At 44.7% G+C, this 144,179-nt stretch overlaps 1 protein-coding gene across 1 annotated transcript; it reads right to left on the minus strand.

Moving 5' to 3' along the window:
• Positions 1 to 6,651: 6,651 nt before the first annotated feature.
• On the minus strand, positions 6,652 to 93,358 carry LOC138670761 (protein LBH-like). The gene is made up of 5 exons (XM_069758387.1): positions 93,297 to 93,358; positions 87,606 to 87,724; positions 65,274 to 65,460; positions 29,329 to 29,388; positions 6,652 to 7,475 (listed from the first exon to the last, which is right to left on the minus strand). Exons 2-5 carry the CDS (start codon positions 87,714 to 87,716, stop codon positions 7,429 to 7,431), a joined length of 405 nt encoding a protein of 134 aa, XP_069614488.1. The 5' UTR covers positions 87,717 to 87,724; positions 93,297 to 93,358; the 3' UTR covers positions 6,652 to 7,428.
• Positions 93,359 to 144,179: the final 50,821 nt, after the last annotated feature.

A 144,179-nucleotide genomic window follows, 5' to 3' on the forward strand; every position in this document is an offset into this window, starting at 1 on the left:
AAGTGTCATCAGAATAGGCCAGTTTTTGATATACTGCTCAAAACAGTCCACCACAGAGTTCCATCTAACATCTTGTGGGAGCGTTAACTTGGTTCCACCCATCCTTTTCAGAGCTGCTGCAGCAAAATGATTATTACGGAAGTATTTAGCAATTTCAACAACATTAGCCTTTATTTCTGGAACACTTAAGTCTTTGGCTAAGAGGTGCAGCAAATGAGCACTGCAACCATATGTTATTAGCAGCTTTGTATTCCCTCCTTGCTCTTCTAAATCTCTTCTCATCTTGGATACGTTTGCAGCATTGTCAGTGACCAAACTGCATACTAGACATTTGAATTTTTGTTCACATGTCGTTATAGCTTTTACTGCCACTTCTTGTAAGTATTCTGCTGTGTGTGCATTTCCTGACGTATCAGTTGTTTGTGCAAGGAAGACTTTACCTTCTTCTGTTGTTATACAAGCACATACAATAGGATCATTGTGGACATTACTCCACCCATCAATACTTAGGTTAACAATTTTACCCTCCAGAGCTGTTGCACATTGCTCCATTTCTCTGTCATACACTTGATCCAGCAGTTTCCCTGCAACATCAGCTCTGCTGGGTGGACTGTATCCTGGTCTCAGTGACTGAACCATATTAATGAAATGTGGGTTCTCAGTCAGACGGAAAGAAGAGTTTGTTGCATAAATTGGGCAATTTTTTCATCAATCAACTCTTTTTCTAATCTGCTAGTTCTTATCACAAACCTATCTATGGTGGTTCCAGGAGGTAAAGTTATTTTCTTCCTTTTGGGTGATGGTGATATGTGGCTGTGGGTGTCTGATGATGATGCTGCTGCTAATGAAGCACTATCCTGGATGGATAACTCTGAAACTGTAGAACAGGATGATGGTGATCTTGGAGGTGGATAGTTTCCAGAATCCATGAATTCCCCTAAACAAAAAAAGTCAATGCTGTTATTTTATTGTTCATACAATTTCTGTTTATTGTACACAACACATCACTGCCCCTGCTCCAAAAGGAATATTTGTTTTTCTTCATAACTGTACCAAATGACAGTAACATGCAGTAATAATAAGAAATATAATTTTTCTCACACATGACAGTTCAGTCTTTAGAAATAGGATTCAATAAAAATGTTTACCAACCTGAAGATCCTGCCTGTTCAGAAGTGTTTCTTTGGTCATCTTCATCACCGCACTTCTCATGATGTTGCCTCATTCGCGCCACCAGGCCTTGCATCTCTTTGTTGCATCGTTTGCATTTTGCACGCATGCCTGCCTTACCGATAGGCGAAGGAGCTTCATTAAAATATTCCCAAACTGGGTCTCTTTTACGGCCTGCTGCCATTATAAGGAAAGAATGTAATAAACCTCAGATCGTACACACAAACAGATCCAGACTTGTCTGTCTGTGGCTATGCTGCAGTATTGTGCTCAAAGTTTCACTTTCATTTTCTTGTCTGCTTGCCCTTCCTCCTCCTCACACTTAGATTCACATTCTTCTTGTGTTGTGCAGATCTATTCCACTCCAAACAATCAGAAACATATTGTCTAACTTCTTGAACTTGGCACTGAAGGGGTTGATTCTGTATTCATAGGTTTGTAGAACAATAGGATTAAGGTCTTTTTCTCAAATCTGTTCCTGTTGTAACATTTTTGCCATGAAGAAGAGGCTGGGACCTCTGCGGAGTCAAATTCAGTTTTGAGAACTGCGTAAGTAAAGCGAGCATCTGTGATAATATAGGAGAGAAACTGCCCACTAATCCTACAGAAACCTCTGGAAGAGCATGGCATTGTGAATGTTACACATATACAGCCTTTATTCTACTGAGTTAAACAATTCAGCTTTATCTCATGATGGAAGAACCTTTGGATGGTAAAATATTTTCCTCAAAAAGCAGTTTATTGAAAAAAATCCGATTTAAATAAAAAAAATCCGATTTTTTTTTTATTTTTTTTTTAAAACATTGATTTTTATCCACCCTGCTTCCTGGTGTAGTTTTGATAGAATCTCTTTTCTCTGGTGTAGATGTAGCAGTGGTCAGTAAGCTGCCAATCAGTGGTGGGGGCGGGGTTGCACAGATTAGCTGGACTGGCCTAGTCCTCTAGTAATAATCTCCTGCTGAAAGAACACAGATTGTATTGAAACTACAGACACAGCCTATAAAGTGACACATTCCTCGGTCTCAGCCTATATATTATGCTGCTCTCAGATTAAATGTCTGAACAAGGCCTAAGGCTTTATGCAGATGAACATTGGAATTCTCTGTCCAGTCACATCGCAAATTGTTTCCAGCTCTGTGAACTTGATGGTAACATGAACGGGTGCATAAGTTCTCTGCTATTAAAAACAGAACTGTCTTATCCGCAATATTAGACTAATGCATACTGTGATTCGTCCATGTGGAAACTCAGCTGCACTAACAAACTGTTATTGTGTAGTCAATGGCGCACACTGACAGCACACTCGCCAAAATATGTTTGTGCCTAGTCCAGTACGTAGCTCACTCTGAATTCATTCTTTCACTTCCTTTACAATAAGTCACTCTGTAACAAAGTAAAGAATGTTACACGGTTCTTTACCTTAGAAAAGTACATTATGGCCTACACAGCAGAAAGCTCATACAATAGCCAGGCTTTATGCTTATGGGATGAGTTTATTACTTTCTCATACTCACGCTCTAATTCTTCCTGTATAAACATGGCTGGGTTTTCTTTTTAGTAAAGATGGCAAACTTTTCCTGATGACATATGTGTCACACTAAAAATGTCTGACCTTCAGGGTCCAGGAAATGAGGACCTTTATTTGGATATTTTTCTTCAAAGGAAAACAACGGAAGTGTGAGCTGCTGGACTCAGGACGTCTGACACCTTGGAGCTCAGTTCTGTACTGATATATTTTTTATACACGACTTCCCCAGTCTGTCATGGGGATAACTTTCCTGATTTCAATGATTTTAAAAGACATATTCGAATCCCGTGCATATAAATATACGACTAATGAGCCTCGGGTGTTTATTAGTGTTGGAGTAAAGATATAGAAACATGGGGATGTTGTCTTAAAGGGAACCTGTCACCCTTAAAATCGAAGGTGAGCTAAGCCCACCAGCATCAGGGGCTTATCTACAGCATTCTGTAATGCTGTAGATAAGCCCCCGATGTAACCTGAAAGATGAGAAATAAAGGTTAGATTATACTCACCCAGGGGCGGTCCGGGGCCTCCCATCTTCTTACGATGATGTCCTCTTCTTGTATTCACACTGCAGCTCTGGTGCAGGCGTACTATATCTGTCCTGTTGAGGGCAGAGCAAAGTACTGTAGTGTGCAGGTGCCGGGCCTCTCTGACCTTTCCCGGCACCTGCGCACTGCAGTACTTTGCTCTGCCCTCAACAGGACAGATATAGTACGCCTGCACCAGAGCTGCAGTGTGAATACAAGAAGAGGACGTCATCGTGGGAGGCCCCGGACCGGACCGCAGCGGGAACGCCCCTGGGTGAGTATAATCTGTCACATGTCTGTCACATGTGGTCAATGTGAACCTGCTTTCATCTGTGAAGAGCACAGGGGCCAGTGGCAAATTTGCCAATCGTAGTGTTCTGTGGCAAATGCCAAGCGTCCTGCCCGGTGTTGGGCTGTGAGTACACCGTTTGCGCAGACACATGCATATTTGCGGCCTGCTGGAGGTCATTTTGCAGGGATCTGGCAGTGCTCCTCTTGTTCTTCCTTGCACAAAGGCTGAGGTAGCGGTCCTGCTGCTGGGTTGTTGCCCTCCTATGGCCCCCTCCTTGTCTCCATGCTGACAGACACAGCAAACCTTCTTGCCACAGCTCACATTGATGTGCCATCCTGGATTAGCTGCACTTTCTGAGCCACTTGTGGGGGTTGTAGAGTCCCTGTCATGCTACCACGAGTCTGAAAGCACAACGAACATTCAAATTGACCAAAACATCAGCCAGAAAGCATTGATACTGAGATGTGGTCTCTGGTCCCCATCTGTAAAACCACTCCTTTATTGAGTATGTCTTGATAATTGACAATAATTTCATCTGTTGTCTATTCCATTTGCACAACAGCATGTGAAATTGATTGTCAAACAGTGTTGCTTCCTAAGTGGACAGTTTAATTTCAAAGAAGTTTGATATACTTGGAGTTATATTCTGTTGCTTAAGTGTTCCCTTTATTTTTTTGAGCAGTGTATTATTTTATGCAGATTTAGGCCTTATTCAGAAGTCAGCTATTTTTCTCGATTGCAAAAAGAAACAAAATAGACTGATTGTCATTAGTGTTCCATTGATTTTCACCGATCCATGGACTTGTATGGGGAATGTTGTTCTGTGACTCAGATAAGAATTGAACATGTCTCCAAATATTTTTTGCAGATATGGGGTCCGAAAAAAAACACAGGCATGGGAACAACTCCATAGATTATAATGTGTACATGTTTACAGAGATAAATCACATACGTGAAAAACTGACGCTTGAATGAGTCCATACAATGTACTTTTTCATTTTTGTAAGACAAAGACAAAATTGGATCCTAGTTTTTCTTTGAATGAAATCCCTCACAACTTGTATCATGTCTAACAAATGATAAGACCTCATGCAAACAGTTCAAATTAGACGTTAGAAGGGACCAAATTTGTTTCTGGCCGTAAACATTTGTAAGAACAGGACTCGTACATCGTCGATCAATGATCTATCAAGGATATGCAGAATTAACTGTAGGGACATTGGCTTATATCCCCAACTGTGTGACAAATAAAACATTCACAATGTCCTGTCTACTTATCAAACCCCATAAAAAATGCACACGGGAGTATATGGTTGGAATGATCAAATATATAATGAAGGGCTTGTAGAGAATAGTTATTTTCAATACAACTATGGATGTAATTATAGAGATGCAATGTGACTTTTAAGATGTGGGGTCCTGGGTTCACATCCCACCAAGAATAACATGGAACAACCCTGCTGGCATCACTGCATGGCCTTCCATTCCCCACCTGCCTATTACATCAACTCACTCACCCTGTGCCATGCTGTGAGATCTGTCTGCTGCCGGCTCCATGCCAATGGCGCTATAACAATAAATAATAATAATAATAATAATAATGTACTCTATGGCCGCTTACTCTGTGTACACTTCCTGGCTGTGTGCATAGGGGGGCGGCGCCAGCAACTCCGGATTCTTATTGAGACTGTGTGCATCTCCCTAAGGTACTCCTGGCCAATAGCCTTGAGGCCTCTGATTCTTAAGGCATCCTCACACATTGGAGGATGCCTGAGCAAACTATTTCCCTTGCTACTGAGCTGCCACGTCATGTCTGTTTCCTGTCTCAGAGGGCTGCAATTAGCAGGCCTTCATCTGTGTTCTGTTTGTGTATCCGTGTCCGTTTCTGTCTGAACTCTGGTCTATGTCCGTTCCTGTTCCTCCTTTGTCATTAGTCATTTCCCACTCTGCTGTTTGTACCTCCGCCTTATCCTTCTGCTCTGTTCGCCACTGTCTGTGGTTCTGCTTCTCTCTGCTCAGTTCTGCCACAACCTGTGGTTCTGTGCCTCTCAGCTTTGCTCTCAGCTCTGCACTCTGTGGCTTTGCTCTCAGCTCTGCTCTCTGTAACTTTGCTCTGCACTCTGACCTTGCTCTGCAGCTCTGCTCAGCTCTCGCTCTGCGGGTCCGCCTTCTCCTCTGCTCTTAGCTCCGCCTTCTCCTTCTCTGCTCTTAGCTCCGCCTTCTCCTTCTCTGCTCTTAGCTCCGCCTTCTCCTCTGCTCTTAGCTCCGCCTTATCCTTTTCTGCTCCGCCTTCTCTGCTCTTGCTCCGCCTCCTGTGGTTCTGCTTTGCATCCACTCTTGCTCTACCTCTGCTCAGCAACTTGCCGTACAGGTCTCTACCTGTTTGTTTATATTTACCAGTCTGAACAGGTTCTTACCTGTTTCCATACACCCGCCTGTATACCAGTTCCTACCAGAGTATCAGCCTTGTCCGCCTGTCTGCCAGTGCCAGCCGTGCCCGCCTGTCTGCCAGAGTGCCAGCTGTGCCCGTCTGCCTGTCACAGCCGTGCCTGCCTGTGTCTTGTCCCCGGTGGGATCAGCATCCACAGTCCGACTCCACCCTGGAGTGGTACCTGGTAGCTTCCTATTGCACAAGTCTGACCTCACCATCAGAGGCTTCAGCGAACACCTAGGAAGCTACTTAGTTACGCCCCTTCCAGGGAAGTTTGGTCTGTGGTCCAGTGGGGCCACACCCCCAGACGCCCGCACCAACCAGTCTCCGCGCGAGTGTTACAACCAGTCGCGGCGCGAGTTTGTATGTTCTCCAAGTGTTTGTGTGGGTTTCCTCCAGATTCTCTGGTTTCCTCCCACACTCCAAAGACATACTGATAGTGAATCTAAATTGTGAACCCCAAGGGGGACAGTGATGATAATGTATGTAAAGCGCTGTGGAATGTGATGGCGCTATTTAAGGGAGTAATGTAAGTAAATATAAGGCTGATACCATAATCACTGTTGACTTGAATGGAGATTGTTCTTGTATTTACCATTTCTCTGGCCTCTAGGATTCCTATTAAGGGGAATGATGGGAGTCCCAATGCTTAAAGCCCCAATAATCAGGCATTTATGGAGTATGCAATATATATGCAACAAAATCTCTGTGATAAATGCTTTATACAACATTATGAATTTGATGGACAACACAGAAAGTAGGCTGTTTGAAAAAAAATGTTGACACTGGATGTGCCCTAAATTGATCTATAGCACTGGTACACTCACATAGCAATGGTCTTTTCTCTGTGACTCCCCAGCTACTGAAAAAGCATACCCAAATAGGCTGGGGGATGTAGTTTGGGTATTCTATAACTGCATATGCACTTTGTATAACATAAAAAATACAATCATAATGTAAAGCTTTAAAATATACATTCACATGCTACATTATTTATTACATTTCAATGACCTAAATTAGTAAATTACAAACAAGGGAAACATGAAATTTAGCAATTCTCAATTTCATATTTTTAGTTAACAGGTAAGGATCCCCCCATGCACCATAGATAACTGGAGGCCAAACACTAATTCGGCTGACAGCTATCTTTTCCAACTTCCACCATACAATGAATGCCTGTTTCGGGGAGAGTGTAGCGAGCCACTGCCAGTCATTGCTGGCAGCATCTTATCTCATAGAAGAATAAAAGGTTCTATGGGTTAAATTCTTGATGATGTTGGAGGAGAGTCTGAAGCCCCCATACACATTAGATGGTGGGTTGATCCCGATGAAATCAGCAGCTGTGACCTAATGTGTATGCTCCCTTGTTTGTAATGTAGATTAAGCCTGACCACACCGGTCTGTCAGTTATCTATTTGGTACGCAGTCCCTAGAATTTATTAAGACTCTTGTAGTATCCAGAGTGCCAGCCTTGTGGACATTATTCCTGCTCAGGTTCTGGGTCTTCTGTTGCCTCCTTTGTTTCATCTGAAATACAGCAGTGATACATACAGTTTAGTATGGGATGACCAATACGCAGAATATCAATATCAGATCAATGGGGGTCCTAATCCTGACATCGCCACCAAATAACTATTTAGGTTGGGACAGAATGGATATGGCACATATCGGTATGTATAGAAGATGGTACTAGAATTTTTCTTCTAGCATACTGAATATGAAAGAGTTTGAAGTGGTATTCACAGCTGTTATGATTAGGTAATTCAGTACCACAATGGACATAAAAGTCAGAGCACATACAGTGACCTGACAATAACCCAAAAACATAGAACGAGCTCTGAGACGTGGGAACTCTGCTGACCGCAATCCCTAATCCTCTCCAACCACACTAGAGGCAGCCGTGGATTGCGCCTAACGCTCCCTATGCAACTCGGCACAGCCTGAGAAACTAGCTAGCCTGAAGATAGAAAACAAGCCTACCTTGCCTCAGAGAAATACCCCAAAGGAAAAGGCAGCCCCCCACATATAATGACTGTGAGTTAAGATGAAAAGACAAACGTAGAGATGAAATAGATTTAGCAAAGTGAGGCCCGACTTTCTGAACAGAGCGAGGATAGGAAAGGTAACTTTGCGGTCAACACAAAACCCTACAAACAACCACGCAAAGGGGGCAAAAAGACCCTCCGTACCGGCTAACGGCACGGAGGTACACCCTCTGCGTCCCAGAGCTTCCAGCAAGCAAGAAAAACCAAATACGCAAGCTGGACAGGAAAAACAGCAAACAAAAATAACACAAGAGCAACTTAGCTATGCAGAGCAGCAGGCCACAGGAACGATCCAGGAGGAAGCAAGTCCAATACTAGAACATTGACTGGAGGCCAGGATCAAAGCACTAGGTGGAGTTAAATAGAGCAGCACCTAACGACTTCACCACATCACCTGAGGAAGGAAACTCAGAAGCCGCAGTACCACTCTCCTCCACCAACGGAAGCTCATAGAGAGAATCAGCCGAAGTACCACTTGTGACCACAGGAGGGAGCTCTGGCACAGAATTCACAACAGTACCCCCCCCTTGAGGAGGGGTCACCGAACCCTCACCAGAGCCCCCAGGACGACCAGGATGAGCCATATGAAAGGCACGAACAAGATCGGGAGCATGGACATCAGAGGCAAAAACCCAGGAATTATCTTCCTGAGCATAACCCTTCCACTTAACCAGATACTGGAGTTTCCGTCTTGAAACACGAGAATCCAAAATCTTCTCCACAATATATTCCAACTCCCCCTCCACCAAAACTGGGGCAGGAGGATCAACAGATGGAACCATAGGTGCCACGTATCTCCGCAACAATGACCTATGGAATACGTTATGGATGGAAAAAGAATCTGGAAGGGTCAAACGAAAAGACACAGGATTAAGAACCTCAGAAATCCTATACGGACCAATGAAACGAGGTTTAAACTTAGGAGAGGAAACCTTCATAGGAATATGACGAGAAGACAACCAAACCAAATCCCCAACACGAAGTCGGGGACCCACACAGCGTCTGCGATTAGCAAAACGTTGAGCCTTCTCCTGGGACAAGGTCAAATTGTCCACTACATGAGTCCAAATCTGCTGCAACCTGTCCACCACAGTATCCACACCAGGACAGTCCGAAGACTCAACCTGCCCTGAAGAGAAACGAGGATGGAAACCAGAATTGCAGAAAAACGGCGAAACCAAGGTAGCCGGGCTGGCCCGATTATTAAGGGCGAACTCAGCCAAAGGCCATTTGTCTGAGGATGGAAAGCCGAGGAAAAAGACAAATCAATGCCCATCCTAGCACAAAAGGCTCGCCAAAACCTCGAAACAAACTGGGAACCTCTGTCAGAAACGATATTCTCTGGAATGCCATGTAAACGAACCACATGCTGTAAGAACAATGGCACCAAATCAGAGGAGGAAGGTAATTTAGACAAGGGTACCAAATGGACCATCTTATAGAAGCGATCACAAACCACCCAAATGACTGACATCTTTTGAGAGACGGGAAGATCTGAAATAAAATCCATAGAGATATGGATATGGCAAGGGCAAAAGCAACCCACTGGCACGAGAACAGCAGGGCTTAGCCCGAGCACAAATCCCACAGGACTGCACAAAAGAACGCACATCCCGCGACAGAGATGGCCACCAAAAGGATCTAGCCACTAACTCTCTGGTACCAAAGATTCCAGGATGACCAGCCAACACCGAACAATGAACCTCAGAGATAACTTTATTCGTCCACCTATCAGGGACAAACAGTTTCTCCGCTGGGCAACGATCAGGTTTATTAGCCTGAAATTTTTGCAGCACCCGCCGCAAATCAGGGGAGATGGCAGACACAATTACTCCCTCTTTGAGAATACCCGCCGGCTCAGATAAACCCGGAGAGTCGGGCACAAAACTCCTAGACAGGGCATCCGCCTTAACATTTTTAGAGCCCGGAAGGTACGAAACCACAAAGTCAAAACGGGCAAAAAACAGCGACCAACGAGCCTGTCTAGGATTCAACCACTTGGCAGACTCGAGGTAAGTCAAGTTCTTATGATCAGTCAAGACCACCACGCGATGCTTAGCTCCTTCAAGCCAATGACGCCACTCCTCGAATGCCCACTTCATGGCCAGCAACTCTCGATTGCCAACATCATAATTTCGCTCAGCAGGCGAAAACTTCCTGGAAAAGAAGGCGCATGGTTTCATCACCGAGCAATCAGAACTTCTCTGCAACAAAACAGCCCCCGCTCCAATCTCAGAAGCATCAACCTCGACCTGGAATGGAAGCGAAACATCTGGTTGACACAACACAGGGGCAGAAGAAAAACGACGCTTCAACTCTTGAAAAGCTTCCACAGCAGCAGAAGACCAATTGACCACATCAGCACCCTTCTTGGTCAAATCGGTCAATGGTTTAGCAATACTAGAAAAATTGCAGATGAAGCGATGATAAAAATTAGCAAAGCCCAGGAACTTTTGCAGACTTTTCAGAGATGTCGGCTGAGTCCAATCATGGATGGCCTGGACCTTAACAGGGTCCATCTCGACAGTAGAAGGGGAAAAAATGAACCCCAAAAATGAAACCTTCTGAACACCAAAGAGACACTTTGATCCCTTCACAAACAAAGAATTAGCACGCAGGACCTGAAACACCGTTCTGACCTGCTTCACATGAGACTCCCAATCATCCGAGAAGACCAAAATATCATCCAAGTATACAATCAGGAATTTATCCAGGTACTCTCGGAAGATGTCATGCATAAAGGACTGAAACACTGATGGAGCATTGACAAGTCCGAATGGCATTACTAGGTACTCAAAATGGCCCTCGGGCGTATTAAATGCAGTTTTCCATTCATCGCCTCGCTTAATACGCACAAGATTATACGCACCACGAAGATCTATCTTGGTGAACCAACTAGCCCCCTTAATCCGAGCAAATAAATCGGATAACAGCGGCAAGGGGTACTGAAATTTAACCGTGATCCTATTTAGAAGGCGGTAATCTATACAAGGTCTCAGCGAACCATCCTTCTTGGCCACAAAAAAGAAACCCGCTCCCAATGGCGACGATGACGGGCGAATATGCCCCTTCTCCAAGGACTCCTTCACGTAACTCCGCATAGCGGCGTGCTCAGGCACAGATAAATTAAACAGTCGACCTTTTGGGAATTTACTACCAGGAATCAAATTGATAGCACAATCACAATCCCTATGCGGAGGTAGGGTATCGGACTTGGGCTCATCAAATACATCCTGGTAATCAGACAAGAACTCTGGAACCTCAGAAGGGGTGGATGACGAAATAGACAGAAATGGGACATCACCATGTACCCCCTGACAACCCCAGCTGGATACAGACATGGATTTCTAATCTAATACTGGATTATGGACTTGTAGCCATGGCAACCCCAACACGACCACATCATGCAGATTATGCAACACCAGAAAGCGAATAACCTCCTGATGTGCAGGAGCCATGCACATGGTCAGCTGGGTCCAGTACTGAGGCTTATTCTTGGCCAAAGGCGTAGCATCAATTCCTCTCAATGGAATAGGACACTGCAAGGGCTCCAAGAAAAACCCACAACCCCTAGCATACTCCAAGTCCATCAAATTCAGGGCAGCGCCTGAATCCACAAATGCCATGACAGAATAAGATGACAAAGAGCAGATCAAGGTAACGGACAAAAGAAATTTTGACTGTACCGTACCAATGGTGGCAGACCTAGCGAACCGCTTAGTGCGCTTAGGACAATCAGAGATGGCATGAGTGGAATCACCACAGTAGAAACACAGCCCATTCTGACGTCTGTGTTCTTGCCGTTCAACTCTAGTCAAAGTCCTATCGCACTGCATAGGCTCAGGTTTATGCTCAGATAATACCGCCAAATGGTGCACAGATTTACGCTCACGCAAGCGTCGACCGATCTGAATGGCCAAAGACATAGACTCATTCAGACCAGCAGGCATAGGAAATCCCACCATGACATCCTTAAGGGCTTCAGAGAGACCCTTTCTGAAAATCGCTGCGAGCGCACCTTCATTCCATTGAGTGAGTACGGACCACTTTCTAAATTTCTGACAGTATACCTCTATCTCATCCTGACCCTGACACAGAGCCAGCAAATTTTTCTCTGCCTGATCCACCGAATTAGGTTCATCGTACAGCAATCCGAGCGCCAGGAAAAACGCATCAATATTACATAATGCAGGATCTCCTGGCGCAAGAGAAAATGACCAGTCCTGAGGGTCGCCACGTAAAAAAGAAATAATGATCCTAACTTGTTGTACTGGGTCACCAGAGGAGCGAGGTTTCAAAGCCAGGAATAGTTTACAATTATTTTTGAAACTCAGAAATTTAGTTCTATCTCCAAAAAACAAATCAGGAATAGGAATTCTTGGTTCTAACATAGAATTCTGAACCACAAAGTCTTGAATATTTTGTACTCTTGCCGTGAGCTGATCCACACATGAAGACAGACCTTTAATGTCCATCGCTACACCTGTGTCCTGAACCACCCAATTATCTAGGGGAAAAAAAGGCAAAACACAGTGCAGAGAAAAAAAAATGGTCTCAGAACTTCTTTTTTCACTCTATTGAGAATCATTAGTACTTTGGGCCTCCAGTATTGTTATGATTAGGTAATTCAGTGCCACAATGGACATAAAAGTCAGAGCTGTAATCCAATAGATAACCACTTGTATGCAAAATAAATGTCATGCACTACTAGACATAAATCATCCCAAAAAAACGTGCAATACAAAGACTTATAAAAATAATTGATTTTATTATATAAATAATACAAAGTATAGAAAAATAATAACATACACAAATAAAGCTGATAAAATAAGAGCACACTATAATGGTATGATGAGACACCTCAAAAAACTAGAGCCTATATGGCACAAAGGATGCACAAAAAGTAATGATAAATACCCAGATACAAAATATATTATATAATACAAGTACTAAAATAGAAAAATTGTGTAACAAGTAACTAAATACCACTGTGTATAATAATAAAAATAAGAAAAAATATATAATATATATATTGCACTACCCAACTATGATATGTGTAAAAAGTACTAGAAAGTCAAGTGCAAAAAATAAGATATAATATAAAAAATAATATAAGATATGCAGAAAAAAACTTGCATATAGTAAAAATATATGTGCCAATAAAAAGTGCAACAGTACTAATATAATACTAAACCTGGGTCCCTAATTTGTGCAAATACATGCAAATATAATATACCGTACTAAGTACCACTAATGAAATGCAAGTATGTTGAAAGGTAACACTAGGTATTTATATTGCACAATGCCACACTGCAGATCCCTGCATATAGTATAAAGTATGCCAATATAAAGTGAAACAGTGCCAATTAAATAAATCAACCTAGGTACCTAATAAAAGTAATACCAGACGTTATAGAAGGTGCAAAAAGTCGTAGTTACTCACCGATAACGGTGTTTCTCGGAGCCCATGACAGCACTACGGAGAGAGGGGATCCGCCCTTCAGGGACAGGAGACATACAGATAAAAGAGCGGTACCTCTCCCTCGCATCAGTTGGTTTACAGAGCATCGGAGGATCTCCAGGTTAGTTTACAACAGAGAAAAAATCATATTACAACATTTCTTAAAAGAGGAACCCCGTGCCTATACTCAAACTATATACAGTATATAAATTATATGTAATTAAAGGTGCTCACCGCACACGTGATGGGAGGGAATAAGCGAGTGCTGTCATGGGCTCCGAGAAACACCGTTATCGGTGAGTAACTACGACTTTCTCGGTCTCCCATGACAGCACTACGGAGAGAATTGCAGAGACTAAGCTTAGGGAGGGACCACCGCCTCGAGAACCCTTCGTCCGAAGGTTAAGTCAGACACAGAGGCTGGATTTAATCTATAGTGTCTAAAAAAGGTCGATGGTGATGACCAGGTGGCCGCTTTACAGATTTGCTCTATTGATACCTCTGACCTCTCAGCCCATGAGGTAGCTACTGCTCTTGTGGAATGTGCTCTTATTCCATCTGGGATCTCATTCCCCGAGGATGAATATGCCAAGACTATCGCCTCCTTTATCCACCTCGCCAAAGTACCCTTGGATGCCCGAAATCCTTTTCTGGGACCCTGGAAACAGACAAACAGAGAGCCTTCCTTCCTATACTCTCTGGTGGAATCTAAGTATTGGATTAGGCACCTTCTGACGTCTAGATTATGGAAGTTCTGCTCTTTCTCATTTTTTGGGTTTGGACAAAAGGATGGCAGGGAGACATCTTGTGACCTATGGAACTTTGATGCCACTTTTGGCAAATAGGCCGGGTCAGGTCTAAGAGTGACTCTATCATCTAATATCTTAGTGAAGGGTGGATTAGAGGATAAGGCTTGAATGTCACTTATTCTGCGTGCGGATGTTAACGCTACCAAGAGAATGGTTTTAAGTGATAGAGTTTTTATGGGAATCGTCTCTATGGGTTCGAATGGAGGACCCGTTAACGCCGAAAGGACTAAATTTAAGTCCCATGAGGGCACTTTCTGGGCGAGTAATGGCTTTGATCTTATCACCGCCTTAACAAATCTAATTATCCATGGGTTGGCCGCAATATTATGGTTGTAGAGTGCTCCTAGAGCTGCTATTTGTAGTTTAAGAGTACTAACCGACAACCCCTGTTCCAGACCTTTTTGTAGGAACTCCAATATTTTAGTAATTGAAGGCCCATTTTGGACTTTTACTTTGGAGACGGACAGAAATTTTTTCCATGTTTTTCCATATATTCTAGTAGTGATGGGTTTTCTACTTTTTAACAACGTGGAGACTAAGTTATCTGAGAAACCCCTTTCTTTTAATAGTCCCCGTTCAAAAACCAGGCTGTCAAATGTAAGTTCGATTCCTGTGGGTGGAAGATCGGCCCTTGATGTAGAAGGTCTGGAATATTCGGCAGGACCCATGGGTCCGAGATCGAAAGCATCCTCAGCCAGGAGAACCATGTCCTTTTTGGCCAGAACGGGGCTATGAGAATCATTTTCGCTTTGTCCTCTCTGACTTTCCGAATGACTGCCGGGATCAAAATAGTTGGAGGAAAGGCATAAGTTAATTTTTGAGTCCACGGAATCATAAAGGCATCTAGAGCCTGTGGATTCCCTACCGGGTTCAGAGAGCAGAATTTGTTCACCTTTTTGTTTTTGTGATTGGCGAATAGATCTATTGTCGGTGCTCCCCACATTTTTGTGATCTGATCGTAGATGGATTGGTTTAGGGACCACTCGCCTTGTTTTAACAGTGATCGACTCAGGTAATCTGCTCTCTCGTTGTTTGAACCCTGAATGTGTAGCGCAGAGAGGGATAATAGATTTTCTTCCGCAAGGTTGAAAATTTTGGCCGAAGAACTCATGAGTGCCTGAGACCTTGTTCCTCCCTGGTGGTTTATATACGCTACAGTCACTTTGTTGTCCGAAAAGATTCGGACGTGATGTCCCTGAATATGGGTCAGAAAAGAAAGAAGAGCCTGAAGCACTGCCCAAAGTTCTTTTTGGTTTGAGGATGCTGATAGCTCCTGGACTGACCAGGTTCCCTGAGCCACTCTGTCTCCCATGTGAGCCCCCCACCCTGTGGGACTCGCATCGGTTGTTATCACCCGGGATATTTGTGTCACCCAAGGAACTCCCTTTGATAAGTTTTGGGTCTCCCCCCACCAACGAAGGGAATGAATAACTGAGGAATTCAGGGTGATTCGACCTTCCAAGTTGTCCTTTAGTATTGACTGCCATTCGAGTACGTGCCACTGAAGTTCTCTTGTGTGGAACTGTGCGAAGGGTATCGCTGGTAGGCATGAGGACAGAGAGCCTAGTAGCGACATTGCTCTCCTTAGAGTCATGGAAGGATGGTGAAAAGTTCGCGTTATCATGGCTAATATGTTGTCTTTTTTTGGGGTTTGGAAGTCGACATTCTTGGACTCGGGAGTCTAATGTCAGACCTAGGAACTCCTGTGCCTGACAGGGTTCCAACTTTGATTTTTTTAAGTTTATGAGCCACCCCAAGTCCGTCAAAATAGTCATCACCCGGTCCCTCTGTTCTTTGCAACTTTGGGCCGAGTTGCTTACGATGAGAAAATCGTCTAGGTAAGGGACTATTAATATATTTTGTTCCCTTATGTGGGCCATCATTTCCGCTATTACCTTCGTGAATATTCGAGGGGCTATAGAGATTCCGAACGGAAGAGCTCTGTACTGAAAAAATCTTAATTGTCCTTTTATGGGAACTGCCAATCTCAGGAATTTTTGAGACTGATTGTGGATGGGCACATGATAATATGCATCGGTTAGGTCTATCACGACCATGTAGCAATTTGGAAACAGGATTTTTATGGTGGACTTTATTGTTTCCATTTTGAATTTGTAATTTTTTACGTATTTGTTCAGGTTTTTTAGCTTTATAATGGTCCGAAAGGACCCGTCGGGTTTTGGTACTAAAAAAAGAGGGGAGAAAAACCCTTCTCCTACTTCCTGAGGAGGGATTTCTTGAATTACAGATTTTTGCAGTAGGGAAATGATTTCTTTCTCTAAAGCTGCTTGTTCTGCCACTGAAGATCTTATTTTTGTTTCTATGTACTTCCGGGGAGGAAAAGAAATAAAATCTATTTTTAGACCGTACTGTATGATGTTTAGAATCCAGGTGTTGTTGGATATTTTCTCCGAGGCGGGAAGGAAAGATGTGAGTCTTCCCCCTACCGTAGGCACAATGTCATTTGGCGGGTTTTTTGTCACGAGAGGTGTTGCCAAAGAGGTAACCTCTATCCCTTCTCCTGCCTTCTTCCCATTTATTTTGCTCCCTGGGTGGTCTGCGGCGGAAAAATCTCCGATTCCGAAAGGACTGCCTGAATGGGGCTGGGCCCAAATTTGGAAACCCTTTCTTTTTGTCTCCTGCTTTTTGGAGAATGTCATCCAGGGTCTCTCCAAACAGAAAATTTCCTTCACACGGAATAGAACATAGCTTCAGCTTTGTCTGGAGATCCCCAGGCCAGCTTTTGAGCCATAAGGTTCTTCTGGCTGCGTTGGAGAGAGCAGCAGCCTTAGATGTTAACCGTACGGAGTCTGCCGAGGAGTCCGCCAGGAATGCTGCTGCTGCTCTGATTGCAGGGATAGAATCTAGTAATTTATTCCTGGGTAGCCCGTCTCTAATTTGACTCTCTAATTGATCGATCCATACCATCAGAGATCTGGAGGTGCAGGTAGCCGCAACAGTAGGCCTCAAGCTACCCCCAGCCGATTCCCATGCCCCTTTAAGAAATGTGTCTGTTTTTTTATCTAAAGGGTCTCTGAGGGTACCCATGTCCTCGAATGGGAGCGCAAATTTTTTCGAGGCTTTTGCCACCGCTACATCCAACTTTGGTGCCTTATCCCAGGAAGTGGATGCGTCATCATCGAAGGGATACTTTCTTTTAAGCGAGGGCACTGAAGAGTTTCTCCTATCAGGTTTTTCCCATTCTTTTTTAATTAGGGATTGGACATTGGGATTTAAAGGGAAGGTTTTCCGTTTTTTTTGTCCCAAGCCACCAAACATAACGTCTTGGGCTGTTTTGTCAGGTTTAGGCTCCTCCACCCCCATAGTAGCCCTAACAGCTCTCACTAAGGCATCCACTTCCTCGAGGGGAAAACAATGTCGGCCTGAATCTTCCTCGGAGGAGGATAGGGAGGAGTCAGAATCGTCCGAATCTGCGTCATCAGATGAGGATCGGACAGAGTGGGATTGTACTGTTTCCTTTACTTTATCTTGTCCTTTTTTGGAGGAAGATACAGCATTCTGAACCTCAGATCTAATAATATTTTTTAGCTCTGATGCAAAGTCGGGAGTCTCCTCACATAGCACACGCTGGATACAGGATTTACAAAGCTTTTTGTCCCAGGCTACTGGTAAAGCTTTGTCACAGATGGGGCAGGATTTGTTTTTCCTTTTCTCCAGCTTCTTCTTTCCCTATTAAGGGAGAAGAGGGAGCCCTGTTATAATACATTCACGAAGATAAACTCACCATTCGGACGTGCAGGCAGGTACCGGTTCTGGAGGGGGCCCTGGGTCTGGAATGGAAGGTTCCCGAGGAGGTGAACTAGTCTTCGCAGCAGACCTGCTGCGCTGTGTAGAACGGCTGCTAGACCCACTCCTGGCGCTCTTAGGGTCTGTCTTCTTGTGGTGCTGCTGCCTAGGCTGCAGCTCCTGTGGATCGCTGTCCTCCATGATTTACAGGGAGATGGTGCGACAACTGTGTGTGCACCATCTCCCTATTTGTATTTGGCGCCACCTCCGGCGTTCCCCCGCACTTCCGGTCCTGCGTCACGTCCAGGGAGAAAAGAAGCTACCGCGCAGGCGCGCGGCGATGACCCGGACGTCCAGCCGCATTTCCGGAGCGGCGGCCATCTTAGTACACCCGGAGCGTGCGCTTACCGGCACAGGAGCTCCGGGTGATCCAGCGCCCCTTCATCCCTCGGAATCGGCGGCGTTCTCCCTCCGCTCACCCTGGAGAACCCCTCGGTTCCAGCGGTGGCGGCTTCGGGAGCCGGACAAGCCGCGGCAGGAGCCTCCTCGCTGCCGGTACTCGACCGCCCGGTCCCGGTCCATCGGTCTTCATACAGGTACCACCGGAAAGAGGTTCCCTGTTCAGGGACAGGAAACCAACTGATGCGAGGGAGAGGTACCGCCCTTTTATCTGTAGGTTTCCTGTCCCTGAAGGGCGGATCCCCTCTCTCCGTAGTGCTGTCATGGGAGACCGAGAAAAACACATATAATGTGAAATGCATATAAAGTATACAATGCCGCTGATGAAATGCGGATATGCTAAAAAGTAACACTAGATATTTTGTATTGCACACTACCACGCTGGGACTAACAAACTCACACAGCAAAAAATATATATCAGCGATGGTAAAATAACACTAAAGTGCAGACAGTGCCTTGATATATCCACCGCTATTGAACACTAGTAGTGGCATAAATAACGTAAATAAGATCTAGATAGTTACAAGAGGTTCCACATACCTATAGGTGCTCAGTCCCTACGTACGTTTCGGCTGAATGCCTTCTTCCGGGGGCGTATACAAAGGCTAATTAGGGCTTAGTTTATATAGTATGCTAATTGCCCCTGAATGAATGAAGCTGAGCGGCGTATAAGCGCATGCGCAGCCGCCCGGACCACGGACCCATCCACCCGGCGTCACCCCGACAACGCGCACAACACCAAACCCCGCCCACGTAGATCACGTGGTAGGGGAAGGCGGAGAACACGTCACCAGGGAGAAAGACGCCGCTCTGAATGAAGCCGGAGCCAGGGAAAGCCGCGCATGCGCACAGCCGCCGAGCTGCAACTCAGGGGAAGATAAAGCGGCAGAAAGCAAATATTCTAGTCCAGATAAGCTGCAGCTCAAGGGAACAGTAAGGCGGCAGATAAATACTCTAATCCAGATCGCTATACAAATAAATACCCTAATCTTACTACTAGCCACACATGGCAACAGTATAAACATAATAGGAAAAATAGACATATACACAACAGAATACAAATATAATAATATGCAATATAACAATCTTCAAGGACTGGTATGTCTTCCAACGAACTCCAAATCTTCGTTCAAAGGCTAGTGCGATTCTTGCATAAAGGATATAGTTCAGGTAAAATATTTGAGGACCCGATACTGTAAAAATATGCAAAATAAAATTAGTAAATAATGCATGACAATAGTTACAAAAAATACCTGTAAGTAAAAAAATTATTTTTATTAAAAATTAAATAATAAAGCATAAATAGTTAAAAGCAGCTAAAATATGATGACATTAAAAAGAGAGAAAGAAAATATGATCAGAGAAATGAAGAATAATTTAACGCCTCATTGAGACCCAGAGGTTGGAGAGTACGGAGGGTCCATATCCATCTGCTTTCTTTTTGAGCAAGTCTGCGGCTAACATTACCACCGCGTAAATCGGTAACAATCCTATCTATACCGATCACTCGGAGGCCGGTAGGATCACATCCATGATGAATTTTAAAATGCCGTGGTAGCGTTTTTAAATGTTCCACAGTTTCTTCCTTTGCTGCTGCTCTGATGTCTCTAACGTGTTCACGCACACGTAATTTCAAAGGCCTGGTAGTGAGCCCCACATAGATCTTAGAGCACGGACATGTTGCATGATAGATTACTGCTTTTGTGTTACACGTAATTGTCTGCGTAATTTTATATGATTTATTGTCTGAACCAACAAAGCTGGTAGCACAGTCTATATTGGGACATGCAACACAGTTGCCGCAAGGGGCACAACCCCATTTCTCAATAGGCTTAGAAACCAGAGAGGGAAAGAGTAATGACTGATTATTAACAGGATAGAAACTTTTAGTGAGATGATCTTTCAAATCATGTATAAGTATATAAGGGGACAATACAAATATCTCGCTGAGGCTCTGTTTATACCAAGGAAGGTGACGGGCACAAGGGGGCATTCTTTGCGTCTGGAGGAGAGAAGGTTTTTCCACCAACATAGAAGAGGATTCTTTACTGTTAGGGCAGTGAGAATCTGGAATTGCTTGCCTGAGGAGGTGGTGATGGCGAACTCAGTCGAGGGGTTCAAGAGAGGCCTGGATGTCTTCCTGGAGCAGAACAATATTGTATCATACAATTAGGTTCTGTAGAAGGACGTAGATCTGGGGATTTATTATGATGGAATATAGGCTGAACTGGATGGACAAATGTCTTTTTTCGGCCTTACTATGTTACTATGTTACTATGTTAAATTGCGTGCACGGCGTGCCGTAACACACGGACTCTCAGATATATATTGCTTCAAAACAGGATCACTCGTGAGTATAGGCCAATGTTTAGATAAAATCTCCCGCATCATCTCCCAATGGGAATGGTACTCCCTGGAGCTGCAGGAAGAAGGAGCCATTAAAAGTAAAAAAATTATGGGTTCCTGCAGCTCCAGGGAACAGCTATGGGTGCAGCTTGTTCGCCCTCATACGCAAATCTGTTCCTGGGGCTGTGGGAGAGGGAGCTTTTTTCTACCGATGCCATGGATTGGGTGGTTTTTTGGACCCGTTTTATTGATGATGTATTTTTTATCTGGCGTGGTACTTCGGTTGAACTTTTAGATTTTATTAAATTTTTAAATACTAACCAGCTTAATATTAAACTGACATGTCACTCTGATTTTAATTCTGTTGATTTTTTAGATATAACTATCAAGCGTGACAATTTTGGTATGCTTCAGACCGACTTGTTTCGTAAAAAAACGGCAGTAAATTCAGTCTTACATGCCTCTTCGTCACACCCAAAACATGTCATTAACGCTATACCTATTGGGCAATTTTTAAGGCTTAGACGGGTGTGCTCATCTTCTGAGGATTTTAAAATGAGAGCAGAAGAAATGAAAAAAAGATTTTTAGATCGTGGGTACAGCCACAGAAGTGTAAAGAGAGCCTATTTTCGTGCTTTGAAAACAGAACGGAATAATTTAATTTTTTCTACAAGTAAGCCTCAAAAAGAAACTAAAACGAGATTTATTACAGAGTACCATTCCCATTGGGAGATGATGCGGGAGATTTTATCTAAACATTGGCCTATACTCACGAGTGATCCTGTTTTGAAGCAATATATATCTGAGAGTCCGTGTGTTACGGCACGCCGTGCACGCAATTTGAAAGATCATCTCACTAAAAGTTTCTATCCTGTTAATAATCAGTCATTACTCTTTCCCTCTCTGGTTTCTAAGCCTATTGAGAAATGGGGTTGTGCCCCTTGCGGCAACTGTGTTGCATGTCCCAATATAGACTGTGCTACCAGCTTTGTTGGTTCAGACAATAAATCATATAAAATTACGCAGACAATTACGTGTAACACAAAAGCAGTAATCTATCATGCAACATGTCCGTGCTCTAAGATCTATGTGGGGCTCACTACCAGGCCTTTGAAATTACGTGTGCGTGAACACGTTAGAGACATCAGAGCAGCAGCAAAGGAAGAAACTGTGGAACATTTAAAAACGCTACCACGGCATTTTAAAATTCATCATGGATGTGATCCTACCGGCCTCCGAGTGATCGGTATAGATAGGATTGTTACCGATTTACGCGGTGGTAATGTTAGCCGCAGACTTGCTCAAAAAGAAAGCAGATGGATATGGACCCTCCGTACTCTCCAACCTCTGGGTCTCAATGAGGCGTTAAATTATTCTTCATTTCTCTGATCATATTTTCTTTCTCTCTTTTTAATGTCATCATATTTTAGCTGCTTTTAACTATTTATGCTTTATTATTTAATTTTTAATAAAAATAATTTTTTTACTTACAGGTATTTTTTGTAACTATTGTCATGCATTATTTACTAATTTTATTTTGCATATTTTTACAGTATCGGGTCCTCAAATATTTTACCTGAACTATATCCTTTATGCAAGAATCGCACTAGCCTTTGAACGAAGATTTGGAGTTCGTTGGAAGACATACCAGTCCTTGAAGATTGTTATATTGCATATTATTATATTTGTATTCTGTTGTGTATATGTCTATTTTTCCTATTATGTTTATACTGTTGCCATGTGTGGCTAGTAGTAAGATTAGGGTATTTATTTGTATAGCGATCTGGATTAGAGTATTTCTCTGCCGCCGTACTGTTCCCTTGAGCTGCAGCTTATCTGGACTAGAATATTTGCTTTCTGCCGCTTTATCTTCCCCTGAGTTGCAGCTCGGCGGCTGTGCGCATGCGCGGCTTTCCCTGGCTCCGGCTTCATTCAGAGCGGCGTCTTTCTCCCTGGTGACGTGTTCTCCGCCTTCCCCTACCACGTGATCTACGTGGGCGGGGTTTGGTGTTGTGCGTGTTGTCGGGGTGACGCCGGGTGGATGGGTCCGTGGTCCGGGCGGCTGCGCATGCGCCTATACGCCGCTCAGCTTCATTCACTCAGGGGCAATTAGCATACTATATAAACTAAGCCCTAATTAGCCTTTGTATACGCCCACAGAAGAAGGCATTCAGCCGAAACGTACGTAGGGACTGAGCACCTATAGGTATGTGGAACCTCTTGTAACTATCTAGATCTTATTTACGTTATTTATGCCACTACTAGTGTTCAATAGCGGTGGATATATCAAGGCACTGTCTGCACTTTAGTGTTATTTTACCATCGCTGATATATATTTTTTGCTGTGTGAGTTTGTTAGTCCCAGCGTGGTAGTGTGCAATACAAAATATCTAGTGTTACTTTTTAGCATATCCGCATTTCATCAGCGGCATTGTATACTTTATATGCATTTCACATTATATGTGTTTTTTTGCACCTTCTATAACGTCTGGTATTACTTTTATTAGGTACCTAGGTTGATTTATTTAATTGGCACTGTTTCACTTTATATTGGCATACTTTATACTATATGCAGGGATCTGCAGTGTGGCATTGTGCAATATAAATACCTAGTGTTACCTTTCAACATACTTGCATTTCATTAGTGGTACTTAGTATATTATATTTGCATGTATTTGCACAAATTAGGGACCCAGGTTTAGTATTATATTAGTACTGTTGCACTTTTTATTGGCACATATATTTTTACTATATGCAAGTTTTTTTCTGCATATCTTATATTATTTTTTATATTATATCTTATTTTTTGCACTTGACTTTCTAGTACTTTTTACACATATCATAGTTGGGTAGTGCAATATATATATTATATATTTTTTCTTATTTTTATTATTATACACAGTGGTATTTAGTTACTTGTTACACAATTTTTCTATTTTAGTACTTGTATTATATAATATATTTTGTATCTGGGTATTTATCATTACTTTTTGTGCATCCTTTGTGCCATATAGGCTCTAGTTTTTTGAGGTGTCTCATCATACCATTATAGTGTGCTCTTATTTTATCAGCTTTATTTGTGTATGTTATTATTTTTCTATACTTTGTATTATTTATATAATAAAATCAATTATTTTTATAAGTCTTTGTATTGCACGTTTTTTTGGGATGATTTATATAAAAGTCAGAGCACATACAGTGACCTGACAATAACCCAAAAACATAGAACGAGCTCTGAGACGTGGGAACTCTGCTGACCGCAATCCCTAATCCTCTCCAACCACACTAGAGGCAGCCGTGGATTGCGCCTAATGCTCCCTATGCAACTCGGCACAGCCTGAGAAACTAGCTAGCCTGAAGATAGAAAACAAGCCTACCTTGCCTCAGAGAAATACCCCAAAGGAAAAGGCAGCCCCCCACATATAATGACTGTGAGTTAAGATAAAAAGACAAACGTAGAGATGAAATAGATTTAGCAAAGTGAGGCCCGACTTTCTGAACAGAGCGAGGATAGGAAAGGTAACTTTGCGGTCAACACAAAACCCTACAAACAACCACGCAAAGGGGGCAAATAGACCCTCCGTACCGGCTAACGGCACGGAGGTACACCCTCTGCGTCCCAGAGCTTCCAGCAAGCAAGAAAAACCAAATACGCAAGCTGGACAGGAAAAACAGCAAACAAAAAAAACACAAGAGCAACTTAGCTATGCAGAGCAGCAGGCCACAGGAACGATCCAGGAGGAAGCAAGTCCAATACTAGAACATTGACTGGAGGCCAGGATCAAAGCACTAGGTGGAGTTAAATAGAGCAGCACCTAACGACTTCACCACATCACCTGAGGAAGGAAACTCAGAAGCCGCAGTACCACTCTCCTCCACCAACGGAAGCTCATAGAGAGAATCAGCCGAAGTACCACTTGTGACCACAGGAGGGAGCTCTGCCACAGAATTCACAACACACAGCCACTTCACAATTTCCGGAAATGTGCAACTTCTGACTTGCAGTTGCCCATTCAATCTCTTAGTCAGTAGCGATGGTAAGAGTTGGCTCACAGCAATGTGATATTGATGACCTACTATTTTAAGGGTAGTTCATCAGTCTTAAAGTGCATGCTGTATCAGGCAATGGCTGTATTATCTCAGCCAGGTATGTTTGATTCTGAAATGATGCAGCATTTCAGAGAGAAACATACTTTAAATCCAGTGGGGCCGAGCCGTGCTGGAGACTAATCAAACAGGTGGGTCCCTGGCAACTTCTCCCTGTCCACCACATGGATTGTAAGGTCTCTGCCTATACAGTTAAGTCCATATATATTTGGACAGAGACAACATTTTTCTAATTTTGGTTATAGACATAACCACAATGAATTTTAAACAAAACAATTCAGATTCAGTTGAAGTTCAGACTTTCAGCTTTCATTTGAGGGTATCCACATTAAAATTGGATGAAGGGTTTAGGAGTTTCAGCTCCTTAACATGTGCCACCCTGTTTTTAAAGGGACCAAAATAAAATGTTCATTTCTAGTACTTGGTTGAAAACCCTTTGTTGGCAATGACTGCCTGAAGTCTTGAACTCATGGACATCACCAGACGCTGTGTTTCCTCCTTTTTGATGCTCTGCCAGGCCTTCACTGCGGTGATTTTCAGTTCTTGTGTGTTTGTGGGCCTTTCTGTCTGAAGTTTAGTCTTTAACAAGTGAAATGCATGCTCAATTGGGTTGAGATCAGGTGACTGACTTGGCCATTCAAGAATATTCCACTTCTTTGGTTTAATAAACTCCTGGGTTGCTTTGGCTTTATGTTTTGGGTCATTGTCTATCTGTAGTATGAAACGATGACCAATCAGTTTGGCTGCATTTGGCTGGATCTGAGCACACAGTATGGCTCTGAATACCTCAGAATTTATTTGGCTGCTTCTGTCCTGTGTCACATCATCAATAAACACTAGTGACCCAGTGCCACTGGTAGCCATGCATGCCCAAGCCATCACACTGCCTCCGCCTTGTTTTACAGATGATGTGGTATGCTTTGGATCATGAGCTGTACCACCCCTTCACCATACTTTTCTCTTTCCATCATTCTGGTAGAGATTGATCTTGGTTTCATCTGTCCAAAGAATGTTCTTCCAGAACTGTGCTGGCTTTTTTAGATGTTTTTAGCAAAGTCCAGTCTAGCCTTTTTATTCTTGATGCTTATGAGTGGCTTGCACCGTGCAGTGAACCCTCTGTATTTACTTTCATGCAATCTTCTCTTTATGGTAGATTTGGATATTGATATGCCTACCTCCTGGAGAGTGTTGTTCACTTGGTTGGCTGTTGTGAAGGGGTTTCTCTTCACCATGGAGATTATTCTGCGATCATCTACAACAGTTGTCTTCCGTGGGCACCCAGGTCTTTTTACATTGATGAGTTCACCAGTGCTTTCATTCTTTCTCAGGATGTACCAAACTGTAGATTTTGCCACTCCTAATATTGTAGCAATTTCTCGGATAGGTTTTTTCTGTTTTCGTAGCTTAAGGATGGCTTGTTTTACCTGCATGGAGAGCTCCTTTGACCGTATATTTACCGTATTTTTCGCTTTGTAAGACGCTCCAGATTATAAGACGCACCCCAAATTTTGAGGAGAAAAATAGGAAAAAAACTTTTTTTAATAAATTGGTGGGGTGTCTTATAATCCATGCATCTTATTACTTACCAGGGGTTGTGGCTGCGGTGGATCAGGGTCCCAGGGTCGTTGCTGGAGGCAGGAGTGAAGCATTGCTGCAGGCTGGGATGAGGGGGTCTGCAGGGGGGCTTCTGTGCTGCAGGGGGCTCCTGTGCTGCAGGCTGTGATGACAGGGTCTGCAGGGGGGCTCCGGTGCTGCAGGAGGCTCCTGTGCTGCAGGCTGGGATGAGGGGGTCTGCAGGGCTGTCTCCGGTGCTGCGGGGGGCTCTGGCGACATTTTGTGAAAGATCAGAGCCCCCGGCACTTCTTCCATGCGTTCCTGTATGACTGACTCCGGGAAAATGGCCGCCGGAATCTCAGGAGATGAGATCTTCCATTCGTTCCTGTATGACTGACTCCGGGAAAATGGCCGCTGGAATCTCGAGAGATTCCGGCTGCCATTTTCCCTGAGTCAGTCATACAGGAACGCATGGAAGAAGTGCCAAGGGGCTCTGGTCTTTCACAAAATGTCACCAGAGCCCCCCGCAGCACCAGAGCCTCCAGCATCACCCGGGGCAGCAGCGGTGGCGGGCGAGGTGACAGCGGTGGCGGGTGGCAGCGGTTGTGGGCGGCGGCGGACACCCCCTCGTCCCAGCCTGTAAGTGGTATTTCCGCTTTGTAAGACGCACCCCCATTTCCCCCCCAAATTTGGGGGAAATAAAGTGCGTCTTACAAAGCGGAAAATAAGGTACTTCACAGCAAAACCTTCAAAATGCAAGCACCACATCTCAAATCAACTCCAGACCTTTTATCTGCTTAATTGAGAATTACATAACAAAGGGATTGCCCACACCTGTCCATGAAATAGCCTTGGAGTCAATTGTCCAATTACTTTTGGTCCCTTTAAAAACAGGGTGGCACATGTTAAGGAGCTGAAACTCCTAAACCCTTCATCCAATTTTAATGTGGATACCCTCAAATGAAAGCTGAAAGTCTGAACTTCAACTGCATCTGAACTGTTTTGTATAAAATTCATTATGGTAATGTCCATAACCAAAATTAGAAAAATGTTGTCTCTGTCCAAATATATATGGACTTAACTGTAGGCGCACATACAGACTATAAGGAATACGATGGTTTAGAGTCCTCGCTGCCCAAGGTTCAAAGGTGTAGTCACACACAAGGTTAAAGCATGAATGCGTTTTTTTGTGTCAACATGTCTCAATAGTTGCTATTATTGTGGTTTGGTTCTGATGAAGAGGTTTGGAGACCTTGAAACGCGTTGACACAAAAAAACGCATTCATGCTTTAATCTTGTCTGTGATTACACCTTTGAACCTTGGGCAGCGCTGACTCTGAACCACCGTACTCATTATTTTCAGGGTGGCATTTTATTGGTGGTCCGGCAGCAGCCTTCACATACTGGAGTTATGACTGTCACAACCCTATCAGGTGAGCATACATACAATAATTTATTTCATTTCTTTATCAGATAAGACACTATTTGCGCTCTCTCTTCAGCTTTATTATTTGATTTATAGACGCACATAGGCACAGACCTGTCACTCTAAGGTAGCGGGCAGGGAGAAGCTGCTGGGGATCCGCCTGTCCGACAAGTCTCTGGTGCAGCTCAATCCCTGGTGGCTTTTATAGTATGGTTTTCTCTGAAACACTGCAGCATTTAACTATGATGTTTTGGTCATTATGAGGACTCAAGTGAGAATACCAAGGAGTGGACCCACTGGACCGTGACAACTATCCTCCCTTGGGCGAGCTGACCAGATGGACCTCCCCTATACAGGGAGCGTTGGGGCAGACCCGCGGGAGACTATCGCCACGGCAGCTGGGAAACAAGGATGGCCTAGAGAGCGAGTCCTGGACTGGACGGAGGAGGGGAACTGACAGGCGGGAGACAGGAGCACGAACTCGGTAAAGACAAGAGCTGGAAGGCAAAAACACAGGGCTGGCAGGTATGGCTGAGACACAGGACAGACGGACAAGGCAGAGCCTCAGGGCTGGCAGGTACGGCAGAAACACAGGGCAGGCAGGTACGGCAGAAACACAGGGCTGGCAAGTACGGCAGAAACACAGGGCAAACAGGACGGACACCAAGGACTGGATCTAAGGAGAGCAAAGGAAGAACCAAGTCAGGAAATAATGTACTCAGAAAGGCGTGCGGCCAAGACCACTTGTAGTAACAAATGAGCATCAGGCACAGGGGAAAGGAAGAGGCAGGGTAATAAAGCGGCGCTGCGTAGCACTTCCGGTTTAGGAGTCCTCCAAGGTAATAGAGAGGACAGGAAGGAGGTACCAGAACGGAGTTCAGAAATGTGCGCGCGCAGCACTGAACCTAGCGTGCGCGCGCACCTGACGAGCGGCAGAAACCGGGAGCGAGCGCTGAGAGGAAGACGCTGCAGCAGTGGAGACGCGCCGGGATGCCGAGGACACGTGAGCATGGCAGGGCGCGGGGAGCGGCAGTGGCAGCGACGTAACAGTCATTATTGTACTTTTTGATGTATGTGTTGTCATGTAATTGTTTCTGTAACATATTGAAATATGAAGGGTATTCCCATCTTAAGAATTCTTTCTGTTGAAGAGTATGGAAGGCACAGAGAGAACAGAACAAGCTGCCATATGAAGAATGTATTAGTCAGCAACCAGAAAATGGTCATCATCACCAACCAAACCACATTTTGGTAGTAGCCAAGTGACCCAAAGATGGAAGTCACAGCTATCAGGCATTTATGGCGTATACCTTGGATATGCTATAAAAGTTTACAATAAGAATGTACCTTTAATATTGGTAAATTTGTTTCCTATTGCTAGATTTTTACAGTTATCTGCTCCAAATTAAAAAAAAAAAGTTCTTACTGGTTATTCGACTTCCTTGAGTCCACCATGGCGGTATCACTGGTGGTTGATCGCTGGCCTCTGTAGTGACAAGAACATGTAGATATTTAAAAAGCTTTAAAAAAGGAAATGTATTCTCCACATTTGCCCAATTATGCTTTACAGCTTCATCCAACAGCCTAACAAGTCCTACCTGAAAGATCACATTTTTGGCAAACAGTAGCCTACCATTAGCCATTGTAAACATTCATTTGTGTATAATCTCCAAACTATACAATCGGCCATATTGACTGACTATTACCTTAAAGAGTTAGGGTACCGTCACACAGTGCAATTTTCATCGCTACGACGGCACGATCCGTGACGCTCCAGCGTCGTAACAATATCGCTCCAGCGTCGTAGACTGCTGTCACACTTTGCAATCTACGACGCTGGAGCGATAATTTCATGACGTATGTGCGATGTAGAAGCCGTTGGTTACTATGCGCACATCGTATACGATATATGTTACACCATGCAATCATGCCGCCACAGCGGGACACTAGACGACGAAAGAAAGTTTCAAACGATCTGCTACGACGTACGATTCTCAGCGGGGTCCCTGATCGCAGGAGCGTGTCAGACATTGCGATATCGCTCGAACGTCACAGATATATCGCTCGAACGTCACGAATCGTGCCGTCGTAGCGATCAAAATTTCACTGTGTGACGGTACCCTAATTCCTAGATAGTCAAGTAATCCACTATCTACAGGATAGGGACTAACGTATTGGATGCTGGGATCAGACCGCTGGGCCCACAGAGACCCCAGATATGTGTCTGTAGCCTGTGTAATTAGCGTGAATGTTGATCATGCTCCCCTCGGCTCCAGTCATTGTATACAGGGCTGCCGAGCACACATATTACTGTCTGCTATGATTCTTCTTAACATCTCCCCTGTCTGACATGTGGTCAGATATAGCTGTAGAAAATATTCTGAAGTTCCATAATTCTTTTAAGAGGTTAAAGCTAGTTTAAATGAATATATTGGAACAGCAGGTCCAAAGTTCCAAAAAAAAGGAAAAAAAACTGCTGTTTTTTATTATTCTGCAGCAGTAATGACATGTCATGTATTCACATGACTGCTGCAGCCAATCACTGGTCTCAGCAGTATAGCTTGTATGTATGAGATGAGACTGCTGAGGCTATTGATTGGCTGCAGTAGTCATATGGATGTACAGTATATGATGTAGGTTATTGCTGTAGCACAAGTGAACAAATACTGGAGAGTTGGAGCAGTGGAGGATTTAAAAAGAATCTGTCAGCGGGATTTCACACTCCTATTTACGTGCATGTGCCTCTGTGAAAGGCAAGTCCAGCAATACCTTTACATGACCAGTCCTTTCCTCCATTACTGAGAAATCAAAATTTCAATTGATATGCAAAGGAGGATGAAGAGCTATGGTAGATCTGAAGCCTCTCCTCTGTCACTCCAGCTCTATTCCCTGCCCAACGTCGATTCCTCCTGGTTGACTGATGGCTCCTTTGCACGGCATAGAGGCTAGTACACTGATTATAATTATTATTTTCTACCTTAAGGAAATACTTCCATCAAACTTTTTATCCTCTTAACATATGGCGATCATCATATTATATAGCACTGTGTACTTACAATTGCTCATTTTGCGCTTCGACCCAGCTAATTCTTCTCTTTTCTCTGCTCTATGTGGAAACAGGAAGTCTCTTATTCCTGAATGAGTCATCTCCCTTTTCAACTCCTGTCTCCTCCACCTCATTGTAGATTGTAAGGGTACTGTCACACTATACGATTTACCAACGATCACGACCAGCGATACGACCTGGCCGTGATTGTTGGTAAGTCGTAGTGTGGTCGCTGGAGAGCTGTCACACAGACAGCTCTCCAGCGACCAACGATGCCGAGGTCCCCGGGTAACCAGGGTAAACATCGGGTTACTAAGCACAGGGCCACGCTTAGTAACCCGATGTTTACCCTGGTTACCAGCGTAAAAAAACAAACAGTACATACTTACATTCCGGTGTCTGTCCCTTGCCGTCTGCTTCCCGCACTCACTGACTGCCGGCCGTAAAGTGAAAGCACAGCACAGCGGTGACGTCACCGCTGTGCTCAGCTTTCACTTTACGGCCGGCAGTCAGTCAGTGCGGGAAGCAGACGGCAAGGGACCTGACCGACACCGGAATGTAAGTATGTACTGTTTGTTTGTTTTTACATTTACGCTGGTAACCAGGGTAAACATCGGGTTACTAAGCGCGGCCCTGCGCTTAGTAACCCGATGTTTACCCTGGTTACAAGCGAACGCATCGCTAGATCGGTGTCACACACACCGATCTAGCGATGACAGCGGGAGATCCAGCGACGAAAGAATGTTCCAAACGATCTGCTACGACGTACGATTCTCAGCAGGGTCCCTGATCGCTGCTGCGTGTCAGACACAGCGATATCGTATGGATATCGCTGGAACGTCATGAATCGTACCGTCATAGCGACAAAAGTGCCACTGTGTGACGGTACCCTAAGCTCTCACGAGCAGGGTCGTCTTATTTCGCTTTAATTATTGTATTGTTAACGTTGTTAGTTATGACTGTTGTGTTTGAAACTGTTAAACTGTAAAGCGTTGCGGAATATGTTGGCGCTTTATAAATAAAGATTATTATTATTATTAAGTGCTACTCCTCCCCTGCCAGGGACTTTTTCAGTGATGACTCATAAAGGGAAAATTGACCTCCTGTTTCTACATAGAGCTTAGATTTTTAATGACACAATGTCATAAAAGGCAGTGACCACAGGAAAGTTCAAAACAAAGTGTCTTTTATGTCCAACGTAACTCACAAATAGTATCCTCCGGATCGCAGGTGGGAGTTAAGTCAGTCCGTTCTTAAATCTGTCTTGGGCAAATAGCTTGTCCAAGTCCACACTTACTTTTATTTTGTATTGCAACCACAGCTATGCCTGTGACTGCAATATACTCCAGCTGCCTTAAAACGCTTCTATGCGCATCCTGGGGGATACATGGCGTCCCTCGCATATAATACCTGTCACTGCCTCACAGTTCATAGTGATATATAATATGATGACTGCAATATATTAAAAAGATACAAATTTTGAATGGACTGCGTCTTTAAACCACCCTCTTGTGCTTATTTGACATCTGTTCAGCACTGTGGGTAACAGATACTTAAGCGGTATGGAAAAGAATCAGTGGAATCTGCGAGATTTTTACACAAAGAACCAAAGTTGATTTTCTCAGCAATGTGTTGTTTGCAGACAGGAAGGTTTGTTTGGTTGAAATTGTCTCTTACTTACCCAGTAATTAGTTTGGTGACCTAAAGCCCCTGACAGACTCATTTTAAGCATGAATTTCCTTTGTGGGGCAAGGTTGTTAAACATTAAACTAGATTTAAAGATGTCAAAGAGAACTTCTCAGAAGTCTAATAGATAATGCATCCCTCTAAAGATAAGCCAAATTCTTTTCATCTAAGTATTAGGTTTCCCTTAGTCTGCAGGAAGTAATGACATGTTTGACACAAGGAGTAATCTGCAGATGTATCTCAAACAGTCATCTGCTCCTGGCTGGGAATCAACCAAATACACCAAGTGCTTCTAACAAGTCACACAAAATAATAGGCCGTGCTATTATTATACATCATCTCTAGTCATATCATGTCACCTCTTTGGTTCTGAGAGAACTACCTAGTTTATAGGATATTTTTTCAAAATTCAATTTTTATTGAAAGTTTAAATAATTTTCAATCACAAAAATACAACAAAAAGAAAAGAATAACTAGGACAATCTCAGCATCAATGTATCATAGAATAAAAGTATAACGTCCAATAAAACATCAAGTTATAGGAAGAAAAAGGAGGGAAGGGAACAATTTAGGCCATCGGTATTACAATTATGAAGTCGCTAAAATCCAATGGAAACCATACATAGAGTAGCCAGGCGCGAACCAACGCGGAGCACAATCTGGACAAAGGAGAAACGCATCGGAGAAAAGGGTGGGTCACATCAGTCTGATGCGAAACGGTAGGCTTCGGATTCTTGGAATTCAGTCCAGTCTCTCCAAGTCTCGCAGTATGTATCACAGTCAATGGGGGATTGGGCAATCAAATGTTCCATTTATAGGATATTTTTAATTGGAGCCTATCTTGTCCCCCTGCTGTTAACCTGCAGATAATTTTCAGTTTTTGAATTTCCACAAAAATTTAAAATAAGTAACCAATAAATTTCGTTCATCTTCACAATTGTGTTCAACTTGTTGATGATTCTTCACCAAAAATTTGGTATCTTTATGGTTGAAGCATGATATGTGGGAAAAGGTTGAAAAGTTGCAGGGAGCCAAATACTTTCGCAAGGCACTGTATATGGTTAATCTGTAGGTAAATAGCATTACAATGCTGTCTGGCCACCATACTGAAAGTGGACAAAATTAACTTTATTTTTCCTGGAAGCCGCCGGCTTTCAGTCATTGAAGCCACACTTTGCAGTATTGTGAGCAGCAGCTGTCAAACAGCTCCAATCACTGATTGACAGTTTGCACCGTACAGATGTTCTGAGAGCGAGCTGTCAATCAAAAAGCTGGTGTGTGACACAGCCGTCACTCATCATGTACTGAGCAGTGACTGTAGCCACACTGAGCATGCTTCTATGACAAAGTTGGCAGCTCATGGGAGGAATGGAGTTCGTTTTCTTCCAGCAGCAGGGCTTTCAGTAAGGGGCCTGGACAATATCATAACGATATTTACCTGCAGATTACCCCTATATCTATAGGTTCATAGCATTGGGGGACTTGTCAGACTCCCTTTAAGGCTACTTTCCCACAATTAATTTTATTGTGTTTTTGACGCTGTGTGTTTTCCCTGTGTCTAACATGCAGCGTCTCACAGTACCAGCAAAGTGGATGGGAATGGTAGAAATCTCATGCCCATGGAGTTTCTTATTAATACTGTGAAAACTGACCAGTGGTGCGTTTTTCAAATCTGCAACGTGTCAATTTCTCTTGCAAACACGCTGAGTTTTCTGTGCAGATTTTCCCCATAAACTTACACTAGATGCGGAAAATATGCAGGTAAATCACGCACCTACGTAAACACATAAAAAACACATGTAATCCTAAGTATATCAATACAATACAGTGAAATAAAAATACCAGGAAGTTTCAAAAACCAGACAGCTTTATTTAAAGCATAACACATCAAACAGAGACAGCATCAAAAATGCAATGGAAAAATGCAAGTAATCTAATCTAAATAATAGGTGCAGAAATTCTGCAACATCACAAACTCACCAAAACCTCATTGTGGTAACATAGCCTAACAGAAGCAAATACTTTTTTAATGAGTGTGTTACATAGTCATTGGCACAATATTTCCTATCTGTTAAGGGTAAAATAGTACCATATTATTTTTTAATTTTGGTCTCTGCACATAAATATTAAAGGCGTACACTTAAAGGTGAAATCATTAAACATTTTAGGTTAAAAAGCTGAAGTATAAGGCTGGGGCCACACTAGCGTAGAATGTGGACAAGTGTTATTCTATGGGGCAGCTCCCATCATCGTATTTTTTCTCAGGCGTATTCGACGTGCGAGTGAAATTGCAGCATGCTACCACTCTACGCGTATATCGCCCGAGACTCGCCAATGCAAGCCTATGGGTGCAAGAAAAAAATTGGAGACCACATTGACTGTTATAACGTGGTGGTAAGGACAATAATGGACCTGGTGGTTAAGAGCACACGGAACGACCTGATAGTTACTAATAATATAGGACAAGCTCTGAGACGTGGGAACTCTGCTGACCACAATCCCTAATCCTATCACACACACTAGAAATAGCCGTGGATTGCTCCTAACACTCCCTATGCAACTCGACACAGCCTAAGAAACTAGCTAGCCCTAGAGATAGAAAAATAAAGCCTACCTTGCCTCAGAGAAATTCCCCAAAGGAAAAGGCAGCCCCCCACATATAATGACTGAGTAAAGGTGAAAATTACAAACACAGAGATGAAATAGATTTAGCAAAGTGAGGCCCGACTTACTGAACAGACAGAGGATAGGAAAGGTAACTTTGCGGTCAGCACAAAAAACTACAAAAAGACCACGCAGAGGGTGCAAAAAGACCCTCCGCACCGACTCACAGTGCGGAGGCGCTCCCTCTGCGTCCCAGAGCTTCCAGCAAGCAAGACAAAATCAAAATAGCAAGCTGGACAGAAAAATAGCAAACCAGAGAAAAACAAGCATGAACTTAGCTTCTGCTGGGAAGACAGGTCACAAGAACGATCCAGGAGAGTACTAGACCAATACTGGAACATTGACAGGTGGCATGGAGCAAAGATCTAAGTGGAGTTAAATAGAGCAGCCAGCTAACGAATTAACCTCGTCACCTGTGGAAGGAAACTCAGAAGCCGCAGCTCCACTCACAACCACCAGAGGAAGCCCATGGACAGAACCAGCCGAAGTACCATTCATGACCACAGGAGGGAGCTTGACAACAGAATTCACAACAGTACCCCCCCTTGAGGAGGGGTCACCAAACCCTCACCAGAGCCCCCAGGCTGACCAGGACGAGCCAAATGAAAGGCACGAACCAGATCGGCAGCATGAACATCGGAGGCAAAGACCCAGGAATTATCTTCCTGACCATAACCCTTCCACTTGACCAGGTACTGGAGTTTCCGTCTCGAAATACGAGAATCCAAAATCTTCTCCACCACATACTCCAACTCCCCCTCAACCAACACCGGGGCAGGAGGATCAACGGATGGAACCACAGGTGCCACGTATCTCCGCAACAATGACCTATAGAATACATTATGGATGGCAAAAGAAGCTGGAAGGGTCAAACGAAATGACACAGGATTGAGAACCTCAGAAATCTTATACGGACCAATGAAACGAGGCTTAAACTTAGGAGAGGAAACCTTCATAGGAACATAACGAGACGACAACCAAACCAAATCCCCAACACGAAGTCGGGGACCCACACAGCGCCGGCGGTTAGCGAAACATTGAGCCTTCTCCTGGGACAATGTCAAATTGTCCACCACATGAGTCCAAATCTGCTGCAACCTATCCACCACAGTATCTACACCAGGACAGTCCGAAGACTCAACTTGCCCTGAAGAGAAACGAGGATGGAAACCAGAATTGCAGAAAAACGGCGAAACCAAAGTAGCCGAGCTGGCCCGATTATTAAGGGCGAACTCAGCCAAAGGCAAAAAGGACACCCAATCATCCTGATCAGCAGAAACAAAGCATCTCAGATATGTTTCCAAAGTCTGATTAGTTCGTTCAGTTTGGCCATTTGTCTGAGGATGGAAAGCCGAGGAAAAAGACAAATCAATGCCCATCCTTGCACAAAAGGCTCGCCAAAACCTCGAAACAAACTGGGAACCTCTGTCCGAAACGATGTTCTCCGGAATGCCATGTAAACGAACCACATGCTGGAAAAACAATGGCACCAAATCAGAGGAGGAAGGCAATTTAGACAAGGGTACCAAATGGACCATCTTAGAGAAGCGATCACAAACCACCCAAATGACCGACATCTTTTGAGAGACAGGGAGATCCGAAATAAAATCCATAGAGATATGCGTCCAGGGCCTCTTCGGGACCGGCAAGGGCAAAAGCAACCCACTGGCACGAGAACAGCAGGGCTTAGCCCGAGCACAAGTCCCACAGGACTGTACAAAAGAACGCACATCCCGCGACAAAGACGGCCACCAAAAGAATCTAGCCACCAAATCTCTGGTACCAAAGATTCCAGGATGACCAGCCAACACCAAACAATGAACCTCAGAGATAACTCTACTAGTCCATTTATCAGGGACAAACAGTTTCTCCGCTGGGCAACGGTCAGGTCTATCAGCCTGAAATTTTTGCAGCACCCGCCGCAAATCAGGGGAAATGGCAGACAAAATTACCCCCTCTTTGAGAATACCCGCCGGCTCAGGAACACCCGGAGAGTCGGGCACAAAACTCCTTGACAGGGCCTCAGCCTTCACATTCTTAGAGCCTGGAAGGTACGAAACCACAAAATCAAAACGGGAGAAAAATAGCGACCAACGAGCCTGTCTAGGATTCAACCGTTTGGCAGACTCGAGATAAGTCAAATTCTTGTGATCCGTCAAGACCACCACGCGATGCTTGGCTCCTTCAAGCCAATGACACCACTCCTCGAATGCCCACTTCATGGCCAACAACTCTCGATTGCCAACATCATAATTGCGCTCAGCAGGCGAAAACTTTCTAGAAAAGAAGGCACATGGTTTCATCACCGAGCCATCAGAACTTCTTTGCGACAAAACAGCCCCTGCTCCAATCTCAGAAGCATCAACCTCGACCTGAAACGGAAGCAAAACATCTGGCTGGCACAACACAGGGGCAGAAGAAAAACGACGCTTCAACTCCTGAAAAGCTTCCACAGCCGCAGAACACCAATTGACCACATCAGCACCCTTCTTGGTCAAATCAGTCAACGGTTTAGCAACAGAAGAAAAATTACTGATGAAGCGACGATAAAAATGAGCAAAGCCCAGGAACTTTTGCAGACTCTTCACAGATGTCGGCTGAGTCCAATCATAAATGGCCTGGACTTTAACAGGATCCATCTCGATAGTAGAAGGGGAAAAAATGAAACCCAAAAATGAAACCTTCTGAACTCCAAAGAGACACTTTGACCCCTTCACAAACAAAGAATTCGCACGAAGGACCTGGAACACCATTCTGACCTGCTTCACGTGAGACTCCCAATCATCCGAGAAGACCAAAATATCATCCAAATATACAATCAGGAATTTATCCAGGTACTCTCGGAAGATGTCATGCATAAAGGACTGAAATACTGATGGAGCATTGGAAAGCCCGAATGGCATAACCAGGTACTCAAAATGGCCCTCGGGCGTATTAAATGCTGTTTTCCATTCTTCGCCCTGTTTAATACTCACAAGATTATACGCACCGCGAAGATCTATCTTGGTGAACCAACTAGCCCCCTTAATCCGAGCAAATAAATCCGACAGCAGCGGCAAAGGGTACTGAAATTTGACTGTGATCTTATTAAGAAGGCGGTAATCAATACAAGGTCTCAAAGAACCATCCTTCTTGGCCACAAAAAAGAACCCTGCTCCCAATGGTGACGACGACGGGCGAATATGACCCTTCTCCAAGGATTCCTTTACATAACTCCGCATAGCGGCGTGCTCTGGCACAGATAAATTGAACAGTCGGCCCTTAGGAAACTTACTACCAGGAATCAAATTGATAGCACAATCGCAATCCCTATGAGGAGGTAGGGCACTGGATTTGGGCTCATCAAATACATCCCGGTAATCCAACAAAAACTCCGGGACTTCAGAAGGGGTGGATGACGAAATAGACAAAAATGGAACATCACCATGTACCCCCTGACAACCCCAGCTGGACACAGACATAGATTTCCAATCCAATACTGGATTATGGACTTGTAGCCATGGCAACCCCAAAACGACCACATCATGCAGATTATGCAACACCAAAAAGCGAATATCCTCCTGATGTGCAGGAGCCATGCACATGGTCAATTGGGTCCAGTACTGAGGCTTATTCTTGGCCAAAGGCGTAGCATCAATTCCTATCAATGGAATAGGATACTGCAAGGGCTCCAAGAAAAAAACCACAGCGCCTAGCAAACTCCAAGTCCATCAAATTCAGGGCAGCGCCTGAATCCACAAATGCCATAACAGAATAGGATGACAAAGAGCAAAGCAGAGTAACGGACAAAAGAAATTTCGACTGTACCGTACCAATGGTAGCAGACCTAGCGAAACGCTTAGTGCGCTTAGGACAATCGGAGATAGCATGAGTGGAATCACCACAGTAAAAACACAGCCCATTCCGACGTCTGTGTTCTTGCCGTTCAGCTCTGGTCAAAGTCCTATCACATTGCATAGGCTCAGGTCTATGCTCAGATAATACCGCCAAATGGTGCACAGCTTTACGCTCACGCAAGCGTCGATCGATCTGAATGGCCAAAGACATAGACTCATTCAGACCAGCAGGCATGGGAAATCCCACCATGACATCCTTAAGGGCTTCAGAGAGACCCTTTCTGAAAATTGCTGCCAGGGTACATTCATTCCACTGAGTGAGTACACACCACTTCCTAAACTTCTGACAATATATTTCTACCTCATCCTGACCCTGACACAGAGCCAGCAAGATTTTCTCTGCCTGATCCACTGAATTAGGTTCATCATAAAGCAATCCGAGCGCCAGAAAAAAGAAAAAACGCATCAACATCACGCAATGCCGGATCTCCTGGCGCAAGGGAAAATGCCCAGTCTTGAGGATCGCCACGCAACAAAGAAATAATGATTTTCACTTGTTGAACAGGGTCACCTGAGGAGCGAGGTTTCAAAGCAAGAAACAATTTACAATTATTTTTGAAATTCAGAAACTTAGATCTATCCCCAAAAAACAAATCAGGAATTGGAATCCTAGGCTCTAACATCGGATTCTGAACCACAAAATCTTGAATGTTTTGTACCCTTGCAGTGAGATTATCCATACAAAAGGACAGACCTTGAAAGTCCATATCTACACCTGTATCCTGAACCACCCAGAGGTAAAGGGGAAAAGAGAGACAAAACACACTGCAAAGAAAAAAAAATGGTCTCAGAACTTCTCTTATCCCTCTATTGAGATGCATTAATACTACTGGCCACCTGTACTGTTATAACCTGGTGGTAAGGACAATAATGGACCTGGTGGTTAAGAGCACACGGAACAACCTGATAGTTACTAATAATATAGGACGAGCTCTGAGACGTGGGAACTCTGCTGACCGCAATCCCTAATCCTATCACACACACTAGAAATAGCCGTGGATTGCTCCTAACGCTCCCTATGCAACTCGACACAGCCTAAGAAACTAGCTAGCCCTAGAGATAGAAAAATAAAGCCTACCTTGCCTCACAGAAATTCCCCAAAGGAAAAGGCAGCCCCCCACATATAATGACTGTGAGTAAAGATGAAAATTACAAACACAGAGATGAAATAGATTTAGCAAAGTGAGGCCCAACTTACTGAACAGACAGAGGATAGGAAAGGTAACTTTGCGGTCAGCACAAAAAACTACAAAAAGACCACGCAGAGGGCGCAAAAAGACCCTCCGCACCGACTCACGGTGCGGAGGCGCTCCCTTTGTGTCCCAGAGCTTCCAGCAAGCAAGACAAAATCAAAATAGCAAGCTGGACAGAAAAATAGCAAACCAGAGAAAAACAAGCATGAACTTAGCTTCTGTTGGGAAGACAGGTCACAAGAACGATCCAGGAGAGAACTAGACCAATACTGGAACATTGACAGGATGCATGGAGCAAAGATCTAAGTGGAGTTAAATAGAGCAGCCAGCTAACGAATTAACCTTGTCACCTGTGGAAGGAAACTCAGAAGCCGCAGCTCCACTCACAACCACCAGAGGAAGCCCATGGACAGAACCAGCCGAAGTACCATTCATGACCACAGGAGGGAGCTTGACAACAGAATTCACAACAATTGACCATCAGTGTGACTTGCGAGAAATACGCACACATTTTCCTCATTTTATCCCATTGTGCCATAAAATTCAATGGAAAAAATCAGTGAGAAATGTAAAGCCATATGAATACATGGGTGGGAGAAAATCGCATTGAAAATGCATTACCCATGGATGACCATACGGAGAACACTTGTGCGACTCTTGGCAGAGAGACTCTGACCGATTTTCCATATGGTAAGTGTGACCTCGACCTAAAAGTCATTTTGGCAAAAGATGTTTCGACCACTGGTCTTTTTACGCCAGCTCCACCGCTTGTATAAACAGTGGTTGGTGCAAAGCTAGATGGATTCACTACAATTCACGCCAATGAGTGGCATGAATCATACCAGAAATGTGCCATAACCCATAACTTAATACATTCTCTGCATGTTCAGTGCCAAATTCATTATGAGATGTATACGCCTTACTCAAGTGAGCTTCTGATCAAGTATAAAATGCTTTGAACAATTTCCCCTAAATCTTTATTTTCACAAATGTGTTGGGGACATGATTTGTGGCTCATACTGATGTATACTGTTAGCGCTGCGCCGGCATACCTGCTTGTGAGTCCTTCCTCCCCCCTGCTTGGGGCACGCCCTTCTGGCCTCTTAAAGGGCCAGCGCGTCCTGCTAAAGACGTACCCAGCCAATCGCTGGGAGACGTCTGATATTTAATGCACCCTTCCCTATTGGGAGGTGCCTTAGCAACTTCAATTATTAGCCTATATCCTGCTACCTAGTTGTAAGGTTCCCATTCCTCTGCTCTCAGTATCTGATCCTGTCCATCTTACTAACCTGACCCTGCTGCTGTACCTATACCTGAACCCATCCTGTGCGTGCCTAGTTCTGTTCCTGATCCATCTGATCCTACTCCTGTGTACATGCACCAGTGATCCCGTACCTGTGGCCATCTCATGTTCCTGTACCAGTCCTGTTTGTGCCTCATCCCACATCTGTCTACCTCCCACATACATCATGCTAGCCAGTTTCTAGCCAGTCCTACTTCTCTGTCCCCTTGGGGGTCAGCTGCCACGGCTCCTAGGTTCCGTCCTGGGGTAGCACCTGATGTCCACATGAGTTCAAATCTAACCACACCATCAGGGGCCCTAGTGAAGAACCAGTTGTTCATTTAGTTACGCTCCTCCAGGCTGTCCTCAGATCGGTGCACAGTCATTCCACAAACCACGTGTGTAACATATACAGCGGTATGTAAAAGATTGGCACCCCCGGGCAAAATTACTGTTATTGTCAATGGTTAAGAAAGTTGAAGTTGAAAAGATCTCTAAAAGGCCTAAAGTTAAAGATGACACATTTCCTTTGCATTTTAGGCAAAAAAAAAAAAATTCTGTTAAAATACCTGGTACCTAGTAGCACCCCCTCTTGCAAGTATCACAGCTTAAATCACACAAGAATTACCTCATGGATAAAACCAAGGTAAAAAGGAAGTACAATTGGATTAAAGATTAAAACATAATTTTTATTAATAATATTATTACAAACACCATAATAAAGAAAGGTGCTGGAATTAAAAGAGGGACATTAATTATTCACAGCATTACAAAGGGATAATGCAGTCAGTGACACCAAAAATACCACAATTCATTGGTTAGCTGAAAAAACTAGTGTGTGTGGCTATAATATTAAGTGTAAACTTTTGCATTGGATCATTTTCCTTTTTGTAGTTTTTTTTTTAAATGTAATGAAAATCTATATTTTTGCCTAAAATATAGAGGAAATGTGTCATCTATAATGTTAGGCCTTTTAGAGATCATTTCATCTTCAAGTTGCTTTATTGTTCAAAATAGCAGTAATTTTGGCCAAGGGTACCAACATTTTTACATGCCACTGTAAGTGTTACAGGTTTTCCTCCTGTAATTATTAGTGCTGCCTTTATCACAAACTTCACAGCTTTCCTGTTCTCTAAATGGCAGTTAATAGAGAAAAATGTGACCAGACCTGAACCTCAGCCTCCAAAATTACTGAACATGTGAAGGCTGTTTTTTAATGGCAGAAAGCTGATGGACAGGTCTGGTCACACGCTCCTCAATCAGCTGCCATTTTGTGTACAGGGGCACTGTGCTGTCAGAGATGACAGTTACACTAATGGGAACAGAAGGATAATACTTAGATATTAGTAAATGCCACAAAATGTTTGTTAGGGCTAGCGGAACGCACCGAGTAAATATAGACGTTTTATTGTTATAGATGCGTTCGCAGCCCTGGGTCCACCGTGCAGGAGAACCTGCTGCTAGCAAATGGCAGCACTATATGGCGGTATGAACTAGCTCTGTTATTTCACAGAGTAGCCATGAAAGCAAAGCACTGCGCCCTGTTAGACTTCACAGAGGCACAGGTTAACTACCCACCTGAGAGCAGTGAGTGGTCATGCATGCAGACAAAACTCCTCGCCGGAGGTGCGAGCATTGTAGGGGCTTATTTCAGCCGGGTCCCTGAACACAGTCTTACATGACCACACTGGAGCAAAGCACATAACTTAGAAAGATACTAGCGCATGGCCGTGCGGCCATGCGAGCTTTAAATAGTTGCAGCAAGTACAGGACCTTTCTAGAAGGACCAATGAGAGGCTGCTACAGAGCCTGAGCACCTACAGGACCTTCCTGAAGGACCAATGGATTTAGCTGCAGTATCTGGACATGTGACCCTCGATCTCCACTAAGAGATCTTACTCTGGGCATGCTCAGAACAAGAAAAGCAGGACTTAGTCCTAGAAGCGTCTGCTCGCCGCTGCCCAGCACTGGCTTCAATGGCAGAAACAGGAAAAGCAGCAGTAACTCTTTGTACAGAGTCAGAGTGAGCAAGACGCTGGGACTGACATCTCCGCTGAGCAGGCTCCACTACGGCAGGAGAAGCATGGGAGACCGCAGCGGAGATAGCCCGAGATTCCCCCTGTGCAGAGGCGGGAACTCGACCCCTAACCAGAGATTGGTGTTATGACATGCTGCTGTCAAAGGAGAAGTTTTCTTATTAGGTTGGAATTCTTATTCTTTTGTATGAAAAATGAGACCACCTCTTCATGACTGCATATGCTATAAATATACGACATGGAAATATGCTTTTAAGCAAAGGTCAGCAGAGAAATCCAGAGCATCAGGGCTAGGATCTTTAACAAGTGAGTTCAGTTTTTGTTTTGTTTTTATACCATTTGCTGTTGCTAGTTTTATTCTATAACTTTTGGCAGCCACTTTAACATCCACTATTACTTACTCTTCATGTGTCTTCACTACCGACACCTTCACAATAGGTCCTTACACTATATAGTGCTCTATAAAAGGTCTTGATGTTGTGCAGTAAAATAGAGTCAGGATGTGAAGAGGACTTGAGTTTCAGAAGAGGTAAGGAAAAGTATTGTCTATGGCAGACCTGGGCAAGATGCGGCCCGCGGGCCGCATCCGGCCCGCCTGACAATTTTAAACGGCCCGCCAGCTAGCTGCACTTCTGACAGCCGCCCCCGGCACCCCTCGGCCAGCCGCCAGAGTCCGCTTCTGAGGAGGACAGCTGGCGGCTGGAGTGAAGGCCCCGAGCTCATCCACACGCTTGCATACAGTTCCTTCAGAGTCCAGGGTCAGGATGTGATTGACACAGCATCAGGAGCCATTGGCTCCCGGCTGTGTCAATCATTCTTGTGACTGGAGGCAGCATTATGCCACCGGTCACGAGAGGCTGAGCTCCGCATCGGCCCTGTACGTTCGTCACAAGCGTACGTCACGTGCGTATGTCACTCCAGCGCCGCGCGGGATGGAATCCAGACTCTTTGAGACACACAGATATTTTGCAGAGTGAGCGGTTAGTGTTGCGGCGCGCTTACAGGTCCTGTGATCCGTGACTGTTGTGGTTCTATGTATGCTCGCCTCCAGCGGCAGCGGCGGCCGGGCAGCAATGTAATGCTATTGCCTGCACATTAACCCTATATGCAGGTAACAGTTTCCCTTTAAATACGTCCATATTAGTATAATTCCGTAGATTAGACCACCTGCTCCACACTGCTGATCTTTTAACACTAGATTTTACCATAGGGTTGCAGACGTCAAACATCACAAACAGACATGATACTCACCCTCCCCAGGACCGACACTGCTTTTCTGCTACTGTTTTGGTTTTTGTTGATCATGTGCAGATTGGCCAAAGAGCAGCTTCCTAAAGCATCTCTCTCTCTGGAGGACTCTGTACAGCAGTGCAATTTTTCAACAATCCATTGAGTTAAATGAGAGTAATGAAATGGGGTCAGCTACACCACGGCCATGCTTGCATAAACCTCTTATCATATGTAAAGCCCTGAGCCAGTGTAGCTGTGGCTATACCCAGGTGGTAGGTTAGTGCGACCGCTGATCCGTGCGCTTCTGTATGGGGCATTGCCCATCATATGTATCATGTAACATACTGTTTAACATACTGTTTGTTTATGAAAAGATAGCATATGTATACTACAGTATTGGGTAAAAATGAGTTAATTATATTAGTCCGGCCCCTTAAAACCATCCCAATTTCTCATGCACCCCATGGCAAAATTAATTGCCCACCCCTGGTCTATGGTCTAAATTAATTTAGGATTCTGTTCTGGGATCTGAATTAATTTGGGGGCCATGGGTCTCAAATTATTTTGTCTGGAGTATCAATTAATTTTAGGCTCTGTATGGGGTCTGAATTTTTTAATTCATTTTGGGAGCTGGTCTAGGTCTGAATTAATTTAGGGATCTGGTTTCACAATTAATTTTAGGCTCTGGTCAATTGTAAGAATTTATTAAGAGATCTGGATTCATTTTTATTATGGAGTCTTAAAACACTTAAAAGTCTGTGGTCTGGAAAGTAATTTTGTGTATGGTCTGCAGCAACCTTGGGCAAAGATCGTCTGGTGGGCCACATACGGCCCTCTGGCGGTTCCAGCGGACAGAGACAGCTGAAGGGTGGAAACAGTGGCCCAAGGGACGCACTGTGCTTTCCCTCGCCCGCCATCTATATGCCTCTGCTGTCACTGCTATCTGTATCCTCGGGATGCAGACAGTGGTGAATACATTGGTGGAGGAGGGCCGGCTGACTCCTTCCACCAATCACCATGTGAGACAGCTGACACGATGACATAATTTTTTCAAGTCAGTTGTGCACTGTGGAGAGTCAGTGCACCAGAGACAGGAGAAGAGGCAAAGCACTGAGGGAACAGTAGCTAGGTGAGTATGTTTTTTTTTCTTTTGCTTTCATGTGTATGTGACTTTTTTTATGTATATAGGAGGCTATGTAGGGCTCACACTGTATATAGGGAGACTATGTGGGTCTCATACTGTATGTAGGATGCTATGTGGGGCTCACAGTATATAAGGAGGCTATGTGGGGCTCATACTGTATGTAGGAGGCTATGTGGGGCTCATGTATATAAGAGGCTGTGTGGGGCTCATGCTGAATATTGGAGATGGGCTCATACTATATATAGGAGGCTATGTGGGGCTCATGCTGTATATGGGATGCTGTCTGGGGCTCATGATGTATATGGGAGGTTATGTGGGGCTCACCTTGTATATAGGAGGCTGTGTGTGGGGCTCACACTTTATATATGGAGGCTTTGTGAAGCTTATATCGTATATTGGAGGTTATGCGAGACTCATTCTGTATATAGGAGGCTATGAGGGGGTCACACTGTGTATTGGAGACTGTGGGGCTCATACTTTATATGGGAGGCAATCTGAGGCTTATGCTGTATATGGGAGGCTATGTTGGACTCATAATTTATATGGGAGGCTATGTGGGGCTCATGCTGTATATAGGGAGCTATGTGGGGCTCATGCAGTGTATATGGAGGCTATATGGGGCTCATGCTATTTATGGGGGCTATGTTGGGGCTCATGCTGTATATAAGAGGCTATATGGTGGCTCACTCTGTATATAAGAGGCTATATGGTGGCTCATTCTGTATATAAGAGGCTATGTTGGGGCTCAAACTGTATATAGGAGGCTATATAACGGGTCATACTATATATATAGGAGGCTATGTGGGGCTCATACGAAATATAGGGGGCAGTGTGTTGTCTGTTACGGTATTTAGGGGGCTGCGTGTGGACTCTTATGTTGTTTAGGAAACTGTGTGTGGCTCATACAGTATACAGGGGATGTCAGTGCAGCGCCCCAGAGTCCTGGTTCATTGCAGTAATGTTATTCTTCCACCAGGGGGAGTGATGTTACGTCTGAAGGCAATGAAGGAGATATTCTGTTCAGGTATCACAGCCACACACACACTTCACATGCCAGTCCACCAGGGGGAGCTAAGGGTTCTATCTATTAGGCCACTCCTCACATAGGGTAAAACTGGAGGGTTGGTTAGGAAGTTAGTCAGTATCAGAAGGAGGGGAGAGTTCCTGGCTGGGGACCGATGAGGAAAGGTCTCCCGGTCGAGCTGGCTGGGGTGATCCCTGGTCAGATCCAGACTGAAGTCTGAGGAGAAGAGAAGGAAGGACACGGAGCTGTGCCTGCAACCCATGCGTCAGCATCCTAAGAAAGGACACGAAAGGAATTGTGCTGTACTGAGTGAGAAAAGAAGTCATAGCAACAGGAGTGAAACATCAGTGGGAGACCAGCTAGAAGCAGGCTGCCTCCATCTGAAGCGCAGATCCGGTGGCCAGAATACCGAGAGAGTAAAGAGCTCTATGCCGTTACTTCAGAGACCGGCAGGGCAGTTGATTCCAAGTTGGCTGTCCGACCTTTATACCTAAGAAGACACAGTGGCAATTTGGGGTCGGGGCGTCTCTAGGGTCCCTATAAACAAGCCTCAGGCCATCAGTCATACGGGTTTTGTCCTATCCGTACCATCTGGGGGACAGAGAGAGAGAAGTAACAACAGTGAGGACCTTATGGTAGCTTATGCAAGTAGGGACCTACTACGTTACTGTGCGCAAGGGGAAGGCTATTGAATTCCTCCTGGACAAGGGGACTTTGGATTTGCCTTCAGACCGGCCGGACTCTGCCTACCCTGTGGTCCCTACTCTGGACTGTGGATGCTGAACCTTCAGTAAAAGGTAAAGAGACTGCAACCCTGTGTCCTCGTTATTCACTGCGCCTTGCACCATCCACCACCTACACTCTGGGAAGCCCTGGGGACATACTTCACCTGTAGGAAGGTATACCATCTAGCTGCCATAACATCACCCCAGTGGACCCCTAAGCAGCGTCGGTCACCCTGACCGAATACCACAGGTGGCGTCACGAACATTATCCCTTTAAAGACCTTTCCCCCCAATCTACAACGGACGTTCCCCTAGGGCCACGGACCGGGTCAGCCACCGTGACATTCCCACTGAGAACAGAGGGACCCGGTACCGAGTACCCCATTGCCTTACTATGGGGGAGGGGGGGGGCGAGCCATCAGCATACTTAATTCTGCTCAATATTAAGTGACACAATGAATATTAATATAAAATAATCATAATTAATATGTTAATATTAATTTTGAGCATAATTAATTTCAGCCTATTGGTTTGGCCTCCACAACAGTCACAGTCTCTCATGTGGCCCCTTGGGAAAATTAATTGCCCACCCCTGGTATACAGGGTCTGAATTTCTTTAAGGGTCTAAATTAATTTTAGGTGTGGTCTGGGGTCAGAATTAAGGCTCAATCAGTCCGACATTTTGTCACAATGAACAGCGTGACCACAGCTCTCCAGACTCAAGCATGACAGCCTTATTGAAACACATGAAGCTGTCACGCTTTGGCTAGGAGTCAGTAGGCAGTCTGTGCATTAAAGTCCCATCTCAGACCAAATTGTACAGGTGTCTAAATGAGCCATTAGTTGGATAGCACAGCAGCCTTGCAGCGCTGGAGTCCTGGGTTCAAACCCCACCAAGGACAACACCTGCAAAGAGTTTGTATGTTCTCTCTGTGTTTGCGTGGGTTTCCTCCGGGTACTCCGGTTTCCTCCCACATTCAAAAAGACATACAGATAGGGAATTTAGATTGTGAGCCACAACGGGGACAGCAATGATAATGTGTGCAACCTGTAAAGCGCTGCGGAATATGTTAGCTGTTGTGAATTCTGTTGTCAAGCTCCCTCCTGTGGTCATGAATGGTACTTCGGCTGGTTCTGTCCATGGGCTTCCTCTGGTGGTTGTGAGTGGGGCTGCGGCTTCTGAGTTTCCTTCCACAGGTGACAAGGTTAATTCGTTAGCTGGCTGCTCTATTTAACTCCACTTAGATCATTGCTCCATGCCACCTGTCAATGTTCCAGTATTGGTCTGTTCGCTCCTGGATCGTTCTTGTGACCTGTCTTCTTCAGCAGAAGCTAAGTTCCTGCTTGTTTTTCTCTTGTTTGCTATTTTTCTGTCCAGCTTGCTATTTTGATTTTTGTCTTGCTTGCTGTAAGCTCTGGAACGCAGAGGGGCGCCTCCGCACCGTGAGTCGGTGCGGAGGGTCTTTTTGCGCCCTCTGCGTGGTTTTTTTTTTGTAGTTTTTGTGCTGACTGCAAAGTCACCTTTCCTATCCTCTGTCTGTTCAGTAAGTCGGGCCTCTCTTTGCTAAATCTATTTCATCTCTGTGTTTGTGATTTTCATCTTAACTCACAGTCATTATATGTGGGGGGCTGCCTTTTCCTTTGGGGAATTTCTGTGAGGCAAGGTAGGCTTTATTTTTCTATCTTTAGGGCTAGCTAGTTCCTTAGGCTGTGACGAGTTGCATAGGGAGCGTTAGGAGCAATCCACGGCTATTTCTAGTGTGTGTGATAGGATTAGGGATTGCGGTCAGCAGAGTTCCCACGTCCCAGAGCTGGTCCTGTATTATTGTAACTATCAGGTCTTTCCGTGTGCTCTTAACCACCAGGTCCATTATTGTCCTAACCACCAGGTCATAACAGTACAGGTGGCCCAAAGTATTAATGCATCTCAATAGAGGGATAAGAGAAGTTCTGAGACCATTTTTTTTTCTTTCCACTGTGTTTTGCCTTTCTTTTCCCCTAGACCTCTGGGTGGTTCAGGATACAGGTGTAGATATGGACATTCAAGGTCTGTCCTCTTGGATGGATAATCTCACTGCAAGGGTACAAAACATTCAAGATTTTGTGGTTCAGAATCCAATGTCAGAGCCTAGGATTCCTATTCCTGACTTGTTTTTTGGGGATAGATCTAAGTTTCTGAATTTCAAAAATAATTGTAAATTGTTTCTTGCTTTGAAACCTCGCTCCTCAGGTGACCCTGTTCAACAAGTGAAAATCATTATTTCTTTGTTACGTGGCGACCCTCAAGACTGGGCATTTTCCCTTGCGCCAGGAGATCCGGCATTGCGTGATGTTGATGCGTTTTTTCTGGCGCTTGGATTGCTTTATGATGAACCAAATTCAGTGGATCAGGCTGAGAAAATCTTGCTGGCTCTGTGTCAGGGTCAGGATGAGGTAGAGATATATTGTCAGAAGTTTAGGAAGTGGTCTGTACTCACTCAGTGGAATGAATGTGCCCTGGCAGCAATTTTCAGAAAGGGTCTCTCTGAAGCCCTTAAGGATGTCATGGTGGGATTTCCCATGCCTGCTGGTCTGAATGAGTCTATGTCTTTGGCCATTCAGATCGATCGACGCTTGCGTGAGCGTAAAGCTGTGCACCATTTGGCGGTATTATCTGAGCATAGACCTGAGCCTATGCAATGTGATAGGACGTTGACCAGAGCTGAACGGCAAGAACACAGACGTCGGAATGGGCTGTGTTTTTACTGTGGTGATTCCACTCATGCTATCTCCGATTGTCCTAAGCGCACTAAGCGGTTCGCTAGGTCTGCCACCATTGGTATGGTACAGTCGAAATTTATTTTGTCCGTTACTCTGATTTGCTCTTTGTCATCCTATTCTGTTATGGCATTTGTGGATTCAGGCGCTGCCCTGAATTTGATGGACTTGGAGTTTGCTAGGCGCTGTGGTTTTTTCTTGGAGCCCTTGCAGTATCTTATGTTATGACTGCAATCCAGTAACACAGTGTGCCAGTAATCAGAGCACATACAGTGATTTGACAAAAACCCAAAAACAATAGAACGAGCTCTGAGACGTGGAATCTCTGTAGACCGCAATACCTGAACCTATCCTACACACAACTAAAGGCGGCTGTGGATTGCGCCTGACACTACCTATGCAACTCGGCACAGCCTGAGGAACTGACTAGCCTGAAGATAGAAATACAAGCCTGACTTGCCTCAGAGAAATACCCCAAAGGAAAAGGCAGCCCCCCACATATAATGACTTTTAGCAAGATGAAAAGACAAAACGTAGGGATGAAATAGATTCAGCAAAGTGAGGCCCGATATTCTAGATAGAGCGAGGATAGCAAAGAGAACTTTGCAGTCTACAAAAAACCCTAAAGCAAAAAACCACGCAAAGGGGGCAAAAAGACCCACCGTGCCGAACTAACGGCACGGCGGTACACCCTTTGCGTCTCAGAGCTTCCAGCAAAAACGAATAGACAAGCTGGACAGAAAAAACAGCAACAGAAGCAAAGAAGCACTTATCTAAGCAAAGCAGCAGGCCACAGGAAAGATCCAGAAGCTCAGATCCAACACTGGAACATTGACAAGGAGCAAGGAAGACAGAATCAGGTGGAGTTAAATAACAAGGCAGCCAACGAGCTCACCAGAACACCTGAGGGAGGAAGCCCAGAAGCTGCAGTACCACTTGTGACCACAGGAGTGAATTCAGCCACAGAATTCACAACAGTACCCCCCCCCCTTGAGGAGGGGTCACCGAACCCTCACCAGAGCCCCCAGGCCGACCAGGATGAGCCACATGAAAGGCACGAACAAGATCTGGAGCATGGACATCAGAGGCAAAAACCCAGGAATTATCTTCCTGAGCATAACCCTTCCATTTAACCAGATACTGGAGTTTCCGTCTAGAGACACGAGAATCCAAAATTTTCTCCACAATATACTCCAATTCCCCCTCCACCAAAACAGGGGCAGGAGGCTCAACAGATGGAACCATAGGTGCCACGTATCTCCGCAACAACGACCTATGGAATACATTATGTATGGAAAAGGAGTCCGGGAGGGTCAGACGAAAGGACACAGGATTGAGAATCTCAGAAATCCTATACGGACCAATAAAACGAGGTTTAAATTTAGGAGAGGAAACCTTCATAGGAATATGACGAGAAGATAACCAAACCAGATCCCCAACACGAAGTCGGGGACCCACACGGCGTCTGCGATTAGCGAAAAGTTGAGCCTTCTCCTGGGACAAGGTCAAATTGTCCACTACCTGAGTCCAGATCTGCTGCAACCTGTCCACCACAGAATCCACACCAGGACAGTCCGAAGACTCAACCTGTCCTGAAGAGAAACGAGGGTGGAACCCAGAATTGCAGAAAAATGGAGAGACCAAGGTAGCCGAGCTGGCCCGATTATTAAGGGCGAACTCAGCCAACGGCAAAAAGGACACCCAATCATCCTGGTCTGCAGAAACAAAACATCTCAGATATGTTTCCAAGGTCTGATTGGTTCGTTCGGTCGGGCCATTAGTCTGAGGATGGAAAGCCGAGGAAAAAGATAGGTCAATGCCCATCCTACCACAAAAGGCTCGCCAGAACCTTGAAACAAACTGGGAACCTCTGTCAGAAACAATATTCTCAGGAATGCCATGCAAACGAACCACATGCTGGAAGAACAAAGGCACCAAATCAGAGGAGGAAGGCAATTTAACCAAGGGCACCAGATGGACCATTTTAGAAAAGCGATCACAGACCACCCAAATGACTGACATCTTTTGAGAAACGGGAAGGTCAGAAATGAAATCCATCGAAATATGTGTCCAAGGCCTCTTCGGGACCGGCAAGGGCAAAAGCAACCCACTGGCACATGAACAGCAGGGCTTAGCCCTAGCACAAATCCCACAGGACTGCACAAAAGTACGTACATCCCGTGACAGAGATGGCCACCAGAAGGATCTAGCCACTAACTCTCTGGTACCAAAGATTCCTGGATGACCAGCCAACACCGAACAATGAAGTTCAGAGATAACTTTACTAGTCCACCTATCAGGGACGAACAGTTTCTCGGCCGGACAACGATCAGGTTTATTAGCCTGAAATTTTTGCAACACTCGCCGCAAATCAGGGGAGATGGCAGACACAATGACTCCTTCCTTGATGATACTCGCCGGCTCAGATAAACCCGGAGAGTCGGGCACAAAACTCCTAGACAGAGCATCCGCCTTCACATTTTTAGAGCTCGGAAGGTACGAAATCACAAAATCGAAGCGAGCAAAAAATAACGACCAACGGGCCTGTCTAGGATTCAAGCGCTTGGCAGACTCGAGATAAGTAAGGTTCTTATGATCAGTCAATACCACCACGCGATGCTTAGCTCCTTCAAGCCAATGACGCCACTCCTCGAATGCCCACTTCATGGCCAGCAACTCTCGGTTGCCCACATCATAATTACGCTCAGCAGCAGAAAACTTCCTGGAAAAGAACGCACATGGTTTCAACACTGAGCAACCAGAACCTCTCTGTGACAAAACCGCCCCTGCTCCAATCTCAGAAGCATCAACCTCGACCTGGAACGGAAGAGAAACATCTGGTTGACACAACACAGGGGCAGAACAAAAACGACGCTTCAATTCCTGAAAAGCTTCCACAGCAGCAGAAGACCAATTAACCAAATCAGCACCCTTCTTGGTCAAATCGGTCAATGGTTTGGCAATGCTAGAAAAATTACAGATGAAGCGACGATAAAAATTAGCAAAGCCCAGGAACTTTTGCAGACTTTTCAGAGATGTCGGCTGAGTCCAATCCTGGATGGCTTGGACCTTAACCGGATCCATCTCGATAGTAGAAGGGGAAAAGATGAACCCCAAGAATGAAACTTTCTGCACACCGAAGAGACACTTAGATCCCTTCACGAACAAAGAATTAGCACGCAGGACCTGGAAAACCATTCTGACCTGCTTCACATGAGACTCCCAATCATCTGAGAAGATCAAAATGTCATCCAAGTAAACAATCAGGAATTTATCCAGATACTCACGGAAGATGTCATGCATAAAAGACTGAAAAACAGATGGAGCATTGGCAAGTCCGAACGGCATCACTAGATACTCAAAATGACCCTCGGGCGTATTAAATGCCATTTTCCATTCAACTCCTTGCCTGATTCTCACCAGATTATACGCACCACGAAGATCTATCTTAGTGAACCAACTAGCCCCCTTAATCCGAGCAAACAAGTCAGATAACAATGGCAAGGGATACTGAAACTTAACAGTGATCTTATTAAGAAGGCGGTAATCAATACACGGTCTCAGCGAACCATCCTTCTTGGCTACAAAAAAGAACCCTGCTCCCAGTGGTGATGACGATGGGCGAATATGTCCCTTCTCCAGGGATTCCTTCACATAACTGCGCATAGCGGTGTGTTCAGGCACGGATAAATTAAATAAACGACCTTTAGGGAATTTACTACCAGGAATCAAATTGATAGCACAATCACAATCCCTATGCGGAGGTAGGGCATCGGACTTGGGCTCTTCAAATACATCCTGATAATCAGACAAGAACTCTGGGACCTCAGAAGGAGTGGATGACGAAATAGACAAAAATGGAACATCACCATGTACCCCCTGACAACCCCAACACGACCACATCATGCAGATTATGTAGCACCAGAAAGCGAATAACTTCCTGATGTGCAGGAGCCATGCACATGGTCAGCTGGGCCCAGTACTGAGGTTTATTCTTGGCCAAAGGTGTAGCATCAATTCCTCTCAACGGAATAGGACACCGCAAAGGCTCCAAGAAAAACCCACAACGTTTAGCATAATCCAAATCCATCAGATTCAGGGCAGCGCCTGAATCCACAAACGCCATGACAGAATACGATGACAAAGAGCATATCAAGGTAATGGACAGAAGGAATTTGGATTGTACAGTACCAATGACGGCAGACCTATCGAACCGCTTAGTGCGCTTAGGACAATCAGAAATAGCATGAGTGGAATCACCACAGTAGAAACACAGACCATTCAGACGTCTGTGTTCTTGCCGTTCAACTCTGGTCATAGTCCTATCGCACTGCATAGGCTCAGGTTTAATCTCAGACAATACCGCCAGATGGTGCACAGATTTACGCTCGCGCAAGCGATGACCGATCTGAATGGCCAAAGACATAGACTCATTCAAACCAGCAGTCATAGGAAAACCCACCATGACATCCATAAGAGCCTCAGAGAGACCCTTTCTGAACAAAGCTGCCAGCGCAGATTCATTCCACAGAGTGAGTACTGACCACTTCCTAAATTTCTGACAATATACTTCTATATCATCCTGACCCTGGCACAAAGCCAGCAAATTTTTCTCAGCCTGATCCACTGAATTAGGCTCATCGTACAGCAATCCGAGCGCCAGGAAAAACGCATCGACACCACTCAATGCAGGGTCTCCTGGCGCAAGAGAAAATGCCCAGTCCTGAGGGTCGCCGCGCAAAAAAGAAATAATAATCAAAACCTGTTGAACTGAATTACCAGACGAATGAGGTTTCAAGGCCAGAAATAGCTTACAATTATTTTTGAAGCTCAGAAACTTAGTTCTATCACCAAAAAACAAATCAGGAATAGGAATTCTTGGTTCTAGCATAGATTTCTGATCAATTGTATCTTGAATCTTTTGTACATTTATAACGAGATTATCCATTGAAGAGCACAGAGCCTGAATATCCATGTCCACAGCTGTGTCCTGAAGCACCCTAATGTCTAGGGGAAAAAAAAGACTGAACACAGAGCTGAGAAAAAAAAAATGATGTCAGAACTTCTTTTTTCCCTCTATTGAGAATCATTAGTTTTTGGCTCCTTGTACTGTTATGACTGCAATCCAGTAACACAGTGTGCCAGTAATCAGAGCACATACAGTGATTTGACAAAAACCCAAAAACAATAGAACGAGCTCTGAGACGTGGAATCTCTGTAGACCGCAATACCTGAACCTATCCTACACACAACTAAAGGCGGCTGTGGATTGCGCCTGACACTACCTATGCAACTCGGCACAGCCTGAGGAACTGACTAGCCTGAAGATAGAAATACAAGCCTGACTTGCCTCAGAGAAATACCCCAAAGGAAAAGGCAGCCCCCCACATATAATGACTGTTAGCAAGATGAAAAGACAAAACGTAGGGATGAAATAGATTCAGCAAAGTGAGGCCCGATATTCTAGATAGAGCGAGGATAGCAAAGAGAACTTTGCAGTCTACAAAAAACCCTAAAGCAAAAAAACACGCAAAGGGGGCAAAAAGACCCACCGTGCCGAACTAACGGCACGGCGGTACACCCTTTGCATCTCAGAGCTTCCAGCAAAAACGAATAGACAAGCTGGACAGAAAAAACAGCAACAAAAGCAAAGAAGCACTTATCTAAGCAAAGCAGCAGGCCACAGGAAAGATCCAGAAGCTCAGATCCAACACTGGAACATTGACAAGGAGCAAGGAAGACAGAATCAGGTGGAGTTAAATAACAAAGCAGCCAACGAGCTCACCAGAACACCTGAGGGAGGAAGCCCAGAAGCTGCAGTACCACTTGTGACCACAGGAGTGAATTCAGCCACAGAATTCACAACAATCCTATTCCATTGAGAGGAATTGATGCTACGCCTTTGGCCAAGAATAAGCCTCAGTACTGGACCCAATTGACCATGTGCATGGCTCCTGCACATCAGGAGGATATTCGCTTTTTGGTGTTGCATAATCTGCATGATGTGGTCGTTTTGGGGTTGCCATGGCTACAAGTCCATAATCCAGTATTGGATTGGAAATCTATGTCTGTGTCCAGCTGGGGTTGTCAGGGGGTACATGGTGATGTTCCATCTTTGTCTATTTCGTCATCCACCCCTTCTGAAGTCCCGGAGTTTTTGTCGGATTACCGGGATGTATTTGATGAGCCCAAATCCAGTGCCCTACCTCCTCATAGGGATTGTGATTGTGCTATTAATTTGATCCCTGGTAGTAAGTTTCCTAAGGGCCGACTGTTAAATTTATCTGTGCCAGAACACGCCACTATGCGGAGTTATATAAAGGAATCCTTGGAGAAAGGTCATATTCGCCCGTCGTCATCACCGTTAGGAGCAGGGTTCTTTTTTGTGGCCAAGAAGGATGGTTCTTTGAGACCTTGTATTGATTAACGCCTTCTTAATAAAATTACAGTCAGGTTTCAGTATCCTTTGCCGCTGCTGTCTGATTTGTTTGCTCGTATTAAAGGGGCTAGTTGGTTCACCAAGATAGATCTTCGAGGGGCGTATAATCTTGTGCGTATTAAACAGGGCAATGAATGGAAAACAGCATTTAATATGCCCGAGGGCCATTTTGAGTACCTGGTTATGCCATTCGGGCTTTCCAATGCTCCATCAGTATTTCAGTCCTTTATGCATGACATCTTCCGAGAGTACCTGGATAAATTCCTGATTGTATATTTGGATGATATTTTGGTCTTCTCGGATGATTGGGAGTCTCACGTGAAGCAGGTCAGAATGGTGTTCCAGGTCCTTCGTGCGAATTCTTTGTTTGTGAAGGGGTCAAAGTGTCTCTTTGGAGTTCAGAAGGTTTCATTTTTGGGTTTCATTTTTTCCCCTTCTACTATCGAGATGGACCCTGTTAAGGTCCAGGCCATTTATGATTGGACTCAGCCGACATCTGTGAAGAGTCTGCAAAAGTTCCTGGGCTTTGCTAATTTTTATCGTCGCTTCATCAGTAATTTTTCTAGTGTTGCTAAACCGTTGACTGATTTGACCAAGAAGGGTACTGATGTGGTCAATTGGTCTTCTGCGGCTGTGGAAGCTTTTCAGGAGTTGAAGTGTCGTTTTTCTTCTGCCCCTGTGTTGTGCCAGCCAGATGTTTCGCTCCCGTTTCAGGTCGAGGTTGATGCTTCTGAGATTGGAGCAGGGGCTGTTTTGTCGCAAAGAAGTTCTGATGGCTCGGTGATGAAACCATGTGCCTTCTTTTCTAGAAAGTTTTCGCCTGCTGAGCGCAATTATGATGTTGGCAATCGAGAGTTGTTGGCCATGAAGTGGGCATTCGAGGAGTGGCATCATTGGCTTGAAGGAGCCAAGCATCGCGTGGTGGTCTTGACGGATCACAAGAATTTGACTTATCTCGAGTCTGCCAAACGGTTGAATCCTAGACAGGCTCGTTGGTCGCTATTTTTCTCCCGTTTTGATTTTGTGGTTTCGTACCTTCCGGGCTCTAAGAATGTGAAGGCTGATGCCCTGTCAAGGAGTTTTGTGCCCGACTCTCCGGGTGTTCCTGAGCCGGCGGGTATTCTCAGAGAGGGGGTAATTTTGTCTGCCATCTCCCCTGATTTGCGGCGGGTGCTGCAAAAATTTCAGGCTGATAGACCTGACCGTTGCCCAGCGGAGAAACTGTTTGTCCCTGATAAATGGACTAGTAGAGTTATCTCTGAGGTTCATTGTTCGGTGTTGGCTGGTCATCCTGGAATCTTTGGTACCAGAGATTTGGTGGCTAGATCCTTTTGGTGGCCGTCTTTGTCACGGGATGTGCGTTCTTTTGTGCAGTCCTGTGAGACTTGTGCTCGGGCTAAGCCCTGCTGTTCTCGTGCCAGTGGGTTGCTTTTGCCCTTGCCGGTCCCGAAGAGGCCCTGGACGCATATTTCTATGGATTTTATTTCGGATCTCCCTGTCTCTCAAAAGATGTCGGTCATTTGGGTGGTTTGTGATCGCTTCTCTAAGATGGTCCATTTGGTACCCTTGTCTAAATTGCCTTCCTCCTCTGATTTGGTGCCATTGTTTTTCCAGCATGTGGTTCGTTTACATGGCATTCCGGAGAACATAGTTTCGGACAGAGGTTCCCAGTTTGTTTCGAGGTTTTGGCGATCCTTTTGTGCTAGGATGGGCATTGATTTGTCTTTTTCCTCGGCTTTCCATCCTCAGACAAATGGCCAAACCGAACGAACTAATCAGACTTTGGAAACATATCTGAGGTGCTTTGTTTCTGCTAATCAGGATGATTGGGTGTCCTTTTTGCCTTTGGCTGAGTTCGCCCTTAATAATCGGGCCAGCTCGGCTACTTTGGTTTCGCCGTTTTTCTGCAATTCTGGTTTCCATTCTCGTTTCTCTTCAGGGCAGGTTGAGTCTTCGGACTGTCCTGGTGTAGATACTGTGGTGGATAGGTTGCAGCAGATTTGGACTCATGTGGTGGACAATTTGACATTGTCCCAGGAGAAGGCTCAACGTTTCGCTAACCGCCGGCGTTGTGTTGGTCCCCGAATTCATTTTGGGGATTTGGTTTGGTTGTCATCTCGTCACGTTCCTATGAAGGTTTCCTCTCCTAAGTTTAAGCCTCGTTTCATTGGTCCGTATAAGATTTCTGAGGTTCTCAATCCTGTGTCATTTCGCTTGACCCTTCCAGCTTCTTTTGCCATCCATAATGTGTTCCATAGGTCGTTGTTGCGGAGATACGTGGCGCCTATGGTTCCCTCCGTTGATCCTCCTGCCCCGGTGTTGGTCGAGGGGGAGTTGGAGTATGTGGTAGAGAAGATTTTGGATTATCGTGTTTCGAGACGGAAACTCCAGTACCTGGTCAAGTGGAAGGGTTATGGTCAGGAAGATAATTCCTGGGTTTTTGCCTCTGATGTTCATGCTGCCGATCTTGTTCGTGCCTTTCATTTGGCTCATCCTGATCGGCCTGGGGGCTCTGGTGAGGGTTCGGTGACCCCTCCTCAAGGGGGGGGTACTGTTGTGAATTCTGTTGTCAAGCTCCCTCCTGTGGTCATGAATGGTACTTCGGCTGGTTCTGTCCATGGGCTTCCTCTGATGGTTGTGAGTGGGGCTGCGGCTTCTGAGTTTCCTTCCACAGGTGACGAGGTTAATTCGTTAGCTGGCTGCTCTATTTAACTCCACTTAGATCATTGCTCCATGCCACCTGTCAATGTTCCAGTATTGGTCTGTTCGCTCCTGGATCGTTCTTGTGACCTGTCTTCTTCAGCAGAAGCTAAGTTCCTGCTTGTTTTTCTCTTGTTTGCTATTTTTCTGTCCAGCTTGCTATTTTGATTTTTGTCTTGCTTGCTGGAAGCTCTGGGACGCAGAGGGGCGCCTCCGCACCGTGAGTCGGTGCGGAGGGTCTTTTTGCGCCCTCTGCATGGTTTTTTTTTGTAGTTTTTGTGCTGACCGCAAAGTCTCCTTTCCTATCCTCTGTCTGTTCAGTAAGTCGGGCCTCTCTTTGCTAAATCTATTTCATCTCTGTGTTTGTGATTTTCATCTTAACTCACAGTCATTATATGTGGGGGGCTGCCTTTTCCTTTGGGGAATTTCTCTGAGGCAAGGTAGGCTTTATTTTTCTATCTTTAGGGCTAGCTAGTTCCTTAGGCTGTGACGAGTTGCATAGGGAGCGTTAGGAGCAATCCACGGCTATTTCTAGTGTGTGTGATAGGATTAGGGATTGCGGTCAGCAGAGTTCCCACGTCCCAGAGCTGGTCCTGTATTATTGTAACTATCAGGTCTTTCCGTGTGCTCTTAACCACCAGGTCCATTATTGTCCTAACCACCAGGTCATAACAGTTAGCCCTATATAAAAATAAAGATTATTATTATTATTAAGAGTGTATTCACACACTGCAGGTTTTCTTGTAGAAATTTTGGTGACTATCCAATTAATCTCAATAGAATTTGCAGAAATCCATGTGATTGCTGCCAAAATAACCAGATGCAACAAAATCTATGAAAAATTGAATACTGAACTTATAAAGTTATATGAAGCCCAAAATGTGCCAATAAAAATTACAACTTTATCTGTAAAAAAAAAAAGCCCTCAAACAGTCCTATTGATGGAAAAATAAAAGTTATGGGGCTTAGAAAATTGTGAACACATTGTTTTTGTTCAAAGGTGATTTAAGAAAAAAAACATACAAAAACAAAACAATAGACTATATAAAAGGCGATGTAAATTTGATATTGCTGTAATTCACTAATATAGATGATCAAATTACCTAGTCATTTTCACAACATATTAAATGTTGTATAAACAAAACACGAGAAGATTTAGGACATGGTTAGTGCGCGCCCTCTGCCTGAACGTCAGTGCAGAAGACGCTGAAGACGGAGCGGCGGACAGAAAGAGGAAAGGTGAATATTTAAAATGCCGGGGTCTGAGCGACGGAGAGATGAGTATGTGATTTTTTTTATATAGCAGCAACAGCAAATGGGGCAAGTGTCTGTATGGAGCAACTTATGGGGCCATAATTAACATTTGTGCAGCACTATATAGGGCAAATATCTCTATGGAGCATCTTATGGGGCCATAACGTTTGTGCAGCACTATATGGGGCAAATATCTTTATGAAGCATCTTATGGGGCCGTAATCAACATTTGTTCAGCATTATATTGGGCAAATGTGTCTATGGAGCATCTTATGGGTCCATTATTAACTTTATGCAGCATTATATGGGGCATATTTTAATATGGAGCATCTTATGGGACCATAATCAACATTTGTGCAGCATTATATTGGGCATATTTTATTATGAAGCATCTTATGAGGCCCATCATGAACTGTATGGAGCATTATATGGGGCTCCTGATTCAATATGGATATTCAAAAACACTTGACCTACTGATGTCTCAATTTTACTTTTATTGGTATCTATTTTTACTTTTGAAATTTACCGGTAGCTGCTGCATTTCCCACCCTAGGCCTTTTACTCGAGTCATTAAGTTTTCCCAGTTTTTTGTGGCAAAATTAGGAGGGTCGGATTATACTCGGGTCGGCTTATACTCGAGTATATACGGTAGTTTAAACTGGATACGCTGGGAAATTGGGAGCCAATGAAGGGATTTGCAAAGAGGGGAAGCAGGAGTGTAGCGAGGAGAGAGATTAATCAGTCGGGCGGCAGAGTTAAGGACGGACGGGAGGGGTGCGAGAATGTTAGATGGTAGGCCACAGAGGAGGATGTTGCAGTAATCGAGGCGGGAGATGATTAGGGCATGCAAGAGCATTTTGGTAGAGTGACGGTTGAGGAAAGGAAGGATTCTGGAAATATTTTTTAGCTGGAGGCGACAGGAGGTGGCGATAGCTTGGATGTGCGGTTTGAAGGACAGGGAAGAGTCAAGGGTTATTCCGAGGCAGCGGATTTTGGGGTCAGGGGAAAGTGTGTTTTAATTTATTTTGATAGATATATCAGGTAGGGAAGATATGCGAGATGGAGGAAAGATAATTAGTTCAGATTTGTCCACAGTGAGCTTGAGGAAGCAAGAGGAGAAGGAGGAGGATATGGCTGATAGACTCTCTGGGATTCTAGAGAGCAGAGAGGTGACATCTGGGCCAGAGAGGTAGATCTGAGTGTTTGTTACGTATAGACATGGAGTCTGGAGTTGTTTGTGAGAACCATGAATCTGGAGCCGGGATGACAGAAGCAGAAGGTACCCTGGAATCTAATGTGTGTGTTCTACTTGATATCTATCACATGCAATAGACATAACTTGGTGTTTCCTTTGTGGGGTGCCAGGGTGCAGCGACGCAACAGCTCCTTTCCACAATTATCACCCTAGCCTCCTCACATAACAATATGGCTACAAGGCTAGATATGTCACGTGACAGCAGTTATCTGACAAGTCTTGCAATCAAAACCACTTCTGCGACTTGTCTACGACTTGCTATTACGCGACTATTTTAGAGCACTGATTTTGCTGGAAATAAAACAAACAAGTTGCAGACAAGTGACATCGCGTGCGAATTACATTGACGTCTAAGGCAAGATGTTTCCAACTTAATGTTTCCAAGTCAAAGAAGATGGCACCGCCAGCGCCTGCGCAGTATCATCTATCAGCAATTGCAAATAGCTGCTACATGTCTCTGACCTTTCCGACGCCTGCGCACTGCTGTACTTTGTCTGCCCTCAACAGGGCAGAGCAAAGTACGCCTGCGCCGGAGCCGTGGCTGAAGATCAGAAGAGGACGTCTTGTAATGAAGATGGGAGGCGCCGCAGCGGACCAGAGACACCCATCCGACCTGACCAGCAGCGGGACCGCCCCTGGGTGAGTATAATATAACGTCTTTTTCTCCTCTTTCAGGTAACATCGGGGGCTTATCTACAGCATTACAGAATGCTGTAGATAAGCCCCTGATGCCGGTGGGCTTACCTCACCCGCGATTTTCGGGGTGACAGGTTCCCTTTAATCTCCCATTCAAGTGAAATTTACCAAAGACAGCCAAGCGCAGTACATCTGTCATGGCTGCATGGTGCGCACAGTATAGTGGTACTGAAGACAGTCTAAAGTAGTGCACAGACTTCCACTTACATGAATCATAATCTGGATGAGCGCTAAGAAGGGACCGTTTCCTGCAGAACCACTCTTGGGGCTCACATGAGCACATTGCAATTTTGTGTGCACAGAGTTATACAAAGATTCGCAAAATGCCCCCATGTAGAAAATGGTCTACGAGATCATTGTATTGCCACATGGTGGTACAGTATGGCATCCAGAACAAGGCCATGTATGTTGGTTCTTAAGGAATATGAATAACTTTGAGGGATTTTTTTTTACTTGTGGAAAATTCATGCACTTTGGGCTGGAATAAATTTTGTACTTGGGTTTTATTAAAACTGTAGTACTGTGTGCCTTCCATAGCCCCTATGTAGCATGGTCTAGTGTTTCCTGCACTATGAGTTATCTAAGAATCCATCAAACAGCCCGTTCTATCAAGGTTATGTAAGGGTGTATTTACATTGGGCAATGGCAGCCATTAAAAATGTCCTAGCCTGTGTAGACAAGCAAATAGTACTTTCCATGCGCCAAATGATGTGCTGAAAGCTTCGAAGTAAGTTGACCAGACTAACAAGTCTTTTGAGCCTGTTTACACTGGCCGATTGTTGGGAAACGTTCATACGAATGTTCATTACTGATATAATCGCCAAGTGTCAATACTCCTTAAATCTTATATTTGTCTGTTTCTGAGCTTCTCTCAGCTGCTTTAGGATCATATGAAAGCGCAGACCTCCTTTTATGTGACTTGTCTTGTGGTCATAAATCAGCTGATAGGAGCTCAGTAAAAGACAGATAAAATAGTTACAAACTCTCCTTCAGAAGAGTTTACAGATGGATTCTTAGTTAATCTCCTTTGCAGCAATCACTGAAACAAACAGCCTTAAAAGCCACATAAAACAACGTTTTTAATAAAACCGATGAGCAAAATTATTTTAGCCCTAAAACACAGGCATTTAAGTAAAAAAAAAAATTGCCTCCAAAGGTGTCCATATCTTTTAAGGTGCCAATTAGTGATGAGCGAGTATGCTCGTTAGTCGAGTTTCTCCGAGCATGCTCGTTCACCACTAGTGCCAATACATCAGATCTCTTACCACTGCTCTATACACATCAACATTCAGTCCGGCCAACTTCAATATAAGTTGTATGGAACTCGTGTCTCTGTTGTCAACTGATCACAAAGACCATTTTTTTTCAATTTAGAGGACATGTTTGGCAGATGATAAATCATACAGGAGTAATTAAGATTACTTGAAAAAGGCCCAGAATGACTTTCCTATAACTTTTTGCAAATCATATCTACTTTAGAGAGCCACCAGAGACATTTAATACAAATATGTGAATAATATTAGTAATTTACTGTTTTATTGATATACTTTCTGCTTCCAAATTATTTCTCCTGATTCTGATCACAACGACATAAAAATCCAAACGTTTACCAAAGACACCTAAATGCAGTACACCTCCAACCAAAATGTTAGCTAATGTTATAGGGAATCTGTCAGTAGGATAAACCCCCACAAAATGCATTTATGAGCATGCGGATCTTTGAAATGTAAATCAATCAGCACCTTTATATCGTCTATCTGTTGCTGCATTCGTGGGTAATTTGTGTTTTTATTCATATGCAAATGAGGGGTTAACTGTTTTAGGTATGACAGAGCACTTAAACAGTCTCTGCTTTCCTTAGTTGATGATAGCTCACTTTCTATTTTTCTTCCCTAGTGCATGATGTCACACAGACTGTGAGATATCATGCAAGATAAAGGGGCTGGTTCTGGGTAGGTAAACAATCTTGGGAGGCAGAGGCTTGTTAAGTGCTCTGTCACACCCTGAGTATTTAATAACTCATTTAAATATGAATGAAAATGCTAATTACTTGGGAATGCAGCCACAGATAAAAGATATAAAGGTGTCAATGGATTTACATTTAAAATACCTGTGTGCCAACATATATGGTTTGAGAGTGTTGTTCTTACTGACAGATTACCTTTAAAGATAGCAACATTTATACCCACATCAAAGAGTATTAATTTATCAGCTATGCCTGACAGTTTTGTCTCTAGTGCTACAAAGTTATAAATTGCAACACATTTCTATAGCTTTCCTAAATCTGTAACATAGTTATGCTCTTTAGTACTTAGACAATAGGTTTATAGTTAGTAAAAATCACCTTCGTCTGTTTTTTCTTCCTCTACATCATCATCACCCTGCTCTCCTTCTCTTCTTGCAGACTCTGGCGGCCATCGCAGCTCACCACTTTCTACATCAATTAAACCTGTTGGCTCTACCACAATGGAGGGCAACCTTCCTCTCAGCTTCACTGGGACCTCCTCTTCTTCACAAGGGTCAGGGAAGATCTAACAGAAGTGCAGAAAAGAAAAATCACTCAGAGCAACTTACAAGGAAGGGAAATGTTAGTAAGAAAACATCAGTAGGGCAAATCACATTCCTTTTTGTAACCTTGATCAGATGATACATTGTTGCAAATTAGACTTAATCCTGTTCACACAATGTAGCTTAAAACAATTTATTTTGATGTAGGAATTGCTGCAGTTTTGTTTTACAGAGTATTATGCCTTATCCTGTACTTTTATTGTGATTTTCTATAAAAGCTTTTCTAACAACACTAACTAGAATAAAACTAACTAAAACTGTTTTTTTTTAAGTAAAACCATAACCAAAAATGTATGTTGTATTTTAATATCAGGGATGATCTTCCCGAATCTCGATCCTGGCAGCTCCAGCAAACAACTGATATTGCAGGGGAAGCGACTGTCAGCCAGGAATTAAAAAGTGATGCATGCAATAATGGCCACGGCAGAGTCAATGTGGTATTTTATCGTAATCATTCATATGAATGACCGTCCATGTAATATATGGTCGACGCAAATCTGCAGACACTCCTACAGAGCAGCTCTCTGTTCTGGATCATAGAGGAGGCATATCAACATGGTTTGCTCACGTTAGGTGTCACTTTGAAAGAATAGAACTAATTAATAGAGATAAGCGAACGTGCTCGCCACTATTCGGTACTTGCCCGAGTATCGCTATGCTCGGTGTACTCGGCGAGCAGCGAGCATTTCCGGGTTATTCGGCGGTAACTGGTGTCTCCACCCAGCAGTTTTGGTGGACTTTAGAGACCGCAGCCATCTTTGTTGTGGTCGTGCAGTGATTGGCTGGGCCGTACAGCATCATCCCAAGTATAAGAGACCAGGCGCCGCTCTGCTCGCCGCATTCTGTTACTGTTTCAGCGAGAGTAAGGAGAGCTGCTGCCGAGGTAGGGTCAGAATCGTGGTTTTAGAGTTAGCGTAGATCTGCAACTCTTACATCCACAACTCTTCAGAAACCAACAGTCCTTTTTACGGCTAATTCGTGGGTCCCGATATTGCAGCGCTAGGTAGGCACATCATATCCACATCAGTGCAAGGCCTGCAGGCACTGTATGTGCGTCCATTGCTCCCACTGCATCCTTCCTAAAGCTCCATAACTGCCTGCTGCTGCAGCTTCTTTACTATATACCTAGTTTGATTTGTATTTTATTTTCAAAAAATGTACCCCCAAAAAACTAAAATATACAGTCTGTTCAGTCCTCAGACTGAGGCATGTTGAGAAATCATAGTTTGTCAGGCATACGTAGCATAGTGTGAGTGCTAGCCTTGTGGCATTTTTTGTGTGTTTTAAATTCACCTAAAAAGGCCTCATATATCTGCGTGCTCCAACTTTGTGCATTGTAGGCCGGTGGACCCATTGTTTGCTGTCTGATACTCTAATTCTATACAGCACTATTTCGCTTCCAAAATAAAAAAAAAGCCACATATTTGCCAGTGTGGTATTTCCGTGACAGCCCTCATATATCTGCGTGCTCCAAGTTTGCTCATATTAGGCCAGTGTACCCCTTTTTTTGCTGTCCGATACTCTAATTCTATACAGCACTATTTAGCTTTAATTTACTTCACAAAAAAGCCCCCAAAAATTGAATACAGTTTGTTCTATCAGGCTGAGGCCTGGCTGGTGTTTGGGTTGGAAAAATTGTAGATTGGCAGGCATACTGATCAGATATTATTTCGCTACTAATAAATATATTTGTGTTGAGGATTTGAAATAATGCATTAGTCCATTTAAAATGGGCAAGGCAAGGGGAAACGGACGGGGAAGTGGACGCGATGATGATGGTGTATGCAGAGGACGAGGCCATGGCCAAGGTGAAAGTGGGCAACAAGAAAGACCCACATCTTCTCGCTCGCCCTTCCTGTCCCAGTTTCTTGGGGACCGCAGCACACCACTATTGAAGCCAGAGCAGTGTGAAACGGTTGTTGGTTGGAAAGCGGATAATGCTTCCAGTCACTTAGCCACCACCATCAACACCATGTCTTCCACATGGTCAAGTCTGTGTAGCCGTGAGTGTGGCCCGGATATTCCTCGCCCTGATCCTAACTACCCCCCCCCACCACCACCACCACCACCATGCCAAGTGCCCTGAGACAACTGATCCCACACTTGGACACTTTGAAGAGCTTTTCAGTTTTCCATTTCAAGATTCCGGACTCTCAGCCAGTAAAATTCAAGTGGGGACAGATGATATCGCATGTTGAGCTGCCCAAAGCTTTGACCAGCCCCAGTCACACGAAGGTGATGGTGGGAAAGTGTCACAAAAAGTGGGCGATGATGAGACACAATTGCTCGAAAGTCAGGAGGAGGAGCAGGGTGCGGATGTGAAAGACGAGGTGTTGGATGACATAGTGAGTGACCCAACCTGGCAGGAAGACATGCATAGCGAGGACAGCAGCACACAGGGGGAAGGAGGCATATCCCCCAAACAGGCAGGAAGAGGCAATGTGGTGGCCACAGACAGAAGGCGTGCATCCGTTCCCCGTAACACCAACATGAGTGAAGTTGCCATTCCACCTGTGAGATCTTCCCGAGTCTGGTTGTTTTTTAACCCCTTTCTGCCATTAGACGTACTATTGCGTCCATGTGGGGTGGGCTTTACTTCCCAAGGACGCAATAGTACGTCATATGCGATCGGCAGCGCTCACGGGGGGAGCGCCGCCGATCGCGGCCGGGTGTCAGCTGTTTATCGCAGCTGACATCCGGCACTATGTGCCAGGAGCGGTCACAGACCGCCCCCGGCACATTAACCCCCGGCACACCGCGATCAAAGATGATCGCGATGTGCCGGCGGTACAGGGAAGCACCGCGCAGGGAGGGGGCTCCCTGCGGGCTTCCCTGAGCCCCCCGCAGCAACGCGATGTGATCGCATTGCTGGGAGGGTCTCACCTCCCTCCCTGCTCCCTCCAGCCCCGGATCCAAGATGGCCGCGTATCCGGGTCCTGCAGGGAGGGAGGTGGCTTCACAGAGCCTGCTCAGAGCAGGCACTGTGAAGGCTGCAGCGCTGCATGTCAGATCAGTGATCTGACAGAGTGCTGTGCAAACTGTCAGATCACTGATCTGTGATGTCCCCCCCTGGGACAAAGTAAAAAAGTAAAAAAAAAAAATTTCAAATGTGTAAAAAAAAAAATATTCCAAAATAATGAAAAAAAATATATATATTATTCCCATAAATACATTTCTTTATCTAAATTAAAAAAAAAAACAATAAAAGTACACATATTTAGCATCGCCGCGTCCGTAACGGCCCGACCTATAAAACTGGCCCACTAGTTAACCCCTTCAGTAAACACCGTAAGAAAAAAAAAAAAAAAAACGAGGCAAAAAACAACGCTTTATTATCATACCGCCGAACAAAAAGTGGAATAACACGCGATCAAAAAGACAGATATAACTAACCATGGTACCGCTGAAAACGTCATCTTGTCCCGCAAAAAACGAGCCGCCATACAGCATCATCAGCAAAAAAATAAAAAAGTTATAGTCCTGAGAATAAAGTGATGCAAAAATAATTATTTTTTCTATAAAATAGTTTTTATCGTATAAAAGCGCCAAAACATAAAAAAATGATATAAATGAGGTATCGCTGTAATCATACTGACCCGAAGAATAAAACTGCTTCATCAATTTTACCAAACGCGGAACGGTATAAACGCCTCCCCCAAAAGAAATTCATGAATAGCTGGTTTTTGGTCATTCTGCCTCACAAAAATCGGAATAAAAAGCGATCAAAAAATGTCACATGCCCGAAAATGTTACCAATAAAAACATCAACTCGTCCCGCAAAAAACAAGACCTCACATGACTCTGTGGACCAAAATATAGAAAAATTATAGCTCTCAAAATGTGGTAACGCAAAAAATATTTTTTGCAATAAAAAGCGTCTTTCAGTGTGTGACGGCTGCCAATCATAAAAATCCGCTAAAAAACCCGCTATAAAAGTAAATCAAACTCCCCTTCATCACCCCCTTAGTTAGGGAAAAATTTAAAAAATGTATTTATTTCCATTTTCCCATTAGGGCTAGGGTTAGAGTTAGGGCTAGGGTTAGGGCTAGGGCTAGGGCTAGGGTTAGGGCTAGGGTTAGGGCTAGGGTTAGGGTTAGGTTTAGGGCTAGGGTTAGGGTTAGGGCTAGGGTTAGGGCTAGGGTTAGGGCTAGGGTTAGGGTTAGGGCTAGGGTTAGGGTTAGGGTTAGGGTTAGGGCTAGGGTTAGGGCTAGGGTTAGGGCTAGGGCTAGGGTTAGGGTTAGGGCTAGGGTTAGGGCTAGGGTTAGGGTTAGGATTAGGGTTAGGGCTAGGGTTAGGGCTAGGGCTACAGTTTGGGTTGGGGCTAAAGTTACAGTTAGGGTTTAGATTACATTTACGGTTGGGAATAGGGTTGGGATTAGGGTTAGGGGTGTGTCAGGGTTAGAGGTGTGGTTAGGGTTACTGTTGGGATTAGGGTTAGGGATGTGTTTGGATTAGGGTTTCAGTTATAATTGGGGGGTTTCCACTGTTTAGGCACATCAGGGGCTCTCCAAACGCGACATGGCGTCCGATCTCAATTCCAGCCAATTCTGCGTTGAAAAAGTAAAACAGTGCTTCTTCCCTTCCGAGCTCTCCCGTGTGCCCAAACAGGGGTTTACCCCAACATATGGGGTATCAGCGTACTCAGGACAAATAGGACAACAACTTTTGGGGTCCAATTTCTCCTGTTACCCTTGGGAAAATACAAAACTCGGGGCTAAAACATATTTTTTGTGGGAAAAAAAAGATTTTTTATTTTCACGGCTCTGCGTTATAAACTGTAGTGAAACACTTGGGGGTTCAAAGTTCTCACAACACATCTAGATTAGTTCCCTGGGGGGTCTAGTTTCCAATATGGGGTCACTTGTGGGGGGTTTCTACTGTTTAGGTACATTAGGGGTTCTGCAAACGCAATGTGACGTCTGCAGACCATTCCATCTAAGTCTGCATTCCAAATGGCGCTCCTTCCCTTCCGAGCTCTGCCATGCGCTCAAACGGTGGTTTCCCCCAACATACGGGGTATCAGCGTACTCAGGACAAATTTGACAACAACTTTTGGGGTCGAATTTCTCCTCTTACCCTCGGGAAAATACAAAACTGGGGGCTAAAAAATAATTTTGGGGGGAAAGATTTTTTTTTTTAATTTTCACGGCTCTGCGTTACAAACTGTAGTGAAACACTTGGGGGTTCAAAGCTATCACAACACATCTAGATGAGTTCCTTAGGGGGTCTAGTTTCCAAAATGGTGTCACTTGTGGGAGGTTTCTACTGTTTAGGTACATTAGGGGCTCTGCAAATGCAATGTGACACCTGCAGACCATTCCATCTAAGTCCTCATTCCAAATGGAGCTCCTTCCCTTCCGAGCCCTCCCATGCGCCCAAACAGTGGTTCCCCCCCACATATGGGGTATCAGCGCACTCAGGACAAATTGGACAACAAATTGTGGGGTCGAATTTCTCCTGTTACCCTCGGGAAAATACAAAACTGGGGGCTAAAAAATAATTTTTGTGGGAAAAAATTTTTGTTTTATTTTTACGGCTCTCCATTATAAACTTCTGTGAAGCCCTTGGTGGGTCAAAGCGCTCAGCACACATCTAGATAAGTTCCTAAGGGGGTCTACTTTCCAAAATGGTGTCACTTGTGGGGGGTTTCTACTGTTTAGGTACATTAGGGGCTCTGCAAACGCAATGTGACACCTGCAGACCATTCCATCTAAGTCTGCATTCAAATGGCACTCCTTCCCTTCTGAGCCCTCCCATGTGCCCAAACAGTGGTTCCCCCCACATATGGTGTATCATCGCACTCAGGACAAATTGGGCAACAAATTTTGGGGTCCAATTTCTCCTGTTACCCTCAGGAAAATACAAAACTGGGGGCTAAAAAAATAATTTTTGTGGGAAAAAAATTTTGTTTTATTTTTACGGCTCTGCATTATAAACTTCTGTGAAGCACTTGGTGGGTCAAAGTGCTCACCACACCTCTAGATAAGTTCCTTAGGGGGTCTACTTTCCAAAATGGTGTCATTTGTGGGGGGTTTCAATGTTTAGGCACATCAGTGGCTCTTCAAACGCAACATGGCGTCCCATCTCAATTCCTGTCAATTTTGCTTTGAAAAGTCAAACGGCGCTCCTTCCCTTCCGAGCTCTCCCATCCACCCAAACAGTGGTTTACCCCCACATATGGGGTATCAGCGTACTCAGGACAAATTGTACAACAACTTTTGGGGTCCAATTTCTTCTCTTATCCTTGGGAAAATAAAAAATTGGGGGCAAAAAGATAATTTTTGTGAAAAAATATGATTTTTTATTTTTACGGTTCTACATTATAAACTTCTGTGAAGCACTTGGTGGGTCAAAGTGCTCACCACACCTCTAGATAAGTTCCTTAGGGGGTCTACTTTCCAAAATGGTGTCACTTGTAGGGGGTTTCAATGTTTAGGCACATCAGTGGCTCTTCAAACGCAACATGAGGTCCCATCTCAATTCCTGTCAATTTTGCATTGAAAAGTCAAACGGCGCTCCTTCCCTTCCGAGCTCTCCCATCCGCCCAAACAGTGGTTTACCCCCACATATGGGCTATCAGCGTACTCAGGACAAATTGTACAACAACTTTTGGGGTCCAATTTCTTCTCTTACCCTTCCTTGGGAAAATAAAACAAATTGGAGCTGAATTAAATTTTTTGTGAAAAAAAGTTAAATGTTCATTTTTATTTAAACATTCAAAAAATTCCTGTGAAGCACCAGAAGGGTTAATAAACTTCTTAAATATGGTTTTGAGCACCTTGAGGGGTGTAGTTTTTAGAATGGTGTCACACTTGGGTATTTTCTATCATATAGACCCCTCAAAATGACTTCAAATGAGATGTGGTCCCTAAAATAAAATGGTGTTGTAGAAATGAGAAATTGCTGGTCAACTTTTAACCCTTATAACTCCCTAACAAAAAAAAATTTTGTTTCCAAAATTGTGCTGATGTAAAGTAGACATGTGGGAAATGTTATTTATTAAGTATTTTGTGTGACATATCTCTGTGATTTAATTGCATAAAAATTCAAAGTTGGAAAATTGCGAAATTTTCATAATTTTCGCCAAATTTCCGTTTTTTTCACAAATAAACGCAGGTACTATCAAATAATTTTTACCATTGTCATGAAGTACAATATGTCACGAGAAAACATTGTCAGAATCACCAGGATCCATTGAAGCGTTCCAGAGTTATAACCTCATAAAGGGACAGTGGTCAGAATTGTAAAAATTGGCCCGGTCATTAACGTGCAAACCACCCTTGGGGGTAAAGGGGTTAAAGACTCTGCCCATAACCCCAAACAGGCCATTTGCAGCACCAGCCATGCACGCTTCAGCAGGGGTAGCAGAACAACCAGCATGACCATCCCCAGCATGATCAGGCACATGGCAGCAAAGCACCCGACTTTGTGGGCCGAACCCAAGGCTCCAGGACCACTGCCTGCAGGTCACACCACTGCTTCTTCCACTGTTTTGTGGATAAGCCAATCCCCAGTACACCGTGCATGTGAAGATGCCTCTACCCCTGCACCTGTTGTGGCCCACAGTCAATCAGCACCATCATCAAGCCCGTCCACGTCCTTGTCCCAGCACAGCCTTCAGTTGTCTATAACCCAGTCTTTGGAATGCAAGAGGAAATACCCCGCCAACGCCCCACAGGCCACAGGCTTAAATTCTAATATTTCTCTTCTGCTTGCACCTTTTAGGCTCGTCAAGATGGAAGCTTTCTGCAACCTGATGGCGGCCACCGTCTCAAGGTACTCGATCCCCAGTCGCCACTGTTTCTCCCGATGTGCCGTACCGGCATTACACCAGCATGTGTCCCACAACATTACCCGTGCCCTCAACAATGCTGTTACAGGGAAAGTCCACCTAACCACAGACACATGGACAAGTGCTTGTGGGCAGGGACGGTACATCTCACTGACGGCACACTGGGTTAATATAGTGGAAGTCGGGACCCAGTCGGACCTTGGGATGGAACACATAGTCCCCACGCCGAGGATTGCTGGCCCTACGTCAATCTGGGTTGCCCCCACAGTCTACAGCTCCTGCACCTCCTCCTCTTCATCCTCCATCTTTGAAATCAACACATCAGTCAGAAGCTGGAAGCACTGCAGCACTGCCTCAGCCAAGCAGCAACAGGCTGTGCTGAAGCTAATCTGCATATGTGACAAACCGCACAATGCAGAAGAGTTGTGGACAGTGCTAAAAGAGCAGTCAGATGTTTGGATGACACCGCTGAACCTAAAGCCAGGCATGGTCGTGTGTGACAATGGCCGTAACCTGATGGCGGCTCTGAGGAAAAGTGAGCTCACACACGTACCTTGCTTGGCCCATATGCTTAACCTCCTGGTTCAACGTTTTCTGAAAAGCTACCCAGAGCTTCCGGATCTGCTAGTGACAGTACGCCGTCTGTCTGCCCATTTTAGAAAGTCAGCTACAGCTTCAGCTGCCCTTGCCGTGCTTCAGTAGCGTTTGCAGGTACCAGCTCACTGGCATGTGTGTGATGTCCCAACGTGCTGGAACTCTACGCTGCTTATGTTGGAAAGGCTTTGTGAGCAGAAGACTTTGTGAGCTTTGTTGACTACCAACATCAACAAGGCCATCGATATTCAGTGGAGACTCCACACATAAGACCTCAGGAGTGGGCTTGAATGTCCGACATATGTACCATCCTCCAAAACTTTGAGGACTGCACCAAGATGGTGAGTGGCGATGACGCCATAATTAGAGTCACCATCCCGCTTCTCAGCCTTCTGAAAACCTCTCTGCTCACAATTAAAGAGGATGCATTGCAGGCAGAGCACGAGGACATGGAGCAAGGAACCATACAGGGGGTTACACTCAGCCCAGCCTCATGTCTTCTCATCGTGGATTGGTAGTCAATGAGGAGGAGGAGGAAGAACAGGAGCTACTTTCATGCACTATAGACGGTACTACAAACACAGCTGTCATACTGTCTGTTCAGCGGGGATTGCCTGAGCACAGGGAGGAGCACGGAATGGTCAGTCGTCCTGTTGGTGAGGACACGGAAGTCTTGCACATATAGCTGACTTTATACTGCACTGCGTTTCACGTGACACTCGCAAAAATTTTGGGTGACACTCATTACTGGTTGGTGACACTTCTAGACCCACGCTACAAGGAGAACTTTCAATCTCTTCTACCAGAGGCAGAGAGGTGTACTAAAATGTTGCAGTACCATAGGGACCTTGTAGCGGAGTTACTTTGAAAATTCACATGTGAGAACGCTGGCAGCAGACGTCAGAGTTTGTTGTACAACCAAGCAGTCCAAGTGAGAGAGACAGAAGTGCAATCCAGCTCAGGCAGGGGAACAATGGCAAAGTTCTGGGACAGTTTTCTGAGACCCTCCCATCGTGACGACGCAGAGGCAAGGGGTGCTGTCACAAGAAGTGCAATGTTTGGGAAGATGGTGAGGGAGTAACTTGCAGATTGTACAAACGTCCTCCGTGATTCCTCTGTGCCTTTTAATTATTGGGTATCCAAGCTGGACACGTGGCATGAACTGGCACTCTGCCTTGGAGGTCCTGGCCTGCTGCTAGCGTTCTGTCAGAGCAGGTTTTTAGTGCCGCTGGTGGAATTTGATAAAGCAATGCTGCTAATTTGGCTCAGTAGTTCATTAAAAATAGAGCTTTGTCCACTATATTAGTTTCTCTCCTTGAGAGCCATAACTTTGGCTGCCTCAAATGTACAAATGGCGAATATACAAATGGCGATTTGTAACCAAGATTAACATACTGTATACCCAATGCATTCAGACAATCACATAGCTGCATTTCTTGTAAAACATTTACAGATGTGACAGACAATGCTCATAGTGACACAATCTTGATAAATGTTTGTTTATTCACTTCACAAACAGTTCTAAGCCTCTCTATGTTTGTCATTGTAAAACATTAAGGTTTACTGAAACTATGCCTGTGGTGGTTAGATCTAAATCCTTGTGGCTTTTATTTTCTAGGGGTTTATGGGCCCTCGTCTGATGACTCCATGATATCTCAGTTTCATCTCAGTTTCATCCAACCTTTAAAAATGGCCACTTGAAGGTGTGGGTGAAACTAGAGTTACTACACAGTGTTATTCACTATATAAGACCAGAGAAACATGACTAAGACAGATGCCAAAACTAAGGTACCTGTACATGTACAGTGTGCTGATACCTGTTATGAAAGGTAATTCAGTACCACAATGGACATAGAGGTCAGCGCACATACAGTGACCTGGCAATAACCCAAAAAACAAGAACGAGCTCTGAGACGTGGGAACTCTGTTGACCGCAATCACTAATCCTCTCCAACCACACTAAAGGCAGCCGTGGATTGCGCCTAACGCTGCCTATGCAACTCGGCACGGCCTGAGAAACTAGCTAGCCTGAAGATAGAAAATAAGCCTACCTTGCCTCAGAGAAATACCCCAAAGGAAAAGGCAGCCCCCACATATAATGACTGTGAGTTAAGATGAAAAGACAAACGTAGAGATGAAATAGATTTAGCAAAGTGAGGCCCAACTTTCTGAACAGAGCGAGGATAGGAAAGGTAACTTTGCGGTCAACACAAAACCCTACAAAAACCACGCAAAGGGGGCAAAAAGACCCTCCGTACCGAACTAACGGCACGGAGGTACACCCTCTGCGTCCCAGAGCTTCCAGCAAGCAGAAAAAAACAAATTGACAAGCTGGACAGAAAAAAACAGCAAACAAATAGCAAAGAGGAACTTAGCTATGCAGAGCAGCAGGCCACAGGAACGATCCAGGAGGAAACAGGTCCAATACTAGAACATTGACTGGAAGCCAGGATCAAAGCACTAGGTGGAGTTAAATAGAGAAGCACCTAACGACTTCACCACATCACCTGAGGAAGGAAACTCAGAAGCCGCAGTACCACTTTCCTCCACCAACGGAAGCTCACAGAGTGTTGTGAATTCTGTGGCTGAGTTCACTTCTGTGGTCACAAGTGGTATTGCAGTCTCTGGGCTTCCTCCCTCAGGTGTTTTGGTGAGCTCGTTGGCTGCCTTGCTATTTAGCTCCACCTGAGTCTGTCTTCCTTGCTCCTTGTCAATGTTCCAGTGTTGGATCTGAGCTACTGCATCTTTCCTTGGGCCTGCTGCTCTGCTAGATAAGTGCTTCTAGTTTGTTTTCTGTTTTTTCTGTCCAGCTTGCTATTTACTTTTGCTGGAAGCTCTGAGAAGCAAAGGGGTGCACCGCCGTGCTGTTAGTTCGGCACGGTGGGTCTTTTTGCCCCTTTGCGTGGTTTTCGTTTTAGGGTTTTTGGTAGACTGCATAGTTCTCTTTGCTATCCTCGCTCTGTCTAGAATATCGGGCCTCACTTTGCTGAATCTATTTCATTCCTACGTTTGTCTTTTCATCTTGCTAACAGTCATTATATGTGGGGGGCTGCCTATTCCTTTGGGGTATTTCTCTGAGGTAAGTCAGGCTTGTATTTCTATCTTCAGGCCAGTCAGCTCCTCAGGCAGTGCCGAGTTGCATAGGTAGTGATAGGCGCAATCCACTGCTGCTTATAGTTGTGTGAGGATAGATCAGGTACTGCAGTCTACAGAGATTCCACGTCTCAGAGCTCGTCCTATTGTTTTTGGTTATTGCCAGATCTCTGTATGTGCGCTGATTACTGCACGCTGTGTTGCCTGATTGCCAGCCATAACAGTACAAGGAGCCACACCAATGATTCCCAATAGAGGGAAAAAAGAAATCCTGACATCATTTTTTTTTCTTAGCTCTGTCTTCAGTCTTTTTTTTCCCCTAGACATTAGAGTGCTTCAGGACACAGCTGTGGACATGGATATTCAGGCTCTGTGCTCCTCAATGGATAATCTCGTTGTAAATGTACAAAAGATTCAAGATACTATTGATCAGAAATCGATGCTAGAACCAAGAATTCCGATTCCTGATTTGTTTTTTGGTGACAGAACTAAGTTCCTGAGCTTCAGAAATAATTGTAAGCTATTTTTGGCCTTGAAACCTCATTCTTCTGGTAGTCCTATTCAACAGGTTTTGATTATTATTTCTTTTTTGCGCGGTGACCCTCAGGACTGGGCATTTTCTCTTGCGCCAGGAGATTCTGCATTGAGTAATGTTGATGCATTTTTTCAGGCGCTGGGATTGCTTTACGATGAGCCTAATTCAGTGGATCAGGCTGAGAAAAATCTGCTGGCTTTATGCCAGGGTCAGGATGATGTAGAAATATATTGTCAGAAATTTAGGAAGTGGTCAGTACTCACTCTGTGGAATGAATCTGCACTAGCGGCTTTGTTCAGAAAGGGTCTCTCTGAAGCTCTTAAGGATGTAATGGTGGGATTTCCTATGCCTGCTGGTTTGAATGAGTCTATGTCCTTGGCCATTCAGATCGGTCGTCGCTTGCGCGAGCGTAAATCTGTGCACCATCTGGCGGTATTGTCTGAGAGTAAACCTGAGCCTATGCGGTGCGACAGGACTATGACTAAAGTAGAACGGCAAGAACACAGACGTCTGAACAGACTGTGTTTCTATTGTGGTGATTCTACTCATGCTATTTCTAATTGTCCTAAACGCACTAGGCGGTTTGATAGCTCTGCCGTTATTGGTACTGTACAGTCCAAATTCCTTTTGTCCATTACCTTAATGTGCTCTTTGTCATCGTATTCTGTCATGGCGTTTGTGGATTCAGGCGCTGCCCTGAATCTGATGGATTTGGATTATGCTAAACGTTGTGGATTTTTCTTGGAGCCTTTGCGGTGTCCTATTCCGTTGAGAGGAATTGATGCTACACCTTTGGCCAAGAATAAGCCTCAGTACTGGGCCCAGCTGACCATGTGCATGGCTCCTGCACATCAGGAAGTTATTCGCTTTCTGGTACTGCATAATTTGCATGATGTGGTCGTGTTGGGGTTGCCATGGCTACAAATCCATAATCCAGTATTGGATTGGAACTCTATGTCGGTAACCAGCTGGGGTTGTCAGGGAGTACATGGTGATGTTCCATTTTTGTCTATTTCGTCATCCATTCCTTCTGACATCCCAGAGTTCTTGTCGGACTTTCAGGATGTATTTGAAGAGTCCAAATCTGATGCCCTACCTCCGCATAGGAATTGTGATTGTGCTATCGATTTGATTCCTGGTAGTAAATTCCCTAAGGGTCGTTTATTTAATTTGTCCGTACCTGAACACACCGCTATGCGCAGTTATGTGAAGGAGTCCCTGGAGAAGGGACATATTCGCCCATCGTCGTCACCATTGGGAGCAGGGTTCTTTTTTGTAGCCAAGAAGGATGGTTCGCTAAGACCGTGTATTGATTACCGCCTTCTTAATAAGATCACTGTTAAGTTTCAGTATCCCTTGCCATTGATTTCTGACTTGTTTGCTCGGATTAAGGGGGCTAGTTGGTTTACTAAGATTGATCTTCGTGGTGCGTATAATCTGGTGAGAATCAGGCAGGGAGATGAATGGAAAACGGCATTTAATACGCCCGAGGGTCATTTTGAGTATCTGGTGATGCCGTTCGGACTTGCCAATGCTCCATCTGTTTTTCAGTCTTTTATGCATGACATTTTCCGTGAGTATCTGGATAAATTCTTGATTGTTTACTTGGATGACATTTTGATCTTCTCAGATGATTGGGAGTCTCATGTGAAGCAAGTCAGAATGGTTTTCCAGGTACTGCGTGCTAATTCCTTGTTCGTGAAGGGATCAAAGTGTCTCTTCGGTGTGCAGAAAGTTTCATTTTTGGGGTTCATCTTTTCCCCTTCTACTATCGAGATGGATCCGGTTAAGGTTCAGGCCATCCAGGATTGGACTCAGCCGACATCTCTAAAAAGTCTGCAGAAATTCCTGGGCTTTGCTAATTTTTATCGTCGCTTCATCTGTAATTTTTCTAGCATTGCCAGACCATTGACCGATTTGACCAAGAAGGGTGCTGATTTGGTTAATTGGTCTTTTGCTGCCGTGGAAGCTTTTCAGGAGTTGAAGCGTCGTTTTTGCTGTGCCCCTGTGTTGTGTCAACCTGATGTTTCTCTTCCGTTCCAGGTCGAGGTTGATGCTTCTGAGATTGGTGCAGGGGCGGTTTTGTCACAGAGAGGTTCTGGTTGCTCAGTGTTCAAACCATGTGCTTTCTTTTCCAGGAAATTTTCTGCTGCTGAGCGTAATTATGATGTGGGCAACCGAGAGTTGCTGGCCATGAAGTGGGCATTCGAGGAGTGGCGTCATTGGCTTGAGGGTGCTAAGCATCGCGTGGTGGTTTTGACTGATCATAAGAACCTTACTTATCTTGAGTCTGCCAAGCGCTTGAATCCTAGACAGGCCCGTTGGTCGTTATTTTTTGCTCGTTTTGATTTTGTGATTTCATACCTTCCGGGCTCTAAAAATGTGAAGGCGGATGCTCTGTCTAGGAGTTTTGTGCCCGACTCTCCGGGGTTATCTGAGCCGGCGAGTATCCTCAAGGAAGGAGTCATTGTGTCTGCCATCTCCCCTGATTTGCGGAGAGTGTTGCAGAAATTTCAGGCTAATAAACCTGATCGTTGTCCGGCCGAGAAACTGTTCGTCCCTGATAGGTGGACTAGTAAAGTTATCTCTGAACTTCATTGTTCGGTGCTGGCCGGTCATCCAGGAATCTTTGGTACCAGGGAGTTGGTTGCTAGATCCTTCTGGTGGCCATCTCTGTCACGGGATGTGCGTGCTTTTGTGCAGTCCTGTGGAATTTGTGCTAGGGCTAAGCCCTGCTGTTCACGTGCCAGTGGGTTGCTTTTGCCCTTGCCGGTCCCGAAGAGGCCTTGGACACATATTTCGATGGATTTCATTTCTGACCTTCCCGTTTCTCAAAAAATGTCGGTCATTTGGGTGGTCTGTGATCGCTTTTCTAAAATGGTCCATCTGGTGCCCTTGGTTAAATTGCCTTCCTCCTCTGATTTGGTGCCTTTGTTCTTCCAGCATGTGGTTCGTTTACATGGCATTCCTGAGAATATTGTTTCTGACAGAGGTTCCCAGTTTGTCTCGAGGTTCTGGCGAGCCTTTTGTGGTAGGATGGGCATTGACCTATCTTTCTCCTCGGCCTTCCATCCTCAGACTAATGGCCAGACCGAACGAACCAATCAGACCTTGGAAACATATCTGAGATGTTTTGTTTCCGCTGACCAGGATGATTGGGTGTCATTTTTGCCGTTGGCTGAGTTCGCCCTTAATAATCGGGCCAGCTCGGCTACCTTGGTCTCTCCATTTTTCTGCAATTCTGGGTTCCATCCTCGTTTCTCTTCAGGACAGGTTGAGTCTTCGGACTGTCCTGGTGTGGATTCTGTGGTGGACAGGTTGCAGCAGATCTGGACTCAGGTAGTGGACAATTTGACCTTGTCCCAGGAGAAGGCTCAGCTTTTCGCTAATCGCAGACGCCGTGTGGGACCCCGACTTCGTGTTGGGGATCTGGTTTGGTTATCTTCTCGTCATATTCCTATGAAGGTTTCCTCTCCTAAATTTAAACCTCGTTTTATTGGTCCGTATAGGATTTCTGAGATTCTCAATCCGGTGTCTTTTCGTCTGATCCTCCCAGACTCCTTTTCCATACATAATGTATTCCATAGGTCGTTGTTGAGGAGATACGTGGCACCTATGGTTCCATCTGTGGAGCCTCCTGCCCCTGTTTTGGTGGAGGGGGAATTGGAGTATATTGTGGAGAAGATTTTGGATTCTCGTGTCTCTAGACGGAAACTCCAGTATCTGGTCAAATGGAAGGGTTATGCTCAGGAAGATAATTCCTGGGTTTTTGCCTCTGATGTCCATGCCCCAGATCTTGTTCGTGCCTTTCATGTGGCTCATCCTGGTCGGCCTGGGGGTTCTGGTGAGGGTTCGGTGACCCCTCCTCAAGGGGGGGGTACTGTTGTGAATTCTGTGGCTGAGTTCACTTCTGTGGTCACAAGTGGTATTGCAGTCTCTGGGCTTCCTCCCTCAGGTGTTTTGGTGAGCTCGTTGGCTGCCTTACTATTTAGCTCCACCTGAGTCTGTCTTCCTTGCTCCTTGTCAATGTTCCAGTGTTGGATCTGAGCTACTGCATCTTTCCTTGGGCCTGCTGCTCTGCTAGATAAGTGCTTCTAGTTTGTTTTCTGTTTTTTCTGTCCAGCTTGCTATTTACTTTTGCTGGAAGCTCTGAGAAGCAAAGGGGTGCACCGCCGTGCTGTTAGTTCGGCACGGTGGGTCTTTTTGCCCCTTTGCGTGGTTTTCGTTTTAGGGTTTTTGGTAGACTGCATAGTTCTCTTTGCTATCCTCGCTCTGTCTAGAATATCGGGCCTCACTTTGCTGAATCTATTTCATTCCTACGTTTGTCTTTTCATCTTGCTAACAGTCATTATATGTGGGGGGCTGCCTATTCCTTTGGGGTATTTCTCTGAGGTAAGTCAGGCTTGTATTTCTATCTTCAGGCCAGTCAGCTCCTCAGGCAGTGCCGAGTTGCATAGGTAGTGATAGGCGCAATCCACTGCTGCTTATAGTTGTGTGAGGATAGATCAGGTACTGCAGTCTACAGAGATTCCACGTCTCAGAGCTCGTCCTATTGTTTTTGGTTATTGCCAGATCTCTGTATGTGCGCTGATTACTGCACGCTGTGTTGCCTGATTGCCAGCCATAACACAGAGAGAACCAGCCGAAGTACCACTTGTGAGCACAGGAGGGAGCTCTGCCACAGAATTCACAACAGATACCTGCATAATTGGGGACGCCCATGCAGTGTAGGTAATCTCCCAGGGGTTCTCTGTCTTGGTGTTGCTTCTCTGATATTCCAGACGGATGATGTTTAAAAGCCCCTTGGTGATGATCTAAGTATACTGTATGTAGTTAATCTTCATATATACAGTACAGGCCTTCTACAGACCTTGGACACACCTTCTCATTTAAAGATTTTTCTGTATTTTCATGACTATGAAAAACTGTACATTCACACTGAAGGCATCAAAATTATGAATTAACACATGTGGAAATATATACTTAACAAAAAAGTGTGAAACAACTGAAATGATGTCTTATATTCTAGGTTCTTCAAAGTAGCCACCTTTTGCTTTGATAACTGCTTTGCACACTCTTGGCATTCTCTTGATGAGCTTCAAGAGGTAGTCATCGGGAATGGTTTTCACTTCACAGGTGTGCCCTGTCAGGTTTAATAAGTGGGATTTCTTGCCTTATAAATGGTGTTGGGACCATCAGTTGTGTTGTGCAGAAGTCTGGTGGATACACAGCTGATAGTCCTACTGAATAGACTGTTAGAATTTGTATTATGGCAAGAAAAAAGCAGCTAAGTAAAGAAAAACGAGTGGCCATCGTTACTTTAAGAAATGAAGGTCAGTCAGTCCGAAAAATTGGGCAAACTTTGAAAGTGTCCCCAAGTGCAGTGGCAAAAACCATCAAGCGCTACAACTGGTTCACATGAGGACCACCCCAGGAAAGGAAGACCAATTCACCTCTGCTTCTAAGGATAAGCTTATCCGTGTCACCAGCCTCAGGAATCGCAGGTTAACAGCAGCTCAGATTAGAGACCAGGTCAATGCCACACAGAGCATTTTACCATGCCTTCATTGTAAAATAGCTGCTAGGAAACTACTGCTAAGGACAGGCAACAAACAGAAGAGACTTGTTTGGGCTAAAGAACACAAGGAATGGACATTAGACCAGTGGAAATCTGTGTTTTGGTTTGAGTCCAAATTTGAGATATTTGGTTCCAACCACTGTGTCTGTGTGCGACGCAGAAAACGTGAACGGATGGACTCTACATGCCTGGTTCCCACCATGAAGCATGGAGGAGGAGGTGTGATGGTTTGGGGGTGCTTTGCTGGTGACACTGTTGGGGATTTATTCAAAATTGAAGGCATACTGAACCAGCATGGCTACCACAGCATTTTGCAGCGGTATGCTATTCCATCCGGTTTGCGTTTAGTTGGACCATCAGTTATTTTTCAACAGGACAATGACCCCAAACACACCTCCAGGCTGTGCAAGGGCTATCTGACCAAGAAGGAGAGTGATGGGTTGCTACGCCAGATGACCTGGCCTCCACAGTCACCAGACCTGAACCCAATCGAGATGGTTTGGGGTGAGCTGGACCGCAGCGTGAAGGCAAAAGGGCCAACAAGTGCTAAGCATCTCTGGGAACTCCTTCATGATTGTTGTAAGACCATTCCCGATGATTACCTCTTGAAGCTCATCAAGAGAATGTCAAGAGTGTGCAAAGCAGTCATCGTAGCAAAAGGTGGCTACAGGGCCGCGCTTAGTTACCCGATGTTTACCCTGGTTACCATCCTAAAAGTAAATAAAACAAACGCTTCATACTTATCTTCTGCTGTCTGTCCTCCGGCGCTGTGCTTTCCTGCACTCACTGTGAGCACAGCGGCCGGAAAGCAGAGTGGTGACGTCACCGCTCTGCTTTCCGGCCGCTGTGCTCACAGCCAGTACAGAGAAGCAGAGCGCCGGGGACAGACAGCGGTAGGTAAGTATGTAGCGTTTGTTTTTTTTACTTTTAGGATGGTATCCACAGTAACATGCCGCCTGATGCATCAGTAAAAATAGGTTTTGTGACTTTAAGAGTCCCTCCTTCATAAATGAAACAAGATGGGCCTGCTTATGTGTCACACAGCACATGGCCAGCTAGGGTTGTTAAATGTTACAATGACATTTCCCCGTGAATGCATTTGTAGTGGTTGAAAGCAATGTTAAAGTTGAAAAACGCTTCAAAAACGCTGCGTCTGAACTAAGCCTAAGTGGGAGTGGAAATTTTCGGACTGGGGTTAAATATTTGGCCTTAAAGGCAAGTCATTTACCTGCAAAGGATGTACCTTGACATATTTCCCAACAAAATCCGTTTTGGTTTTGTTTTAATGTGTTTTTTGTGGCACCGGGAAAAATGTCATCAATCTCTGAAAAAATTGATTAAAGCTGTGAACTAGGAGTCAGGAATGCTTCCAGGGGCGATCCCCATGAGGTTCCTGTGTCATTTGAGCAGTGTTTCCATCATTTTCAGACCTTAAAAGGACCCCCGGGGGGGATCGTGGTAAAATACTTGGGTCTCCCATAGACTTACATTGGGCTCATTGTTCTGGCCGAGTACCCAAGTATTCCAAACTGCTCGACCCGAGCAACGAGCACCCGAGCATTTTAGTGCTCGCTCATCACTACTAATTAAGCAATCAAAGATGGCAAAAAATCACAGTTTATTTTGATATTCCACAGGACCCAAAATATAATCACTAAAATTGTAATAAACTTTTTAAAACCTTTAGAACAGGGTCAAAAGGTATGTTCGGTGATGAGCTTTTTGGGCTTTTACATGAAGTGCTATGGCCCACGTGTCCAATTTTGTCTGTAGGAAAACTCGTTTGTGGCTGGAAAGTCATTGTGTTGGTACCGTCTAATGAGATCATAGTATTATAACGTTTATGACGTTCCTACTGAAGTTTCTAGTATATGTGCTGCTGAAGTTTGTAAAAGTACATGGCTTTAAGGTATCCTGAAGATTCAGTATGTAATCCCATAGCTCAAATAACACTACATAGATTTCCATTGATTTTGGTATTAGGCACGCAAATATCTTCTTCAACCAGGTATGTATGTGTCCCATTATTTATGTACTCGTCTAATCTCTAATTGGGATTCCATCTATTATTTGTACACGACCAGTGAAAGACTCACACACATCTCATTTTTCTTCTATTTTACTTAAAGGGGTTCTGAAAACAAGTTATTGCCAATTCATAGGATAGGTGATGCCTTGTTGATCGGTAGGAGTCTGACCTCTGGGACTCACACTGAACTGCAACATGGGGGAATTTTTATCCCTGCTAGAATGGAGAGACAGGGCACCTGCTCCACAGCTACTCCATTCGTTCTGTATGGGACTGCAAAGTTTCGAGCGCAGCTCATTTAGGTAATGAATAAACTGTCCACCATATGTAGTGTACATGTTCCCCATTCTGCTGATCGGTGCAGGTCCCGGCAGTTGGACCCCCATTGAACAATAACTTACTGCATATTCTTGTAGATTGTGAGCCCTCGCGGGCAGGGTCCTCTCTCCTCATGTACCAGCTGTGACTTGTATTGATTAAGATTATTGTACTTGTTCTTTTATTATGTATACCCCTCCTCACATGTAAAGCTCCTTGGAATAAATGGCGCTATAATAATAAATAATAATAATAACAACAACAATATACTGTCGATAGGTAATAACTTTACCTTAATAGCCGCAAGGGACCAAGACCGCCCTGTAGCCTAGTCAGATAGGAAAACCCCCATCTGCTTCTCCCCACCCGAATGCCTTGGATTGCCTATGTGCGCTTATAGGTAGAGACCTGTCAATCACTGGCATTGTGAGGGGAGAAACTGCCAAGGACCCGCCTATCTGACTAGTCGGCAAAACAGACTCAATTGTTAAAATATGCCGCAGTGTCAAACATATCTGGCTGAGATAATACAGCCAGTGTCAGGTACATAATGGTCACGAATTGGGCAGCATATATCACCTTTCAGGTTCCCTTTAACCTTATAATATTTCAAATTTCCAAAGTTGTTCATGCGAACACATTTCATTGTAATTACATAGTAACATAGTTATTAAGGTTGAAGGAAGACTTTAAGTCCATCTAGTTCAACCCATAGCCTAACCTAACATGCCCTAACATGGTGATCCAGAGGAAGGCAAAATAAACCCATATGGCAAATAATAAGCTCCATTTTGGGGAAAAAAATTCCTTCCCGACTCCACATACGGCAATCAGACTAGTTCCCTGGATCAACGCCCTATCAAGGAATCTAGTATATATACCCTGTAACATTATACTTTTCCAGAAATGTAGCCAATCCCCTCTTAAATTTAAGTAATGAATCACTCATTACAACATCATACGGCAGCGAGTTCCATAGTCTCACTGCCCTTACAGTAAAGGGTCCGCGTCTGTTATTATGTCTAAACCTTCTTTCCTCCAGACGTAGAGGATGCCCCCTTGTCCCTGTCTCAGGTCTATGATTAAAAAGATCATCAGAAAGGTCTTTGTACTGTCCCCTCATATATTTATACATTAACATAAGATCACCCCTTAGTCTTCGTTTTTCCAAACTAAATAGCCCCAAGTGTAATAGCCTATCTTGGTATTGCAGACCCCCCAGTCCTCTAATAACCTTGGTCGCTCTTCTCTGCACCCGCTCCAGTTCAGCTATGTCTTTCTTATACACCGGAGACCAGAACTGTGCACAGTATTCTAAGTGTGGCCGAACTAGTGACTTGTAGAAAGGTAAAATTATGTTCTCCTCATGAGCATCTATGCCTCTTTTAATGCATCCCATTATTTTATTTGCCTTTGTAGCAGCTGCCTGACACTGGCCACTGAATATGAGTTTGTCATCCACCCATACACCCAGGGCTTTTTCATTGACGGTTTTGCCCAGAGTTTTAGAATTAAGCGCATAGTTATACATCTTATTACTTCTACCCAACATTTATCCCCATTAAAGCTCATTTGCCATTTATCAGCCCAAGCTTCTAGTTTACATAAATCATCCTGTAATATAAAATTGTCCTCCTCTGTATTGATTACCCTGCAGAGTTTAGTGTTATCTGCAAATATTGAAATTCTGCTCTGAATGCCCCCTACAAGGTAATTAATAATTATGTTAAAAAGAAGAGGGCCCAATACTGACCCCTGTGGTACCCCATTGCTAACCGCGACCCAGTCCGAGTGTGCTCCATTAATAACCACCCTGTGTTTCCTATACCTGAGCCAGCTCTTAACCCACTTACACATATTTTCCCCTATCCCCATTATTCTCATTTTCTGTATCAACCTTTTGTGTGGCACCGTATCAAAAGCTTTTGAAAAGTCCATATACACTACGTCCACTGGGTTCCCTTGGTCCAGACCGGAACTTACCTCTTCATAGAAGCTGATCAGATTAGTCTGACATGAACGGTCCCTAGTAAACCCGTGGTATAGCAAAAATAATTGCGTCATGAGGTATGTTGTATGATTTGATCAATATTTACTTTCCAATTAGAATGATCATTGAAAATATGCTAAATCAGATATTATTTATGACACTATGTATTTTCCCATTACCTGAAAAGGCAGACGGCTGTCACTGTATTTCAGTGCTGCCTCATCCACGCCATGAACCACTTCATTTACATCCTCCTTCACTGGCAGGTTCAGGACCGACACTTCATTCATGATGCCTCCTAGAAATAGTTACCAAAAAAATATATATATATATTTTTTCTACAAAGATTTTCTGTGTTTTAGTGCATATATTTATGATTTCATTCACATTTTGGAAAAGTATTATATTACAGCAGACATCAAGAGAGCTATGCCAATTCTCAATATGCATTAGATATACCTAATATGTAGGACAAAACATGATTTTCAGTTCCACTCAAAACTTGAAAAGAAAAGGGTGTGAGCAGTGCTCAATAAGTAAGTATACAGTACATATTTATACTACTTAAAGGCTTTGTCAGGGCAGAAATTGTTGGTAGCAGCTGGTACCTCCATTGATCTGCTGCAAACTATTGCCAGTTACTGCAGCTCCATTCACCGTGTTTAACCCCTTCACGACATTTGACGTACAGGTTCGTGAAAGGTTGTGTCCCTGCCTTTGATGCAGGCTCCAACGCTGAACCCACATCTATCCCCGCACATGACAGCCGATCTGATTAAATGCCTGATAGCATCATTTAACACCAGCAGGTCGGAAGGGCATCACAAGTCCCTCCCCTGTCATGTGATCGCGGGTCGCCCATGGGTTGCCATGACAGCAGGGGGTATGCAGAAGACCCCCCGTACCGTAAAAAATTTAAACACCACAGTTTTTTTGTTTTTTTTTGGCTGCTGCAAAATTGCGATAAAATGCAATCTACCCCAAAATGGTATCAACAAAAACATCAGCTCAGGGCACAAAAAATAAGCTGTAACCCAGCCCCAGATCCTGGAAAATGTATTTATTTTATTTTATTTTTTTTTACAAATTTTGGATTTTTTTTTTCAGAACTTAAATAAAACAGAACCTATGCATGTTTGGTATCTGCGTACTCATACAGACCTGGAGAATGATATTGGCAGGTCAGTTTTAACATTTAGTGAACATAGAAAATAGAAAACCAAAACCAAACTGCCTTTGGAATTTTTGTTCCAGTTTTCGGGTACGCTATATGGTAAAATCAATAGAGTCATTCAAAATTACAACATTGACAATACAAAAAGTTATGGCTCTGGGAAGAAGGGGAGCAAAAAAACAAAAGAGCAAAAATGGAAATTCGCAGGGTCATGAAGGGATTAAAAGAAAGCTATAATTAGAAAATGATCTAGTTTTTAAATCAGGTATTTGTATTAAACATATTTTTTAAACATTTTGGCATTCTTTTATGTTTTATATATATCAGAAATGGTATTAAAGATGAAAAACAACACTTGCAATTTTCACACTGGCCACTTTTAGATTCTAACTTTCTATTATTTGAGGAAACAATACATGTAAATTAGCCACAATGGTCAGACCTGGACCCCATCTTTTGTATTGAATGAGCGTGTGCAAAGGTCATTATAAAGGGGAGGAGCAAGGTCAGCTGTGACATTGCCTGTTGGACGAATAGAAGTAGCGCATATGGCGCATGCACACTGCACCTACAGCACAAGACGTCAAGCATCATTGCGCACGCACAGGGAGAGGGAGTAGTCCTTGGGAATGCGCAGGAGGCATAAAGACGTCCGGTTGAGCACGGGATGCTGTGGACAGCAGGGCGCATGTGCGCAGCCACAAGGAGTAGAATGCAATGCATAAACCCCTAAGGATGACCAGATCAAAGGGTGGAAGAGTATATGAGCCTAGCGTGTGCCAAATAATACAGCAAGGATGCCGACACAATATGACACATCGAAAAAATAAACATGATTGAAAATATATGTCAGCAGGCTCATTTGCAGGATGCTGTAGAGGAGAATCCCTGGGAGTAGTAGTGGCTCAGAGGGCAGACTGGAACCACAGGTCAGAAGTGGCTCTAAATAGTATAAATAACAACAATAAGTACAGAGACAATAAGAAAAAAGGACATAAAAACTAGGTTAAAATCAAAACCTCTGGATTGAGGCAGTTGGGGTGGCAAAAGGGAACCAAATAAGAGGATCACTGTGTATAGTCAAGTAAAAATGTGTTGATGCATTATTATAAGAAAGAGGCAAAACTATGGGACTCATTAAGGCCCTTGGGGCCATGGTATCGAATGTGACAATCCACTTAGTTGCCCTCTGGGCTAGAAGCCTTTTGTTATTACCCCCTATGACCCCCATGTAAATAGTATCGATGCCCCTAACCATAAGAGATTTATCATCACAATTATAAGTCCTAAGATGGCGGGGGATCGTTTTTAGGTCGGCCACTGTCTAGGGGTCGGCCACTGTCTTGGCCGCACAAATGTCCCACACAGGCTTGCGTTCTCCCACAGAAAATATTGACTGTGGACCTCTGGCAGAAGAGATGCCACAGTGATAACTGCAGCGGCACTTCAGCAGCATAAAGATACCTTCACACTAAACGATATCGCTAGCGATCCGTGACGTTGCATCGTCCTCGCTAGTGAAATCGTTCAGTTTGACACGCAGCAGCGATCAGAATCCTGCTGTGATGTCGTTGGTCGGGGCTAGAAGGCCAGAACTTTATTTGGTCGCTGGCTCTCCCGCTGACATCGCTGAATCGGCGTGTGTGACACCGATTCAGCGATGTCTTCGCTGGTAACCAGGGTAAACATCGGGTTACTAAGCCCAGGGCCACGCCGGTAACCAGGGTAAACATCGGGTTAATAAGCGCAGGGCCACGCTTAGTAACCCGATGTTTACCCTGGTTACCATCCTAAAAGTAAAAAAAACAAACGCTTCATACTTACCTTCCGCTGTCTGTCCTCGGCGCTGTGCTTTCCTGCACTCACTGTGAGCACAGCGGCCGGAAAGCAGAGCGGTGACGTCACCGCTGTGCTTTCCGGCCGCTGTGCTCACAGCCAGAGCAGAGAAGCAGAGCGCCGGGGACAGACAGCGGAAGGTAAGTATGAAGCGTTTGTTTTTTTTTACTTTTAGGATGGTAACCAGGGTAAACATCGGGTTACTAAGCGCAGCCCTGCGCTTATTAACCCGATGTTTACCCTGGTTACCGGCATCGTTGGTCGCTGGAGAGCTGTCTGTGTGACAGCTCTCCAGCGACCTAACAGCGATGCTGCAGCGATCCAGATCGTTGTCGGTATCGCTGCAGCGTCGTTTAGTGTGAAGGTACCTTAAGTTGACCTGCTGTGTGTCTTAAACCCGCAATGCTTGTCAATTTACACTGCAAATATTTGTGGCATTATGTGCATGAGATTTCTTCACGTCTTTTGCCAGAAGGTACCTTTTTATTTATCTCTTTCATACCGTGGCCAATTTCTATTTTTGTTTTTTCTTCCCCTTGTTCCCAGAGCCATAACTTTTTTTTATTTTTCTGTCCACTTAAATATATGAGGGCTTGTTTTTTTTATGAGACAAGTTGTACTTTTGAATAACGCCATTTATTTTACCATACAGTGTACTTGGAAACCGGAAAAAAATTCCAAGTCAGGAAAAATTGGGAAAAAAACATAATGCTGATATTGTTTTTTGGGATTTGTTTCTACGGTGCACATTTTGTGGTAAAATTTACCTCAATATCAATCTGCTCATCAGTACAATTACGGCAAACCAATTACGGTAATCGTCTAAGGGGCACTTCCATCTGTTTGTCTGTCTGTCTGTCACGGAAATCTCACGTCGCTGATTGGTCGCGGCAGGCAGGCTATGCCTATGCAGCATCAATAGTAAAAAGATCTCATGTTAAAAATAATAAACAAAATAAAAAATCATTATATTCTCACCATCTGTCGCCTTTCCCGCTGCTCCTCGCAACGCTCTGGTCCATGCATTGCGGTCTCACGAGATGATGACATAGCGGTCTCGCGAGACCGCTACGTCATCATCTCGCGAGACCGCAATGCATTCTTGGGACCAGAGCATCGGTAAACGCCTCGCCTGGATCCGGGGGCCGACGGAAGGTGAGTATATAACTACTTTTTATTTTAATTCTTTTTTTTTAACAGGGATATGGTGCCCACATTGCAATATACTATGTGGGCTGTGTTAGATACTGCATGGGCTGTGTTATATACTATGTGGCTGTGGTATATATTACGTGGCTGGGCAATATACTACATCGCTGTGCTCTATACTACGTGGCCTGTGTTATGTACTGCATGGGCTGTGTTATATACTACGTGGCTGTGCTATATACTACGTGTCTGTGCAATATATTATGTGGCTGTGCAATATATTACGTGGCTGGGCAATATACTACATGGGCTGTGTTATATACTGCATGATCTGTGTTATATACTGCGTGGGCTGTGTTATATACTACGTCACGTCTATGTGCTATATACTACGTGGCTGTGGTATATATTACATGGCTGGGCAATATACTACATCACTGTGCTCTATACACCGTGACCTGTGTTATATACTGCATGGGCTGTGTTATATACTACGTCTCTGTGCTCTGTACTATGTGGCTGTGCTATATACTATGTGGCTGTGCTATATACTATGTGGCTGTGCAATATATAATGTAGCTGTGCAATATAATACGTGCCTGGGCAATATACTACGTGTCTGTGCTATATACTACGGGGGCTGTGCTATATACTACGTGGCTGGGCAATATACTACGTGGGCTGTGCTATATACTACGTGAGCCGTGTTATATACTACATGGGCTGTATGCTACTTGGCTGTGCTATATTTCTCTGCTGTATCTGTGCATCATGAATTGTGGTATGTATTAAAGAGGGGGCCCACTGAGACTCTTTCGCCCGAGGCCCTCAAAAACCTGGAGCAGGCCCTGGCTTGACTGATTGTTCGTGGCCCGGCGTGACCAATCAGCAACAGGCGCAGTCCGGCCGCGAATTGGCATGGAATTTGAACCACGCTTCGCTAATTAGTCGCACCCGGCCGGCCGAATCCTGTGTATAAATTGCATTATTCTGAAAACTTCATAAATAAACTACATACATGCGCAGTCCGGCCGCGAATTGGCGTGGAATTTGAACCACGCTTCGCTAATTAGTCACGCCCGGCCGGCCGAATCCTGTGTATAAATTGCATTATTCTGAAAACTTCATAAATTAACTACATACATATTCTAGAGTACCCAATGTGTTAGAAACGGGCCACCATCTAGTATTAATATATACTATGATTAACTACAGTGTTTTGTCCTCCCCAAAAAGTATACATTGTAATGTGATTCATATTAACTAGTTTTTTAAATAAACAACACAGTACAAATAGAAGATCGTGCCAAACACAGGTGATTAGAGATAAATAACATGATAAAAACATGAATTTGTTACTTCACAGGGAAAAAAGTACTTGATTTTAATTTTTTTTATATAACAAGTAACAACAGCTTTAACAAAACTTTTTCACTCCATGAATTCTTTACATAAATTTCATCGATAGCATTAGCTTAAAATCTCCCATTAAAGCAGCTCAATGAATACTACCTGTATTTATACCATGCTATAATTACTTCAGATATTCCTGGTATCAGTAAAATGTTCCATCAATATATGTTAGTGGTTGCTCCGGAGCAGAATCTATGGATGAATTGTCAGCATGGAGTGCGGTCTAGTGATATGTGATCCCTTGTTTGTTTTTTATTCTTAAAAATTATTAAAATAAAATATTTGTGACATTTCCTACCTCTCAGTGGTTGTACAGTCTCATGCTAGAAGCTCGTAGATCTCTCCCCAGCTGCTCATAGTCTTAAGACGGCTCTGTCCTTGGAGTCAGTTAATCCCCATTTACCCATGATCCCTGCTGCGTTGCTTCTGTGGTACTAACCAAACTCAAAGCTGCCATTATTAAGACTTAAAGGTCTTCATTCATGGTAATTAGTGTTTTATTTTTATCACTTTCAAAATACAAAGATTTCTCTCACCTAGGACACTGACAGTTACAAATTATTGCTTCTTGTAGCTACAGACTTGGATGATGGCACTGAGTCTAACAATTAGGGTTCTGTATACACCAAATACATGCTAAATGTGTCCACAGCCTATAATGATAGCAATATTCATCAGTGCAAGGTCCCATTCAGATATCCACACGTTCGTATGTCCATGTCCCAAAAAAACTCAAACATATCTGTTTCAGTCTGAGTTACAGATCACACTCACCCATTCAAATAAGTGGGTCCATGACTTACAGTGTGTCTTAAGGTACCGTCACACTGGCCAACTTAACAACGATATCGCTAGCGATCCGTGACGTTGCAGTGTCCTGGCTAGCGATATCGTTGTGTTTGACACGCAGCAGCGATCTGGATCCTGCTGTGACATCGTTGGTCGGAGCAGAAAATCCAGAACTTTATTTCGTCGCTGGATCTCCCGCAGACATCGCTGAATCGGTGTGTGTGACGCCGATTCAGCGATGTCTTCACTGGTAACCAGGGTAAACATCGGGTTACTAAGTGCAGGCCACGCTTAGTAACCCGATGTTTACCCTGGCTACCAGTGTAAATGTAAAAAAAAAAAACACTACATACTTAGATTCCGGTGTCTGTCGCGTCCCCCGGCTGTTGTGAATTCCACTCTTGGGCTCCCTCCGGTGGTCGTAAGTGGTATGGCTGCTGTTGTTAATTCTGTGGTCAAGCTCCCTCCTGTGGTCATGAGTGGTACTTCGGCTGGTTCTGTCTATGAGCTTCCTCTGGTGGATGTGAGTGGGGCTGCGGCTTCTGAGTTTCCTTCCTCAGGTGACGAAGTTAAGTCGTTAGGTGCTGCTCTATTCAACTCCACCTAGTTCTTTATTCCTGGCCTCCAGTCAATGTTCCAGTATTGGTCTTGCTCTCTCCTGGATCGTTCTTGTGGCCTGTCTGCCCTGCATAAGCTAAGTTTTGCTTGTGTTACTTTTGTTTGCTATTTTTTCTGTCCAGCTTGCTATATTGGTTTTTCTTGCTTGCTGGAAGCTCTGAGACGCAGAGGGAGCACCTCCGTACCGTTAGTCGGTGCGGAGGGTCTTTTTGCGCCCTCTGCGTGGTTGTTTGTAGGTTTTTGTGCTGACTGCAAAGCTATCTTTCCTATCCTCGGTCTATTCAGTAAGTCGGGCCTCACTTTGCTAAAATCTATTTCATCTCTGTGTTTGTATTTTCATCTTTACTCACAGTCATTATATGTGGGGGGCTGCCTTTTCCTTTGGGGAATTTCTCGTAGGCAAGGTAGGCTTATTTTTCTATCTTCAGGGCTAGCTAGTTTCTCAGGCTGTGCCCGAGGCGCCTAGGTCTGGTCAGGAACGCTCCACGGCTACCTCTAGTGTGGTATGATAGGATTAGGGATTGCGGTCAGCAGAGTTCCCACGTCTCAGAGCTCGTCCTATGTTATTAGTAACTATCAGGTCACTTTGTGTGCTCTTAACCACTAGGTCCATTGTGGTTCTGAATCACCAGTTCATAACAGTACTGGAGGCCCAAAGTACTAATGCTTCTCAATAGAGGGAAAAGAGAAGTTCTGAGACCATTTTTTTTTCTCTGCACTGTGTTTTGTCTTTCTTTTCCCCTAGACATTTGGGTGGTTCAGGACACAGGTGTAGTGATGGACATTAAAGGTCTGTCTTCTTGTGTGGATCATCTCACTGCAAGAGTACAAAATATTCAAGACTTTGTGGTTCAGAATTCTATGTTAGAACCAAGAATTCCTATTCCTGATTTGTTTTCTTTACATAGAGCTAAGTTTCTGAGTTTTAAAAATAATTGTAAACTGTTTCTGGCTTTGAAACCCCGCTCCTCTGGTGACCCAGTTCAACAAGTTAAGATCATTATTTCTTTATTACGTGGCGACCCTCAAGACTGGGCATTTTCCCTTGCGCCAGGAGATCCTGCATTATGTAATATTGATGCGTTTTTTCTGGCGCTCGGATTGCTTTGTGATGAACCTAATTCAGTGGATCAGGCAGAGAAAAATTTGCTGGCTCAGTGTCAGGGTCAGGATGAGGTAGAGATATAATGTCAGAAGTTTAGGAAGTGGTCTGTGCTCACTCAATGGAATGAATGTACTTTGGCAGCAATCTTCTGAAAGGGTCTCTCTGAAGCCCTTAAGGATGTCATGGTGGGATTTCCTATGCCTGCTGGTCTGAATGAGTCTATGTCTTTGGCCATTCAGATCGATCGATGCTTGCGTGAGCGTAAAACTGTGCACCATTTGGCGGTATTATCTGAGCATAAACCTGAGCCTATGCAATGCGATAGGACTTTGACCAGAGCTGAACGGCAAGAACACAGACGTCAGAATGGGCTGTGTTTTTACTGCGGTGATTCCACTCATGCTATCTCCAATTGTCCTAAGCGCACTAAGCGGTTCGCTAGGTCTGCCACCATTGGTACGGTACAGTCGAAATTTCTTTTGCCTGTTACTTTGATCTGCTCTTTGTCATCCTATTCTGTCATGGCGTTTGTGGATTCGGGTGCTGCCCTGAATTTGATGGACTTGGAGTTTGCTAGGCGCTGTGGGTTTTTCTTGGAGCCCTTGCAGTGTCCGATTCCATTGAGAGGAATTGATGCTACGCCTTTGGCCAAGAATAAGCCTCAGTACTGGACCCAACTGACCATGTGCATGGCTCCTGCGCATCAGGAGGATATTCGCTTTTTGGTGTTGCATAATCTGCATGATGAGGTCGTGTTGGGGTTGCCATGGCTACAAGTTCATAACCCAATATTGGATTGGAAATCAATGTCTGTGTCCAGCTGGGGTTGTCAGGGGGTACATCGTGATGTTCCATTTCTGTCTATTTCATCATCCACCCCTTCTGAGGTCCCAGAGTTCTTGTCGGATTACCGGGATGTATTTGATGAGCCCAAGTCCAGTGCCCTACCTCCGCATAGGGATTGCGATTGTGCTATCGATTTGATTCCTGGTAGTAAGTTTGCTAAAGGTCGACTGTTTAATTTGTCTGTGCCTGAGCACGCCGCTATGCGGAGTTACGTAAAGGAATCCTTGGAGAAGGGTCATATTCGCCCGTCGTCGTCGCCATTGGGAGCAGGGTTCTTTTTTGTGGCCAAGAAGGATGGTTCGCTGAGACCTTGTATTGATTACCGCCTTCTAAATAAAATCACAGTCAAATTTCAGTACCCCTTGCCGCTGCTGTCTGATTTGTTTGCTCGGATTAAGGGGGCTAGTTGGTTCACCAAGATAGATCTTCGTGGTGCGTATAATCTTGTGCGTATTAAACAGGGCGATGAATGGAAAACAGCATTTAATACGCCCGAGGGCCATTTTGAGTACCTGGTTATGCCATTCGGGCTTTCTAATGCTCCATCAGTGTTTCAGTCCTTTATGCATGACATCTTCCGAGAGTACCTGGATAAATTCCTGATTGTATACTTGGATGATATTTTGGTCTTCTCGGATGATTGGGAGTCTCACGTGAAGCAGGTTAGAATGGTGTTCCAGGTCCTGCGTGCTAATTCTTTGTTTGTGAAGGGGTCAAAGTGTCTCTTTGGTGTTCAGAAGGTTTCATTTTTGGGTTTCATTTTTTCCCCTTCTACTATCGAGATGGACTCTGTTAAAGTTCAGGCCATTTATGATTGGACTCAGCCGACATCTCTGAAGAGTCTGCAAAAGTTCCTGGGCTTTGCTAATTTTTATCGTCGCTTCATCAATAATTTTTCTAGTATTGCTAAACCGTTGACTGATTTAACCAAGAAGGGTGCTGATGTGGTCAATTGGTCTTCTGCTGCTGTGGAAGCTTTTCAGGAGTTGAAGCGTCGTTTTTCTTCTGCCCCTGTGTTGTGCCAACCAGATGTTTCGCTCCCGTTCCAGGTCGAGGTTGATGCTTCTGAGATTGGAGCAGGGGCTGTTTTGTCGCAAAGAAGTTCTGATGGCTCGGTGATGAAACCATGCGCCTTCTTTTCTAGGAAGTTTTCGCCTGCTGAGCGTAATTATGATGTTGGCAATCGAGAGTTGCTGGCCATGAAGTGGGCATTCGAGGAGTGGCGTCATTGGCTTGAAGGAGCTAAGCATCGCGTGCTGGTCTTGACTGATCACAAGAACTTGACTTATCTCGAGTCTGCCAAACGGTTGAATCCTAGACAGGCTCGTTGGTCGCTGTTTTTCTCCCGTTTTGACTTTGTGGTTTCGTACCTTCCGGGCTCTAAAAATGTGAAGGCGGATGCCCTGTCTAGGAGTTTTGTGCCCGACTCTCCGGGTTTGCCTGAGCCGGCGGGTATTCTCAAAGAGGGGGTAATTTTGTCTGCCATCTCCCCTGATTTGCGGCGGGTGCTGCAAAAATTTCAGGCTAATAGACCTGACCGTTGCCCAGTGGAGAAACTGTTTGTCCCTGATAAATGGACGAGTAGAGTTATCTCTGAGGTTCATTGTTCGGTGTTGGCTGGTCATCCTGGAATCTTTGGTACCAGAGATTTGGTGGCTAGATCCTTTTGGTGGCCGTCTCTGTCACGGAATGTGCGTTCGTTTGTGCAGTCCTGTGGGATTTGTGCTCGGGCTAAGCCCTGCTGTTCTCGTGCCAGTGGGTTGCTTTTGCCCTTGCCGGTCCCGAAGAGGTCCTGGACACATATCTCTATGGATTTTATTTCGGATCTCCCCGTCTCTCAAAAAATGTCGGTCATTTGGGTTGTTTGTGATCGCTTCTCTAAGATGGTCCATTTGGTACCGTTGTCTAAATTGCCTTCCTCTTCTGATTTGGTGCCATTGTTTTTCCAGCATGTGGTTCGTTTACATGGCATTCCGGAGAACATCGTTTCTGACAGAGGTTCCCAGTTTGTTTCGAGGTTTTGGCGAGCCTTTTGTGCTAGGATGGGCATTGATTTGTCTTTTTCCTCGGCTTTCCATCCTCAGACAAATGGCCAGACTGAACGAACCAATCAGACCTTGGAAACATATCTGAGATGTTTTGTTTCTGCTGATCAGGATGATTGGGTGTCCTTTTTGCCTTTGGCTGAGTTCGCCCTTAATAATCGGGCCAGCTCGGCTACTTTGGTTTCGCCGTTTTTCTGCAATTCTGGTTTCCATCCTCGTTTCTCTTCAGGGCAGGTTGAGTCTTCAGACTGTCCTGGTGTGGATACTGTGGTGGATAGGTTGCAGCAGATTTGGACTCATGTAGTGGACAATTTGACATTGTCCCAGGAGAAGGCTCAACGTTTCGCTAACCGCAGGCGCTGTGTGGGTCCCCGACTTCGTGTTGGGGATTTGGTTTGGTTGTCGTCTCGTTATATTCCTATGAAAGTTTCCTCTCCTAAGTTTAAGCCTCGTTTCATTGGTCCGTATAGGATTTCTGAGGTTCTTAATCCTGTGTCTTTTCGTTTGACCCTTCCAGCTTCTTTTTCCATCCATAATGTATTCCATAGGTCATTGTTGCGGAGATACGTGGCACCTGTGGTTCCATCCGTTGATCCTCCTGCCCCGGTTTTGGTTGAGGGGGAGTTGGAGTATATAGTGGAGAAGATTTTGGATTCTCGTATTTCGAGACGGAAACTCCAGTACCTGGTTAAGTGGAAGGGTTATGGTCAGGAAGATAATTCCTGGGTCTTTGCCTCTGATGTTCATGCTGCCGATCTGGTTCGTGCCTTTCATTTGGTTCATCCTGGTCGGCCTGGGGGCTCTGGTGAGGGTTCGTGACCCCTCCAGGGGGGGTACTGTTGTGAATTCTGTGGTCAAGCTCCCTCCTGTGGTCATGAGTGGTACTTCGGCTGGTTCTGTCTATGAGCTTCCTCTGGTGGATGTGAGTGGGGCTGCGGCTTCTGAGTTTCCTTCCTCAGGTACGAAGTTAAGTCGTGAGGTGCTGCTCTATTTAACCCCACCTAGTTCTTTGTTCCTGGCCTCCAGTCAATGTTCCAGTATTGGTCTTGCTCTCTCCTGGATCGTTCTTGTGGCCTGTCTGCCCTGCATAAGCTAAGTTTTGCTTGTGTTACTTTTGTTTGCTATTTTTTCTGTCCAGCTTGCTATATTGGTTTTTCTTGCTTGCTGGAAGCTCTGAGACGCAGAGGGAGCACCTCCGTACCGTTAGTCGGTGCGGAGGGTCTTTTTGCGCCCTCTGCGTGGTTGTTTGTAGGTTTTTGTGCTGACTGCAAAGCTATCTTTTCTATCCTCGGTCTATTCAGTAAGTCGGGCCTCACTTTGCTAAAATCTATTTAATCTCTGTGTTTGTATTTTCATCTTTACTCACAGTCATTATATGTGGGGGGCTGCCTTTTCCTTTGGGGAATTTCTCTGAGGCAAGGTAGGCTTATTTTTCTATCTTCAGGGCTAGCTAGTTTCTCAGGCTGTGCCCGAGGCGCCTAGGTCTGGTCAGGAGCGCTCCACGGCTACCTCTAGTGTGGTATGATAGGATTAGGGATTGCGGTCAGCAGAGTTCCCACGTCTCAGAGCTCGTCCTATGTTATTAGTAACTATCAGGTCACTTTGTGTGCTCTTAACCACTAGGTCCATTGTGGTTCTGAATCACCAGTTCATAACAGGCTGCTCCTTGGATTTAGCAGTCTGCAGCTGCTTCCACTGATTGTCTTTCTGCTCGGCTATTTATGCCTGGCTCTTGCCTTCAGCCAGTGCCACTTTTCAATGGTTCCTGGTTGGATTCACATCTCTCTTGGATTTCCCTGTTATCCTGACCAGTTCAGCAAAGTTAAGTCCTTGCTTGCTCTTTTCTGTCCACAGGTTGTAGACTTATCCGTTCTGTGCTTTCTATGTTTTGTCCAGCTTGTCAGTATGGACTAATTCAGTGAAGCTGGAAGCTCTGGGAAGCAGATTTACCCTCTGTTGTGAATTCTGTTATCGAACTCCCTCCTGTGGTCATGAATGGTACTTCGGCGAGTTCTGTCCATGGACTCCCTCTGGTGGCTGTGAGTGGAGCTGCTGCTTCTGAGGTTCCTTCCACAGGTGATTTAGTTTATTCTTTGGCTGGCTGCTCTATTTAACTCCACTCAGATCGTTACTCTATGCCAGCTGTCAATGTTCTTGTACTGGTTCAGTTCGGTCTTGGATCTTTCTGGTGACCTGTCTACTCCAGCAGAAGCTAAGTCCCTGCTAGTTTATTATTTGTTCATTGTTTTCTTGTCCAGCTTGGTATCATAATTTTGCCTTGCTAGCTGGAAGCTCTGGGATGCAGAGTGGCACCTCCGCACCGTGAGTCGGTGCGGAGGTCTTTTTGCACACTCTGCGTGGTCTTTTTGTAGTTTTTTGTGCTGACCGCAAAGATACCTTTCCTATCCTCAGTCTGTTTAGTAAGTCTGGCCTCCCTTTGCTGAAACCTGTTTCATTTCTGTGTTTGTGACTTTCATCTTAACTCACAGTCAATATATGTGGGGGGCTTCCTTTACCTTTGGGGAATTTCTCTGAGGCAAGGTAGGCTTTATTTTCTATCTCTAGGGCTAGTTAGCTCTTAGGCTGTGAAGAGGCGTCTAGGGAGATTCAGGAACGCTCCACGGCTATTTCTAGTGTGTGTGATAGGATTAGGGGTTGCAGTTAGCAGAGCTCCCATTTCCCAGAGCTTGTTCTTTGTTAGTTTAACCATCAGGTCTTTTCGGGTGCTCCTAACCACCAGGTCCATAACAACCCTCCACACCTTTAGTCAGGTGTGGAGATTTTTGTAAACTCTGTGTGGATTTTTTGTAGTTTTTATACTGACCGCACAGTATTCCATCCTGTCCTATCTATCTAGCTAGACTGGCCTCCTGTGCTACATCCTGGTTTCATTCTGTGTATGTCTTTTCCCTCTCCACTCACAGTCATTACTTGTGAGGGGCTATCTATCCTTTGGGGATTTTCTCTGAGGCAAGATATTTTTCCTGTTTCTATCTTTAGGGGTAGTTAGTTCTCAGGCTGTGACGAGGTGCCTAGGGAGTGTCAGGAGCATCCCACGGCTACTTCTAGTGTTGTGTTGAGCTTAGGGACTGCGGTCAGTACAGGTACCACTTCCTTCAGAGCTCGTCCCATGTTGCTCCTAAACAACCAGTTCATAACACCCGGCGTTCTGCTTCCCTGCACTGTCAGCACTGGCCAGCCGTAAAGCAGATTACAGCGGTGACGTCACCGCTGTGCTTTACGGCCAGCCGGCGCTCACAGTCAGTGCAGGAAAGCAGAACGCCGGGGGACAGACACCGGAATGTAAGTATGTAGTGTTTTTTTTTTTTTAGGTTTACGCTGGTAACCAGGGTAAACATCGGGTTACTAAGCGCGGCCCTGTGCTTAGTAACCCGATGTTTACCCTTGTTACCAGCGGACTTTGCATAGTTGGTCGCTGGAGAGCTGTCTGTGTGACAGCTCTCCAGCGACCACCCAGCAACGCTGCAGCGATCGGGATCGTTGTCTAGATCGCTGCAGCGTCGCTAAATGTGACGGTACCTTTACAGAGGGATGCAGCACTGTTAACGTTGCTAAGATATTGGGGCGTGATCCCAGAACCAACAAAAGTTTTGTTGCAAAAAGTCAACAGGGTCAAATAGTCTGAAAACTCATAATAGAAAAAAGAGTATAAGTACCATATAAAATTTATATTAATCTTTATTTAATAAATATTAAAAAAGGAGATAATATAGAATGTACAAATATAATATCAGAGGCTGCAATACCATGTATTAGTCGCAGGAAACCTTGATACATATTTTACCCTAATTTAATCCTATTATGTGTCCATTATACTGGGATAGAAGTAGATTAATCATTAATCAGAGAAAAAAAAGGTGCATTATAGTATAAGGTGCGGCATAGTAGCATGCATGTATAGTGCAATACAATAATGACAGTAGGACTTACATAGGAGGACAAGGTATGATAGAGGTACTCCAGCCGCCCCAACGTACATTTGGTGTGGTCACTTGCTCAGGAGGGTCAAATAGTCTATCTAGACTATCTTGATGTGTGGTGAGCACCTTGAACTAGGGGTTCAAGGTGCTCATCACACATCTAGATAAGTTCCTTGGGAGATCCAGTTTCCAAAATGGGGTCACTTGTGGGGGATTTCCACTGTGCAGGCACATCAGGGGCTCTTCACATGCGACATGGCGTCCACTCTCAATTCCAGACAATTTTTTTTCACAGAAGTTTATAACGTAGAGCCGTGAAAATAAAAAATCTAATTTTTTTCCAGAAAAATTAACTTTTAGCCCCAATTTTTTATTTTCACAAGGGTAACAGGAGAAATTGGACCCCAAAAGTTGTTGTGCAATTTCTCCTTAATATGCCAATTCCCCTAATGTTGGGGAAACCCACTGTTTGAGCGCATAGCAAGGCTCGGAAGGGAAGGAGCGCCGTTTGACTTTTTCAATGCAAAATTTGCTGGAATTGAAAGCGGATACCATTTTGCATGACAAACATAAAGATTGGAACAGCACCAGGGCTCGCCTTCTGGTTCTATGCCCCTTTGCTTATTTCACCGATATATACCAATTGCGTTTTCCAGATAAAGCTACTGGATACGGTGCTCTGCTCAATAAGTAACAGTAATCTTCATATCTCATCAAAGGATAATAAAAGAAGCGGCACTCACCAGTTTGCTGAAAAAAGTGTCTTTAATGCAGCCTTAATCCATGCTTACAGGCTATTCAGACACGTTGCAGGTGATTGTGAGGGTGCGGGGAGTGAAGGAGGACGACGGCCGTTTCGTGCAATCAGCACTTCGACGGGTCCATGTGGGGGTAAAACGATGTCATTTCCTTTTAAAGGCAATATGCGCATCAAGGTAAATTACTGACATACATGTTTTTTTTTTTTTTCATACATTTGCCAAATACTTATAATTTAAACATTGTCAGTAAAAATACTCAAATGCTTGTTGCAACACTATATGAGATTTATAGAATTTTATAGAAATACGGCCATATCCAATTTGTCGTTTAAGCCCAATGGCCCCTGTGCGTTAGTTTTTATAATCCATTTTCCTTCTTCTCTTAGGAGGAGTTTGTTGTGATCACCTCCCTGGGGTGGATATTTAACTAACTTAAGGCCAGCGAATTGTAACAGTTCAGGGTTACTTTCGTGTTTCTGCTGCATGTGCGTAATAAATCTCATGCATCCCTTTCCTGAGACTACAGAATTGTAGTGTTCTCGGAACCGTACAAATAGGGGCCGTATGGTTTTCCCTATGTAATAAAAATTACAGGGACAAAATATTACGTACACAACGAACTTACTTTTACAAGTTATGAAGTCGGTAACTTTTTGTGTCATACCTCCAATTCTTAGAGGATTATCTAATTTGTGCAGATGGCAGAATTTACAGTTTTTACATCTATAGTTCCCTTTAGGGGAATCTTTTTGTAGCCAATTATTATACGTTGGTAACAGTCTATTGTGGACCAGCAAGTCACTCAGATTTGTGGTGCGTTTGTATGCAAATTGCGGGTCGAGAGTGGTTAATTTCTGTAAATCTCTATCAGTTTGTAATATATGCCAGTTTTTTCTTACTGCAGCATATATCGCCTTATCCATTGGGCTATGGGTGAAGGTGAACGTAAATTTCCAAAATGGCTACCTCTTCATGTGAAGGGGGAATGTTTTTGCGTTTTTTCAAGAGTTCAGCTTGGGTTAATTTTTCAGCACGTTTTTCCGCCTGTTCTAAGATATTTAGTGGATACCCCCTATTTGAAAAGCGAGTTTTAAGTTCTGCGACCTGTTGTCTGTAAATTTCATCGTTATTGTTTATTTTTCTCAGTCTGACCATTTGACTATAGGGGATACCTTTTTTCGTATGAATGGGATGCGCACTATCAAAGTGCAGAATGTTGTTGGTTGCTGTCTGTTTTCTAAATACTGTTGTATTTAGTGCACCTTCCACTATATTAATTTTTACGTCTAGAAATTCTAACGAATTTTTACTGAAACATGAGGTAAAACGCATGTTTTCGTCATTATTTGTATTTAGGGCAGTTACAAAGTTATTAAAATCTTGTTCTGTGCCGTCCCATATAATGAAGATGTCATCGGCAAAGCGCAAATACAATCGAATAAATTTCAAATAAGGGTTCTCAATGCATGTTATATATTTTTCTTCGAACGCTGCAAGAAAAAGGTTAGCAAAAACGCATGCGACGGGCGTCCCCATCGCTGTACCAGTTCTTTGCGCATACCATTTATCGATAAATTTAAATGCGTTGTGTGACAATACAAAAGATAGGCTTTCAATAATAAACGAAATAAAGTTTTGGTCTTTTTCAGTATTGCTGAGAATCTTCTCAATTGCCTTAATGCCCCGCTCCTGTGGAATTCTTGTATACAGATTAACTACGTCTATAGTAGCAAGGGAAAAGTTCATTTGCCAATCCACCGCCTTCAACGCACAGAGGAAATCACCACTGTCTTTTACAAATGAAGGTATTTTCTTTAATAATGGTTTTAATAACCAGTCCAGAAATTGAGACAGTGGTTCTGTTATGGAATTTATGCCCGAAATTATAGGGATACCATTTTGCATTTGGAGAGCCCCTGATGTGCTTAAACTTAAGCGTCTTAGGAAGGCCTCTCTGATTTTTGAGGACAGTACTGCAGGCTGCGGTAGCTCACGCAGAGAGGGACTTTAACAATGGGATACTGGTATAAAAGTTATCTACATAGAGGTGATAACCTTGATCAAGCAGTGGATGCACCAAATACCACACAATTTTCCCACTCTCTCCCAGGACAGGGGGGGGGGCATTCAGGGGGTTGAATCCGGGTGTTCTTCCATTCATAAACCCTACTTGTGGGTGCACTGTACTCTCTCACAGTTTGTACAGCTTAATTCCGTACCTGGCCCTCTTACTGGGCAAGTATTGCAGGTCATCCACGCAGATGTGCCTTTATGGGTTGAACACATTAGTAAACTTGTTGAAGTGCTCAATGACCAGACAAACTTTGAAAAGTCAGTCAATGTTGGGGTAATGTCGCGGAGGACATTGTGCATTATCACTATAATGCAAGAATCTGTGGATGACCTCAAAGCCTGTCAGGGGCATAGCCATGCGGCACACTGGAGTTTATACAAAATATCAACACTCCTATATTGGCAAATTTTTGGCTTCTTCATTATTCCCCTGTGAAGAACCAGGCCCCAAAATTGTATCATTTCTATGGTGTCTACAGGGGTCTAGTTGGCAAATGATGAAGTCGGATTTTGAGATAAAGATTGCTGGGCATAGAAAGTGGTCTGCGACACCATGAGATTTACAAAATCTTCAGAGAAAAAGATTCAGGAATCTGTGGCTCATAATTTTCTGTTCTGGGGCGTATACGTGGCGGTTTGGTATCACTAGAAGAGGATTAGGAGGAAAAATAAAGGAAGGTGGGATCTTCTCCCTCACATTTAGAAATGGAGGCAAGGAAAGCTTATGTCTCCTCTGCTAAATACCGGTTTGAGACGAATGGGACAACATTTTTTTCACGTATGTGGTGTCTGTGTGTGTGCACCAAATTTTATTCAGGTGTATTTTTTTTATTTAGAAAAGTAAAAAATGAAAGAATATAGAAAGAAAAATATAAGAATTTGGAAAAATAAAAAACTTACTAAATGGACGTCCGTAAAAAAAAAAAAATTAGTGAGTGCCTGCAACTGACACTAAACCTGATTCAATTCAGTAACAAATCCTGTAGTTGTGAATGATTAAAAAAAATAATTTAGATTCCCGGGAAACTTTAGATGGAAGGCCCTGACTAACCGATCAGCCTTCACATCTCGAGCTGGGAACCAGAATCTCTCCTGTCGTCCATAACCCCTCCAGAAGATGAGGTATTGGAGGGAATTTCAGATCTTATGAGAATCCACAACCCTCTGAACCAAGCCACCATTGACCAAAACAGGAGGAAGCGGAGATGAGGGAGACAATGCCAAGGGGACCATCTCCTGTAATAGGGAATTATGGAACACATTAAGGATGTGAAGGGATGGAAGAAGCTTTAATCTGGACTGACCACCTCTAGGATTTCATATGGACCAATAAACTTTGGGCTCAAGTATGCCGTCAACAACCAAATCTTATCCTCAATCTTAAAAACAGGACCCACCGAATGTCTTCTTTTGGCCTTCCATTTTTGGGGAACCTGAGCAGTCCCAATATTCTTTTGAACCTCCCTCCAGACATCCCCAAGTGTCTGTACAGCGACATCCACACAAAAAGGAAAGTTTCAGCTCACTCTTAGAGAGTCCAATCCAATGTGGTTGAATTCAATCCGAGCACGGAGAAAGCGTTACTGCCAAAACGCTGATATCTGTAGTAAAAATTGAAAAAGGCTCCAGCTCCGGAATAAAATGAAAAAAACTTTTATTTAAACATGTTAAAAAGCTGCTAGAAGATGACCGACATGGTCACAGGAAGAGAACAACCAACACCCACTGAACGCGTTTCAAACAACAGACGTGTTCTTAATCCTCAGTGTGTTGGTGGTGAAAGAACAGGTGTAGCCATAGAACCGTTCTTGACAGTTGAAGACAATTAAGAATAATCACATGAATGACAAAAACATGCAAAAACATAAATGCACAAATGATTACACAAAAATATGAAAACTCCAAGCGAGAAATATATATGCATAACAATCCTGGGAAATATTTTTAAATAAAGAAACCATCAGAATTCTGAAAAATATAAATGAAGAATACTGCGAAAACAAAAACTAAAGCTAATCCATTAATAATGTAACATAATTTCTCTTTTGAGATTTAACCCCAAAGGCACTCTCGTATTAAGCAGATAGATCCAAAAAGCTTCCCTATCCATAATCTATTTTCCCTATCCCCACCACGTGGATCCTTATAAATCTGTTCAATAGCATATGTTTTCAAATGTGTGGTCTGTCTACTGTGATATTTTATAAAATGATTAGATGCATTGGACACATGTCGGAGAGTGGGATGTATTATATCATACAGATTTTCTCTGAATCTATCTTTGAACTTTCTGATAGTGGAACCTACTTAGAGTAATTTGCAATCAACACATTCTATAATATAGACTACATAGTCTGAGTTGCAGTTGAGAATTTTTTTTATAGGAAAAGTGTTTCAATGTTGTGAACAAAAAAATGTTGCGTTTTTTTTGGTGTGGGAACATGTTTTACATGGATAAGTTCCACATGAAAAAAAAAACATGGTTGACAACCAATTTGAAGAGTTTTTCAATTTCTTGGAATCCAAGAAACTAGGAGACAGAACATTACCAAGGTTGGGGGCTCGTCTGGAAACTATTTTAACGCCATTCTTTAAGATAGAATCCATAATATGGTCTTCTCTGAGAAGATTCAAGTTACGAGAGACAATTTGGGAAATAGGTTTGAAGAAAGTGCTATAGGTAAGTACTAAAACCGGTTGTTCTGAATATGTGTTGTTTTTAGATTTCCTTATCATTTCCTCAGTTACATTGATGCGGTTATCGGCTGTTACCAGTTCAATAAGTTTCGACCTTTGTTTGGAATCAGCAATATTAATTGCTCTTTCAATAGACCAACTAGGGTATTTTCTATGAATGAGACATTTTTTAATAATGGATTTTTCATGATTGAAAGATGAATCATTACTGCAATTTCTCCTTGCTCTAAGGGCTTCCCCAACAGGGATGTAATGAATAGTGTGGGGAGGGTGAAAACTCTCGGCATGTAAGATGGTATTTCCTGCAGTTTCCTTACGATATGTATGGCTACTAATTATCTCGCATGGGGTGCCTTGGAGACATAAGTCTAAAAAAATAATCCGTTCTTTATTCCAAGAATAAGTGAATTTTAGATTAAACGGGTTGTTGTTCATGTAAAAAATAAATGTGGTAATAGAATTTTGATCACCATCCCATAGGAGTAATAAATCGTCAACGTACCTGGAGTACCATTTAATGTTCTCAAAAAAAGGATTGTCATAGCAAAAGATGTAATTCTCCTCCCACCATGCCATTGTTAAACTGGCTACCGAAGGAGAGAATTTGGCTCCCATCGATACTCCACTAATTTGGTTAAAAATGTTTTTATCACTTAAAGCTTTATACATAATTTCAGCCGCTGGCCTACACTATTTTTAGTTAACTTCGTAGCCTACTGCACCTTTAAAGTCATAGTTTAGAGAGCTACATATACTCTTAAGTGGTTCTCTTATGATACAGCTACCATGTTTAATTCTACTGAACTAAATGTCTGCTTGTCTCCCCTATTGTATAGGGGTCTTTCCCTAGTCTCATATCCCTTCCCTCCCCTCCTTCCCTCCCTCGTTTACCCTTCCCGGTTAAATACAAAATTCAATAAAGTTTCTTGGAAAAAAAAAATGTTTTTATCAAATAAGAAATAATTATGTGAGAGTAAAAATGAAAGAACTGAAATAATGAATGACTGGAAATCCTGAGAGAAATTGCTATATTTGTGTAGGTGAAATTTAACAGCGACATCCACCCCAGGACATTCAGAACTAATTTTAGAAAATTCACCAAAATGGGGATGAATACCATCCCCGCGATTAGTGTGCACGCCGATCTCTGCCTGAACAGTCTGTGCAGAGGACGTGGAAGACACAGCGGTGCTCGGCGGTGGAACGCGTACAGGTGACTATAGCAAGTGCCGGGGGCCTAAGCGATGAGAGGTCAGTATGTCATTTTTTTTTTTATTCGCAGCAACAGCATATGGGGCAAATGTCTGCTTGGAGCATCTTATGGGGCCATAATCAGCACTTGTGGAGCATGATATGGGGCTAATATCTCTATGTAGCATCTTACGGGGCCATGTGCAGCGATATATGGGGCAATATTTCTATGGAGCATCTTATGGGGCAATGTGCAGCATTATATGGGGCAAATATCTCTATGGAGCATCTTATGGGGCAATGTGCAGCATTATATGGGGCAAATATCTATGGAGCATCTTATGGGGCCATAATCAGCATTTGTGCAGCATTATATGGGGCAAATGTGTCTATGGAGCATCTTATGGGGCCATAATCAGCATTTGTGCAGCATTATATGGGGCAAATATCTCTATGGAGCATCTTATGGGGCCATAATCAGCATTTGTGCAGCATTATATGGGGCAAATGTGTCTATGGAGCATCTTATGGGGCCATAATCAGCATTTGTGCAGCATTATATGGGGCAAATATCTCTATGGAGCATCTTATGGGGCCATAATCAGCATTTGTGGAGCATTATACGGGGCAAATGTGTTTATGGGGCATCTTATGGGGCCACGATCAGCATTTCTGTAGCATTGCATGGGACAAATGTCTCTATGGAGCATCTTATGGGGCCATAATCAGCATTTGTGCAGCATTATATGGAGCAAATATCTCTATTGAGAATCTTATGGGGCCCATCATAAACTGTATGGAGCATGATATGGGGTGATTTTTCTATGGAGCATCTTATGGGGCCCATCATGAACTGTATGGAGCATGATATGGGGCGTATTTTGTATCGAGCATCTTATGGGGCCCATCACAATAGGGCAGCACGGTGGCGCAGTGGATAGCACAGCAGCCTTGCAGCGCTGGAGTCCTGGGTTCAAGCCCCACTAAGGACAACATCTGCAAAGAGTTTGTATGTTCTCTCCGTGTTTGCGTGGGTTTCCTCCGTGTACTCCGGTTTCCTCCCACATTACAAAGACATACTGAGAGGGACATTAGATTGTGAGCCCCAACGGGGACAGCAACGATAATGTGTGCAACCTGTAAAGCGCTGCGGAATATGTTAGCGCTATATAAAAATAAAGATTATTATAAAGATTATTATTATGGAGCATTATATGGGGCTCCTGATTCAATATGGATATTCAAAAACCCTTAACCTACTGATGTCTCAATTAATTTTACTTTTATTGGTATCTATTTTTATTTTTGACATTTACCGGTAGCTGCTGCATTTTCCACCCTAGGCTTATACTCAAGTCATTAAGTTTTCCCAGTTTTTTTGTGGCAAAATTAGGGGTCTTGGCTTATACTCTGGTCGGCTTATACTTGCGTATATACAGTAACTCACGATTCCAAACATTATAATTTCTTTCCACGGTAAAAATTATTTTTAGAAAAAAAAGCAAATGGACGAAGGTTAGGCAGAGTTTTGGGCCCCTGCGATAAATCTTCCCCTACTCCATCCTCCAAAGCATCCTCTACAATGAATGGTTCTTGGAGATTAGGCTGGATCAGAATGGGAGCAGACATTATTATTATTATTATTTATTGTTATAGCGCCATTTATTCCATGGCGCTTTACATGTGAGGAGGGGTATACATAATGAAAACAAGTACAATAATCTTAAACAATACAAGTCATAACTGGTACAGGAGGAATGAGGACCCTGCCCGCGAGGGCTCACAATCTACAAGGGATGGGTGAGAATACAGTAGGTGAGGGTAGAGATGGTCATGCAGCGGTTTGGTCGATCGGTGGTAGCTGCAGGTTGTAGGCTTGTCTGAAGAGGTGGGTCTTCAGGTTCTTTTTGAAGGTTTCGATGGTAGGCGAGAGTCTGATGTGTTGTGGTAGAGGGTTCCAGAGTAGGGGTGATACGCGAGAGAAATCTTGTATACGATTGTGGGAAGAGGAGATAAGAGGGGAGTAGAGTAGGAGATCTTGTGAGGATCGGAGGTTGCGGGTAGGTAAGTACCGGGAGACGAGGTCACAGATGTATGGAGGAGACAGGTTGTGGATGGCTTTGTACGTCATGGTTAGGGTTTTGTAGTGGAGTCTCTGGGCAATGGGGAGCCAGTGAAGGGATTGACAGAGGGGAGAGGCCGGGGAATAGCGGGGGGACAGGTGGATTAGTCGGGCAGCAGAGTTTAGAATAGATTGGAGGGGTGCGAGAGTGTTAGCGGGGAGGCCACAGAGCAGGAGGTTGCAGTAGTCAAGGCGAGAGATGATGAGGGCATGGACTAGGGTTTTTGCAGATTCATGGTTGAGGAATGAACGGATTCGTGAAATATTTTTGAGTTGCAGTCGGCAGGAAGTGGACATGAAAGACTCTTCTAATTTTTCGAAAGGCCTGATAGCACCCGGCGATCAAACCTTGAGATTCGCCTCCTTATGTGTAAGGTCAGTAAGAGGTTTAGCAATCTGAGAAAAACCCTTGATAAATTTCCCATAAGAGATGGCAAATCTCAGAAAACGTTGCAGCGCCTTAAGATTACGAAAGTTGAACCCAATCAATTATGGCCTGCATCTTCTCAGAGTCCATCTTAAACTCTTCTGCTGACAAAAAACATAAAACCCAAGAATGACATTTCCTGAACAGAAAAACACATTTCTCTAATTTAGCAAATTTAGCAAGAGTTATCCCTCAACCTTGGTAATGCAACACAGATATGTTCTTGGAGAGCGCCAAGTTCTTGGTATGGAGACTTCTAGGCCATGCAATGCTCCTCTGGAACTGTAAATCTGCAAATAGTTTCTTCAGTGAAAAAGAGGACAGGAACTCTAGTGCCACCTAAAGGAAGTAGCAATTTGAAAATTCAATATCGACCCTTTAATGGGCCTTGCAACATTACTTAAGCCCCCAAGCACATGACAGTCTTATGTGTTTGGGGGCCCCAGAAAATGTATGGTTTGGGCAAATATCATTTAGGCATGTCCAATTAAGGACTGCCAATCGTATCGTCTCACAGAGAGAAGTCAGCACAAGCAATGTCTGGCGGAAGCTGTCTCATAGAGAACACAGGAGTGCGTGGCAGAATGAGTAGCTTGCGAGCAGTGCCCTCAATCATGCTGTAACTGTTGAACTATGTTACTTTGTGATGTCTTTATTGTTTGTATATGTCCCCACTTAATTGTAAAATGCTGTAGAATTTGTTGGTGCTGTATAAATAAAATTATTATTACTATTAGTGCTCCTGGGTATGGGATAGGCGGCCGAACAATATGCAGAACTATGTGTATGGTGGACTTTAGGACAAGAAGCCAAACCATAAACTTTATTTGCATGGGTGATGTAATTATCAGTTTTCCAATGGGCTTATTTGTAACACTAGACATTTGCGGCTAAACAACAAGATAGTGGTTTAGCGACCCAAAACCTAACCAGAGGTTCCATTTATGAGAGTCTTAAGCTATGTACACTAGGGTTGAGCGAAACAGATTGGACAAATTCAAAAATCGCAGACTTTTGGCAAAGTCGGGTTTCGTGAAACCCGATCCTAGTGTGGGATCGGCCACGAGGTCAGCGATCTTCGCGCCAAAGTCGCGTTTCATATGACGCTTTCAGCGCCATTTTTGAGCCAATGAAGGAGGACGCAGAGTGTGGGCAGCGTGATGACATAGGTCTCGGTCCCCACCATCTTAGAGAAGGGCATGACAGTGATTGGCTTGCTTTCTGCAGCGTCACAGGGGCTATAAAGGGGCGTGCACGCAGACCGCCATCTTACTTCTGCCGATCGTAGCATAGGGAGAGGTTGCCGCAGCTGCATCAGAAGAAGGGATATAGTTAGAGAGGGAAGATTAAGCCCCGAAACTGCTTGTGCTGTAGCGATTTCCACTGTCCAACAGCACCATTTGTTTGCAGGGACAGTGGAGTTTATATTTTTGTGCATCAGCTCTGTAGCTTATTAGGCTGCCTTATAAGGCTCCCTGATAGCTGCATTGCTGTTTGTACGCCGCTGTGCAAACCAACTGCTGTTTTAAAAGCAAAAATCCTGTTGCTCCTTTCTGCACAGTTATTTTGTGTATTTGCCCACACTTTTGTGTGCAGCAGTCCTTTTTATTGCTGCCATACTTGTCCTGAGATCATTGTAGGGAGATTGAAATTGTACTACAGTCCTTGTATTTTTTCATATATCTTCCAGCCACGTTCTGCCACTTACACTGTGTAGTGTTATACACTGGTCCTGAGTTTTGGTGCAGTCTCCCCCCCAAAAAAAGGGAGATATAAATTGTCACAAAGTGGATCTACGTCTGTTCTGTTAGTTTGTCGTATATCAGCCAGCCACGTTCTGCCACTTACATTGTGTAGTGTTATACACTGGGCCTGAGTTTTGGTGCAGTCTCCCCCCCAAAAAAAGGGAGATTTAAATTGTCACAAAGTGGATCTATGTCAGTTCTGTTAGTTTGTCGTACATCAGCCAGCCACGTTCTGCCACTTACATAGTGTAGTGTTATACACTGGGCCTGAGTTTTGTTGCAGTCTCCCCCCCAAAAAAATGGAGATTTAAATTCTCAACAAGTTTATATACACCTTCTACCTTGTTTTACAGTACCATATAACGGTTGTTATTTTGGTTACATTTTCCCAAAAATGAGGAACTCTAGTGGAAGAGGCCGTGGGCGGTCGTTGCCAGCTGGTACTGATGGTGGTGGTGGTGGAGCATCTGGTGGTAGTGGGAAAAGCAAAATAGCACCTAAAGCTCGAGGTGTTGAGCCAGCGTCATTGTCTGGCTACACAAGGCCTCGAAGGCTCCCTTATCTGGGAGTAGGAAAACCGCTTGTAAAGCCGGAGCAGCAGGAAAAAGTGTTGGCTTTCCTTGCTGACTCAGCCTCTAGCTCTTTCGCCTCCTCTTCAGAAAGTTCCAAATATAAAAGCAGCGAGTCGTCAGTGGATGCTCCCGGTCAGGAACAAGTCGCTTCCTTGTGTCCTTCACCCAAACCAAAAGTGAAGGATGCGGCAGGCGACACTACAGTTTACTCCATGGAGCTCTTTACACATACCGTGCCTGGGTTAGAAACAGAAATTGTTAACAGCCCATTACAAGATGAATCGGCCATGGAGTGCACTGATGCACAGCCACAGCTAGATTATTATGCTGTTCTATTGACTCAGATCACTACATTGCCCTCGCATTGTACTGAGCCAGAATCTGACCCTGATGAGACAATGATGCCTGTTATGATAAGGTAATTCAGTACCACAATGGAAATAGAAGTCAGAGCACATACAGTGACCTGACAAAAACCCAAAAACATAGAACGAGCTCTGAGACGTGGGAACTCTGCTGACCGCAATCCCTAATCCTCTCCAACCACACTAGAAGCAGCCGTGGATTGCGCCTAACGCTCCCTATGCAACTCGGCACAGCCTGAGAAACTAGCTAGCCTGAAGATAGAAAATAAGCCTACCTTGCCTCAGAGAAATACCCCAAAGGAAAAGGCAGCCCCCACATATAATGACTGTGAGATAAGATGAAAAGACAAACGTAGAGATGAAATAGATTTAGCAAAGTGAGGCCCGACTTTCTGAACAGAGCGAGGATAGGAAAGGTAACTTTGCGGTCAACACAAAACCCTACAAATAACCACGCAAAGGGGGCAAAAAGACCCTCCGTACCGACTAACGGCACGGAGGTACACCCTCTGCGTCCCAGCGCTTCCAGCAAGCAAGAAAAACCAAACAAGCAAGCTGGACAGAAAAAAACTGCAAACAAAAAATAACAAAAATTAGCTATGCAGAGCAGCAGGCCACAGGAACAATCCAGGAGGAAGCAAGTCCTATACTAGAACATTGACTGGAGGCCAGGATCAAAGCACTAGGTGGAGTTAAATAGAGCAGCACCTAACGACTTCACCACATCACCTGAGGAAGGAAACTCAGAAGCCGCAGTACCACTCTCCTCCACCAACGGAAGCTCATAGAGAGAATCAGCCGAAGTACCACTTGTGACCACAGGAGGGAGCTCTGCCACAGAATTCACAACAGTACCCCCCCCTTGAGGAGGGGTCACCGAACCCTCACCAGAGCCCCCAGGACGACCAGGATGAGCCATATGAAAGGCACGAACAAGATCGGGAGCATGGACATCAGAGGCAAAGACCCAGGAATTATCTTCCTGAGCATAACCCTTCCACTTAACCAGATACTGGAGTTTCCGTCTTGAAACACGAGAATCCAAAATCTTCTCCACAATATACTCCAACTCCCCCTCCACCAAAACCGGGGCAGGAGGATCAACAGATGGAACCATAGGTGCCACGTATCTCCGCAACAATGACCTATGGAATACGTTATGGATGGAGAAAGAATCAGGAAGGGTCAAACGAAAAGACACAGGATTAAGAACCTCAGAAATCCTATACAGACCAATGAAACGAGGTTTAAACTTAGGAGAGGAAACCTTCATAGGAATATGACGAGAAGACAACCAAACCAAATCCCCAACACGAAGTCGGGGACCCACACAGCGTCTGCGATTAGCGAAATGTTGAGCCTTCTCCTGGGACAAGGTCAAATTGTCCACTACATGAGTCCAAATCTGCTGCAACCTGTCCACCACAGTATCCACACCAGGACAGTCCGAAGAATCAACCTGCCCTGAAGAGAAACGAGGATGGAACCCAGAGTTGCAGAAAAACGGCGAAACCAAGGTAGCCGAGCTGGCCCGATTATTAAGAGCGAACTCAGCCAAAGTCAAAAAGGACACCCAGTCATCCTGATCAGCAGAAACAAAGCATCTCAGATATGTTTCCAAGGTCTGATTGGTTCGTTCGGTCTGGCCATTAGTCTGAGGATGGAAAGCCGAGGAAAAAGACAAGTCAATACCCATCCTAGCACAAAAGGCTCGCCAAAACCTCGAAACAAACTGGGAACCTCTGTCAGAAACGATATTCTCTGGAATGCCATGTAAACGAACCACATGCTGTAAGAACAATGGCACCAAATCAGAGGAGGAAGGTAATTTAGACAAGGGTACCAAACGGACCATCTTAGAGAAGCGATCACAAACCACTCAAATGACTGACATTTTTTGAGAGACGGGAAGATCTGAAATAAATTCCATAGAGATATGTGTCCAAGGCCTCTTCGGGACCGGCAAGGGCAAAAGCAACCCACTGGCACGAGAACAGCAGGGCTTAGCCTGAGCACAAATCCCACAGGACTGCACAAAAGAACGCACATCCCGCGACAGATATGGCCACCAAAAGGATCTAGCCACTAACTCTCTGGTACCAAAGATTCCAGGATGACCAGCCAACACCGAACAATGAACCTCAGAGATAACTTTATTCGTCCACCTATCAGGGACAAACAGTTTCTCCGCTGGGCAACGATCAGGTTTATTAGCCTGAAATTTTTGCAGCACCCGCCGCAAATCAGGGGTGATGGCAGACACAATTACTCCCTCTTTGAGAATACCCACCGGCTCAGATAAACCCAGAGAGTCGGGCACAAAACTCCTAGACAGGGCATCCGCCTTCACATTTTTAGAGCCCGGAAGGTACGAAACCACAAAGTCAAAACGGGCAAAAAACAGCGACCAACGAGCTTGTCTAGGATTCAACCGCTTGGCAGACTCGAGATAAGTCAAGTTCTTATGATCAGTCAAGACCACCACGCGATGCTTAGCTCCTTCAAGCCAATGACGCCACTCCTCGAATGCCCACTTCATGGCCAGCAACTCTCGATTGCCAACATCATAATTTCGCTCAGCAGGCGAAAACTTCCTGGAAAAGAAGGCGCATGGTTTCATCACCGAGCAACCAGAATTTCTCTGCGACAAAACAGCCCCCGCTCCAATCTCAGAAGCATCAACCTCGACCTGGAATGGAAGCGAAACATCTGGTTGACACAACACAGGGGCAGAAGTAAAACGACGCTTCAACTCTTGAAAAGCTTCCACAGCAGCAGAAGACCAATTGACCACATCAGCACCCTTCTTGGTCAAATCGGTCAATGGTTTAGCAATACTAGAAAAATTGCAGATGAAGCGACGATAAAAATTAGCAAAGCCCAGGAACTTTTGCAGACTTTTCAGAGATGTCGGCTGAGTCCAATCATGGATGGCTTGGACCTTAACAGGGTCCATCTCGATAGTAGAAGGGGAAAAAATGAACCCCAAAAATGAAACCTTCTGAACACCAAAGAGACATTTTGATCCCTTCACAAACAAAGAATTAGCACGCAGGACCTAAAACACCATTCTGACCTGCTTCACATGCGACTCCCAATCATCCGAGAAGACCAAAATATCATCCAAGTATACAATCAGGAATTTATCCAGGTACTCTCGGAAGATGTCATGCATAAAGGACTGAAACACTGATGGAGCATTGGCAAGTCCGAATGGCATTACTAGGTACTCAAAATGGCCCTCGGGCGTATTAAAAGCAGTTTTCCATTCATCGCCTCGCTTAATACGCACTAGATTATACGCGCCACGAAGATCTATCTTGGTGAACCAACTAGCCCCCTTAATCCGAGCAAACAAATCAGATAACAGCGGCAAGGGGTACTGAAATTTAACCGTGATCTTATTTAGAAGGTGGTAATCTATACAAGGTCTCAGCGAACCATCCTTCTTGGCCACAAAAAAAGAACCCCGCTCCTAATGGCGACGATGACGGGCGAATATGCCCCTTCTCCAAGGACTCCTTCACGTAACTCCGCATAGCGGCGTGCTCAGGCACAGATAAATTAAACAGTCGACCTTTTGGGAATTTACTACCAGGAATCAAATCGATAGCACAATCACAATCCCTATGCGGAGGTAGGGTATCGGACTTGGGCTCATCAAATACATCCTGGTAATCAGACAAGAACTCTGGGACCTCAGAAGGGGTGGATGACGAAATAGACAGAAATGGGACATCACCATGTACCCCCTGACAACCCCAGCTGGACACAGACATGGATTTCCAATCTAATACTGGATTATGGACTTGTAGCCATGGCAACCCCAACACGACCACATCATGCAGATTATGCAACACCAGAAAGCGAATAACCTCCTGATGTGCAGGAGCCATGCACATGGTCAGCTGGGTCCAGTACTGAGGCTTATTTTTGGCCAAAGGCGTAGCATCAATTCCTCTCAATGGAATAGGACACTGCAAGGGCTCCAAGAAAAACCCACAACGCCTAGCATACTCCAAGTCCATCAAATTCAGGGCAGCGCCTGAATCCACAAATGCCATGACAGAATAAGATGACAAAGAGCAGATCAAGGTTACGGACAAAAGAAATTTTGACTGTACCATACCAATGGTGGCAGACCTAGCGAACCGCTTAGTGCGCTTAGGACAATCAGAGATAGCATGAGTGGAATCACCACAGTAGAAACACAGCCCATTCTGACGTCTGTGTTCTTGCCGTTCAACTCTGGTCAAAGTCCTATCGCACTGCATAGGCTCAGGTTTATGCTCAGATAATACCGCCAAATGGTGCACAGATTTACGCTCACGCAAGCGTCGACCGATCTGAATGGCCAAAGACATAGACTCATTCAGACCAGCAGGCATAGGAAATCCCACCATGACATCCTTAAGGGCTTCAGAGAGAACCTTTCTGAAAATAGCTGCGAGCGCACCTTCATTCCATTGAGTGAGTACGGACCACTTTCTAAATTTCTGACAATATACCTCTATCTCATCCTGACCCTGACACAGAGCCAGCAAATTTTTCTCTGCCTGATCCACTGAATTAGGTTCATCGTACAGCAATCCGAGCGCCAGGAAAAACGCATCAATATTACTTAATGCAGGATCTCCTGGCGCAAGAGAAAATGCCCAGTCCTGAGGGTCGCCACGTAAAAAAGAAATAACGATCCTAACTTGTTGAACTGGGTCACCAGAGGAGCGAGGTTTCAAAGCTAAAAATAGTTTACAATTATTTTTGAAACTCAGAAATGTAGTTCTATCTCCAAAAAACAAATCAGGAATAGGAATTCTTGGTTCTAACATAGAATTCTGAATCACAAAGTCTTGAATATTTTGTACTCTTGCCGTGAGCTGATCCACACATGAAGACAGACCTTTAATGTCCATCGCTACACCTGTGTCCTGAACCACCCAAATGTCTAGGGATAAAAAAAGGCAAAACACAGTGCAGAGAAAAAAAAAATGGTCTCAGAACTTCTTTTTTCCCTCTATTGAGAATCATTAGTACTTTGGGCCTCCAGTACTGTTATGATAAGGTAATTCAGTACCACAATGGACATAGAAGTCAGAGCACATACAGTGACCTGACAAAAACCCAAAAACATAGAACGAGCTCTGAGACGTGGGAACTCTGCTGACCGCAATCCCTAATCCTCTCCAACCACACTAGAAGCAGCCGTGGATTGCGCCTAACGCTCCCTATGCAACTCGGCACAGCCTGAGAAACTAGCTAGCCTGAAGATAGAAAATAAGCCTACCTTGCCTCAGAGAAATACCCCAAAGGAAAAGGCAGCCCCCACATATAATGACTGTGAGATAAGATGAAAAGACAAACGTAGAGATGAAATAGATTTAGCAAAGTGAGGCCCGACTTTCTGAACAGAGCGAGGATAGGAAAGGTAACTTTGCGGTCAACACAAAACCCTACAAATAACCACGCAAAGGGGGCAAAAAGACCCTCCGTACTGACTAACGGCACGGAGGTACACCCTCTGCGTCCCAGAGCTTCCAGCAAGCAAGAAAAACCAAACAAGCAAGCTGGACAGAAAAAAACAGCAAACAAAAAATAACAAAAGCGGAAATTAGCTATGCAGAGCAGCAGGCCACAGGAACGATCCAGGAGGAAGCAAGTCCTATACTAGAACATTGCCTGGAGGCCAGGATCAAAGCACTAGGTGGAGTTAAATAGAGCAGCACCTAACGACTTCACCACATCACCTGAGGAAGGAAACTCAGAAGCCGCAGTACCACTCTCCTCCACCAATGGAAGCTCATAGAGAGAATCAGCCGAAGTACCACTTGTGACCACAGGAGGGAGCTCTGCCACAGAATTCACAACAGATGCCCCGTCCTGAACGCTATAGCACCTTACACGGTGACACAGAGGAAGGTGCACATGACATTGACGAGGAGGTGATAGATGACCCAGTTGTTGACCCAGATTGGCAGCCATTGGGGAAAGAGGGTGCCGCTGCCAGTAGCTGAGAAGCGGAGGAGGATGATCCGCAGCAACCATCTACATTGCAACAGCTTTCATCTGGCAGGCCCGTATCTGGCCAAAAACGTTTGTCAAAAACCAAAACAGTTTTAGGACAGCGTGGCCATCCGGTGAAAGTAGCACAGCGTGCAATGCCTGAAAAGGTATTCCATAGTAGGAAGAGTGCAGTGTGGGCATTTTTTAACCAAGATCCGAATGATCAGTGCAAAGTTATCTGTAAGAAATGCGCAAAGACCTTTAGCAGGGGGAAGAATCTCCAATATTTAAATATTATTTAACCAGCATGCACTTGCAAGCCTGGACTAACTACCTAACGTCCCGTACCGTTGGTGCACCTGCTCAGAATGAAGGTAGTCAGCAACGCTACATTGCTTCCCTCACTGTAAGCCACCGGTTAGGACACCACCAGCAGCAAATGTGGAGGTATCATCGCAAGGCCAAAGCAGGCAGGGAATCACAAGGTTCTTGGTAGGAAACACTGTATGTAGGCCAACATCAAGAATACCATCACCAACCCTCTCTCAATCTGCCATGTCCACCACCACCCCCGCTAGTTCCACCATATGAAGCTCTCCAGTCCAGCTCACCCTACAAGAGACTCTTGTTAGTAAAAGAAAGTACTCATCCTCTCATCCGTGTACACAGGGTTTGAACGCCCACATTGCTAATCTCGTTAGAGATGATGCCCTACCGGTTGGTTAAAAGCGAACCTTTCAAAGCCCTGATGACCTATGCAGTACCACGCTATGACCTACCCAGTCGACACTTCTTTGCGAGAAAAGCCATCCCAGCCCTCCACCAGCATTTCAAAGACTGCATTGTCCATGCAATCAGTCAGTAGAAAGGTGCACCTCACAGCAGATGCATGGACCAGTAGGCATGGCCAGGGACGTTACGTGTCCATCACGGCACACTGGGTTAATGTGGTGGATGCAGGGTCCACAGGGGACAGCCATAGTGGGACAGTTCTGCCTAGCCCACGGTCTAGGAAACAGTTGGCTGTAGGCGTTCACCACCCCTCCTCCTCCTCCTCCAGAAGCGAATGCTCATCCACAGAGCGCAGTTGCACGACCACTCCATCCGCAGCTGCTAAGGAGAGTAAAACTAATCCCAAACTGTTCTTCAAATATATCAATAGTAAAAGAATAAAAACTGAAAATGTAGGCCCCTTAAAAAATTGTGAGGAAAGTATGGTTGTAGATGACGAGGAAAAAGCTAACATATTAAACACCTTCTTCTCCACGGTATTCACGGTGGAAAATGAAATCCCAAGAAACAATGAAAACCCTATATTAAGGGTCACCAATCTAACCCAAGAAGAGGTGCGAAACCGGCTAAATAAGATTAAAATAGATAAATCTCCGGGTCCGGATGGCATACACCCACGAGTACTAAGAGAACTAAGTAATGTAATAGATAAACCATTATTTCTGATATTTAGTGACTCTATAGCGACGGGGTCTGTTCTGCAGGACTGGCGCATAGCAAATGTGGTGCCAATATTCAAAAAGGGCTCTAAAAGTGAACCTGGAAATTATAGGCCAGTAAGTCTAACCTCTATTGTTGGTAAAATATTTGAAGGGTTTCTGAAGGATGTTATTCTGGATTATCTCAATGAGAATAACTGTTTAACTCCATATCAGCATGGGTTTATGAGAAATCCCTCCTGTCAAACCAATCTAATCAGTTTTTATGAAGAGGTAAGCTATAGGCTGGACCACGGTGAGTCATTGGACGTGGTATATATCGATTTTTCCAAAGCGTTTGATACCGTGCCGCACAAGAGGTTGGTACACAAAATGAGAATGCTTGGTCTGGGGGAAAATGTGTGTAAATGGGTTAGTAACTGGCTTAGTGATAGAAAGCAGAGGGTGGTTATAAATGGTATAGTCTCTAACTGGGTCGCTGTGACCAGTGGGGTACCGCAGGGGTCGGTATTGGGACCTGTTCTCTTCAACATATTCATTAATGATCTGGTAGAAGGTTTACACAGTAAAATATCGATATTTGCAGATGATACAAAACTATGTAAAGCAGTTAATACAAGAGAAGATAGTATTCTGCTAGATGGATCTGGATAAGTTGGAAACTTGGGCTGAAAGGTGGCAGATGAGGTTTAACAATGATAAATGTAAGGTTATACACATGGGAAGAAGGAATCAATATCACCATTACACACTGAACGGGAAATATTATGATCAGGTGACCTTGGAGCAGCATGAAAACTTTCACTGGAGTAGGTGGTAACTATACTGACCGCAAACCCTGATCTTAACACCGCAACTAGAAGTAGCCGTGGGGTGTGCATAACAAATCCTAGACACCTTGACACAGCCTGAGGACTAAATACCCCTATAGATGGAAATAGGAATACTACCTTGCCTCAGAGCAGAACCCCAAAGAATAGGCAGCTGTTATGACCTGGTGGTTAGGACAATAATGGACCTGGTGGTTAAGAGCAGATGGAAAGACCTGATAGTTACAAATAATACAGGACGAGCTCTGAGACGTGGGAACTCTGCAGACCGCAATCCCTAATCCTATCACACACACTAGAAATAGCCGTGGATTGCTCCTAACGCTCCCTATGCAACTCGACGCAGCCTAAGGAACTAGCTAGCCATGAAGATAGAAAAATAAAGCCTACCTTGCCTCAGAGAAATTCCCCAAAGGAAAAGGCAGCCCCCCACATATAATGACTGTGAGTAAAGATGAAAATACAAACACAGAGATGAAGTAGATTTAGCAAAGTGAGGCCCGACTTACTGAACAGACTGAGGATAGGAAAGGTAACTTTGCGGTCAGCACAAAAAACTACAAAAAGACCACGCAGAGGGCGCAAAAGACCCTCCGCACCGACTCACGGTGCGGAGGCGCTCCCTCTGCGTCCCAGAGCTTCCAGCAAGCAAGACAAAAATCAAAATAGCAAGCTGGACAGAAAAATAGCAAACTAAAGAAAAACAAGCAGGAACTTAGCTTCTGCTGGGAAGACAGGTCACAAGAACGATCCAGGAGAGAACTAGACCAATACTGGAACATTGACAGGTGGCATGGAGCAATGATCTAAGTGGAGTTAAATAGAGCAGCCAGCTAGCGAATTAACCTCGTCACCTGTGGAAGGAAACTCAGAAGCCGCAGCCCCACTCACAACCAACAGAGGAAGCCCATGGACAGAACCAGCCGAAGTACCATTCATGACCACAGGAGGGAGCTTGACAACAGAATTCACAACAGGCAGCCCCCCACAAATAATGACTGTGAGTAGTAGAGGAAAAGACACACGCAGGCAGGAAACAGGATTTAGCAAAAGAGGCCACACTAGCTAAAATAGGAAAGGATAGGACAGGATACTAAGCGGTCAGTATTAAAATCCTTCCAAAATCCACAGCAGAAAATACAAAAACTCCACCATCTAACTAAAGATGTGAAGCGTATATCTGCAACTCCAGAGAATCCAACAAGACTGAGAAAACACTGACACAGTCTAAGCTGGACCAGAGAAAACAAATGAATAGCACAGAATATAAGCACACTGCATGTGTGCCACAGAAAACGAAACAGACACTTATCTTTGCTGAATTGGCAGCTAAGCAGGAGAAGCCAGAAAGGGATCCAACACTTTCAAGAAACATTGACAACTGGCAAGGACTAATGAATCCTGCACACCTAAATATCCCAGTCAGAACTGCAATCAGCAGATACACCTGGCCAGGACTGTGACTCAGAGCCAACTGCATTCCCACCTACAACCACTGGAGGGAACCCAAAAGCAGAATTCACAACAGGGAAACCACTGGGTAAATCTGACAGGGAGAAGGACTTGGGGATCCTAGTTAATGATAAACTTACCAGTGCCAGGCAGCAGCTGCCAAGGCAAACAAAATCATGGGGTGCATTAAAAGAGGTCTGGATACACATGATGAGAGCATTATACTGCCTCTGTACAAATCCCTAGTTAGACCGCACATGGAGTACTGTGTCCAGTTTTGGGCACCGGTGCTCAGGAAGGATATAATGGAACTAGAGAGAGTACAAAGGAGGGCAACAAAATTAATAAAGGGGATGGGAGAACTACAATACCCAGATAGATTAGCGAAATTAGGATTATTTAGTCTAGAAAAAAGACGACTGAGGGGCGATCTAATAACCATGTATAAGTATATAAGGGGACAATACAAATATCTCGCTGAGGATCTGTTTATACCAAGGAAGGTGACGGGCACAAGGGGGCATTCTTTGTGTCTGGAGGATAGAAGGTTTTTCCACCAACATAGAAGAGGATTCTTTACTGTTAGGGCGGTGAGAATCTGGAATTGCTTGCCTGAGGAGGTGGTGATGGCGAACTCAGTCGAGGGGTTCAAGAGAGGCCTGGATGTCTTCCTGGAGCAGAACAATATTGTATCATACAATTATTAGGTTCTGTAGAAGGACGTAGATCTGGGGATTTATTATGATGGAATATAGGCTGAACTGGATGGACAAATGTCTTTTTTCGGCCTTACTAACTATGTTACTATGTTACTTACTTTTTTGAGCCTACTAACTGTGTCAGCCTCTCATTACAGTTGTCCTCCGCTGAACAAAGCAATGCCGCCTTCTTCCCAACTTCCCAGCCTTCCACCTCCAAAACCAACTTCTCCACCATTACAGAAGATCGACTCTCCACTCTGCTCCCAAGATCGCATCTCACCACCTGTGCACTTGACCCGATCCCATCCCACTTCATCCCAAACCTCACCCCAGTCTTCATTCCAACCCGAACGCATCTCTTCAACCTATTACTAACAAGCTTTAAACATGCCTCAATCACACCTATCCTGAAAAAGCCCTCTCTTGACCCATCCTCTGTATCTAGCTATTGCCCTATATCACTTCTCCCTTATGCCTCAAAACTACTGGAAAAACACGTCCATCTTGAACTGTCCTCCCATCTCTCTTCCTGCTCCCGCTTTGACCGATTATAATCTGGCTTCCAGTCACACCACTCCACTGAAACTGCCCTAACTAAGGTTACCAATGACCTATTAACTGCCACGTGCAATTGACACTACTCTGTCGTCCCCGTCCTTGACTTGTCCTCTGCCTTTGACAGAGTGGGCCATTCCCCATTACAGACCCTCTCATCCCTAGGCATCACAGACTTGGCCCTATATTGGAACTCGTCATACCTAACAGACAGAACAATCAGCGTCTACCACTCACACACCACCTCTTCACCACATCTGTCGGAGTCCCGCAAGGTTCAGTCCTAGGGCCCCTGCTCTTCTCCATTTACACATTTGGCCTGGGACAGCTAATAAAATCTCACGGCTTTCAGTATCACCTCTTTGCTGATGACACACAAATCTACCTCTCTGGACCAGATATCACCACCCTACTAACCAGAATCCCTCAATGTCTGTCCACTTTTTCATCTTTCTTCTCCGCTAGATTTCTAAACATTAACAAGGACAAAACAGAATTCATCATCTTTCACCCATCTCACGCGACCCCCCCAACGAACCTTTCCATTACAGTAAATGGCTGCCCACTCTCCCCAGTCCCACAAGCTCGCTGCCACGGGGTAATCCTTGACACTGATCTCTCCTTCAAACCACATATCCAAGCCCTTTCCACTTCCTGCCGCCCTTCATCTTAAAAATATTTCATGGATCCGTACATTCCTAAGCCAAGATTCTGCAAAAACCCTAGTCCATGCCCTCATCATCTCCCGCCTTGACTACTGCAACCTCCTGCTCTGTAGCCTCCCCTCGAACACGCTCACATCCCTCCAATCTATTCTAAACTCTGCTGCCTGACTAATCCACCTGTTCCCCCACTATTCTCTGGCCTCTCCCCTTTGTCAATCCCCAATCCCTTCACTCGCCCATTGCCCAGGGACTCCAATACAAAACACTAACCATGACATACAAAGCCATCCACAACCTGTCTCCTCCATACATCTGTGACCTCGTCTCCTGGTACTTACCTGCATGTAACGTCCGATCATCACAAGATCTTCTTCTCTACTCCCCTCTTATCTCCTCTTCCCACAATTGCATACAAGATTTCTCTTGGGCATCACCCTTACTCTGGAACTATCTACCACAACATATGAGACTCTCGCCTACCATCGAAACCTTCAAAAAGAGCCTGAAGACCTACCTCTTTCATCAAACCTACAACCTGCAGTAACCACCGATTGACCAAACCGCTGCACGACCACCTCACCTATTGTATCCTCACCCATCCCTTGCAGATTGTGAGCCATCACAGGCAGGGTCCTCTCTCCTACTGTACCAGTCGTGACTTGTATTGTTTAAGATTATTATACTTGTTTTTATTATGTATACCGCTCCTCACATGTAAAGCGCCATGGAATAATAATTTGTGAAGAGCACAGGGCGCCAGTAGCGAATTTGCCAATCCTGGTGTTCTGTGGCAAATGCCAAGCGCCCTGCACGGTGTTGGGCTGTGAGCACAACCCCTATCTGTGGACGTCGGGCACTCAGATCATCCTGATGGAGTCAGTTTCTTACCGTTTGTGCAGACACATGCACATTTGTGGCCTGCCGGAGGTCATTTTGCAGGGCTCTGGCAGTGCTCCTCCTGTTCTTCCTTGCACAAAGGCGGAGGTGCACTATCTTAGCCACTTGTGTGGGTTGTAGAGTCCGTCTCATGCTACCACGAGTGTTAAAACACAACCAACATTCAAAAGTGACCAAAACATCAGACAAAAAAGCATCGGTATTGAGATGTGGTCTGTGGTCCCCACCTGCAGAACCAATCCTTTATTGAGGATGTCTTGATAATTGCCAGTAATTTCCATCTGTTGTCTATTGCATTTGCACAACAGCATGTGAAACTGATTGTCAATCAGTGTTGCTTCCTAAGTGGACAGTTTGATTTCACCAAAGTTTGATTTACTTGGAGTTATATTCTGTTGTTTAAGTGTTTCCTTTATTTTTTTGCGCAGTGTGTGTATATATATACACACTAGATGGTGGCCCGATTCTAACGCATCGGGTATTCTAGAATATGCATGTCCACGTAGTATATTGCCCAGCCCACGTAGTATATTGCCCAGCCACGTAGTATATTGCCCAGGCACGTAGTATATTGCCCAGTCACGTAGTATATTGCCCAGTCACGTAGTATATTGCCCAGCCACGTAGTATATTGCCCAGCCACGTAGTATATTGCCCAGCCACGTAGTATATTGCCCAGTCACGTAGTATATTGCACAGCGACAGAGTATATTGTCCAGCCATATAGTATATTGCACAGTCATGTAGTATATTGCACAGCCCACGTAGTATATTGCCCAGCGACGTAGTATATTGCCCAGTCACGTAGTATATTGCCCAGCCACGTAGTATATTGCCCAGCCACATAGTATATTGCACGGCGACAGAGTATATTGTCCAGCCACATAGTATATTGGCCAGGCACATAGTATATTGGCCAGGCACATAGTATATTGCACAGCGACGGAGCATACAGCACAGAGCCACGTAGTATAGAGACTTAAAAAAAATAAATAAACATATACTCACCTTCCGAAGGCCCTTTGAAGTCCTGCTATACTTACCATCCGCCGCCTTTCCCACTCTTCGCGACGCTCCCGGGACCGCTCCATTGCAAGCTGCAGCTTCCAGTTCCAGGGCTCGTATGAGCAGGACCTGTGATGACGTCGCGGTCACATGACCATGACGTCACGACATGTCCTTGTCGCACACCAGCCCTGGGACCGGAAGCTGCCGCTTGCAATGGAGAGGTCCCGGGAGCGTCGCGAGTAGCGGGAAAGGCGGCGGAGGGTGAGTATAGCAGTTTTTTTAAATTATTTTTAACATGACATATTCTTACTATTGATGCTGCATAGGCAGCATCAATAGTAAATAGTTTGGGACACACAGGGTTAATAGCAGCGGTAACGGAGTGCGTTACACCGCGGGCCGTTACCGCTGCCATTAACCCTGTGTGAGCGGTGAGTGGAGGGGATTATGGAGCAGGCGCCGGGCAGTGAGTGCAGGGGAGTAGGGGAGGGATTAATCGGACTGTGGCCGTCGCTGATTGGTCGCGGCAGCCATGACAGGCAGCTGCCGAGACCAATCAGCGAATGAATAACCGTGACAGAAGGACAGACAGACAGACGGAAGTGACCCTTAGACAATTATATAGTAGAGATATATATATATATATATATATATATATATATATATATATATACAGTGGGGCAAAAAAGTATTTAGTCAGTCAGCAATAGTGCAAGTTCCACCACTTAAAAAGATGAGAGGCGTCTGTAATTTACATCATAGGTAGACCTCAACTATGGGAGACAAACTGAGAAAAAAAAATCCAGAAAATCACATTGTCTGTTTTTTTAACATTTTATTTCCATATTATGGTGGAAAATAAGTATTTGGTCAGAAACAAACAATCAAGATTTCTGGCTCTCACAGACCTGTAACTTCTTCTTTAAGAGTCTCCTCTTTCCTCCACTCATTACCTGTAGTAATGGCACCTGTTTAAACTTGTTATCAGTATAAAAAGACACCTGTGCACACCCTCAAACAGTCTGACTCCAAACTCCACTATGGTGAAGACCAAAGAGCTGTCAAAGGACACCAGAAACAAAATTGTAGCCCTGCACCAGGCTGGGAAGACTGAATCTGCAATAGCCAACCAGCTTGGAGTGAAGAAATCAACAGTGGGAGCAATAATTAGAAAATGGAAGACATACAAGACCACTGATAATCTCCCTCGATCTGGGGCTCCACGCAAAATCCCACCCCGTGGGGTCAGAATGATCACAAGAACGGTGAGCAAAAATCCCAGAACCACGCGGGGGTACCTAGTGAATGAACTGCAGAGAGCTGGGACCACTGTAACAAGGCCTACCATAAGTAACACACTACGCCACCATGGACTCAGATCCTGCAGTGCCAGACGTGTCCCACTGCTTAAGCCAGTACATGTCCGGGCCCGTCTGAAGTTTGCTAGAGAGCATTTGGATGATCCAGAGGAGTTTTGGGAGAATGTCCTATGGTCTGATGAAACCAAACTGGAACTGTTTGGTAGAAACACAACTTGTCGTGTTTGGAGGAAAAAGAATACTGAGTTGCATCCATCAAACACCATACCTACTGTAAAGCATGGTGGTGGAAACATCATGCTTTGGGGCTGTTTCTCTGCAAAGGGGCCAGGACGACTGATCCGGGTACATGAAAGAATGAATGGGGCCATGTATCGTGAGATTTTGAGTGCAAACCTCCTTCCATCAGCAAGGGCATTGAAGATGAAACGTGGCTGGGTCTTTCAACATGACAATGATCCAAAGCACACCGCCAGGGCAACGAAGGAGTGGCTTCGTAAGAAGCATTTCAAGGTCCTGGAGTGGCCTAGCCAGTCTCCAGATCTCAACCCTATAGAAAACCTTTGGAGGGAGTTGAAAGTCCGTGTTGCCAAGCGAAAAGCCAAAAACATCACTGCTCTAGAGGAGATCTGCATGGAGGAATGGGCCAACATACCAACAACAGTGTGTGGCAACCTTGTGAAGACTTACAGAAAACGTTTGACCTCTGTCATTGCCAACAAAGGATATATTACAAAGTATTGAAATGAAATTTTGTTTCTGACCAAATACTTATTTTCCACCATAATATGCAAATAAAATGTTAAAAAAAACAGACAATGTGATTTTCTGGATTTTTTTTTCTCAGTTTGTCTCCCATAGTTGAGGTCTACCTATGATGTAAATTACAGACGCCTCTCATCTTTTTAAGTGGTGGAACTTGCACTATTGCTGACTGACTAAATACTTTTTTGCCCCACTGTATATATATACACACTAGCTGGACTACCCGGCTTCGCCCGGGTTAATAACTGCTGTAAGCAAAATAGAATGTGTTAACAAAAATTTATTCTGCACACAAAAACCACAAAACAAATAGATAGAAATGTAATTATTAAAAGGCAAAAACTAAGATAATACAAGCATTTTACAACATATATTTCAGCACCAGAGATATTCCACACAGATTTAACTAAATTGGCCAAGTAATATGAAGTAATCTTCTACAACCTATTCGAGAGCCTTTTGATAAACGACATTCTTAGTTTTTCCTTCAGGTGCAAAGACAAACAGATTTTTGGCTGTTCCAACTCTTGAACAGGCCACATAAAGTTGACCATGAGAAAAGCATGGAGACTGTAAATCGATTCCAACTACTTTCAAGGAATGTCCCTGAGCCTTGTTGATGGACATAGCAAATGCCAGTCGAACAGGAAACTGGAGGCGTTTAAAATCAAACGGCAAATCAGATGGAATGAGAGGAATTGTTGGAATGAAAACATCTTCTCCTGTGGCATATCCTGTCAAAATGGTTGCCTCAATTACATGTGGAAACAGGTTCTTAATCAAGAGTCTTGTTCCATTACACAGCTTTGGTGGATCCAAATTTCTCAATAACAGAATAGGTGCTCCAGGTTTTAGAAAGAGGTTGTGAGGAGGAAGTCCTTGTGGCTCCAAGGAATTGAGGAACTCAGTTGGATAAAATAATGCTTGAGCAGGGTCTATTACTGTATCTACTGACTTGTAGGTTGTGCACACACCTGGAAGGAGATTTAGAATTTGAAGATTGATCTTGTTGACGCTGTCATTTTTGTGAGCTAGAATAGCCCTTTCACACAGCCAGCCAGAATTTTTGAAGTGGAGTTGAATGTTTGGAAAAACCTTTGCTTTCAACTCCTCAATGGAAGTCACAATGCAACAAAAGTTGCTTGGGAAGGTGATCTGTCCAGTGGTTGAGTTTACTGGTGCCTTGCCATCTCCAATAGTCAACAGCTGGCTCGAAAACAGTCCAGCAGAAACATCGCCTGTCATGTAGACCCTCATGTTTGTGTTCAGTGACATTTTCTTTACTTTTCTCCAAAGGTACGATGCTTTCAGACAGGCATTGAGTTCGTCTGCAGGGGTTGATCTTGGAATAACAGGTAGTGTTTGGCGGAAGTCACCTGCCAAAACAACAACTACTCCTCCCATGATATATTTGTTGCTACGCAGGTCTTGCAGAAGTCTGTCCACTGCTTCCAGAGCCCTTTTGTGTGACATGGTGCATTCATCCCAAATGATAGCACTGCATTTTTGAAGCAATTTGGCCAGTCCTGATCCCTTGGCAATATTACACACGGGGCTGTCACTATGAGACAGGTTAAGTGGTAGTTTGAATGTCGAATGTGCTGTCCTGCCACCATTTAAAAGCGTAGCTGCAATTCCAGAAGATGCCACTGCAAGTGCAATCTTTTTTTGTTGTCGAAATTTTGTCAGGAGCAAGTTGATTACAAATGTCTTTCCTGTTCCACCTGGAGCATCGAGGAAGACAATCCCACCTTTGTTGGTTTCACTGAAACTTAAAATATAGTTATAGGAGTCCCTTTGATCTGGTACCAATATTGGCTCGTTCTGAGACACACATGCTGTCAGTTCATCAATATTATAGTTTGTTTCTATGAAAATCTCCCTACACATTTGGATGCCTTCAGGATTTCTTATTGGAGCAGGCAAACCAAGCAACTGTAAGGCTTTTCCTGACATTGCTATGCACTGGTCTTCAAGGAGCATTAAAGTTTCATTGAACATTTCCTCAGTGAAGTTGATGAGTTGCTGAGGATTTTCCCTTCTAATCTGCATGAGGATGTCCTCACTGAGATCAGTTTTGAACTTTGTCCAAATCTCAAGAGGATTTGAAATGCTACATGTTGTTAGAATAATAGCAAAGAGGTGTCTTAGTCGCTTTGGGGTTTGTGTGGCTGCAGCTTCACTGAGGGTCATGTCCCAGTGTCCATCATTTTCCAGAAGTCCTTTTCTTTGGCAAGCTTTCCTGAATGTTTCACACACATGGCCTCCGACGGTCTTCAAGTCAGAAAATGATGTAGGGCCTTTGACAACATGAAGTAACATGCGCAGGTAGAAGCACTCTGCATTTGACGGATGAACAGTGTAGACGCGACCAAGCGTATCAGTTGCTTTCACCCCTGGATAGCCTTCAATATCAAGGCCCCGTTTCCTCCGTTCCAGTGTTTTTCTGGAGGCATTCCAAGTGTAGTACTTTGGTAAATCACAGTAGAGAATTGTTTTTGCAAAAGGGTCTTGTTGACACAGCTCAAAAAATGCCAAGAGGGTGGTCTTAGGTGGTGTTAGGAGCTGCTGCTGCTGCAAGTTTGCTGGGTTAAAATAAATTCTCTGTCCATTTTTCAAGTGCACACTCAGATGCACAACTGGTGGGTAGCGCTCATGAATGGAGAAGCCTAGTATTCTCCAAACAGCTTCATTGCTGCTTATGTACCTGCCCATCTGGAATGCCTCCACTTCATCAATAATAGGTCCATTTTTCTGGAGTTCAAAAACTGCTTGATCACTTCCTTTGTGGACATATTTGCAGATATACTTGATAGATTTCACAGAGTGGCAAGATTCGACATTTATGTGGGCCTGGAAGATTTTTGAGAGCAAAGGGTTGTAAGGCACTACCCACCTGTTGTCAATTTCTATCTCTTGGAGTGATGATCCAACACGCATTTTGACCTTTGCTGTGAAACCACCATCCCCTGGCTTTCTTCTTCGGTAGACTGGATATCCATCTTGTCCTGTTTGGGTTTCTTGAACCAGGGATCGTGGGTAATGCTTTGAACACCTGCCATCAATCATACAGGGAGAATTTTTGTTGAGACTCCCACACGGACCATGGATCATGTTTTTTGTGATGGTGTCAAACAGCAATGGGTCAATCCGAAGGTCTGGCAATTCGGCACTGATGATATTGTCAATTTCAGTAGGCTGTATTTTTTGCTTCAGCCAGATCAAGATGTGGGCGTGAGGAAGGCCTCTTTTTTGCCATTCAACTGAATACATCCAGCATTGCGTCTCACCATAAATATGTGATTTTGTGATGAGATTAGTAATTTTTGAAAGTTTCTGTTTGAAAACCCGAGCAATAAGGTCATGGCGATTCACTGATTTTTGGCCCGGCAACAGGTGCCCTCCAATTTCCTCCCAGGCAGGATTGCAAGTAAAGGTGATGAAAAGATCTGGACGGCCATACTTTCTCACATAAGTCATTGCATCCTGTGTGTATTCATGCATGTGTCGTGGGCTTCCAGTGACAGTTGATGGAAGAATAACCATTTTCCCCAACTCTTTTGGATCAGCATCATTTGCAACAGCATCTCTAAGGTCAATATATTCCTCTGCCCTGAGCTTCTTTTGATTTAGTCGGATATATAAAAGACGTTCACTCTCAATCTTTGCATACATGTCAACAATAAATTGGTGGAAGAGGTGTTTGCATTTCAAGATGTGATTTTCCTCTGCAAATCTTGTCATCAGGGCCGCCATCAGGGCATGACGGCCGTGACTGGCGTATGGGGCCCGGTGAGCAGAGGGGGCCCGCATCGGGCCCCCTCTCATCTGCTCACCGGGCCCCTACCGGCAGCCGCAGGCTAACCGGGCCCTTAGCGCCGACGCTGCAGCTGTTTAAAGCTATTGACGTGCGGGCGCGGGCCCGCACGTCAATAGTTAACAGCAGCGGCGCCGCCAGCCAATCTGAGGCTGGCAGGCGCTGACGTCAGCCGCAGCGTGCGTGCATGTCGCCGGCGTCTGACATCATTGTCAGTCGCCGGCGAGTGCATGCACGCTGCAGCTGCGTGGAGACTTCGCCCGCCGCAGGAGCGCGGCAGGTAAGAAGAACTTCTTTTTTTTTTTTTTAGAGCGGCGATCCGGGGGCCCAAGGAAGAACGCTGGACAGAGATGGGGCAGAGTGCTGGGAAGAGATGGGGCAGAGTGCTGGACAGAGATGGGGCAGAGTGCTGGACAGAGATGGGGCAGAGTGCTGGACAGAGATGGGGCAGAGTGCTGGACAGAGATGGGGCAGAGTGCTGGACAGAGATGGGGCAGAGTGCTGGGCAGAGTGCTGGGAAGAGATGGGGCAGAGTGCTGGGCAGAGTGCTGGACAGAGATGGGGCAGAGTGCTGGACAGAGATGGGGCAGAGTGCTGGACAGAGATGGGGCAGAGTGCTGGGCAGAGTGCTGTGAAGAGATGGGGCAGAGTGCTGGGCAGAGTGCTGGACAGAGATGGGGCAGAGTGCTGGACAGAGATGGGGCAGAGTGCTGGACAGAGATGGGGCAGAGTGCTGGACAGAGATGGGGCAGAGTGCTGGACAGAGATGGGGCAGAGTGCTGGACAGAGATGGGGCAGAGTGCTGGACAGAGATGGGGCAGAGTGCTGCACAGAGATGGGGCAGAGTGCTGGGCAGAGTGCTGGGAAGAGATGGGGCAGAGTGCTGGGCAGAGATGGGGCAGAGTGCTGGGCAGAGTGCTGGGAAGAGATGAGGCAGAGTGCTGGACAGAGATGGGGCAGAGTGCTGGACAGAGATGGGGCAGAGTGCTGGGCAGAGTGCTGGGCAGAGTGCTGGGAAGAGATGGGGCAGAGTGCTGGGCAGAGTGCTGGGCAGAGTGCTGGACAGAGATGGGGCAGAGTGCTGGACAGAGATGGGGCAGAGTGCTGGACAGAGATGGGGCAGAGGGCTGGACAGAGATGGGGCAGAGCGCTGGACAGAGATGGGGCAGAGCGCTGGACAGAGATGGGGCAGAGCGCTGGACAGAGATGGGGCAAAACGCTGGACAGAGATGGGGCAGAGTGCTAGACAGAGATGGGGCAGAGTGCTGGGAAGAGATGGGGCAGAGTGCTGGACAGAGATGGGGCAGAGTGCTGGACAGAGATGGGGCAGAGTGCTGGACAGAGATGGGGCAGAGTGCTGGACAGAGATGGGGCAGAGTGCTGGGCAGAGGGCTGGGAAGAGATGGGGCAGAGTGCTGGGCAGAGATGGGGCAGAGTGCTGGGCAGAGTGCTGGGAAGAGATGGGGCAGAGTGCTGGACAGAGATGGGGCAGAGTGCTGGACAGAGATGGGGCAGAGTGCTGGACAGAGATGGGGCAGAGCGCTGGACAGAGATGGGGCAGAGCGCTGGACACAGATGGGGCAGAGCGCTGGACACAGATGGGGCAGGATTGGACACAGATGGGGCAGAGCGCTGAACACAGATGGGGCAGAGTGCTGGACACAGATGGGGCAGGATTGGAAACAGATGGGGCAGAGTGCTGGACACAGATGGGGCAGAGTGCTGGACACAGATGGGGCAGGATTGGAAACAGATGGGGCAGAATGGAGACAGATGGGGCAGGATTGGAGACAGATGGGGCAGGATGGATACGATGGGGCAGGATGGGGAGATCATATGGGGCAGAATGGATACTCATGAGGGCAGGATGGGAGAACATATGGCTGGAGCCTGCAATGAGACACACGGGGGCTAGGATGGCGAATATTACCATAGGGGCTAATTAAGGGATATTATTATTGCAGTGATGTATTTATTTTATTTTTTGAGTATACTGTTTTAAATGGGGGGAGGTCCTGTTACTGTGCAGAGTGATACTATGTCACCTTCTTTATGTGGTGTAATGTAGAGGCTGTGAAAATTAAGTAATGTATTCTGCAAGTGGAACTCGAGATAACTGTGTTATTTCCTGCAGAGACGAGTCCTGGCTGGAAGAAATGATGGCGGTCTGTGCTGGATGAAAGATGAAGGACTTCACCTAGAGACGTCACTGGTGAGTCAGTGTTAACTATACACTGACACTATACACTGTATACTATATACAGAGCTCCTGTGTATAATGTCACCGGTGATCACTGTATTACCTGTACACAGACACTGCTTACTAATTACAGATCTCCTGTGTATAATGGCACTGATGGTGATAGTATTGTGGTTGTTTTTTTTTATTACTGATCAGTATTGTAGTATTCAGTCACTATGTGGTGGTAATATGCGGTCTGGTCATGGTGTTGTGGTATTTGTTCCTTGTATTTTATATTATTCGATCACTGTGGTGGTAATATGTCATCTGGTCATAGTGTTGTGGTATTTGTTCCTTGTATGTAGTATTATAGGTCATTTTAAAAATTGAAAAATAAATAAAAATATACCTAAATTGTATTGCATATTTTAACAAATATTTAGTAGGTTACAGTACAGTAGGGCCCGGCCAAAAGTGTCTACCGTGTTCTGGTGGCGGCTTAAAAAATCTTTTGGCCAAAACAAAAGCTGCCGGCTATATGTGTGATCTGGTGATGGGAACTGTTAATGTGTGATAGGTGAGAAGTGGAGATTTTCCAAGAGATAGCGGTGGGACTGTGGACAGTTCGAGGGGTGGAGCCTGGAGGCGGGGCTGGGGTGGAGCCTGGGCGGAGTCTCAAGGGGGCCCCGAAAATTTTGCCAGTATGGGGCCCCAAAATTTCTAGTGGCAGCCCTGCTTGTCATGATCCTATATGCATAGAAGTCCATGGCAGACACTTTTTTTCTGAAGGGTTGCCTGTTGTAAGATCTGTCTGAGGTATTCCAAAGTGATAGCCATCCTGTCCCTGCCAAAAGATGATTGGATATTGCAGTGCATCATAGGACCTGTGAGTTTCTGCTACTCGTTGCAAACTATTGTTCCTTTTCTGAAGCACAATGTCACGGCTTTGAAAATCATTGCCTACAATCAAGATTGCTACATCATCAAATGTGGGAGCATTGAAACGTCGCTGATGTTCACCTTGTGGTGTTTTGTCAGCTCGAATTACAACTTTGTAATCGTCATTTGGCATGCATTCAAGTGCAGTCTTGAAAAGTTGAACATATGGATTGTTGGTGCTGCAAAATAGTGACAATATCAAGGCGAGTGTTAGGAATTAAAGAGCATCTCCGCTGAGCCTCTGCTTCTGCATTTCCCATGAAGAAGAGTTGAAGAAATTGAGGTTCTTCTCCTTGTAATGGAAGCAGTGAGCCAACTGAGTGGTAAACCTGTCCTTGAACTCTGAATGTCGGCAGAAATCCTGTTGTAAACATTTTTGTTGCACCAAATGATGTCATTTGGAAGCAGGAGTTGTACTTCCTGATGTTGTCCAAGAAATGCTTTGATATTGTACTAGTACCCATCATCAGAGACTTTAGGGGATCTGGTGGTAACATGAGAGGTGGAAGTTTTATCTTGCCATTTGCACAGCATTAACCTGGCGGTTCATCTTTCCATTTCAGGGCACTGCAGTACATGCAGACCACATCCATTTTTCCTATCTGAACTTTAGGATTATCCTGATAGTTTATGTCTGACAGGTAACAAAAGGCAGCATGTTTACGAAACACGTAGATAGTGTTTTTTACCTATATTGTGCTGATGTTTTATCCTCTGCTTCTCACATGAAGTGAATAAAGTATTTAGTTTTTACTTTTCACTGCCTCGTTGAGCTGGAATTCCTTTTTCTTTCACTGCAGTACATGCAGACCACATCCATTTTTCCTATCTGAACTTTAGGATTATCCTGATAGTTTATGTCTGACAGGTAACAAAAGGCAGCATGTTTCAAATCTCCAACCATTTCCTGTGCCCTGGTGGAAGAAATAGCAATTCTCTTAGCGGCAAGTCGGCCTTCTCTCTGCTGAGATGACTCATTGGCTCTTGAGGAAGCAGTTCTTGTTCTCTTGTCTGAGCCCTCTCCTCAGAAAGTTCATTGGCCCTTGAGCAGAGGCGTAGCTAGAGCTTTTGCCGCCCGGGGCTATTCCCGAGTTTGGCGCCCCCCCCCCCCCCTTCCCCGGCTCAATACACACAAAGGTTACCAAAAATGGTTTTCCTGTTTTGTAGAACTTAAACTGGGCCTAATGGTGTCACCCCCACATGCCAAACCTGTGACTTAATACCACCACACCGTGACCAGACCACATAGTGACCGAATAATACTACATACAAGGGACAAATACCACAACACCATTTCCAGACCACATATTACCACCACATAGTGACTGAATACTACAATACTGATCAGTAATAAAAAAAAACAAACACAATACTATCACCATAAGTGCCAGTATTCACAGGAGATCTGTACTTAGTATGCAGTGTCTGTGTAGAGGTAATACAGAGATCACTGGTGACATTGTACACAGGACCGCTGTATATAGTATACAGTGTATAGTGTCAGTGTATAGGTAACACTGACTCACCAGTGACGTCTCTAGGTGAAGTCCTTCATCTTTCATCCAGCACAGACAGCCATCATTCCTTCCAGCCAGGACTCGTTTCTGCAGGAAATAACACAGTTATCTCGAGCTCCGCTTGCAGAACACATTACTTAATTTTTCACAACTTCTACATTACACCACATGAAGACAAAAAGGCGATATAGTGTCACTCTGCACAATAACAGTACCGCCCCCCCATTTAAAACAGTATACTCAAAAAATAAAATAAATACATCACTGCAGTAATAATATCCCTTAATTAGCCCCTATGGTAACACTATTCCCCACCCTGGCCCCGTTTATCTCATTCCTGGCTCCAGCCATATGTTCTCGTATCCTGCCCTCATGACTATCCGTTCTACACCATATGATCTCCCCATCCTGCCCCATATGATCTCCCCATCCTGCCCCACCAGCCTCCATCGTATCCGTCCTGCCCCATGATCCAATCCTGCCCCGTGTCTCCAATCATGCCCCATGTCTCCAATCATGCCCCAAGTCCTGCCCCCAGTGTGTCCAGCAATCTGCCCCAGTGTGTCCAGCATATTACCCCCATGTTGTCCAGCAATCTGCCCCAGTGTGTCCAGCATATTACCCCCATTGTGTCCAGCATATTACCCCCAGTGTGTCCAGCATATTACCCCCAGTGTGTCCAGCAATCTGCCCCAGTGTGTCCAGCAATCTGCCCCATGGTCTCCTGTATTGCCCCAGTGTGTCCAGCATTCTGCCCCATGGTCTCCAGTATTGCCCCGGTGTGTCCAGCATTCTGCCCCATGGTCTCCAGTATTGCCCCAGTGTGGCCAGCAATCTGCCCCATGGTCTCCAGTATTGCCCCGGTGTGTCCAGCATTCTGCCCTATGGTCTCCAGTATTGCCCCAGTGTGTCCAGCATTCTGCCCCATGGTCTCCAGTATTGCCCCAGTGTGTCCATCAATCTGCCCCATGGTCTCCAGTATTGCCCCAGTGTGTCCAGCAATCTGCCCCATGGTCTCCAGTATTGCCCCAGTGTGTCCAGCAATCTGCCCCATGGTCTCCAGTATTGCCCCGGTGTGTCCAGCAATCTGCCCAATGGTCTCCAGCATTGCCCCCAGAGTCAGACATAAAGAAAAAAAAAAAGTAAAATCCTCACCTCTCCCGTTCCTAGCGCAGGTCCGGTGCAGTCAGCGTCTCTCCGGCTCTGCGACGCTCAGGACAGAGAGGCAGAGCGGCGCGCACAGTAGTGACGTCATCGCGCCCTCTGCTCTGAGACGTCGTAGAGTCAGAGGACGCTGTAGCTGCCGGCGCCGCAGGAACCAGGAGAGGTGAGTATAGAGCGGGGGGCGGGGGCTCAGGGGCGGGGGGAGCCTGGTCGTGGCGGCGGACGGCGCCGCCCGAAGATTTAAAGGGGCGTCTTTTTTTTTTTTTTTCCTTTCTCCTGCAGCGCCGGCCACCCCCCGCATTGTGCCGCCCGGGGCGGACCGCCCCCCCCGCACCCCCCTTCCTACGCCACTGCCCTTGAGGAAGCAGTTCTTGTTCTCTTGTCTGCAAGCCTCGCTTCCCTCTCCTCAGAAAGTTCATTAGCCCTTGTGGAAGCAGTTCTTGTTCTCTTGTCTGCAAGCCTCGCTTCCCTCTCCTCAGAAAGTTCATTGGCCCTTGTGGAAGCAGTTCTTGTTCTCTTGTCTGCAAGCCTCGCTTCCCTCTCCTCAGAAAGTTCATTGGCCCTTGTGGAAGCAGTTCTTGTTCTCTTGTCTGCAAGCCTCGCTTCCCTCTCCTCAGAAAGTTCATTGGCCCTTGTGGAAGCAGTTCTTGTTCTCTTGTCTGCAAGCCTCGCTTCCCTCTCCTCAGAAAGTTCATTGGCTCTTGAGGAAGCAGTTCTTGTTCTCTTGTCTGCAAGCCTCGCTTCCCTCTCCTCAGAAAGTTCATTGGCTCTTGAGGAAGCAGCTCTTGTTTTCATGTCTGCAAGCCTCGCTTCCCTTTTCCTCAGAAAATTCATTGGCTCTTGAGGAAGCAGTTCTTGTTCTCTTGTCTGCAAGCCTCGCTTCCCTCTCCTCAGAAAGTTCATTGGCCCTTGAGAAAGCAGCTGCTGTTCTCATGTGTGTCAGCCTGGTTTCTCGGTCTTCACATTTTTCATTGGCTCATAATGCAGCTTTTCTTTTCGCATCAGCTGACATTCGTGCCATGGAATTCCTTTTCTTATGAGGCATTTTTGTGGTAAAAATAGTCTGTAACTGGCAGTTTCTATATCCTCTCACATAGAGGTAATGTGACTGACATCAGCCTTTCCACCAACACACCCTAACATGCTATTACCTCACACAAGCTTTGTTATACTGAGAATGTCCTGCCTATATTAACCAATCAGAGCTCAGATTAATTAACTGTAGCAAAGTAGAAGCTGAGCTGTGTTTGGTTGCTATTAGCAGCCTGATAAATCCCCAGCCAACAGGAAGCCCTCCCCCCGACAGTATATATATTAGCTCACACATACACATAATAGACAGGTCATGTGACTGACAGCTGTCGTATTTCCTATATGGAAAATTTGTTGATCTTGTAGTTTGTCTGCTTATTAATCATATTTTTATTTTTGAAGGCTAATACCAGACTTGTGTGTGTTTTAGGGCGAGTTTCGTTTGTCAAGTTGTGTGTTGAGTTGCGTGTGGCGACATGCATGTAGCGACTTTTGTGAGATGAGTTTTGTGTGGCGACATGTGTGTAGCAACTTTTTGTGTGTCGAGTTGCATGTGACAGGTTAGTGTGTTTTGCGCGTCGAGTTTTATGTGTGGTGTGTTTTGAGTATGTGCAAGTTTTGTGTGAGGCAACTTTTGCATGTGTTGCAACTTTTGTGCATGTGGCAATTTTTCCGCGTGTGCAAGTTTTGCGTGTGGCGAGTTTTCCTTGAGGTGAGTTTTGCACGTGTAGCGAGTTTTGCGTGAGCCTAGTTTTGCATGTGGCGAATTTGGCGTGTGGCGAGTTTTGAGCGGTGACTTTTTGTGCATGTGGCAATTTTTCCGCGTGTGCAAGTTTTGCGTGTGGCGAGTTTTCCATGAGGTGAGTTTTGCACTTGTGGCGAGTTTTGCGTGAGCCTAGTTTTTGCATGTGGCGAGTTTTGCGCGTGGTGAGTTTTGAGCGGCGACTTTTGTGTTTCGACTTTTATGTGGCGAGGTTGGTGTATGTGTGGTGAAATGTGTGCTGAGGGTGGTATATGTATGTGTTCAAGCACGTGGTAGTGTGTGGCGCATTTTGTGTGTGTGTTCATATCCCCATGTGTGGTGAGTATCTCATGTCGGGGTCCCACCTTAGCAACTGATCGGTATATACTCTTTGGGGCCATCGCTCTCATTCTTTAAGTCCCCCTTGTTCACATCTGGCAGCTGTCAATTTGCCTCCAACACTTTTCCTTTCACTTTTCCCCATTATGTAGATAGGGGAAAAATAGTTTGGTGAATTGGAAAGCGCAGAGTTAAAATTTCACCTCACAACATAGCCTATGACGCTCTCAGGGTCCAGACGTGTGACTGTGCAAAATTTTGTGGCTGTAGCTGCGACGCCTCCAACACTTTTCATTTCACTTTTTCCCCCATTATGTAGATAGGGGCAAAATTGTTTGGTGAATTGGAAAGCGCGGGGTTAAAATTTCACCTCACAACGTAGCCTATGATGCTCTCAGGGTCCAGACGTGTGACTGTGCAAAATTTTGTTGCTGTAGCTGCGACGCTTCCAACACTTTTCCTTTCACTTTTTTCCCCGTTATGTAGATAGGGGCAAAATTGTTTGGTGAATTGGAAAGCGCGGGGTTAAAATTTCACCTCACAACGTAGCCTATGACGCTCTCAGGGTCCAGACGTGTGACTGTGCAAAATTTTGTTGCTGTAGCTGCGACGCTTCCAACACTTTTCCTTTCACTTTTTTCCCCATTATGTAGATAGGGGCAAAATTGGTGAATTGGAACGCGCGGGGTTAAAATTTCGCCTCACAATATAGCCTATGACGCTCTCGGGGTCCAGACGTGTGACTGTGCAAAATTTTGTGGCTGTAGCTGCGACGGTGCAGATGCCAATCCCGGACATACACACACACATACACACACACACACACACATTCAGCTTTATATAGTAGATATACGGTTAAATGACTGACAATCGATAACTATGCACCATTCAATATGCAAATTGCCTCTTCTGAGAAAAAGAGGACTTAAACTCTATAGCGCCACCTGTTGGAAGTAGCGATCCTACAAGTTACAATCAACCCTTTAACGAGTTGTGCAATATGACTTAGGATAAAAGCCAAATCAGTATCTCAATACCATTCGGCGTTCGTTCAATGTCCCAAGTCGGGTGGTGTGAACTTTTACAATGAATTAGGGTACCGTCACACTATAACATTTCGATCGCTACGACGGTACGATTCGTTACGATATCGCTGTGTCTGACACGCAGCAGCGATCAGGGATCCTGCTGAGAATCGTACGTCGTAGCAGATCGTTTAGAACTTTCTTTCATCGCTGGATCTCCCGCTGTCATCGCTAGATCGGTGTGTGTGACACCGATCTAGCGATCTAGCGATGCGATCCAGCGATGCGTTCGCTTGTAACCAGGGTAAACATTGGGTAACTAAGCGCAGGACCGCGCTTAGTTACCCGATGTTTACCCTGGTTACAAGCGTTAAACTAAAAAAAAACAAACAGCACATACTTACATTCTGGTGTCCGTCAGGTCCCTTGCCGTCTGCTTCCCGCACTGTGACTGCCGGCCGTAAAGTGAAAGCAGAGCACAGCGGCTGTGCTTTCACTTTCACTTTACGGCCGGCAGTCACTGAGTGCGGGAAGCAGACTGCAAGGGACCTGACGGACACCAGAATGTAAGTATGTGCTGTTTTTTTTTTTTTAGTTTAACGCTTGTAACCAGGGTAAACATCGGGTAACTAAGCGCGGTCCTGCGCTTAGTTACCCGATGTTTACCCTGGTTACCCAGGGACCTCGGCATCGTTGGTCGCTGGAGAGCTGTCTGTGTGACAGCTCTTCAGCAACCACACTACGATTTACCTACGATCACGGCCAGGTCATATCGCTGATCGTGATCGTAGGTAAATCGTATAGTGTGACGGTACCCTTAGACTTTCCAAACAATTGTGGTTATGTGTGAACTAGACTATATCAAAGCTGTTTATTTCATGAAAAATACCAGACTGTTGGAGTGATAGGGCATAAAACTGTTGTCCAAGCGCAATCCCACAGACTGGAGATGGAAAGTAATCTACTTATGTAGATTGTATTGAAATCTATAAACCAATATATCCAGCACTCCACTAATTGACAAGTGCTAGACTGATGATCACAGAACAACAGTGCACACATCCAGTTGTTGTTGTGGAGCTGGGGGTTGGGAGACATTGAGATTTGCTGATTCTCAAAGAGCAGTAAAGCAGCTTGTGGTGGGATTATCTATTATCTTCTCAAAGGAAGGCTCTGAAAGAGGGGGAGGGTCAGTCTGGGACAAACATGGTTACACAAGTCGAGACCAGTATTTCTGAATTACCACTCATCAGTTCTGGAAACCAGGTGACAAGTACATCTGGCTACCATAAACATTTGCATTATTAACATGCTGCAGTCATCTTCCGTTATTTTGGCGCCTGCAGACAAGTGTATGAAAAATCTTCCGAGTTTGTTACTCTATAAATTATTTTCAAATTTTCATGAGATCTTTGTGTCCGTTTTTTAAGTTCGTGTGATGTCCGTGTGTGATCCCTTTTCCTACAACTACATTAAAACATGGA

The sequence above is a fragment of the Ranitomeya imitator genome, chromosome 3 (genome assembly GCF_032444005.1).
Source record: "Ranitomeya imitator isolate aRanImi1 chromosome 3, aRanImi1.pri, whole genome shotgun sequence".
In the NCBI taxonomy this organism is placed as follows: Eukaryota; Metazoa; Chordata; class Amphibia; order Anura; family Dendrobatidae; genus Ranitomeya; species Ranitomeya imitator.

Excerpts from the sequence above, each read along its gene's own strand:
- LOC138670761 (XM_069758387.1), bottom strand. The coding sequence starts at position 87,716 with ATGAATGAAGTGTCGGTCCTGAACCTGCCAGTGAAGGAGGATGTAAAT. Across the intron at positions 29,389-65,273 it reads GGAAGAAAAAACAGACGAAG|AGGCCAGCGATCAACCACCA; the intron begins GTGATTTTTACT and ends TTGTCACTACAG. Across the intron at positions 7,476-29,328 it reads TCAAGGAAGTCGAATAACCA|ATGAAACAAAGGAGGCAACA; the intron begins GTAAGAACTTTT and ends GCTGTATTTCAG.